Here is a 144179-nt window from a genome sequence, read left to right on the forward strand (position 1 = left end):
AACCCAAGGACAAACATCAACGCCCGGCATTCATCCTGTGTAAGCGAAAAGCTGCCCGGGTGCTTCTCGCGAGGTGGCCCAATAATGCCACCTTTTTAATTGCACCGCTTGTGGCAAGAGCTCGGCCTTCCTAGTCCGGATCGACTCCTCGTCGAAGGCCGCTGGTCCTTGACTGGGGACGCCTACGGGACCGTGCCCGGGGCACGGCTGTGTGCCGACGCTGCGGCCCCTGGTGACACAGCCAGCCCCCAATCGACGACCCGAGACGCGTCGGGCCTTCCCCAGCCTGGCGATACGGTGAATGCCCAGACAGAAAAGGTGTTTCCTGAGCATAACAGTGTGAAACGCAGCCCACACGTGCCCCCCCTTGCCAAGGGGCACGAGGCACTGAGGCCAGCATCGAGTTGCTGAGGGGGTGAGGGCTTGTCTCAGCCGTGCCTCACAAACAGGGGGGAAGGAGCCATATCGACCACGCCGCCCCCCGAGGACGGTTGGGGCGGGGCCAACGTGAAGCGCGGATGCGCAGGCGCAATGGGGCGTGACGGCCGCCATCTTTCGGCGGTGACGCGAAGGGCGGGGCGCAGTGACGCGAGGGGGGCGGGGCTGCGCGGGGGGCGGGGCGGGGCGGGGGGGGCCGCGTCCGGGTCCCGACTTTTGAAAAGCTACGAGCGGCGCCGCGCGCGCCCCCCCCCCCGCCGTGCCCCCGCCCCCCGTCGCCGCCGCCTCGGGCCGGGCCCACGGGTGAGCCCTTCCCCCCGCGTCCGTGTCCGTGTCCGCGTCCGCGTCCGTGTCGGGGGGTGGGGGGAGGGAGGTGAGGGGAGAAGAAAGGGGGGTAGGTTTCGGGTCAGGGTCCCGCGACTCCCGCAGCTGGGGCTTCCCCCTCAGGAGAGGGGTGGGTGAGGGCAGTGGTGCACCCCAACCCTAACCCCCGCCACGCACAGACGGGGGCAGGAGCTGCCCGTGGGGGGTGAGGTGAGGTGAGGTGAGGTGTGGGGTGGGGGGGAGGGGTGTCCCTAACTCCTGGCTGGGCTCCAGGGTGGACGGAGCTCGGTTTGCTGGCGGCTCTGGCCCGCGTGTGTGTGTGGTGTGTGTGTGTGTGTGTGTGTGTGTGTGTTGGGGGGGTGAAGCAGTGCCGGGGGAAACATTGACCTCTCCTTCTGCTCGTTTGCAGGAGCCTGGCGATGGGAGCCGTGGGCCGGCGTCCAGCGGACTAGCCCCTTCCTTCTCCGCCTGGTGAGCTGCCGCCCCTGGCCGAAACCCTGGGGCCCTTTCCCTGCTTCTCTCGGTTCAGACGGCGCCAGGGCAGGCTTGTACAGCGTAAAGTTCGGGCCGTTTTTAAACCGCGCTTCGCAAGACTCCTCGCAGCGTGCACCTGGCTCTTTTAAAGTCGTGGTGGTTTTTGTGGATGTGTTCTCTGCTCTGAAAAGTTTAGTGAGTTTCAATGAATCACGGAGGCAAATTAAGACGCTGCTCTGTTTCGAAAGCGAGACTACTTACTTATAGTAATGGTGTTGGCCCAAAACCAGATTTCACTGTTGAGTTCAAAGTAGTTTTGTCCCAGCCAATTTTTTTTTAATATTTTCCAATTTGAGCCAGGTTGCTTTAATGTTTTTTCCAATTTGAGCAGGTGGTTTTGTTGATCTTTTAAAAACCTGCATAACCAAAAGGTGGAGCCTGATGGTCCAGCGACCTAGTTCTGCTTTATACGCTCAAGAAGGCAAACCTTAGTGCCCTCAAAGCCGAATTGGACTGCAGATGGGTGCAAAGGCTATGGGTTATAGCCCTGGGTGAGGGCAGGGATGCTTACCGCTCTCACTTTTTTATTCCCTTTGAAATACTACCTTTCTCTTACCCTCAAGTATTTAAATCCCACTTAATTCTACACCTACAATAGATTTTTAAAAATAAGTATGTTCCTGCCTATTCTTGCAAGCTGAATTCTTCTCCTTTTCCACCCAGGCCTGTCTGCAACACCATTGATTATTTTTCCTGCTACCGCGAGCATTTTGGTGGTACCAGTGGTACGCTGCTCTTATTGCAGGCCTATACTATAAATGCCTTCTGCAAGAAGAGGTTGTAACTGACTGCGTTTCGGCAAGAAAAACTGGCTGTGCATAAGTGTCAGCGCTCGTGCAAAATAATAATAAAGGAAAGACCGCGTAGGCCGGAAGAACAGTGTGGTGCAAGTCAGGGTTGTGCCGAGAGATTCTGTACTAACTCTGTTAGCCCTGTGATGGACTCTGGATAATAGTAGTTAGCCCTGTAGATTTGAGCTTGACTAGCTACATTGAACTATGAGCTATTTATGCCTTGTTTCCTGTGGTATTTCAAACCAAGGTAGCTACTGCAGTGTAAAGAGGCACCTATTTCTATGGTGACGATAACGACGAAATATATTCCTGAAACGGGACTGGCTGCTCAACTCAAAGTCCTGTTTACTGTGAGACTTGATACGGGTGATGGCAGAGAGCTTTCAGTAGGTACGTTAATTGGAGAGCCACAGTGAGGATTGATGATCACCAGGTTGCTGAGTACGAGGGAATATCTGATGGGTTTTAAGGATAAAAGTGACCAGGATGTAATGTGATGGCTTCTCAATGTCTTTTCCTGTTTCTGTTGAAAACCATTTAGAAAGGCTTCTTGAGAACACTTCATGACTTCCTGAGGTGTTGGAGTAGCTAACTGTTGTTATGTATTAAACTTCTCTTCTGCTAATTTTGAGAAGCTTGACTCTTTTTTTAAATGTTTTTTTTTTTTTTGAAGAAAAAACTCATGTTTGAGTTTTTCAGGGGGTATTCCATGCCTGAGTTGTGTTCTTAATCTAGGTTTTCGCTCTAAACTCAGCGATGGGGAACAGACTATTTTTATTTCCTTTCAAAGAACCAGCAGTGCTTTGTAGACTCTAATGACAAAGTACGATCATATGATTTCTTGGTGCTTTTGTTTTAAGTTCTCCTTTGTAAATTGTGCAGCTGCTATAGGGTGTGCGCTTTAGTTGAGAAATCTCTAGTGATAGAAAAAGACTTGTAGGGGAAACAGCACTGGAGCTGTAGGAGCAGAAGCTGTTCAGTTCTGGGCTGCTTAATGGAACATTTCCACAATTACCTTTTAAAGATACAAAAAGGTGTGTCAAGTGGAGTGTAGCCAGAATTTGGGCATTAAAGTCTGTTTTCTTTGCAAAATGCCTGCCCTCATCCTGTAGGGACCTACTTTCCTGCCAGTTTGGTTCCCTGGGGGCTCCTATACACGTGCAGGGAAATGGCTCTGACACGCTGGAAATCCAGCGCGGTGGAGCAGACTTGATTAATCAAGTGTACTGGAGCATGGAAATTAACATGCTCCAGCAGACTCGAGCGTCATGTGCATCAGCATCCCCGCACTGAAAAATGGCGGTGGGGTGCTTTGAACTAAAGCTGGTTCAAAGAGCTTTGGTTCAAAGCCCTGCACCGCCATTTTTCAGTTTGGGGATGCTGATGTATGTGATGCTCAAGATGCTTTTAATTAGTGCGGCTTACTAGTTAAAGTATCCCCCGCCCCCCATGCCTCCTGGAGCTCGTGTAAAAATGCCCTGGAAGCCTAAAGTTCTTTACGGGATGCTCACAACTGTCTCAGTTTTGTAAGGGCCAAGCAATTAGGCATCTGTTTTCTGCTCATCCTGATCAGGAGCTTTCTACTAGTTGTTTGTCTGCTTCTGAGGCACAGGGATGCCCAGACCATGCAGGAGACGCACCTGAAGGATCAGGCTCCACACAGTGCTGCGCTGGCAAGGCTTTCCTTGAAAAACATGCCTGGAAGGGTAAATGGTGGTGTCTTCCCAGTGATTGGGAAGGCTTGGTTCCCTGTTCTTCCTTCACATTTGTATCTTCCACCTCCTGGGAGAGTGCTCTAACTATTCTTCTGTTGAAACCATTCAACTTTGCAGAAAAGGTTCATTAGATAACAGTACTATTACTAATGGGACCATAATGTAGTTTATTGTGTGTGGCGCATGCCCTTAGGACCCGGGAGACTCGAGTCCCTGTCTCAGCTTTACAAAGTATTTAATGTAAATATGAATGGTGAATTGTGACACCTGGCACTGTGGCATCAAATCCCTTTGTGAATTTAACTGTCAGTATTTTGAGGAAAATTGGTGAAAAGCAAAGGCATTTAGATACCGAGTAATAAATTTAATTATTTCATTATTGGTCCAATTTTACTGCTACATATTACTTAAAGATTGCATCTCCGCACCCGGACTTAACAATATGAAAATGATTATATATACTGTTTTAATATACAGTATATATAATAGTGTGTTGTGTGTGTGTGTGTGTTGCTTTAATATATATTAAATCAATGTGGTGACTTCTCCGTACAATTGACTGCAACTTAGCTTTACCAGAACAGTCCAGGTGTCCAGTCGAGACATAAAAAAAACAAGATGAAGCTCTAGTAGATTAACAGGATGCAATGAAAGAAACACATCTCAATAAAGCTAGTGCATGGCACTCAGTCCATTTTTTTTGGTAAATTTTCCAGTCCTGTATGGTATGTTGCAAATGCTCTGTTTTTGGTCTTGAGCTATATCTTTTCACTTGAATTCCACCAGGGATTCTGGAGATTTGAATTATTCTGTGCAGTGCCTTGTCTGACAACATTTATGTTAATGTAAAATACTGCTGAATATTTTACTTTTTCTGCCACAGAAATTAGACCTTTGTAAACAGGAACACACTTTTTAAAATTGTACATTACTGTAGTATTCTTATCTCCATGAATTTAGATGTCTTCATGACGATAAACAATTTGGTGTTCGCTTCCTCTTTTTATAGCACTTGTCAAGGCTTGAAAACTTTACTGAGTGATACCCTAGCTGGTGTCCTAACTTTATTACCTACAGACTGAAAGGAAAGAGCAGGGACTAGAGATCTGGTCTTTTCAAGAGAGCTCTTGTCACTGAACTCCCTCACACCAACTGGGTTTTAGGGGGGAGGTTCCTGGGATTACTGCACTAGATGCTTCCCATCCCGTCACCTGCTTGAGGACTGTCTTTTTCACATTAGTCCCAGACTAGGAACCGCCATGAGAAACTTGAAACTCTGTATTGAGGCAAGGAGAAGGGGCTTTGTTTCCTGGCAGCTCCGAGTAGGGTGGATCTCCACAGTTAAGATTTTCCCAAAGCTTCCTGGTTGTTGCAAGGTGCTGGGGTTAAGAAACATTTCTTCTTCTTTTTTTGTTTCCCATTTTGGGATTCATGGTTCCTAAGTTTTCCTGCCAGCTGCAGTGCTCTGAAACTGATGTGGTTCTGGGTCATTTTAGTCTTGCCTGTGGGTTGTGAGTAGATGTGGCAAAGGTGACTGGTCTTCGTTGCTCTTTGTTTATGGAGCCTATGAGTAGCAGTAGAGCTACCCAAAATATTAGTCCAAACAGTACTACCCTTATGTTCTGTTTGTATTTGGAAGCTTATCTACCGTTGTTCTACTCTTATCTACCGTGATCTACTCTTATAGAATTGAAATTTTTAAAGAAAATTAATTATTTTATACTTCGCTGAAATGGACAGCTTATCACTTTCTTGCCTGGGTAGTCTTCCTGCATACCATTGGTGAGTAACTTTTTTTCATCAGTCAAGAAATTTATCTTTAAAATTAAGTAGCTAAATGTAACATAGATGTGACAATAACATGTGTGCCACTATCCTTTCTCAATAGCTTTCCTAAATACTTTGATCACAGTTGTAATACATTATGTGCTCAAAAAGAAAAGCAAATATGAACAAAGAACAGTGAATACAATGTCTCTAGTGTTTTGTTTCTCCAAAATACTTCCAGAGACAAACATTTACATTCATGTCAACATCTTTTAGCAAATAAACTTGATAACTTGTCTAGCTTGTTTTAGGCTTATTTTTGTAATGGCTATTTTTAAACTAAACCTTTCTTGAGGTCTGACCCAGCATTGCATATATAAAGGCTTTAACCCACCCTGGTTGTGTGTTTTTCATATTTAGAAACTTCAGGCTTTGGAAACATGAACTGTAAAAGAAATTCAGGGTTATTCCAGATGGCTCTAAGAAATCAGGTCAATATATTTGACCACTAGAATTGCCTGGAACTCCTTGCTTGCTTTCAGGGTTTCAATCAGACTAGTCATTTAGAGCAGTGGTTCTCAACCCTTTTTGTACCAGGACCCATTTGTGAACATCGATGGCCAGTCTCAACCCAGTGCCTTTCACTCCCAACCTGCTGCCCCAGGCTCCAGCCCCCGCATTGTGGGACACGGGGTGGGTGTATGGGGTGTGGGGCAGGGGGGGCTCCAAGTAGCCCCTTGCAGGCTGGAACTCTGACAGCCTGCAAGGGAAAGGCCACGGCTTCCCATGTTTTTCTCCTTTTAAAGGACAATCCATTTTTTTAAGGTTGTCGATCCATTTTTAAAGTTTGCCTGCAACCCTTTCATATATTCTTGTGACCCGCTTTTGGGTCGCGACCCACAAGTTGAGAAACGCTGATTTAGACCAGGGCTGTTAAAGTTTCTCAAGGTATTCTAATGGTGAACTGTTGAGCTTTTACTTCCTGGCTGTCTCGTCTCATTTGAATTTGGACAGTCTCTAATTGTGAGGCTTGTATTTGGGGGAAAATGCTGCCAGACCTTGGCTCTGGAGTTTCCAGGAAAGAGTCTTCTTGTGTTAAACTGCTAGGTCAGCAATTTCTTCTCACCCTCCAATTTACTCGGCCCCAAATCCAGAGGTTAGGGACTTTGTTGTTTCTGAATTGCTCTTTCTAGATTGATAAATGTATTCCTTTATGGGTTTTTATGACCTCTTGGTTTAGTGCAAAACCCTTGGCTGCTCCTTGGAGGGGAATGAATGTTGGCTGAGCTAGAGGCTCAGCTTTCAGTAGAATGACTAGAAAGCATTAACTGCTACAACTCCTTGAAAACTTAGAAGCAACTGAAGCTACTCAGCCTGGCAGGGCCTGATACCCTGGCAAAAAATATGGTATGTTCCATTTGATGGAATTGAAAGGAATGGTACTGGGTCCTGAAAGGGAGCAAAAAATCGTACTTGTTTTAAGGACGCAAGAACCAGGGTAAGCAATTACCTGAGAGCATTGGGAGTTACCCACTGGCACAAAGGAAGCAAAGCCAAAGGCTTTGTGCTTGGTACAAAACAAGGTAATATTGGAATGAGCTTGTTTGGAATACAGGGACATGCATAATCAATATTTGATAGGTGCATCCTCGTGACTACCCCAGTGTCTGGCTTTGTGATTGGATCATGTGAGCGATAAGAAAGTAAAATATATATATATATATATATATATATAATGCCTGATTTGTGTTCAAGAAATTTGGGATTAACAGATGACAGTAGCAACTAATGCAGAGTTTGATCACAAACTAATCAAGGCTGTCCCACATCTTAAATATTGTGTGTTCACGCAACAGTTGTATTCATGAGCACAGAAGTAAACATGCTGTCTTATCTGAGTTTCTCCTGCTAAGGTACTAAATTCCATCGATTTTCTGTAAGTTGAGGTCTTTTTTAAGTATAGGTATACTTTATGGCTTTTTTTATTTTAGGATTTCAGGGTTTTTTTTAAATGGCCAAAGATTTAATCACCCAGGAAAGCTGCATAGTGAGCTCAGTGCATAAGAGCACTGAACTCATGCTGTTACTGCCTTTTTGACTTGATTTGTATTGCCATCATGCTTACAAGTCCTTGCTATGAATCCAGAGTCCTGTGTGCTAGATGCTGTACAGGCACAGGGCAGAACTATAGATCCTACTCTAAAGATCTTCTCTAAACAGGACATGTCCAACAGATAGAAACACACGGACCGGAGGAGCACCAGGCAGAAGTGACATAGCACAGGCCAGCATGTTAGGCAGTAGTCTCAGTAGATCAGGGGTGTAGTTATTGTCAGGTTTTTTTTTTTGTGGGGAGTGGTTGTAGGTATCATGGCAAAGGAGTTTTAGGGAGGTTTTTAGAGGAGGCCAAAGTAACTTCACAAATGTATTCAGGCATGACTGGGAACACAGGATGCAGTTAAAATTGCACCTTAAGAAGTTGCTCCTGGGAAAAGTGAAACTTGGAAAGGGGAAACTTGCTTTCTGTTTTGGAGAGGAAGGTAGAATTGAGAAAGACTGAATGTTTAATTCTGTGCATGTGAGCATGGCAGGTGACTGATCTTCCCCACTGGAATTTGTTGCAGATTTTAGGAAAATGTGTACAGAGAGCCCTACTTCCCTTACAGAGCAACCATGTCTATATTTCTGCTGCTTGCTGCCTTTTTAATGTTTTCCCAGGTAAATCGAAACAAATCTTTTTGATAAGGCTTTGGCAAGCTCTACTTGCTTGTCTGAATTATAGCTTCTCTTACTAAAATAAAAGATGTTCCATCCCAAGTGAAACACCAGTGAACAGCTATCTTCCTACTGCCTTTGGAGAAATGAGGTATTTGGCAGCATGACCCTAGTGGCCTGCTCTTCAGTTGGGAAGATAAGTGGGAAAAAGTGATGAAGACTCTGTGTCTTGAGTTCAGTAGGAAGTGGTTGGCTTGAGAAAGTTGCCATATAAAGGAGAGCAGTGGGCGATAACTCCAGATTATGAAGGGCCTGTTGGGACTCAAGAAAACGAAATGATAGAGACAGGACAGAGGAAAGAGCGAGTGGGTTAAGGAAAAACACCATCTTTGTCTTGACTTTATTGTTTTGTGCCATGCCAGATGCATCTCACAAGGCCTGGTATTGTTCTGGCTTTTCGTTGCTGGCAGCCTTTCATAAAGGACTTGACGTCATGCCTGTCAAAGGGCAGCCTGATACTGCTTGGCATAGACATAGTGCATATAATGTGTTCAGAATAGCAGATTAGAGGGGTGCTGACGGTTAAAATTGCTCCTCTTGACTTTTATTTTTGTAGCACTTCAGTTTTCTTCATCAAAACAGCCAGCTCTGGCAGGTTAAGGAGTTTAAAATCCAGTTTCATCTTTCACCATTACTGTATACCAACAAAGACTATCAACCAGAATAACATGGCAATTTATGCAAAGGATGAGTTTCATGTTGTTAATTTTTCCAGAGCAGAGCCATCCTAACACTCTAGGTTTGCAATTTCTTCTTCTGAAAGGCTTGTACTGTGATCTTTCTAACACCAAAAGTGGGGTAGAGGTGGATCTGGATTACTGCTATTGAATAAAAGATGTGATCCAAATTTGTAAGAAACAAACTTCTCTTGAAAAAATAAAACTTCCAACAGATACCTCCTTTTAAAAATTAAGTGATAACAGGTGATGTTGCTGTTTAAGTGCATTTTAAGTGAATGAGTGAAAAAGGAAAGGTTCTGGAACAAACTGTTTTCCTGTTGTTGTTAATGAAGGCTAGCCTTGGAGAGGGGAATTGCTCCCTGTACGGATGTACATTTTGTTAACTGTTCCTGAGTTCATTGGTCTTTGCCCCTGTTTTGGTGACTAGCCCGATGTTCCTCCAAATACACAAGTGGCTTCTGCCCAATAAAAAGTGAATGTCCCTGATACATTCTTCCATAAGATAGCAGTGAGATAGATGTCTTACTCGATCAAAGCCATGTGAAACTTTGCATTGTTAAGCGTTATAACGTCTGTCCTACACAAATGTGGTTCTGACTTGGGTTTGTTTTGGCAAACTTGCCCACTTGGATTCCTTTTGACGGTAAGTGAAAGGGTTAGCTTAAGTGTCCTTAGTCTACTGTATAGACTTCAACTCCTGTGCTCTGTGTATTGTTCAGAGGCTTACATAAAGTAGCAGTGAATAAGAAATGTCTTGTCTGCTTTCCTTTCGGAGACATGGCGATGTGGGGAAATATCTAAGTAGCACCAGCTGAACAAGGAACTAGTGCTATTGAGACTCAGTGACTTACCTATTTTGGCTCAATGAGACTTTTTTCCTGAAGCCTCATTACTAGCTATAGATATGTGTTAGAAGTGCTTGAGATGTGTGGAGTAGGGTGGACAAAATAGACTTACAAGAAGTTAAAATGACTTTTTCCTCTGGGCAGAGAGGGAGGTTACATTTTTCGACTGAATGGAGACCAGGCTCAAATAACTACAAAAATCAATAGTTAACTCTTGGAAATGCTGTACCCCAGAGGTCTGTAACTATACCATTCACTGTGAATAATAGCTTACTACCCTGTATGATGGAATTTTCTTTTTCTCTTCCTTGAATTTTATTCTGTATGTCAAAAATTAGCCTGAACTCCTTGGGAATGGTGACATACGGTCCTGTATACTGGTATACAGCAGTGACAGAGGTGGGAGGCTGAGAGTATATGCATCTCTTAAAAAAAAGTAAAGGCTCAGTAAAACAATTTAGGTTGAATTAATATAATGCAACTGTGCAAGCAGCTCTGTAGTCTGATACAGAAGTGCTATTACTCTTCTGCATAGCAGTGAAGGGTACAGTAAATGCTGTTCATACTATAAATTTCATAATGTTCTATTTTTTGTTAGTGTGGTGTGAGCTAGTAATTCTGAAGCATCTTATTCAGAGTACAAGGATAGCTTTCTGTTCTGCTAAAACAGTTTTTGGAATCTTACACATCTTATGGGAATTCTGTATGAAATGGCAAATAGGTACTTTTAGAAGAAAAGAGAAATGTACTCATTCAGGTCTTTGATTCAGCTCCTGTCAGTCTTGGGCTCATCATATATCCTGAGGGATTTCTGACCGTTCATATCTCTCACCACTTTTAATTTTTATATTTTTTTGCCTGAGCAAGGACTTTTGTGTCTGAAAGCTTGCAAATAACGGCTTTTCCACAACTGTTTCGTTGGTCTCATAAAAGATGCCGCCTCTCCCCAAAGATTTCACCTGCTTTTTGTGCTCAGGCCAACATGGCTACTGCCTAGATCATATCTCTTTTGGAATTTATTGGTATTTTATAGATGAAAATTGCTTCACAATTTGGTTAGAAAAAAGTAAGCACCTTTTAAGGGTCTTAAGACTTATTGAACTAAAAGTGGTACCTTTATAAAAGCACATTGTATATTCTGTTGCATTGTTGTGGTTGTAGTCTCAACTTTCAGTTGCATTGCTGCTGTAGTCAAGACTTCTCTGGCATTAGACTGTAAGGAGGTATATCCTAACAAAATAGTATTTTGTGGTGGGTTTGTGCCTTGTGGTTTGTGTACTTCCTTCCTATGCAGTATAGATTGTAGCAGTAAGGGTCATTTTCTAGGTCAGGGAACTCTAATTTAGCTTTAAATGACCCCACTCGGTTTCACTGGCTCTGAAAGCCTGTGGGGATGGATGCTTCTTAATTATGTATGAAATTCTGCATATGCATTAAGGATGTACCAGTCCAAAAATGAATTTTAAGGCTGTGGAAGAAAATAGGGATTTGGCATTTAGCATCAACAAAGTGAAGATGCAGGTATATCAGTTTTTGTTTTCCAGAAAATAGTCATTTGGAAAAGCATAGCAATGGGAAACTTGCTGTTTGTCTTTTCTTATGCCCCTTACAGCAGCTTGAGTGCCTCATGTACAAGTGCTGAAATATGATAAATACTTCCTGCTGTGTTACAGCACTGTCTGGTGCTTGGTATTTGAATCCTTGCTCTATTATGGATTAAATGAAATTCTGAAGAGGCTTGGCCCATCTTTGCAAATGAGTGGTGACTTCATGTGGGTTTTTCAAAAGTGTCTAAGTTGGCCTGGAAGCTGGGGTCCGTTCTCTTCCAGGGCACCTTGTTTCAACCTTTTGTGCTCTTGAAAATTCCATTTTTTATTCTTTAACTTTTTGCAGACTCCTTACTGCTTAGAAATTAGTCCTGGTGAATCCGTACGGTTGGAACTTATAAATTATTCTTTTCTTTGGGTTTCTGAAATGCTCAAATCAAAACCTGTCCCTTTAAAAGGGTCTGCCTTTTTTGAACACCCGCTCTTTGAATTAGGTGTTTCAAGCTGGGTAACCGAAAAGAGGCAACCAAATAACACAAGTCACCGGGAACTTTTTGTGTACAACTCACACAATGCAAATGAGTGACTCTCTGCTATATTAGTAATGGTATCAGTGTGAAAAAGGCTTATGCCGGGATCTGATGGTCTTAGGTTTTGTGCCCGTGGAGTGCAGTGTTGCAGTGGAGTGTTGCTAAATGTTCCAGCCACATCTTTAGTCTTCTCATCAATGGGAATGTTAATAAGTGTCATTGTTATGGCAAGAGCTCCAAAAAGCTGTGAATAGACTGATTTGATGGAGCGGTTAATCCAAAAATTGCGTAGCCTTAGTAATGCACTGGAAAATTTAAGCTATGCCGTGCTTAGACAAAATCATCTCGTTTGGGTTGTTACATGGAATGCATGTTCCAAATATCGGGTTTCAGCACAGCATAGTTTTCATGGGGATTTAGTTGTCATGTTTGCAACAAATGTTGGGTAAGTGAACTATACAAGGCAAACAAATATAAATTGATGCATTTAAATAAATGGACAGTTGCATTCAAGTGGCTGACTAGAATCTGGTTTGGACTGTGATTTAGTTCTTTGCTCCTGGATTGATCAAAGCTAGTTGCATGTTTTAGTTGCACTGCTTTGAGGAAAGTATTTGTGTCGTTTAAATAAGCAATTGAACTCTGGGATCTTGCCTGGCTTCTACTAATGATAAGCACGGGTGTCAAAATCACCCTACCCCTGCGGCTGGATCTGGCTGTGGTGGTGGTAGGGTGAGCAGGGGTATGACAGCACAGTCCTTGCTTGTGGTCATGCCCAACAGGTCCATGGAGCCCCAGATGGTGTGGTAGGCGGTACCTTCTCCTCTTAGCCTCGCTCCTAAATTTCCTTGCCTCTCAGGAGCCCTGCTGGTATGTGAGCTGTCCCTAATGTCAAGTATAAATACCAGATCCATTACAGTTCTGTGATTGTTGGAAAACCTTCATCCAAGTAAGCATATCTCATATTTTTCTTTGAATCTGTTTGCATTGGTCGTTTTTGTAACATAAGCTTGCAAATATAGTGGAGCTTGTGTTTAATGCCTGCTGTTAGGCTTCCATACTTGGCAATTATGCAAGGGCGTGCAATTACTATGGGTCAAGTTACCTTTTGGTGGCAAGTCGTTCTTAATGCAAAGCTGTTTTGTTGTGTATCAGTGAACAAATGTGCATGGTTTTAGGGCGTGAGTCTCTGTGGCACTGAAAGATGTGTAAGGGCAGAAGTAGCTCCTAGTGCAAATCAGAGGAACTCTTAACTTGGCTCCTGTGGTATCTTTTGTCAATCAGGCATCAAAATAATACGCCAGCCTTCCTTTGCCCTCTGAAGCAGGTCATGGACCAAAAGCTGCCCTGACCTGACCCAGCCCTGACTAGAGTCTTAGCTGTCCTTTTAGGGTGCTCTTGAGGTCACTTTGCTCCTTGGGAGGGACAAAGTGATCTTTGTGAAGCCCAGAATCTGACCTTTAGCGTCTAGATGTACAGTATTATACAAAATGTGTATGTCTGTGTTGTATTCACTACTCCAACTGAAGGAAGGAACAGAGTACAAGAACTCATTTACAGTTCTCTTATTTGTGACGACTTATTTAGATATTCAGTAAAGCAGAAAACAATGTGTGTGCTAAGCTGTGTTCTGGCCAGCTTCATGGCAAAGGACTCTTGCTGTCTTCCAGACTCATTCTTCCTTGTTTGGTTCTTTTTAACATAGATGTATGTGGAAAGCCTGATCCTTTTAAAATTGTTAGGGGATTGTCAGGGTCCGTCCCTCTCCCCCCCTCAAATTAAAACATACTGTACCTTGCTAATGATTTAAAAATTGCTGCTATTGGAGGCCTTCAAATTCTATCAGATTACTTCATATAGGACCATCTCATCCAGACAAGGCCTTTTGTTTTTTTTTCCTAGGATGTGATTTTGGAGGAGCACAGACATTTGGGAGGTAGCGCATTCCCTAGTTGTGGCAGGGGACAGGCTTGATGTGTGGCAGCAGGTGGCTTTCATAAAAGGTTTGTTATATGGAGATTTAATGGGGTGGGGGAAAGGAACTTTACAGGGGCTTAATTTCTCAGTTTCTGAAACAGGTGGCCATAACATTAGTTTTGTCCTGGTGCCTTCTGTTAGAAAACCCTCAGTATTCTTCGGGATCCAGACTCTTACCTATGTGGTTTCACGTACTAATTTTTTTTTCTGGCTCTCTCCGCACTTTGTTAGGGTGTGATCTCTTCCAAAATCCTGGAATTCTGGGACGTGTTACTTTGCCAGAGGGGCGGGGGGAAATTGTTACCTAATCCTTGTGTTGGTTAATCTTCATTGGCTTTCAGTCTGTTAGTGAATTGATTTTTCTTTTGATTATCCATCTGGTATAAGCCCTTGCAAGCTTTACTTGATGTCTGTGAACCTGCAGCATGCTCTGCTGCAGTTCCACTGATTTGTCAGGGGCTCGGTCTCCTCGGTTATCCACTTCAGTTAAGATTAAGAGTGAAAAATAACTGTGAAGTATGCACTTTAGCCCTTTAAGACTATTAGAAAAAAAATCTACAGTCTTTTTACAGTTATAATTGCACATAGAAGTCCAGACTCTCAGTGTATTAGCCAAATTGGCACTTAGAATCATAGAAAATTAGGGTTGGAAGGGACCTCAGGAGGTCATTTAGTCCAACCCCCTGCTCAAAGCATGACTTTCTCCATCTATGCCACTTCTTGGGAATGCTTAACTACCAGGGACCTCTGGGTCATTAAGCCCACTCCCCTATGATCATAGGCAACCAGAAAGGTCCACAGCAGCATCCACCTCCATCCCCAGTCCTGCACTTCACAGCCACAAAACATCCTATGCAAAGTTAAGGGTCTTTAGTACCAGGAGAACCCGTGTGTTGTGCTAGAAGAAGAGAGCCGGAGACAAAAGATGACCTTGGCCCTGTCATGGCAGGGAGCTCATTGAGTAAGTACAAAGATGATCCTAAGTAATGGACTATAATCTCTGTTGCAGAGGAAGGCAAGCTCCGTATTGTATTTGCCAGTCTAATCGTGGGGAGGGAAGAAGGGAGATTCTCTTCCTAGTGTCAAATCTGGCAGTTGGTTTTAACCCCCTGTTTACATGAGCAAGATGTACAAACCAGGCCCCAGAGAGATTTCTCAGCAATGTTAGTAGCTCCAGCATATCACAGCTGGCATCCCCGGGCTTCAGTGGAAGATGGGGGGGGGGCAGGGACGGAGGGGGGAACGGACGACCCTGAGGCTAATTAAAGCATTCAAAGGGTTAAAAAAAGCCCTGAGTTTCATATGGTATAGAAAAGGATAACAGTATTGTAAGCATGTTAACAATTCAATGTACATTGCTAGAATGTCCCGTGTAGTACATACGAGGAGAGGCTGAGGGACCTGGGCTGATTTAGTCTGGAGAAGAGAAAATGATGGGGGGATTTGATAGCAGCCTTCACCTCCCTGTAGGGGGGCTGCAAAGAGGATGGAGCTGGACTGGTCTCAGTGAGGGCAGATGGCAGGACAAGGAGCAATGGGCTCAAGCTGCAGCAAGGGAAGTTGAGGTTGGATATTAGGAATAATTTTCTCACTAGGAGGGTAGTTAGTAAAGCACTGGAACAGGTTACCCAGAGAGGTGGTGGAAAGCTAGAAGCACTGATGTCCTCTGCAAACTTGGGGAGGCTGGGCTGATACAGTTCATGTTCAGAATAGCAGAGCTGCTGTCAGGCCCCGAATGCACGTTTATGGCAGAGGACTGTTCTTGGAAGCAGGGACGTAGAAAGGCTTGGAGTTGTCATGGTGGAAGATGGTGACATTATGGCCAAAGGTTCCTTGGATGTATAAATAAGAGAATATTGAATAGCACCATAAGGTTATTGAGCAGCACTACAGGGTTATATTCCTTTGTATCTGGTTCTGGCGGTGCTTGGTAGGGGAACACTTTGGTTGTGGCATCTGCGCTTCAAGAAGGAGCTTGAAAACTTGTACAAGGTTCAGAGAAAAGCCTCAGATGATTAAAGGCTTGGACAGCATGCCTTATAATGAGACTAAGGGACTCAATCTATTTAGCTTAATAAAGAGAAGATTAAGGACTGATTTCATCCGTGTAAGGTACCTCCATTGGTAACAGAGGCTTGGTAATAGAGGGTATTTCCGTCTAGCAGGCAAGGATATAACAAGGTACAGTGTCTGGAAGCTAGATAAACTTAGACTAGAAATAAACCAGTACATTAACAGTGAGGGTGATTAACCTTTGAAATGCTTTACTAAGAGTTGTGGGGCCATTTCCACCCCAACACCGCATCACTGAGGTTTCTTAAATCAAGGTGGGATGATTTTCTACAAGATCTGCTCTAGTTCGCACAGGAATTAATTTAGTGCAGTCGAATGGTCCGCTGCGCACAGGGTAGACTAAACCCCGTAGTGGTTCCCTCTCGCCTTATAATCTATAAAAAGCATTAAATGAAAGCTTAAATTCTACACACACAAAAAAGCATCCGCTGCCAAGAAAAACTGTCCACTGGGTTTCCAGTCCCTGTAGAGTACCTCTTCACAAATGCTGCTGAGTTGAAAGGGCTGTTGCATTTACATGTGAGTCGTATATGGACGGACGTGCTTTAATGGTCTCTTACACAGCCCTACATTTGTATGTCGCTGTAATACTTGACACGTTTCAGGTAGTCATTGAATGCCCGGATGTCTAAAGACTCCTAGCATACCTAAAAATGAAATGCCAAACCTCATTAAGCCACATCTTCTGTCAGCTTCTGAAAATGTGGGGGGTTTTTTTGGTTTGTTTTTTGCTGCTCAGTGTTACGAAACTGGAGGAGGATGAAACAAGTGTCTAAGAATAATGCTAAGGTTTGTTGGGTCTCCGCCATGCCATTGTTAAAGTGTATACTTTGTACAAATATCTTCTTAACTTTAGTAGAAAAGTTCATGGAAAGCTGGCACAGACAAGTGAAGAATTACAAAGTATCGCAACTTGCCTGTAAAATGTTAGGCAACGTCCTGCTGGCCTTAAACACATCGTTTTTAAATTAATAGTCATTTCACGCTGAATTTCATTAGAATAAATAGTTGTTTATGCATGAAAGACATTTGTCTATTCATTTTTTACAAGGTTAAGTACTTGCTTGGGGGGGTGTGTACATGTACACGCATACATAGAAGATATAGGACGGCAGGTAGGATGTAGGACTCTTGCTTATGTAAAGAACATTTTTAGCAGTGGCCTACTGTGAAAAACCAAGAAAGATGAGCATTTTGGGGAGTCTGAAGAATGAGCTATCCAGTTTTTCTGATTCGCCTGGGAGAGAGATCTGGAACTACTCTGGTGCCCAGACTGGTCCTCATTCTTGTGGGCATAATGAGCAGCTGTGAGCACACGCTTGACATTCTCACAGTAGTTTGCTGGGGAGAAAACTATGCAAGACATAGAGTCCTTGATTATAGAGGATTTAATAGTGGCTCTGTCATTAACTTCGGAGACTTTAAAATCTGTCTGAAGCTGAAAAATTGTCTTGTTTAAACTTTTCTCGTTGTTTGACTATTAAGGTTCCTCTAAGCAAGGGTTAGCAGCAAGGTGGCTCTGTGCTAAGGTCCTTAGATCCGTGACAGTGAGTGCTTTGCCTGGTTTCACACCCAGTCCTTCCAGTCACTAGCAGCAACCCAGTCTTGATTTTTCCATCTAGTTTTTTTGTCCAGTAACTTTCTCTTAGTACACCGTGTGTGTAGAATTCATTGCTTCATCTCAGACAAGGATATTAGGGTAAATGTCGCATCTTTTATTAGACCAGCTAAATACTTGGAAAAATTGTTCTTTGCAAGCATTCAGGCACAAATACTCTTCTTCAGCCATAGGGATTTTCTTCAGCTCAGATTTTTAGATTTGCTTGGTGTCCATTTATTTCCAGCTGTGTTCCATAGTTGCATTTCATTTTGAGGGTCTATCTCCTGCTTTCTCTCTTGTCTTGGATGCCTTTTTGGGGGAACTGAGCCAGCTGTGTGGGCTTCACAGCTGGAAATGGGCATTTCCTTGCTCATAGCTGTAGGTCTGTCCCCAGGCTGCAACAGGCTGAACTAGCCACTGGGATAGATGATTTTACGTTGTTACTGTAAAGGAAACTTGGGTTAGTACAGGTGAAATTTGCTGTTTGTCCTCTTTGATACCTTGTTTTTTCCCCAATTGTTCTGAAGGTCTGAGAATGGAGCAAACAGCCGGCTGTAGAAAGGTATGTATCTTTAGGCACGCTTTTATATCAGTCTGAAACCAAACCAGCCTCAGTGCCTCTCTGAAATGCTGTATTGTTCAAATTATGGTCTCCCCCCATAATATTCATGCTTGACCTCGACATGGGATTGACTCATTGACATGTAACTGGGCTTTGGACAGTTGAGCTGTATTGCCCTGCAATGCTGAATTTTTCTGTTGACCATCTCCACAATGTTGAACATAATCCTGCCCGAGTATTTGCATTTGGGGGAAGAAGGCTGTTTCTAAAATTGAACCTAAAGAAGTGAGGTTGACTTGCATGCAGGGTGGCCTTAGAGTCCAAGCACGTTAACTCATCAAAGGAAGCTTCAGGTTTCCCAGATTTTGGAAGCCCCCAGCCTATGTAGCTAAGTCTGAGATTTTTTTACCCTGTCAGATATATTGAAGGCATCTCTACATAAGCCTTGAGTGACTACTGGAATGACTGCTGGAACATATTGGAATGAATGGGGCAACTCAGCTACGGTTTTCTTTATAATTAGATTGACCTTTCCTGTCCATGTCCTGTTTTAAAGTTGTAAGTGTGGGAATATCATTTAGAGAAGTATCTTGCCCTTTTAGTAAGTAAGTGAATAATTTTGTCGTGTTGAGGAGGTTTGATACTAGGAGTGATGTTTGTTCAGTGGGCGACTTCTTTTTGATACAGGGGAATCTGAAGTTCATTTGAAGGAATAGCATGCCCCGAGGTGCAGCAACAACAGAAGAAGCAGAAAACCACTTTGTTCTTCTAACAGCTGCAACAGAAGTAAGAGCTGGCAACTTAGATGCTATTAAAGGAATCTTTGTGTGATACCATTTTGGTAATGGTATGCTGTAGGTGTTGTAAAGAACGTGAATTAATGCTTGTAGTTTCCATTTTTGCATGTGAGCTCTTTCTAGTATACGTGTCTAGTCTAGTTTGACATCCATTTAAGATGTTGAATTAGCATTGATCACTTTGTTTCCTCTGGGGGAAAAGGCCCCATTTTGCACGGTGGTATTTGTATAGGACACTTTTTATTTGCAAACTGGTTGAATGCCTAATGAGTTGTGGAAATTTCCGATTTTTAATTTGTTGTATAGGTCTGATATCAGGATTATGGTATAGTTAGGTTGGTCTATGTTAAAAGTCTGTTATGCAGTGGTATTTTGCACTTCCATGTATGCATAATACAACTTTTATTTGCATTTATGGGTATTAAATGTATTTATTGAGAGAATAGCCTCTCTGAAAGGTTTCTGTTTAGTTTAGTCCTGTTGAATTATGTGTTATACTTTGCAGTAGTTCCTCTTGTGTGAAGTAGAACATTGCCTGATGATTTTAAATTGAAATTATGCACTTTACTTAGTAAAACTGCTTCACATTTTTTGCTTGAGGGCTCACTAAATGTGAGTTGATGAACTTGGAAAATTAGGATCAATCTTCATCATAACTAATTATTAAGCTTACAGATTAGAGACATGAGAGGTGGCTTAATGTTGCTATGAATTTTATTTTACGTATTTAGTGAATGATGAGTAGTTTATATGGTAAAAATTGCTCATAAAAACTCATTCCTTTTGTTTTCAGTTGTGCCTAATGTAATCATGCTGTTACAGATAGAGCTCTTTTCCCTCTGCTCTGGAGATAAAGGATTGCCATCCTAAATCACAACTTTCATTTTAGTAAACTGTTTCTGGGATAAACCGGGTCAGGAGCAGTGGGGTTAAACGATGAGATTATGGTGAAAAATCTAGGGCATATGGTCTGCTTGATCACTGGATTAATTTTCATAATTAATCCCTATCCACAGCAGTGAGAGCAGTTGCCTAGCTGTTACTTGCTATGCAAAAACCACTTTCCACTTCCTTTGCACATTATTTCTAAAGTTTCACTGTAGCAAGTTGGTGGAAGATGGAAAAGTCAGATTGAGTATGAATGATTAGGACATACTTCTTGCCCTGTGGGATCTGGGAGACTGAGCACTATTTCTGGACATCTGTCTGTGACTTTCTGCTCCAATTCTTTTTTGTTTCACTGCAGGTGCATGAACAGCAGAGGAGAGAATTCTGCTTTTCAGAGATGATGTGGAGAGACACTTTGTGAGTACTAAAGTGTGTGTAAAAACAAAACGCTCCTGTGTGTCACAGAAACAAAAGTTAAATTTATTCTTTTTATTTTGATTTACAATAGCTGTGCTTCCCACTTGTGGCAGTTGAAACTGCTTCAAATTCTCATTCAGTTCAGGGAGGACGTGAATTTGGGATATGTTCTTTAATTAAAAATATGTAATTTAAGGCAGAGCTTGTTTCGAATGTTGAACAGCTGAACTGAAGAACAGATATGCACTAAACAAGCTAGTGATAACTGTAACCCTTCCGTAGGAAGTCAGATAGCCTTGGTGGATTGTTTTAACAGTCTAACCCTGTTTGTTTTATAGTTGCTAGCGCTAACTAACCCATAGAGCTGGTTCCATTGATGATGCTGAGCAGAACTAATTACATGCTTGTATAACCAAGTCCTTCCACCAAGGCTCAGTGGCAATGCTGCATCAATGAATTCAGTGTCTTGAGAAACACATTCTTCCTCTGCACTTAGGGTCTTGTTAATTTATGCGTGAACCCCATCCAGTTCTGGTTACAGGACTCTGACTTGTTCGATAAAAAGCTGGCAGAGTAAAATTCTGTAGAAACGTTCATGTTACGTTTCTGACTTTGCACCCTGCCTCCCCTCCAGAATGCTGCCGTTCAGAGCAGGAAGTGAAGAGCGTCTGTGGTAAAATGAATTGTGTGTTTAAATTTAGATCCAGAATTTTGGTCGCATTCCTAACTCTTACTTTTGAGAGAACTGCCACATCACTCAATGCTAGCAAGTGTTTGGGGCTTTGGGTCAAGACCCTGTTTAATACAATAACTCCATCCCTGTACTGGTTTCCCCATGTCATGCTGGAATATCGATTCATCAGGTAGCTCTTTCCTTTGAGCCAGTGAAATGCCAATGTTTCCTGGCACAGGTCATTAACAGTTTTGCTAAATCCTAGTGTAACACTTGAAAACTCTACCATTTGCAACATTACTGTAGGTCTTTGTAGAACAGTCCCTGAACAGCAGTACTCTATTTTTGCTTTTTTTAGCCTGTAAGCACAGTGCATTGTAAAGGTTGCTTCTGTATAGTTCCACTGAGTATAGTATAGTTCTGTGAGTTCTTGTGTCTCTAACCACCAAGCAAGGTGCCCTTATTCTGGGCATGTTCAGGGAAGCATTGCCTGGTGGGGAAGTCTTGAATGCCCCTTCTTGACATCAGGCATTGAGAGATTCAGAGCCACTTCCAATCTTTTCCTTTTGTTTTGACTGTGTGCTGACTAATTGTTGCCAGAGGAACATTAAAGCTGCACTGATAATTTTATTTGCCTTCATATCTCCTGTTAGCTTGTTATAATTACTTTAGACTTGTAAGTACTTCTCATTTAGCTTGAGTGTTTTGTGCAATATGTGTTCTCAGTCTGGCTTGGACTCTTTTTGTTCCTAGTATCCAGGGGAAAGAAAGAGGACCAATTTAAGCATTGTGTTTTGTGCCTTTCCCTCTTCTGGAGCGTTGTGCACACTTTCATGAGTACTATGTGTGGTTCTGCTTTAGAAACCAATTTATTTAAAAAAACAAAAAAACCCTCCCAATGTTAAATTAGATTAACACTTGATTTCTTAATTCTGGAATTCAAATTCAGCCATTGCAAACAATAAGCATCACTCCCTTTTTCCTTTCAGTCAAGAAAGGAACAAATCTGGATCAAGACAGCATTGGCTTGCAGCCTGCTTTCTCTTGGCTCCTCCTAGGCTCTGTTTGCCAGTCCAGGAAGGTTGCCTGAGGACTGTTTTTGTTCCAGTGCCCTGGCTAGCCACTGGGTTCTTTCTGAAGCAGAGAGAAACTCTGCTTCTATTGCTCCAACTGGCTTGACCATCAGGTATGGGGTGGTTTGATTTGCATTGTGCACTTGGCCCATTGTCCCTGGGTCAGGGTCCATGAAGAATTGCCACAGCTGGCAGACAGTGGAAAGAGTATGGGACAAACAGGGTGACCGAACCTCAATTTTATGTCTAGCAGTGGAAATACATAAGACTAGACTCTGTGTCCCAATTAGCAAAGTCATCAGTGTGGACTGCGAGGAAGAGATGCAATGAATGAGTGGTCTCCAAGTTGAAGTGCAGATAAAGTATGTCTGTTCCTTTTGGATTCCAGGGAATCTCCATCACCCTTCCCACTTTCCTTTTCAGCAGAGGATCAACCAAAGCAGGCCTCCTTTTCCACCAGTTCTGCAGCATTCTCTTACATCTTTTTCTAGAGTTGCTTCTGGTTTCTGTGCAGCTTTTGGGTGGAGCTGTCGAAGCTCTGAATGCAGAAAAATTGCTGGCAGTCAGCGTCTGTTCCTGTGTAGCGCTCTCTGCAGGAAACTGCAGAAATGTGTCCAGCAGTGGCTTAGGTGGTTTACTCCTGTACACCTGAAGTCCTTGTTTAAAGGGAGAAGGCCACCTATCTTTGTGCAAAGGACTGTTTCAGGGACTGTCCTTCCTGCTTCCTCTCAAGTTGTGAATTTGGGCAACACTCCCCCTGAAATAGGGGGAAGTTAGATATAGTTGTCCATGCATCCTTTTAATATAGTGTAACCGTTCAGCAGATGACTGCTGCTCAGAAAGGGCCATCTGTGTCAAGCTCCCAAAATTGGTCTGCAGGAATGTCTAATATTAGACTGCTGACACTCAGAGGTCATGGCTGAAGACTCGATTTGGCTAAAAGCAAATATTCTGGCTTGTTTTGTCCTGACTCACCAGCTTCTGTTTCCCTGGGGTGTGGGAAGGCTGCTTTCAAAACTTAACCTCCAGCTTCTGTTCTTCAAAGATCTGAAGCTCTTTAGACATGCCCTTGACTCTGCTTTCTAGAAGCCGGAGAGGAGGAGGAAGTAGAGCTGTGTCTGGCAGTTTCTGGTCAGGATAGCCCTTTACAAGTTTGTGGGTATGTACCAGCTATTGCTCCCACAGCAAAAGGAGAATTCACGTTTAGGGCTTGGAAAAGTAGGTGGTGAAAAGAGTGCACTTCCAATGTAATATGTTTATATGAGTTTATGAAGTCTGGTAAGCTTAATCAATTTGGAGCATGGTTAAATTTTTATCTAATGTGTCAGGAATGTGAGCCTGAACACAGAAATTTGAATATACTGTGATTGGATTGGATTGAAGTGTTCTGTAACCTTCAAGAGAATCTAGGTTTCTGTAACTGCTGTATTTAAAAGATCCAGGATAAACTTATTGATATGTAGCTGCTCTTTTTCATTGCAACGCACAGGTTGACTGCATTTAATTATGTCAGTTTTCATAATAGACATATTGAGAATAGTCTTGAGATATCTACGTTCAGATCGGTTGTCTTTTGGTGATTGCATTTGATGCACACAGATGGTAATGGCCATTATTAAGGCCTTTCAGCAAGAGCACAGTCAGCTTTCCATTGTTAACACCATATGGTTGGGTCAGGTTGTGCTCTGATTTTTAAGATGAGATGTATAGCGGATAAGGCTTATAGACACTGACACCAGCCATAGGAAATGCTTTGGCTTTGCATGCAGGGAGGCTCTTCAGTCTTGGGCAGCATTAATAGCTGCAGTAAGAGGTAATATCTTTTTGGCTTTCATCACCAATTTTTATGGAATGTCTGTCAAGGTGCACAGGGATGAAATATATACGGGGCAGCTGTAAGGCTGAGCTCCATGCTGGTGGGGGTCAGAGAACCTGGGACCCGTTCCCAGTTCTGCTTGTTGTGTAACCTTGGATTTAATCTCTGCGATGGTATTGCTATCTGTTAAATAATGATGATGCTTAAAAGTACTTGAGACCTAGGAAGAAAACTGGTATCTACCTGTGAGTATTACTAATATTTTTTTATTTAGAAAACATTTTCTGAGAAATCTAAACTGCAAAAAAAGTTTTACAAACCAAAACCATTCAGTCAGCGAGCTTCAAAATAAAAAAAACACTACTGTGTTTAAAAATACTATTGCAATGCATAATTGTTTGGGTTGAAAAGGATTTTTAAAAATGTGTGTTTAAAAATAATTATCTGTGGCTGTTTTATTGCTCACGAAGTAGTACAATTTAGTTTCTAAATTCAGATTTTACAATACCAGGTTGTGAGAGTGAACTTAATGGCATTTAGCCTAAAATTGTGCTAATAAAACACCTGACGTTAAAAAGCGCACTAAGCCATGTATCAGTTCTTTTATAATTTTGGTTTGCTTATTGAGCTCAACACTTGGAAAAGGGATTCATTGTTGTCTTTAACGTCTGCTCGTGTGTTACTGAGACTGATTTGTACAATAGCTATAGATACTTCAGCTGCAACTACAGTAATCAGATTAAGAGTGTATGCAGCAACTTGAATACGAAAGGACTAACGGAATTTAAGCCATTCGGTTTCCTTCTGAATGGAATAATATGCTATACTGTCCTTTCCTAATCTTAGTCACTATATGCTCTTAGCGGAATAGCTGACAGTCAGCAACTGGCTTGTTACCAGGATTTATTTCTCCTTGCCAGCGTGGGGCAGTGACATCCAATTCCCATTAGTCCTGTTCTGATGGGCATAATGGGTATTTTTGTCTTTGCCCCGTGCCGTTTTTGCTGACTTAGTCCAGCAGAGTTGTCTAAATGGAAGGATCCCATGCCTTTGTGGGATCCATTGCAATGTGGTCTTTGCTCAATGTACCTGAAATTACATCTACTTACTTAAGTTAATGAGTAACCATAGCTGACTTACGTTGCTCAAAGTATTGAGAATGTGTGCATCTTTCATTCTGTAGTAAGTTTCTAGTTAAATTTTGATGAAATTTGGCCTTAAGGTCCACAAAAATCTGTAGAAAATCTTAAGATTTCCGCTCTTCTTTTCTGTACATGCAGTAGACTTTATTTTGCAAATAAAGACATGAAAATGTATTCCTTAGTTTAACTCATGTAGTTAAATTATAACTATGCAGATGCATGCATCTCGGCTGAAAAGCTCGGTATACAGTAGAGATTTCTACTACACAGTCCAAGAAGAAGTAAGAGTCTAGGCATTGTCCTTACAAAGTCTGGCATGTGTAACAGCTTGTAGCAGCAGGCGAGCTCCAGTTTTCTTCCCTTACTCTTGTAGAAGGGTATGATGACATGCTGCAAACTCAGCATCAAGGAAACCCTATTTTTTTCTGGCCTATGCAAGAGTGATGGGTAAGTGGAGGGCAAGAAAAGGGATAGGTAGTCTGACTAATGGGCTATTGGTAAGTATAAATCACACTTTAAACTCTTGGAACGAAAGGCCAGGTATGCTGTCCTAATGTTTCTGGGGAGTCTTGTGTAATAGTTCCTAGTGAAGAGGATTAAGTTACTGCAACTTAGTTTTCATTTAGTGTGGAAGAGCTGGCTTGCAAATGAAGCAGCTGACATGCTAAAGCCCTATCCCCTGGCTGTAACTCGTTTGTTTGCCCAAAGATGGTATCTGAGGATTTTCCATCGGTTCTGTGGGCTGGAGCTTGTGGGTGTGTTTCAGCAAAATAGCATGGTTTGAAACAATATTAAATGGGTTGTTTTTATGCAGCCCAAACTACCATACTATGCTTTGCTTTGTGGTAACAAGCAGGTTGTTCTCCTTTCTGAAACAGAGGTTTAAAATCTTCCTTTAAAATGATACCCTGCCTTTATCCAGAGAAGCAGAGCAGTAACTTAAGTTGTCTGGTGGTTCTTCCTGTCAGACTTGTTGCTGTGTAAAGTTCAGACCATGAAGTCTGAATCCTCAGGCATAGATTGAACTGAAAGCCAAGATCCTTTAGGGGAGAGAGGCCTACTTACTTAGACAATAAAATAATCCAATTTTAGCTCGGCAGTACTGGAGTGTATTGTGCCAGACCAAATGCAAATGCTACACAGCAGCTGGATTTGTTGAGAGTAATTTTGAGCTTACAGGGTTCTGTTGCTGCAGAAAGTGGATACGATTTTTTCCTTTGCCTATAAAACAACTCTGAAGATTCATTTTGCTCATATGTACAATGTCTTATTTTGTTAAATGCAGGACTGTTATATAGGTACCGTGTGATAAAGATTTTGGACCATGGAATGTACACGGTACTTTACTGGATGATTTCAAGGCACATAGTAAGAGATGAGGGCCAGGCAGCAGGTCAGTAATAATCAGTTGTTAACTTTATTTTTTTTGCCAACTCTTGTCCTTTGTGTTAATTGACCACTCTGCTGTTTCTCACAACTTGCATATTTAAATTGCTTTTACACGATGTAGTAGCGTTAGAGCCTTGTTTGTAGTTGTGTTGGTCCAAGAATTATATGAAAGGCAAGGGGATTTTTTGTGACATCTTTTATTAGACCAACTGTATGGCTGGTGGAGAAATTCGACAAGCTTTCTGAGACAAAGTTCCCTTCTTCAGGTCTTGGGCAGGAGAGGGAAATCTGCATGCTTTCCCGGTCAAAACAGCTTTGCAATGTAGTGGCTGATGTGCAGCTGCTTGAAATTACATATTAAATGGGGTCTGTAGAATGTAATATGGTTCAGTGGACTCGGTTCTATTAATTTTACTTCCTGAAATATCACTTGTTTTCAGCTCATTTCTGTTAGCATCATGTTTAAAAGCAGAAGTGTGAATTAACTATACACGTTGAATTCTCAATCCGAATGCAGTTTAGTATGTGGGGTGAAATTCTCTCCACTTAGCTGTAACTGAAGGTGTAACTTGGTGTAGTAATTGTAAAGGGTGTACCTGTTGCTGCATAATTTGCTTCTCATGCCTCTTCCTTGCACGTTAAATGCTATACTAAAATATGGATGTTCAAATATGATGCCACAGCATAATACCCTGTGTAAGAGAAAAAGGTTGAATCTGTTCGTAGCCTATGAGCGAGCTTTGTAATCTGTTCCTGGCCCTTGCCATGTTTCTCCTTGTTGGCTGAGTGGAAACACATTTTTGGTTTTGGTTGTTTGCACAGGTTTTTAGATAGGTCAAGGGCTTCATTAAGAATTGGCACTCACCTGCAATTAGGATGCTTGCTTGTGGTACGTTAACACCGGTCTCTTGACTCTTATACGAGGACCCAAAGTTAACATATTAACATTATTAACATATTGGAACTTAAAGAACAAGAAGACCTCAATTCAGCTGAAAAAGGAGGTTGTACAGCAACTTAAAACACATGCTTGTTCATGGCAAGCATGAACCTTGCATCTTTGCTCTGCAGAATCAAAGGTTTTTTTATTTGCAAAATTTCTGACCGTTTGTGTGAAAACGATTCGGCTGTGAAGGTCAAACGTGAGTGCAGTTGTGCGTGCTTCAGGCTACAAAGAGGCCTGGTTTGGTATTACAGTTGTCTGGAGACGCAGCTGAAAGTCGAGCACCATACTGTCATTGACACCACAGACCTAAAAAGGAGATTCCTGCCTTCCAAAGGGTTTGCAATCAAAGCTTAAAACAAGAGGCAACAGGTGGAGATGGGCAGCCGAAGAAACTAGTGGGACAACAGCTGTAAGCAGCAGTATACCAGCTGTCTGGTATGTTCATGTGGCTTAAAGGCACTCTAGCTAAGGTGATGCTTAGGGTAAGTTTTGAATGAGATTTGTGTGAATGTATGCATTTTTAAAGTGAGCCGCTTCTGCATGTAAGAGGTAGCACATGTGAGAAACAGAAGGTGCTTGGTGGCACTTCAGTGTCAGTGTCAGCCTCTCCCAGTGTTGCAGAGGGAAGCACTAATGACTGCTATGTAAGAAATGGGGCATGGCAAAGTCCTGATCCCAGCCTGGCTTGTGTGGAAAGTCAGTAATCTTCAGTGACATGAAATATCTAGCCATTCACCCAAACTCTGGAACACCTGAAAGAACTGCTTTCATTCCTGCATCTTACTGTATTTACCCAAATCCAAGACCACATTAAATTTAAGATGAGCACCTCCCCCCGCCAGTTAGATTCTAGACATGGAAAATTATTGGAGGGTCATCTTAAATTATGCCCCACTTCCACTGCAATGGTAGAGCAACAGTGTGGAGTGGGGAGGGCCAGGCCGTGGGGAAGTGGGGTGGGGAGGTGGCAAGCAGCATGGGGACTAGGCAGCCTGACTCTCATCCCTTGCCCCCCCTGTCCTGCCAGTACCTGCGCCTCTTCCCACACATCCCCCCTCCCCATTGCTGTCTTCAGCTGATCTGGGCTCCGATTCCCACTTTCCCCTGTCCCCCATATCTCCCACTGACTGGGAGCAGGAGCTGGAAGGAGGGACCTATGCCATGCTGCTGCTGTCCCCTGCTGATGCGGGCACAGAGGGAGCCTGAGAGCCTCTCCTGCCTCCCCTCGCTACAGGAAGCAGATGTGCTGGGAGCCCAGCTTGGCTGGGGACAGCATCAGGGGCATGCAGGTTCCTCCTTTCCTGCCTGGCTCCCCTTCTTGTCCCCCATCCATCTCCCTTTCCTCCTCCTCCACGGCCCCATCTCTCCTGTAGGCTGGAAGGAGGAATCTGCATGGTGCCACAGCGTGGTCAGGAGTGGCTGTGGGGCTCCCTCTGTGCATGTGTCAGCTGGGAGCTGTGGGCAGCTGTGTGCGGGGAGCCCACCTTGGCCAGGGACAGCATCAGCAGCGTGTAGAGTCCTCTTTTTTTCAGCATCTCTTCCCTGCCAACCAGGGAGCTATTTCATCTATTCATGGAGACTTAAAAATGAGTATGGCTTTCAGAGTAAGAGGTAGATGCCAATAATGACCCCCCCTTTTTTTTTTTTTTTTTTTTTTTTTTTGCCAACTGGCTGGCTGATTTGGTGGCTTGTTATTGTACTTCTGTTTAGATATTGGCTTTTACTTGAGACATTGCTAGTTCTTGGAATAGTATTTTATACGTGCTTCGGAGCTAAGGAATTTTTCCATTAACATGTTTTGCCTCATTTCTGAAATAAGATTTTGACCACATAGATTGTGTGCGAGGAGGAGATAGTTTGGTCTTACAAAGCTCGCGCTAAGCTGTAGTCCTCAATGTTGTGCTTAAACAAATCATTCAGTGAATCCTGCTCATTTTGTGTCTCTGTGCTTTACTTAAAACAAAAGCCTCATTTTTCATAACGGTACAATAGATGAGCTTCATGAGTCTTCAGCTGTGTGACTGCAGTTTTAATTAGTTCCATCAGGGCAAGCAGGCATTAGGGTAACTGCTCTTCTTAAATTATATGTTACAATTTATCTCCTTTGGTCAACAGGGGAGTTACTAACCTTGAAGGCATGGATCATTCTGTGCTCAGAGGGGAGATGTCAGCAGTGCTTCACGACAGGTATGTTTTATGCAAGTAGCTGAACTCATGCAGTTTTCTCGGTGCTTGTTTCGGGGATGGTTGTCACTTTCTCAACCTGAAAACTCACTTTTTTTCCCTTCCTGGAAAACTGAAGTTCTTAAAACCAATACACATTTTATGAAATAAAGCACAAGCCGTAATATTGATTCATTTTGTGAGCTGCTTTGTTCCTCAGACACAGAGCACGTGACTTTCCTGAAATAAAAAGCTTGCAAATCTGCGAGTGAAAAAACTAAGAGTCAGTCAAGTTCCTTAATCTGTATCATTTAACCTACTAGTTTTACATCATACCTACACACTAGTGTCTTTATAGCTGCTCGCCTGGTAGGAAGTTGCTATCAGTCCATTTATAATCATTGCTTGATTGTTACTGACCTGGCTGGAGAGGAATTCAGATAATCACAACATTTGTATTTGAAGACTCTTCTGTCTTGTTTTGCTTTTAATTTCCCAGGTTTGTTGTCCCACACCCTTCCTGGAAAAATGCAGATCTAGAGATGGAGTAGAGCTATCTCTGTTCATCTTTGCAGTACTAGAAGGGAGGAAACTCTAGATAATATTCTAGCAGCCTCTTTTCAATTGTTCCTCCCATTTATTGAGGCTGAACACTTTGGAACCAGTCTGACTTTTTCTAACATGTACCTTGTTTGCTCTCCATTGCAGTTCCAATTCATTGCTGTTAATTTATGCTCAGTCTTGTTGTTTTATCTCTCTTTCCTGATCGTTTCATTTGCTTCAGTGTGTTGTACCTTTCCGTAGAGTATCTTGTGTATGAGAGGTGCGCTAGATTTTTCAGTCTTCATTGTACCTGGATGAAGTATGTGGGGGACATTAATCCTTTGCGTTTCAGTAACCATCATTAAGAAGCAAAGATGATAGTTGTCTAAGTTAAATTTTCTATGAAGCTAATGATTGCCGCAGAGTTTCCCAACGTGTTCTTTAGGGGGCTTAGTGTTGCTAAGTCATCCACAGAACTTAGTGTGTTGAACCCTCTATTCAGCTTCATTTTAACAGGAAAGTTCATCGTTCTTGTTTGACCTGTGCCTGGGCAAATGATAAATAATAATGACTGTGTCACCTGTTCTTTGTGTTGCTGGATGGCATTTTAAGCTGCTTGGGTGCAATTTATGCGTATGGTGTATCTGACAACATTAGAGTGTAGTTTCCTTTGTGGATACTTGTAGCTGTCATTCGTTCAGGTCACATGTTCAACCACAACCCAAATTATTACCAGTATTTCTCCTCAGCTTTCCCTCACTATATATGGTAAGATTCAGATTTATCTGGAGGAATAGATCACACATGCAAGCTTCAGGCATTGATTTAAATTCATTTTCTTTTACTCTGAAATTGATGGTTGCAATAAATAAACTTGCATCTTTATTATCCAGTTACTTTTGCCCCTTCTCTTGTTTCCATGACCTACGCTCTGATTGATTTCTTGGTATTCTGGTATCCATAGAAAGCTGTGGTCTTAAGACAGCTCATGGAACAAAGTTAAATGATTGCAGCACATTTTGGCAATAGCATAAATTTCTGTCTTGCAGGGTCATTGGTATTCTGCTTTTCCACTCCAGTGGAGTTTTTCACTAATATACTTGATCTTGACTTTGATTGCATTTTGGAGTGAACGGAGGTAGTTCCTATTCTGCTGCTTCAACTCTTTTGCTTCCCTTACTTCCCTGGGTGCAGGCACAAATCTCACGTTTCATCCTAGTGCCTGAATGAAATTCATACACTGACTTCTGGTAATCACATCAGCTGTTAATCGTATTTATCAGCAGCTTTTGCATTTAAAAAAGAAACAGCTACTTAGTCAAATCATCATAGGAATGGCTAAAAAAGAATGTGAGAAAACCGTTCATACATAGACAATTATGATATGAGCTACCCAACTTTCAGATTCTAGTAAATCAGGCTTTACCTCCTCATTACCAACCACTTTCTTCTCCAGCATTCAGTTTGCTTGCTAACATCATTTGCAGAATAGCAGTGACTGCTCATTTTCTTTCCTTTCTTCCTAGTCAGTGTTGCATAGTTCTTTTCTGATTGTCTTGATGTGTCCCTTTTAACTTTTGTAGGACAACTGCTTTTTGTTAAAGGGGAGAAACTTAGCGTTTCTCATATCAAACCTTGCAAAGGTATTGGTTAAACAAGAAAGTTAAGTTAGGAACATAAACTGAAAAAAACCTGATTGACTGTCTGTTGGGGAAGGAGGGAAGAAAACTGGCTGCTTCATACCCTGTATCAGGGGTTGGCAACCTACATCCTATGGGCCAGATTCAGGTTGCAGAGCAGGGGCCTGAGCAGAAAGGGGGCTTTGCCTGTGCTGTGCTGTGGTCGATGGCAGGGAGAGGTGGTAGCAGCAGCTGGGTCCTAGCCCTGGCCTAACTTGTATTCAGCCCAGCCCACCACCAGAAAACATAGCTGAAAGCATTCCTGCCCTGGAGGGATTTGTATGAGGGTGTGAATTATTTATTCAGGCCATCACAGTTACTTTATCACTTACCAGCATTAACCAGAACTAACCACACAGGTTTTGGTAAGTGACCTGTCTCTTCATCCTAACACTTGGACTTGAGAATCGCGATAGGAAGTCCAGGTCTGCGCTAGAGAGATCTTTAAATCTGCCAATTGCCTAACTCCAAATTTAGGTTTTATTAGTCTGTTTCCCTCTTTGTTTCTGCTTTTTCTAAAAACAAAATTCATTATGATGATCCCAGACGCTGACAGCATTTAGAATCTCATTATCTTTCGTATAGTTCTGCTTCATTTACTTGCAGTGCTTACAGTTCAGCTGTGTTTGTGGAAAATTTTCTTCATTTAGGTATAAATGTTCCATGCATTATTTGTGCAAGAGTATGATGACATTTTCTTTCCTTTTTTCTAGATTCCCAAAGAATTAGTGGTGAATTCGCAGGAGACTTTTTGAGGTTGGCTAGTCACACTAATGCTGTTTCCATCCTAATGGATTTTGTTTGTATGACGAAACAGAAAACAGTGCTGCTTTGATAGCCAAGTTTATATGCATACCACATACTCTGTACCTGAACTATTTTGGCTCGAAGGAAGGTGGAGGGCTCTAAATAGAAAATACCCTCTTAGTTCTCAAAAGCTAATTTTGTTTCAGTTTGGTTCAGATGTAATTCCAGGTTTCATTGCACCTGAACTCCCTGTCTAGCTGAAGTCTGTTGAGGTCAGCCAGCAGCCTGACTGCAGTCTGGATAGAGATTACACACTGGTTCCCCAGAGAGCCCCGTACACCTCAGCATGTGAAATTTGTGTTAATCAGTCCTTGCTGGTTATCAAAATTCTCTTATATATTTTATGACTAAAATTAAACTAAAAAAATGCATCAAGAGTTTGGACAGCGATTTTGCTGCGTGTGTGTTAGCCTCTTTCCCCTCAGGGGAAAAGTCTGTTGCCCAGTATCAGTGCTTTGTCAGTGACGGCTAGTGCACATCCTCCTCTTTCAAACAATAGTGTTGACAATTGCAAAGATCCTGCTGGCTCTTTCCATAGTGTAGGGCTCAAATTGTCGGAGCAATTTCTGCTGAAAACAAATATGGCTGTGCAGCTGAACTTGCCAATTGCTCTGACTCCGTTGACATGGCGCTTGTATTGTAATGCAATCAAATGCAGCTTGTTCTTTTTATTTTCCCTTTTGTTCTCCTATTGTGACCGTCTTGTCTCACCCGCTTGAATTTGCGTTACTTGTTACAGTTGGTATATTTACTCCGTGACAAAGTGGGAAATGTCTATAGTGTCTCTTCTCAGTATTGTATGCGACTGTCCTTTCAATCTTCTGCTGCTGTCTAGCTGTATGCCTAGTCTCGTTGAATGCCTAGTGGGAAGACTAATGTAAAAACGGGCTATTAAAGAACTGAGTAGAAAGGTAAAGCAGTGGCAGGTAAGTCAGAACTAAGAGTCCGGTGGCTGGCACTGTTCAGGGTAGAGCAGGATGCTCTTCACAAAGCTGGTCTGCAGTGAAAGGTGACTGAAAGGTCCAGAGACCCCAAGAGGGGTAGCTCGGTTGAGAGGGAGGGAGCTGAGTTGACATTCTCAGGGACTGACGGACATGTCATAAGCAGGACAGGCTGTTCCTTCCAGCTCACATGGGGAATTAGCTCGTGAGGGTCCAGCTTTGCATAGAGAGGATTAAGCTTAGGTAAGGAACAAGCACGTCGGGGTTTTTACCTTGGTGCTTCCTGCTTTGGACTCTTTTTGGGTGAGAATACACGATGCTTTGAAATCACTGGAGTTACTGTACTTGCCTACCTTCAAGCATGCAAAGGGATGCTCTTGTGGGCTACAAACTCAGCTAGCATGCAGGAAGGCTGGAATCCAGGACCTGAGTGTTCTCCTAGGGTATAATTCTAGGAGAGGAAAGGTCAGAGGCATAGTGTATTGGGTATACTTGGTGAGATGGACAGCAATGCAGCTAACCCAGTAAGCATGACACCGTATTTATGTGCATGCAAATAAGGCCTGTTGGTATTTACAACAAAAATACCATGTATTTACCAATTAATTAAAACCAATTAATATTCCAGTTAAAAATCTGTATTTGATTTATGTAGGCCAAAATCTGTTTAGTTTGTTCCTGTATCTGCTAGCCTGCAGTCATTAACAAATGTTCTGTAATTCACTATAGCCAGCTTCATTAGTGATCGTTGCCAAGTTGTATTTTATCCCCTCCTTGCCCCCACATCAAGAAATCCTTGTAGTGTACAGCTAAGTCTGAGTTAGCAAACAGTTGATCAGCTAAAGAAGTACTTCTGAAATAAAAGCGGTTGTATTTTTGCAAAAGTAAAAGCAGCATGCTTTTCTTAAATTCTCCCTGTATTCTGTTTATGGGCTTGCTCTTTGTTGATAACCAAAATGTGTTCTCAGTTTTTTTAGACCTAGAAATAATCTTTTTGAAGTAACTTTTGAACCATGATTTATGGCCTGAGATGGAGTTGAGGGTGGAATAAATATTGATATTGACCCATTTGTGAAGAGGGTGGGGAAAACTGCCTCTGAATGGATCGGATTCATTTTCTTTCTTCCTTCCCTGGCTAGAATACAATAACCTAATTTTTAAAATAAATTATAGCTTTCCATATGGTGCAAATTAAAGTTTATTATGGACTTCCTTTAAAAGCTAGCACAAAAGCTTTCCACAGAAGTTGTTCCTTTATTAGAAAGATAGTTGTATCATATGGAATACATTAAAGTGTGGGTCTTTTTCTTTCTTTATGCTTGCATTGTTCTATAAATAACCTTCTATTGAATCCATTGTTTGTAGAACGCTTCCCAGATGTCTGTGATTCATATTGTAGTTCGCTAGGATGTGGATGTGGAATAGGGCATGTCTTAAGCTAGAGGATGACTGCACAGAATCCATCATATAAAAATCAGTGCTGAAAATGCAGGACCGGTTGTCTCTGAATATATGCAGGAATATCGAATGTTGAACATAAGAAACCAAAGCAACTAAAATGACTAGGAGGAACCTGCGGGGACAACGGGGATACCATTTCATGGGGATCAACCTCAGTAATAGGGTGTTGTCATTTCTTTCCTACCTGAGTGAGCAGCAATCCTACAAATTGGTTTTCAGTGTGAGATGTACTTGTATTCAGAAATCAGTAAATTGGTTTTAATTGCAACACCCCATGCTGTGATTTGATGATGCAGGTGATGCTGCACTGCTCTTGGAAACGTGGCTTGAACTCAGCTGCCACACTGTGCGTCCTTTCTAAGCTTGCGTCATGTCCAGATTTAAGGGGGGGAAGAAGTGGTTCTGTAGCTTGGGACACCAGCGGGTTCCCGTTCTACTTCCTTATTGTTCTACTTCGGGGCCCTCTGGCAGGCTGAGCAATTGGACCATAGCTGACAGTCAAGGATACTGAGATGGTATTAGCAGGGGATCTGTGTGAGGGCCTTGTTGCACAGTAATTTTGGGCAGCTCCTGGAGCTCTTAACCCCTGGATTGTCCACACATTAACACCATAAAGTGGTTTTAAGCATTTGCGGTGGGGCTCAAAGTTGCGGCACTTCAGGGCAGGATTATCTCTGATCCGCATCACCCAGTTCCCGTTCCAATAAGGTGTGGCCATCCCCCGCAGATGTGTGCCCAGGTTGAAGTCCTCCAGTATCCCAGAGTCTCTCCTACCCTTGCCTATGGAGTAGGGATAGAAGCCTGTCTTGGCTCAGCAGCCGTCTAATTGCAACTCACAGCTGTAGCTCCTGGTCTGCTCCTGCTCACCAGGCCTCTAGCAGCTGTTCAGGGGGGACAGTCAGGGAAGATTTCTAGACTAAGGGCATTTATACACATGCTCCAGGAGTGCGGGGCAGGCGGAGGAGGTGCTTTAATTAGAACGGATCTGAGAGCCTCACTAAGTAAAGCACCCAGAACGTCTCCTGCATCAGCATTTCCATGCTTAGAAATGGTGGCAGGGGTGCTTTAACTAAAGCTCATCGTTTAACTCATTCGATGAGTTTAGTTAAAGCACCCCCGCCACCATTTTTAAGTGCAGGGACGCTGATACACAAGATGCTGGGGTCTGCTGGAGCCATGGTAATTACCACAGGGATGTAATAAAAAGCCTTCAAGTACCTGAAGGGGGGATTGAAGAGGATGGAGCTGGATTGTTCTCAGCGTGGCAGGACAAGGAGCAATGGGTTCAACTTGCAGCAAGGGCAGTTGAGGTTGGATATTAGGAAAAACTTTCTCCCTAGGAGGGTGGTGAAGCACTGGCACAGGTGACCCATACAGGTGGTGGAGTCTCCATCCTTGGAGGTGTTTAAGACCTGCGTAGACAGAGCCTTGGCTGGGATGATGTAGTTGGGGCTGGTCCTGCTTGGAGCAGGGAGCTGGACGAGATGTGACCTCCTGAGCTCCCTTCCAGCCCTCGTTGTCTATGATTCTGTCAGTTTAATGTGAATTTAGGCGATGCATCTATCTACTGTGCACACTGTAGCAATAACTTTATTCGTGCTGGTGAGATCTAGGGATGGTAGAGGCTTTGTCCTACAGCTGTATAAAAACTCCCAAGTTATGAGACCACTTACATTAAGATAACATTGAGGACTCTGAGCCACTTCACAGCTGATTGTTAAAAGAACTTCAGGTGCTGATGTGAACTCAAGCACGGCAAAACTGGAGAGTCTGAATTCTGAATGAAAATTACAAATACATTAATATGTACTTATGTCCAAATGAGCATCCGAGCCCTTTCAGTTATATTCCTTCATCACATGATAACATCATTATAGCCTGAAGGACCATCAGAAATGTAGTTTCCTCATGGCTTTGTGTTGTTGATGTTATCTCTTGTCGGAGGATTGCCAAGTAAAGTAGTTAAATTCTAATTTTTGCAGATAAACTGTTTGCTTTGAAGTATCTGATTTGCTAGCTGTGGTCCCAGGGCAACCTATTAATTACTTGTGATCTCTAAGATTAATTATTTTAACAACTTGTTTTAGCCCACTTGTATATTAGGCTTTGAAGAGGAGGTTTTTCCTCGCGATAAATTAGATTTTTCTGCTTGAATCAGTTACTGTCACCGTTCATAAATGCCAAAAGTTCCTTCCAGGATAACAATAGGGATTTAGTTCATTCCGGGATACAATATAATTTATTGTATAAAAGATGCAGTGCTTTTTGCCAGCAATTGTTTTCCCTCCAGCAAGGTGCTGATGATCAGCTGAGGTAGGAATGCAAGCACCTTCCCTCTCTGCACTTTTCCTTTACTTGCTACATCCTTTTTATTCCCTGTTGTTGTGAATCACAAACTTTGTGAATCACAAACTCTGATTGTAGAAATGCTGGTGTGAGGTTGTGTGGGGTGGCGGGGGGAGGGAGCTAACAATGAGTGTGTGTTATATTACTGTTTTGTTGGTACCTGCCAATTCCTAGCTATTAACCATAGGGATGTAGTTTCCTTTGTTTCACTCCTCTTGCAGTTACATTCCTGAGATCGTATTTAGCAGTCTGATTTCATAAAGCTTATCTTGGTTAGTTAATGTAATTTCTGGTGGAAATGTGCTTGGTGGGGATAGAGCTTTGGAAGTCTGTGAGATCCCTTCTCTGCTGTATTGTGTCGACCAAGACCACGAAGCAAATTCGGAAGGCTTTTCTAAATGTGATGCTATGAGCTTTTGAGCTAACGATTCTTTGCCTGCCATTGGTGCGTATTAACTATAATGGTGTATTAAATCTATATGTAAATGGTTAGGAGCCATGGAAGAGGGTAGTGCTTTTGAAGACTGTTTAGGCAAATATTCCTGTCTCCTTGGAGAGGTGGTAGTCTCGGCTTCGTTCCACAGACAGTAACAAACATCTCGGCATTGAAAAGGCAGCAGTTCCAGCATTGAAATGTTCGAAGTGTACTTATCTATGGCCTTTCCGGCTACGTGTGATTGCTTTGTCTGCATCCCTTGGAATTGAGTACCTGGACACCATCACAAGCATTGTTGGGCAGGAAGCCTAAAAGTCTCTCGCCACCTTCCTCCGCTTCCTATAAATGCCAAGGCAAAATAGCCTGGGACATCCCCGTGGCTGCCACTATCGAGTGATTTCATACTTGAATCATGTAAGAGCTGACTGAATGAGAGTTTAAATTTCTTCCTGCTGAGCCAAAACCTTGACTAGACCTTGACCCTTGACCTTTAGCTCAGCAGTCCCTAATGAGGAGTTAGGTGCTTTGCTAAACTGTTAAAAAAAAATGCAGCTATCAAATACTTTTGAATGTTTGAAAATATATAGTTCTGCTTGCACAACTCGGCAGTCTTGGAGCAGCAGCAATCACTCGGTGTCACAAGGCTGATGATCACTGCAACATTTCCTTGGCCAAGCCCATAGGACAGCATTTTTGCAGATCGCAGCTTATGTGGTGTGCAGCAGTGTTTCTTCCTTGATTTGGAGCGATTATATTATGCTTGCCCTGAATTATCTTCTTTCTTTTTCTTTTGAAAGAAAAGAACCTGTGCATCCTTATAGCAAGCACTATTTTCCTCTCGGTTTAATAATGCAGTAGTAACATTACATTGTTATAGTTCTTCTTACCATTCAGCATATTACAGTTAAATAAAAATCTATCATTGCACCATTGTTTCTGAAGCTGTTGTGCCTAAAGTAAGGTCTCCTCCAATTGCAGCTTGCTGCCCGTGCTTCCCAATGCATGTTGTAAACTTTTTTTGGTCTGTTATATGTGCAAAGTAATTGTTCCAATAGCTATAGGAGCCGAGATTTTTTTTTTCAACATGTGCAAATGTGTTTCAAGTATAAGAATGCATTAGACCAGGAGCGGGCAATTATTTTGGGTGGAGGGCCGCTTACTGAGGTTTGGCAAGCCATCGAGGGCTGCATGATAGGCAGCCAGGGGCAGATAAATATTAATTTTAAATTTTTTAGGGGCCCTGTGGACTAGATCTGGCCCACGGGCCGCATTTTGCCCACCTCTGCATTAGATGCTTCCTTAACGAAGGGTGTTTGTGCCCAAAAGCTTGCTGAGAAGAATTTTTCTAGCTATTTGAGTTGGTCTAATAAAAGATACCAGGTTTACCCAAAGAATCTTGTCTGCTTAACGAAGCCTTGTCTTCCAATTTTTTTGGAAGACATCAGGTCATTCCAAAAACTCATACTACCAATATTTTAATACTATAATTGATGGAAATATACGTATGTTTACTGACAGGGGTGCCAGACTATGGGCCCTGGGCAGAATCTGGACTGTGGGGCTGCTCCTTGCAGCCTGGATCCAACTTGGGGCGTGAAGGCTGCCTTAGTGGCCATCACAGCAGTGAGGGTCCAGGGTCTGACAGGGATGAGCCAAGGAAAAAGGGTCTCATTTCCAGCATCCTCCAGTAGCCCGGTGGGCCGGATGGAGATGCTCTGCAGGCCATATGTTTGACACCCCTGCTTATTGGGATGTGTGAAATCCACTTAGATGAGGTTCTTTGGGTAAATGTGATATATCTTGTATTAGACCAACTAAATAGTTGGAAAAATTGTTCTTCATAAGCTTTTGGGCACAAACACCCTTCTTCAAGCATAGGGGGAGTTTACTGGTGTTTGTAGGCTCTCCTGGGTGGGGTAGAAGCTAAAGCCAATATGCATAATGCAGGTCTGTGAAAATGCAAATGTGTGGCAGGGAAAGTCAGAGGGGATAAAAGACTATAGGTACAAGACACACAGGTGTGGGGGAAAGGAGGGAATTGTAGACCTGGTGATAGACTGTAGCTGGTAAAATGTAGAGAGGTTGCCTGGGGTTATCAGATGGCAGGCAGGTTATAATGTGCCATAAATCCCAATGTCTGTATTTAGTCCATGAGTTTTGGTATCCAGTAGATTTATGAAGTGAAGTTCGTAGGCTCGTCTATGAAAGGTGTTTTGTAAATTCCCTTTGAGGGTTAGAACTGAGAGATTGGAGAGAGAACATTTTTTTCCAATTGTCCGTAAGCTTGCAAACAAAATTTTTTCCCAATTATTTAGTTGGTCAAATAAAAGATATTACATTTATACAATGAACCTTGTATGCCTGTGTCCTTCGACCAACACAGCTGCAACCAACAGCCCTGAAATCCATTTAAGAACTTTACGTACTCCTGCCTCTTAAAATATGAGCGTCACATGGTTAAGCCTGCCACCATTGTATTAGTAGCTGAGCTTGGTCACATGCTTGTTTATTAAACAAATTGATCTTATTCAATTTAGACCAAGTTGAACAAAGATGAACATGAAAATCTGTGTTGATAGAAACAGCCAGCGTACATGAGGCCAGAATGAGATGTGGGGGGGAAGCCAACTGACAGGAAAATGTTTATGCTTGGACTTTTACCTAAAATCCAAGAGTTGTCGGAGGTTTACGTTTACTGTGCCGTAACGAAACGTTATCAGCGTTGACAAATTGTTGGACTCGTTTCAAAGCTAATTGTAGAAAATGAGATCAGATCAAATTTTCTTTTTGTTTGTTTGTATGGCTGAAGATGCCATGCTGCTTTTATTGGAAAGATTTGTAGGAAACTACAAGGCAAAAAACTGCAAGTTTAGCTCCTGCAGAAACTGCGAAAACAACCAGAAAATTCCAGGCACGGTGTTGCAGTTTAATCTGACCCATATGCTAAATAACCCAGCTTCAGCTTGCTTAGCTTCAGATACAAAACAGGCAAAGGTGTTCGCAGTTTTATCTGTACTTCAGTGTATTCATGTTTCTAGATTAGCATTAATGATGCCTGGGCTGGGTGCTTGGGCATAATCTATTAGAGTTAATCCTCAATCTTAGATCTCCCAGTGTAGAGAGGTGTTAAAAGTACTTAGCACTTTTACACTGCACTTTTCATCTGCAAATCGTAAATGACTCTACAAAGATGAATGTTATCCCCATTTAGCCAAGGGAGAAAAACCCTTGGAAATTAAGTAGTTTGTGTAAAACAGGAGTGAATCAGTTGCATAGCTTTGCAGAAAACTCAAGTTATTTGATTCCCAGTAGGTTAACCTTTAAAAAACCTCCCAGATCAGAATTAGCTCTTTGTACTGTATTCTGCTGCATATTTCCTTGCGCTGTGTTAGTGTAGTTGCCCCGTACCTCTTTACTAAAATCTCAGGAAAAGTGGTATAATTATAATTAAAGCCTATTAAAATCAACAGCCAGATGGCTAAAAAATGTCACCCAAATGTCAGTTCCATTTCGTCTCTAAGACAAGCAAAAGCATTGGCACTGCTAACCCATGTTAAAATCCAACGGTGCAGGCTACACCTATTGTGGGCAAGGTTAGCTAAGCAGCTGAAGTACCTCCATGCTATAGGAGAAGAGTACACTACTTTAATGTTTATAAATCTTGATCAGATCTAAAGGAAAAATGTCTTGCCACTTCCACTAGGTCCCATTCTAAACCCTTGGTAGTTTGACCTCGTTAAAATAGGGTTTTATGAAATAAGAGATGCTTTGTTTAGTAGGGTAGTTCACATAGTCACCAGAGGGTGGCATAACTGATTTTTCTAAAAGACACTTAAAACCTAGCATCAAAAATACTATGCATAATTGCTTTTTAAAGGAGGCTTGGCACGCCTAATCTTATTCAAACATTAAAATTTTGATCTAAAGAAAGTTGGATCAGTTTGGCCTTTTAAATTTAAGGGAGAGTTTTCAAAAACACTCTGTGCTCTCTTTCAAAATGCAATTCCTGCATGAGGGAATTTGTGTTCGTTTTTATAACAAGCTTTTTTTTTTTTTTTTTTTTTTTGGTTAAAATGTTTAGATTTCTAATTGGATCATAGGACAGGAGGAAGAGTAAATCTGTCAAGCATGGGGCTGGGAGACTTAACTTTTCCCTGGGGTTTTGTACAGATGTTCTGTATTACAATGAGTGAGTCCTCAAAACTCTGCCTGCTTCCTAATTGGAAAATTAACACTAATACTTGTCTACCTTACAGGTGAGTTGAAGTGTTTCAGGCTGTTCAGAGGGCAGCTGAGGTGCAAGTTGACTTGAGTTAGTAGTAAGGTAATGCAGAAACTATATCTTACTGCAAAGTAGATCTTTGAATATGTGTTAAATGAATGTTCAAGCTGTGTGGGGATTCCTAGGTATATGTGCCCTAAATATAAGGACATGTATATAGAAGCAACTGAAAACAGTGTCAGATAAATTAATATTAATTCACGTGAATTAAGATTAGTATTAAACTAGTGTTCAAATCCCATTTTCAGTGTGCTACAAATTAATTTGATATGGTCCAAATTATTTTTTTAAAGGAAATCTTCAGTTAACCATCTAAAGCATTTGATTTTGAGCAACAGGTCTACACTGTTGGCGTTTACTTAATTGTTTAAATAACTTAGTCTAGATTTGTAGCCTGTGTTGTTGATAGCAAATGTTTGTGTAAGTTTCTATTGAGAGAACCCTAAACTGGCAGTAAATATGTCTAGGAGTACATTAAAGGTATATTTGTATAGTTCATTGTACATGCTTGTGTTTTGTAATCTTATGTTTTGTAATTTTGTGTTTTATGCCTTCCTGTTTTGCAGCAAAATAAGCTAGGGGTTGTTCTCACGGCCTTAGAAGGCATAAAAAGACCTACTGAATATCAAGGGTGCAGGGATTTTCACTCTGCATTAAACAGAATTTTTTTAAGGCTATTAGAATTTGATTAACACTTTTAGGGCAAGTGCCAGTTTTCTAAATCTTTGCTCCAGCTACTGCAGAGGTTATACTTAAAAGGCAAGCTACGAAGAATGACAAAAACAATGCTAGGATCAGTGGTCTCACAGTGGAATAAACAGTAATGTGCCTAAATAAAAGTCGGTACTACTCCATCTCCGGACTCCTTTCAGGATCGTGGAGTCAGTAGTGACTTCCTAATTATACATTGACATTTGATCATAAATTGGGGATTTAATGCCTTTATGCATGGGTTAAATGTTCATCAACCAGCATCAAAAGTTACACTTCTTAATCTTGTGGCAAAACCCCTGAGTTTTCAGGAAAGCTAGAACAACCCTGCGTTTGAGTCAGCCACTTTCAAAGGCTGGTTCTTTTTTCAGACTTTCTTAGCTATCTGACTGTAAAATGCAGTCGAAGGGTAGATGAGTTAAGCACCTTCAGGGTCAGGCCCAGGGACTTCGAGGCTACATTTTAGACAGGAGCTAGCTCTAATCTGAGGTTACATGTGGTGGTGACAGGATAATGCTAGTATTCACACCAAAGGGAATCAATAGAGAGCACTGGTTTGGTTTTTTTTTTTTTTTTTGGAGAAAATAAGCCACTTTCAGCACAAACACAGAAGCACTAAACATGAACGGTTCCTCACCTGCGCTGGTTCATCAGCCTACTTTGAACAGCTGCAGTCTCTTACCCCCCCCCAAGTACCCTTATGTCTCGCTTATCTGCTACCCTCCCTTCACCTGCCTCCTCTTGACCTGCTTTAAGATTCACAGTGGGGATTCCTGGGCTAGGTGCTGAACTATAATTGTTCTGTATAAAAGACTACTATAACTTTATTAGAGATCTTCCTGCCCCTGGGGCAGGGGGCTGGACTCGATGATCCTCTGGGGTCCCTTCCAGCCCGAGTGTCTGTGAAATCTATGAGATACATGGGTATTGGTACGAAACTGTAGATTTTTAACTTTAACAGTCTACATTTACTTATAACATACAATCTTTTCTGATCTCTGAAATGCCTTACCCTTGAGAGCACTGACTACAGGGACCATCCCTTTGCAAATTCTGTGTGTACAGATTACATCTTATTTTTCCACTCAAAAATTGATGCATGTTTCTTTTCCTGTTTAAAATGTTTTTTCTCTGTATTTGGTGTAGTTTGCTTAACAGTGAGCATACCTCAGACAAATCCTGGAAGATTGGCATTGCAAGAGTTAAAGCTGTACATTTGCTATAATAGTGTGTGTGAATGAAAGGGAGGAAGCAAATACATGTTGGTTATCCATGGAGTACAAATGTGGAAGATAAGTGCTTGATGGAGAGAGGTGCAGTGATTTTCTTTACTTAATAATTCCCTAGGTGTTTGGGGATGAAGTTAATGGGGAAGGCACTTTGGGGTGTGTTCATTTTTTTAGTTCATGCTGAGCCTTGCAATATGTATTGCTTAAATCCAAGGGCAGATCTTCAGGGCTCTAGGCATGTTCACTCCAGATTAAAAATGCAAACGTAACAGCACAAATGGAAGTAGACCCAGGGCTTCCCTGCACTTGACAAACCTGGTCCTGCAGCTTCTAATTCTCAGCATGACCATTGCTAGCACTGACTCCCCATTGCATACAAGTTTAGGAAGGAGGTGTGCTTTTCAATGGGCCACTGATGCCGGTATGTTTGGCTGGTTCTGAATAAATGGGTGAGGGGGACTTAGCTGAGGCATTCAGCCCCTTTGGCACGTGCTCAGATTGAATATGGTTTCAGTGGAGGTGCCTCACCATGACTGCAGCTGTTCTGGTATTGCATTGCTGTAAGAAATGGTGGTTCAAAGCAAACAAGTTCCATGTCATTAGGGATTTATGGATCAAATTTAAGGCCTTTAGATTCTACCTGGAAACCAGAAGGCACCCCTTTTAGACGATGGAGAAGTGGGGCTATGAGAGTTATTTCCTAGCAACCAATGCATGCTGCACTAGCTTCAGTTCCAAGAAGGTTTAAGATTAAAATGCACTTCACTTCCTAGCAGGCATGGACCGTGGTGATAAGAGCGATGGCTGAAGGAAATGGTCAGAGAGAGAGAGAGAGGGGGGAGGGGAAGTCCTGCTCACTGCTGTTAATTTTTTAGCAATCAGAAAAATACCCATTCCAAGTATGAACCTGAGTAATAAATAGCACAGGTCTTCCCTGATGCTTCCTCTGTCCCAATAGAGCATCCCTTCTTTCTTGTCTCATTCCTGTCCTGATCTTCTTTAAAGTAACATTAATGCTCCTAAAAGCTCCATTCACAGGCTGGTGGACTAGGACTTTAAGAGAAGGGACACGATGTAAAACCTCAAGGTAGATGAGCAGCTACCTGGAGTTGCTGTTGAAGCTCTGCTTGGAGGAGTGCCAGTTTGCCGAAGGACAGCCCCATCTGCAGTTTCTATGTCTGCAGGATTTCAAACCCATGTCTTGTGTCCTACAATCACATAAATCAAGTGATCTGTACCTGTGCAACCTGTACCTCTCTTCTGGCTTCCATGTTCTCTGAGGGTCGCAGCATGCTATTCTTTCCCAGCTTGGAGAAATCCCCACCTTCCATGCTGGCGTGGTGGTTGGAAGGGGGTGAAGGTGCGAGGTATGACACAATCAATCCTATGTCCTTGCAAAACCAGACGAAGGACATTTGGCTGAGACTGTTCAGTTGTGTTCACTAATAGCGGCTTATCAGTGGAAACCGTGGGTATAAATTGTAAGCTTGGGGGAAATTTCCAAGAGCACTTAGTGTCATTTGCAGAAGTTGCTTAGAATTCAGAGAAACTTAAGCTCCTAAGAACCCTAATCATTTGAAATTAGGCCGTAGACTCCCAAGCCATTTACTTTTTTTTGCTTAGAAGTTGTCATGGGTAAAATTTTTAAAATGTAGTCACTTCAGTTGCACAGTTTCTCGCCAGAAACTTTCTGGTTTTGCAGATCCAAGCATCATAATATTAATACTATTCTGCATTTTCATGGAATCAACTGAGAGCTATTAAAATCTCAATATAATTTTATCCCTGGAAACTGCCAAGTCTAACAACTTTTCTCGTTACTTTGAAATTCTTTCATGCAAGGAAACTTGAACTGATTTGGTTCTCTGTTGTCATTAATTACTTGCTGTCATTTTCACTAAATAAAGGATGCAAGATGTGCAGTTTGAAACTTAGAATCAGGCTGCTGAATGAATACCGAAACCGTTACTTTTAAAATCTGCCTTTGAAAATGAATTCATTTTTCACTATAACAAATTTGGATGCAGCTCATTTATTTGAAACTTTAAAGCAGTGATTCTCAACCCGGGTGTTGTCGGCACCCTGGGATGCTACAAGAGCTTTTCAAGGGTGCCATGAGGGTGTAAAGAAGTAAACAGATAATGCAAGCTCAGGCTTGTCCCTTCCCGGCCCCTCTGCAAAAAGGTAAGTGCTGTAATACATGAGTTAGTTTTTGCAATGCAGTGCTGGCTGATTTACAGAAGTTATGGAGGGAGGTGGGGTGCCTTGAGTCTAAAAAGGCTGATAATTAAAAGAATAATGGAAAAATGGGTTTGGAAGGTATCTTCAGAGGTTGCGTAATCCAAGTCCTACAGGATCGCCCCTGTCTAATCTATCCCAGACAAACGTGTCTAACCTTCAGTTAACCACTTCCGAAGAGGGACATGCTGCAGCCTCCCTAGGTAATCTGTTCCACTGCTTAACTGCCTGAATACTTGGTAAATTCTCCCTGGTATCTAACTTAAATCTCCCTTGTTCCAGTTTAAATCTATTACTACTATTCCTGTCCTCTATGGACACAGAACAATTGATTGCCAGGTTCTTCTTCATAAAAGTGCTTTTTTTTCCTATTTAAAGACTTTACAAATGCAAAACTGGGCCCACAGTCAGTGCAACAGACAAGAAAACCATCCAGGTCTATGGAGCCTACACATTTATCCTGATCCTGATCCTGGAAAATATGTGGTAGTGAAAAGAAATAATCATTATACTCCAGAATGAGCGCTCTCAAAAAATGCTAAAGGACAGAAAGAACCAACTGCCAGTGTGAGAGCACCTGTCACAGATCAACCTCTCCATCTCTGATCTTGCAGCCCTGGCGCTGTAGCGAGAACTACACCCCACCTTCAGAAACTACATCCCACCTTCTGGGAATGAAAACCCATGACTTTATTGGACACTGAAAACCATGGAGTTTCTAACACTAGCAATGGCACTTATGGTTCATTTCAGTTTACCTGCTCACTCTGTTAAGCTGCTCTGTAGGTAATAAGAGCCATTTCCATGTTTGAATGGTCTTGTAATTTGACATAATTATTTAATCTATTTCAACTGTAACTACTTCTGAGGACTACTCTTTGCTAACCAGTTTACTACCCGTTTCCCTTTTAAGTGACTGCTTTCATTTACATAATAGGGTTAAACCAAGGTAATTGTTTTTCCTGGCAGTACCTGCTTATTTCCCAGATCTGAGGGAAGGGCCTTTTTGTGCCTGGAAACTTGTCTAACATCTCTCCCAGTTATCCAGTTGGTCCAATAATGAATATTGACAAGCAACCCATTTCCCTTGTGCTGGTCATGATGGTCATGGCTGCAACAATAATGCTGTCAGTCCTTCCTCAGTCTTCTCTTCTTCAAACTAAATCATTCCATGCTTCCAGCCTTCCCTTTTGTTTGCTTTCTGGACCTCTAATCATTTGCTTTGCATCTTTCTTCTTGAGGTTTTAGCATTGATTCCCACCCCCCCCCCTTGAATTTTTCAAAGAAATCACGGCTCTTACTCCTGTTGCTTTCATAATTAATGAATTAAATTTCTTTCCTTCCTTGAGGCTTCCTTTTGACACTTGAAGACAAATAAATTTAAAGTGGCTCGTGATTATACATACCAGGATAAATGGAGCCATTTTAATTCTTTCCTGAAACAGAAGTTTTTCCACACTAATATATTTAACACTACAACAAATTAAAACCTCACTGGATTTTCTTTATTATTTCTTTATTTAAAAGCAAATTGGTTAGTCATTTTTGTATAAACTAAACATTAATTTAACAGCGCAACTATTGGTTTAGCTATAAAATATTTTGTCTCTTAGTTGTTTTAACAAAGTTTTTTTTTTTTATCTACTCATAGACCATTCTGGGAGGCATAAATCACACCTGATTGTGTGTAGCATGGATATATTCAATGGCTTTCTATTTTCTTTGATGAAATAACTACTACTCTGAAAACTTTTTCAGCCCTCATAAGCTGTGTTTGTGAAATTCACTTTCTTGCAGTCAATGGACATCTTTGAATGGGTTCCAGTGCCTGCAAAATCTAAGCTTTCAGATTTTATGCACGTTCCTAGTATTTATGGATGCAAAAATGATCTTATGTACATACACAGGATGGGAATATTTCTAAATCTGCAAAAAACCCTGTTCGTTTGGTTTTTTTCCAGGCAGGAGGAACTTGGAAAACTAACTGGTTCTCTTAGGTTTCTCTGCCACTGCTGGAAATAGTGTTGGGAAAGGGATGAAAATGCATAGCTGAACATTGCAAGCAGCTTGCAAACATTATGAACAAGGTAGAGGCTATTGAGCACTTAACTAAAGACCAGGGATGAGAATGAAAGGATGTGCTTAGTATAGACTCTCACCATTTCTTCCCAGTAGGGAAAAGTCTTTTGAGTGGGAGACCAGAGAATTTTACCTCCTACCAACATGAAGGAGTTGAGCGTGCTCTACTTTTCAGCCACCTACAGTGTTTACACAGAGACTTTTTATTGGGAGGCGAGTGGGAAACCATTTGAGATGAAATGAGTTTCGTTATTTTGTATTTGTCCTCACGTGTAATGTTCATCCTTTTCTTATTCTAGAGACAACTTCAGGTTCTCCCCATCAGTACTGGGCTGCATGTCTGCTGCAACATGGAACCAGTGCCCTTCAAGGGTGGTGTTGGAGGATTGGGTGGCCTTTCTCGAGCAGATCATTAACTGTTTCTGGCTTCTCAGGGCATTGTTCTTGGGCCATATTTATCAGACATTATCCAGTCATAACACAGTGGTTCTGATTTGGATGCCTACTAGTTTATGCCTTCATTATCTCCCAGGATAGGTGCATGAAACCCTAACCCAGCCTTTGCAATTGGTCCTGTAATAGTTGTGTGTGTCCTTACAGGCTTCTCAATCAAGGCCTCTTGATGGCAAAATCTATAGGCTATTTCGGTGAAACCATGAGCTGGTTTATAGCTCTCTTTAGAAGTAGAGTTGATAGATACTTTTATCATAGAATGGACTGCAAAATTGTGGCAGATGAGGCTTCTTTGGTTGTGTTTAAAATGCAACAGCAATTGCTGTGTTGTCCATTGCTATTTGGCACCCAGATGATATAGATTCATAGATGTTAGGGTCGGAAGGGACCTCAATAGATCATCAAGTCCGACCCCCTGCATAAGCAGGAAAGAGTGCTGGGTCTAGATGACCCCAGCTAGATACTCATCTAACCTCCACTTGAAGACCCCCAGGGTAGGGGAGAGCACCACCTCCCTTGGGAGCCCGTTCCAGACCTTGGCCACTCGAACTGTGAAGAAGTTCTTCCTAATGATCTAGCGTGTTACTGGATTGGCTGCAGCCACAGTGGTTTTGTCTGGATTAGCAGAAGAGACTGAGTTTAGATTTCGGTTCTCCTCTAGATGACTGTAACCAGCTACATCAAATAAATACATTTTGCATAAATAATAGGGGAAAGATCAAGTTAGCTGGAGTAAAGCCTATCCTTTGTCTGGTGTGGGCAAAATCTGTTATGGCCTGTGGAAGGCTCTAGCTGTACTGGTAGATATAAGGAAGTTGGATCAATGTTAAATCTATGGTTTGTTGCCTACTGTTCAAGCATTTGGTATAGCATTATACCAGCACAGAGGCAGGCTTAACCATAACATAGCAGAGCTGCTGCTCCATTGTAATCTGTACCTAATTCTGTCTAAGACTGGTTGCAATGAGCAAGTTAAACCGATGGGCACATATTCCTTTTTGCACACTGCATTATATTGACGATTTAAAAACCTCAGGAAACACAGAAGAGCTCCAGAAGAGTGCAACGAAGAAGTTGGATGCAGTATGTTATGGTAGCTTTGTTCTCCTCTAGTCTATCCAGCGTGGAGGTGTGTTGCAGATGGGATAAGGGTGAGAGGCACAACCGGCAAAGGTAATTCCTTTGTTTAAAACAAGTAAGTTGTTGCCATTCTGTTGAAATAGCTGATCACCTATTTTAATTGTCATAGAAATTAATGCAATTAATCTGCCACAGCTTCCATATTAGTTTCGCATGAGTATTTCCTTAGTTGGGTCTTGATCTCCATGTAAGTTCAGTATAGCCAAAATGTATTATACTAGGTGAGAGTAGTAATAAGCTATGGAGTTCAGCTAAACTACTAAAGGTAGGTCATGTAAATTATGAGCATCTAAAGGAAAAACTATGGGACAATGTTTTAACTATTTATTTGCGTCTATACATGTCTATTTATTTATAGACATTTTAATTTGCTGTCTATAGTAGATGAAATATTTACATCCCTCTTAACTGGCGCTCCCCTCCATCTACCCCTTTTTTTCACCTCCTTAATCATCGACCTCTTTAATATTTTCAAATCATTCTGGTCTGTTGGACGAATGTGCTCAGGCATGTTTTAGTCGGTGGAATGGCTCGACCAATAGACCATAACAGCTGCAGAGAAGTTTTTACTTAAAAAAAAAAAAAATCCTTTGTAGTTCACAGATTGACCTAATAAAGCCACCTCTTGCTTTGACACTGCTAAAAATAATTGGCCCAACCTGGCTGCTGTGATTGTGCCCAAAGTCTGTGCGTTCAAAAGTCTTTGAAAACTGTTAAATATATGCACACAATCACCTTGAAGACGAGCATAGTATTCTCAATGCTTTTAATATAAATGCAAAGCAAAAAGCATTTCTTGCTCAGCCGCATATAGCCAGCAGAGTTAAATGGATGTATGTTTTCCCTAAGTCTTTGTATAAAAAAAGTAAAAAACTAGAGTATTGTGGAAATTAATTTATGCATTTGCTTCCTACAGAAGAGAATGTGCCAGAGTGAAACAGAGGCTTTGATTGTGTCTGTGGTGCGATCTGATTACGTAGCAGTTTGAGAGAGAGGTTATGAAGTTTGATCCAAAAGTGACAGCCTCTTACAGAAAACCTGGTATAACCTCTGGAGGGCATGACTGGGGAGGTCGAGGCGTAACCCATATTTTCGGTGCCCTGGGCAGAAGAGGTGTACCTTCCAGGGGGCCGCTGCAGCGCGGGCAGGGGGGCTCCAGGCTCCCACCTCCGTGGCAGAGCAGGAAGGAGTAGGCAGGACCCCTCAGCCAGGGTTATGCTGGTTGGAGGACTGGAGCGCTCTGCCGAAAGCCATGCTCAGCAGCGGTGTAATTCGGCGATGGGATTAACCCCCTGGCTGTAACCTCCCACTTTCTCTCTCATTCTCCCCCTCTTCCTCCAGAGCCTCAAGCCCCCTTGGCTCCCAGTTGCTCCCTCCTGCTGTAGTTGCTGGAGGCCATAGCTGCTGAATCGTGCACCCTAGCTCTGTCAGCACCCGGGGCTCATGCCCGGGGCTAACTGTGCTACTGACTTCAGGCTTTTCTTTCAGCTTGCTCTTGCTTAGGTACAAGACAAAGTGGAGAGTTCAACTGAGAGCTCATGTTGCTTTTGAATGTCTGTGGCAAACTAAAACTCAAGTAACAGCAAGAACTTTAAGACAATGAGCTACTTGGGTTCAACAGCTTGCTCTCTCAATTTAATATATTTATTGAGGAAACATACCAATATAACATCTCTAACCATAACGCACGGTTACAAAATGTGTTCTGTATTAATACATTTGGTATTGCTTGTTTAATTCTCCCAAGCACTCTCCCCCAAGAAACATAGTGCTCTGCCATTTTTCCCCCCATTGCTGGTATGTGGGTACCTGACATGCAATATTTTGCTTGTTTTTAAAATGATATTTCTGAGTGTCTGCTATTAATGGGATTTCTACCATCTGGGTGCTGCTCTCTAGAGTATGTTTCAGATATTCCCAGAACTATCAAACAAAGCTCATGGTTTTCCTTATTTTAACCCCTTTCAACGATGTCATTTTCTGTCGTGTCCGTCTGTCTTAACGTAAGGTAATTCTTATATTGGTAACAGGACAGTCCATTATGACTTGGGGGTTTGCTGACTGGAAACTAGGCAGAAGCCAGGGTAGATGCGCACCTTATAGACTAACTAAATAAGATATGTGTAGAGCACAAGCGTTCCTGATCTCACGTTCACTTCATCGGGTGCATCAGACAACTGGAAACTAAGCATCTTAGTCAAGCTGTCTGCCACATAGTCTGCTGGTCTGAAACCTAGCTGAGAAAGTCCCCCAAGAAACCTTTCCTATGGGACAGGTCTTGGAAGGGAGTGAGGAAGGGGAAATGGCTCTGTTCTTTGAGGGAAAGGCTTCCTAGTCTGATAAAGGGCCCCATTGTATGTGCGTGCATACAAAGCCGCTTTCTCTGAAATGGTTGCATCCTAAAATGTTGCTGCAGCAAGTTCCTAGTTTGTGGGAAAACTGCTGAGTGGGTGGATGACAAGCTGCAGTATTTTGTGTTAAACATGTGATGCGTGCCCTGAATGGAAGTCTGACTGATGCTTTACTTAATTTTTAAGGATTTGGGTTTTTTTTCCCTTATTTGGAAGTAGCTCTGCTTGCATTGCTATAGAGACAGTGCTTGTCCCATTATAGCCTTGTGACAGCAGTAGGATTTGTCTCCAAACCTGTTTTTTCTTGCATTCCTTGTTCCCATCCTACCCTTCTCCAGGCATGGTAGTTCCTTCCTCATTACTCTCTTTGCCTTGGCCAAGACTGTTTAAAAGAATTAATCATGTTTCAAGGATAACTGTCATAGATTTCCTTCTGCCGTGTTTTCAGAAAAAAAAAGCATGTTAGTGATGTCTAGAAACGCAGTTGTTTTAAGAATGTACTGGCATCTGCATTCATTGTTACTCTGACAGGGATTTTTTTATTTTTTTGCAAAAATTCTTCTCTGATTGTATTTTGAATCACTGAAAGGCTGAGCGCTATCCAAAGCAGATTGTATAATTCTCAGCAAAAGTCTGCAACTATTTTATTATTTAATTCCTGGTTTAAAAAAGAAGCCCTGCTTAATGAAAGAGCAGTAATTTGTAATGCATTTGTCTGGGACCTCTTGATACACTGCAATTGTAAGAGAAGAATGACCAAGTTCACATGGCCACACGCTCGCGCTCTCTCATATTTGAAAATGAATGGTTTTGCATATCATGGAGTCACTGCGAGGAGACTGCACGCAATCCCGTTGATTTTAGTAGGGCTCTGCTTTGTGCAGCAATTCCCAGGCTCAACTGCGGGAGTTAATTTGCCATGGACAGCATTAACATTTCCAGTTGTGTAACCTCAAAAAAAGGTTTATTGGCTGACTGTAATATAGTCGGTGTTGTCAAGGCAATGGACTTATTGTTTGCCTTCAAAAGCAACTCTTTCCCCCCCCCAAGGTATCTGCAGTAGGATGGAAGAGAGGGAAGGGGAAAGGGAAGCCTGTTGGAGCGGGGCAGGGAAGTGGTGGATAAGGGAACCATTATGTGAACACTAAATGTGCTAGGAGCCGTGATGCTAACTGTTACACATCATTATTTGGTCTCCCAGATTCTGGGCGTGTGCCTTGAGCCAACTATGACGGTCCTGAAACGAGTTAGGTTTTGAGTTTCTTGACATTCGATGGGCATGCTTTGCGAGCTTTAGTTCTGGTTTATTTTTGTGGTTAAAGTAGCCCTTTGTGGTAATTCATGTGTCAGTTCAGCAACTTAATAGTTAAAAACACACAAAAGACCAAAGCAAATTGTAATTTGAAGCTGGGTTTCTAGATTTAGTTGGAAGTGAACTACTTTACAATCCTTTTTTGACTCTTTTGTAGCCTGTAACAGGTTTGAAATGGAAAGCTGGGTTGGAAAAGCTGACTTTTTTTTTCTTAAAAAGAAAGAGAGAAGAATTGGTTGGAAAACCAGAAAAACAAACGTGGTTCTAAATTTCTGTTTACAGAATTAATGTTGCCATTGACTGGTGCCTGTTTGTGTTTGACTGCTGTTGTGCCTGCTGCTTTTGTTATACGTGAGCTCCCTTTTGATAATGTTACTGGCCTTTATTTTCATGACCGAATAAATATTTAATACTCTGTTAGCCCAGTGTGTGCATGACAGTAGGAGGTATACCTCTCACTGCTGCCATAACATTCATAACCGTAGCCACTCTTAGTTCTCTGTGCCTAGATTAAGCCAGGACTCGAATTGTTGGGATTTTCGGTTTGTGCTGAAAGTGGTTGGCACAACAGTGCGGAAAATTGCGCTCTGCATACCTTCCCTATGCTTTTTCCTGTTAGTCTCTTACAAATTATAGGAAATGAAGGGTGGGAAGGGATCTCAGGAGGTCACATCTAGTCCAGTTCCCTGCTCCAAGCAGGACCAGCCCCAAGTACATCATCCCAGCCAAGGCTTTGTCTACCCAGGTCTTCAAAACCTCCAAGGATGGAGACTCCACCACCTCTCTGGGGAGCTTGTTCTAGTGCTTCACTGCCATCATTGTGAGAGAGTCTTTCCTAATATCCAACCTCAACTTGCCTTGCTGCAGCTTGAGCCCATTGCTCCTTGTCCTGTCGTCTGCTCCCACTGAGAACAGCCCAGCTCCATCCTCTTTGCAGCCCCCCGGCAGGGAGGTGAAGGCTGCTATTCAATCCCCTTCGGTCTTCTCTTCGGCAGACTAAATCAGCCCAGTTCCCTCGGCCTCTCATCACCAGTCCTGTCCCCCAGCCCCACAACCATTTTAATTGCCCTCGACGGGACTCTCTCCAATTTGCTTCCTCCAATATTACATACAAAAGCAATGTTTGCCTATTATGGCAGGCTCCTGTTTGGGTCAAGGATTGCATATTCACCATTAATTATGCTAATGCCCTCAAATCTGTGACTTCCTGATTCCAGTTGCTGAATAATATATTGAGCTATCTTGATACTAGAGAAACAGTTTTGTATACATTTGTCCCTATTCCTTGCACTGGATGATTAAACCTTGGGGAAAAAACAGCGCACTGCCTCCAGTTAGTTTATGTAAGTAGGTAGTTCCACTTTGCTACTGAAAAATTTGCTTATTTCTAGCAAGACCCAAAACTTGTTTTGACAGACTACTCATTTTCATTAATTGGCTTAACTAGTGCACTCAGCATTTAAAAGACGAGTTTAAGTAGAGGAGGGAATATACATGCTTTAGAAGTGCTAAATTGTTTATTATAAAACTATTGCCAATAAGCTGTGCTATAAAAATCATCCTATTCTCTCTTAATTTACAATAATTGATTAGACTGCTTACCTTCAAATGAAAAAAAAATACTCAGGATAGGTAATGAAGTTCCTATATGGCTCTGTGCATTGAATTACCTTTGTGGGATGCGTACTTTCAAGTGACCGGTGGAGTCTTGCTCCTTGGCAATAGGTTGGTGTCCTCATTGCTACTGTAATGTTAGTCAAGGGAGGGGACTGGCTGCATTGCTAATAAGCACGCTTCTACTGCCTGAGCCAGTGACACAAGTGACATTTTGAGATTTGTTAAAAAACAAAAACCAAACAACAACCCAAAAACCAATGAGTCTGTTTATTGGCCCTAGCGTTTCCTGTTGATCTTTGCAGGTCAATTAAACAAGATCTTTATAGGCAGCCCTCTTGGTTGAGGCACTGCAGAAGCATCCCAATCTCTTTGCATTTAGGCTGTTTATACTAGGCATTAGGTAGGATTTAACTGTATCATCCCATTGTGTTTTAAGGCTATACGTGTAACTTTTGGCTTGTGAATTCTGTTTTGGTTCTAATATGTGCGTTAGCCAAGATCCAATTACTTTTTCACCATAATATATTTCTAAACTATGGGTCCAGCTAGGGCATGATTTAGACTGTCCGTTGACGATTTCTGCGTGCATTGCTTGTAATGCACATGCTAGGTAGACATATTTGTGTGCATGAAAATACGTGACTACACTCTTGTGAGGGTCCCATCCACTGAAACTATCCGTACCGTTTGCAAAGCTGTAGTTTTTCTGTAAGCTGACATGGTGCAAAGAACAGCACCATATGCTGGAAGTACACCTGCATGACATTTTTTTGGTTTTTTAGGAAGTACTGTAGTTGCCCTGAACTAGTTGTTGCCAGTTTTAAGCCATGTGTCAGCAGCATTGATCTTTTTTTCAATGTACTGTACTAAGAAATTAGTCCCTTAACTGCATGCCAAAGAAGCATAAGCTGGGTTTGGAGTTAAATGATATGATAAGGACCCTCTTTATAGGCTTATGTCTTGTCTTGTGTTTAAGCTCCTGTAACTTTAAACTTCCTGGTTATGTTCTAGGGGAAAACTTAAAAAAAAAAAAAAATCTTGCAATGTTAAGTGTTATCCCAGAACAAATGCCTACAGTCTGGTTACAAAGTTGAAAGTAAACCTTCAGATTGGAAGTGTTGACAGTCCCTTCTCAGCAATGCTGTTACATTTCTTTCGTTAATTTTTTTAATTGACAGAATGCCTGGTTGGAATAGTAGTGAGAAATGTAAATGCCGGCATAGTTTCCGTCTTCTACCAGTGTATTTAAAGAGGCTGTTTATAGTGCTGGGTAGAATAAAGCCATGGGGTAGAAAATCTAGCTTGGTGTAGTGGCGTCCTGCCATATATAGAAGAGAATCTGAAATCTGTAGAATCAGTTTCCTGAATGTGTTGGTTTAATCTATGATGCTGGTAAGCTCACATTGTGTTTTTTAAATGAGCATTGTGCTATGCATTTAAACCATTGGGCAGTTTTGTGAATAAGATTTAGTTGCCGCTTTTTGCATTTTGCTACATACATGCATTTTTTATGCATGGAGCCTGAATTGCTGTTCTTAGCAGCTTGCCTTTTAAACATCCCTCTCGGTCGTCAGCTCCTGGAGGTCACCAAATAGATCACGGAGCTGCAGAGTGGTCCCTGATGGACACCTGCATGACCGGCTGCTTCGTCAGTACTTCAGGCAATTTGTGAGCCGTTCAAGAGGGGGGGCACTGAATTAGATTGTTGATAGCGTCCCTCCAAGACTGCTATTAGCAGCACACTACTCTATGCTTCTCTACTGCAGAAGACAGAGTGATATTTGTGTTCCCACAGCATGTTGTAAAATGCATGAGATTTTTGCTCATCCTCCTTGGAAATAAGCATAGGAAAATGAGAGCAACCTGAATCAGAAGCTGTTAGAAGAGCTTGCAGGAATCTGCAGCAATTTATACTTATTCTTTTATTCTGCCTTCCTAACTATGGATTAGAAGACCTGATTATTTTTTGCAATGGGCTTTTTCCATAATGGCATTCTTGTATTGTTTGGTCAGAGCTTGCACAGGAGGAAAACAGGCTGCTGAATTTAGTCACTGATCTCTATTAGCCGTGGCCTAAGGCTATGCTGAGATTTATATCCCATTTGTATTGTTGCAGCTCAAAAGAAGAATGTTCAGAGGATGACAAGTGTATTCTGAGTAGGTATGTTGTTTCATTTTCATATGAAACCCATTTTTTTTTTCCTGCTACCATTGGTCAGAAATCAGGTTAATAAGAGCAGAATGTAGCACAATGCTGCAGTGTCCCTGTTTTAAGGTAGAACAATAGCATTACAAAAGCTCTTAAAAAAAAAAAAATTAGCTGCTTTTATTAAATAAAGCTGCATTGTGCTGGTGTTCTCAGTGCAGTCTCTCTCTTTTTTTTTTTTTTTTTTTTAAACATATACTGCAGTCAACGCTTCCCTAACGAGGTGGCACTATTGTTGAGTTAGAAGGATAGAATCATCATATTGCTTTAGGGGACAGCAGGATTTAAAAGGAGATGCCTCACAGCCCTATTTTACAGATTGGAAGCATCGGTTTAAGGGCATTGGCAGAATCGTTTGCTTGTTCCTAGCAGCAGCCACTGCTGTGTCAGGAGTGTGGAATGGAAGTCCTAGTTGGTAGTCTGTTATGGAAACGCTGTTTACTGTTATTGTAGTACCGTGGTGACAACATGCCATTGAAATGGAAAACGAGCTCTCCTGCTATCTGGAAATTCCCAGTTCCTGTGCTTAAAACATCCAGGTCATCGCCACTTTCTCCAGCATACATGTAAGTGAGAGAAATGAGGATAATAAGGTGGGATTGCTTTCGTGAGACTCCCCTGTGGCAAAATACCCTGTTCTAGCTTTAATGACATTGGCACTCAGAATTTGATCTTCTTTTTTCCCCTTTTTGTATAGAACCTCTAGTTTTTACCCTGTTTTCTTTTTCCCGTGATGGATGTTTTGTGTCGAGTCTTTCCTTTTTCGTTGAAATGCAGAGAGATTGTGCAGCCTGAACCATGTTCCCAAATATATTTAAATGTTCATTGGAAAGTTCATGTTATCGTCAATTTGTGACACAGATCTTGGATTAAGAAGTCTAAGCGTCTAGGCAGGCTTCATTCATAGGAAAGGATAACTCCCCCCTGCTTTTTACACTTAGATATCAGACATGGACCCACCTGATTTATTGTTGTGTACTTTGGTAGGTATTTTACTTCTCGAATGATGAAGCTTGTTTCAGTCTTTGCTTTCTTAATATGGAAGACAGTAAATGAGCATCGTTGAACTTACCTTCTTTTGTGTGACATGTATATGTGTTTATGCAGTTAGTATATGTACCATAGGATTTTTCTACATGTACATGTATTTCAACATGCATAAAATGCCTGTCTGAATTTGCTTAGGCAAAGCTGCTATTTCAACTTTGCATTATTGCTTTAAGTTTTGTATTGGTGTATACAGGTGGCTTTTTCTTTAGAAGTATGAAATAAAGCCAAATATCAAATACACCATTTTTTTCTTTTTTGTTGTTTTTTGAAGGGTGCAGTCACAAGATTTTCTTTATACTGGGAATGCTTATTTTCATATTGAAGTCCATTTCATATTGCAGACAATATGGTATGTAAAAAATAAAAAAAATCACCGTAATAAAAACAGCTGACTTTTCAGTAGTATTCTTAGCTTCAGTAGTGCCTTAGCTATAGTGTTAACGCTTTGGGTCTATATTTAGATTTAAAAAATCTTGTCTCAAACCTGATTGTATATAGTTGTTGCTTTTATCTGCTAAGGGGGTATATTTTGATGCCTAGATGCATTTATAGGTGCTATAAATATTTTTCTTTTGTGGGGTCAGTCACTCTTCGTAAGAGGCAAAGTATGCCTAATTCCTATTGTTCTTGTTTGAGAAGTAATGTGGTGAGAGATGACATACAATATATAGTCTCTTCATTTGAAGTGTATTTTCCTGCATGTACTGCAGATGTTTTATCAGAGACTTCCACCAAGCTTGTAGTGTTACCCCAAAGCAATGTTATTTCAGTTAATTAGAGGCTCTGAATGAGAGAGACATTGTCCAAGACAGCAGTGCAATTCCCACTCCTCCTTTGTGCCACCCTCCAAAAAAAAAAAAAAAAAAGGGAAAAGAAAAGTTTTGAGGCCTTTAAATCCATTTTGGGAAAACTGTCTTAAGTGTTGTCTGGTATTCATCTTGGTGGATTTTCAAATCATGAGATTTAAGGGACAGTAAGACTTCAAAAATTAAACTGTTCTGTTCTGAGATCCCTGCTGCTCATGCAGAGTAAGATAACGTACTTCATGCGTCTGCTCTGATTCGTTCGCCTTGCTGGCCGTGTGCTCCAGCATCTTGCATTGCTATGTGGTGTTGGCTGGACCAATGTATTCAAAATATTTGGAGCAAGTCAGTAAAAACACTTCATTATTCTTACAGTAGGCATGTCTGAAGCATGTGGAATATGAGAACAGCAGCTTTCACAGTATTGTACCGCTAGCATTTAAATGTCTAAGCCCACATGTTTCTACACTGGTACAATGCTGGCATTAGCAGGACTTTTACATGTAGTATAAATCTATGCAGGTTAAAAAGACGGAGAGCAGCATTACAAAATGGAACCAGTTTGATTAGACGATATGTCCGATTCTAAAAATAGCGTCCTGATCTGGTTGTAAGGATACAAAGGTGATAGAAACTCATGTCCATTGGAAAGATACATGACATATTTGTCTACATCTCCATGCTTGCATTTCTCTTTTACGTGCAGTAGTGTGTGTGTGTGTGTGAGCAAGCAGACCTAACCTTTTCCGATACCATGACAAAGAGTAAGCGGAGAGTAGAAACATAAGTATTGGTAATGTGAGCATCCTCTGACTTAAAATGACTCCTTATTGTTCTTAGAAATATATATTTCTATGTTTCCTAAATACTGCTTGCAGTCGCGTATAATCTGAACAAACCTTCATTCCTCTAACTGGTTAACTCTGACATCTAGTGATGTGGTAATCCTAATTCATACTAACTTTATAACAAAAAAGTAAATACGCTGCCTACTTTAAGGTTTTTTAAATATTTTTTTCTAATTGGTGAGGTGTAATATCCCACATTTCAGTTGTTCTAGAACAGTTAACTTTGGCTCCAAACATTTAATCCTGTTTCTGGTTTCCAAATGGCCTACCAAGTAGCTAGAGCAAAAGAAAGGGGATTAGTGCACCTACATTTCATTATATTTTTTGACTCGTTGCTAAGGGCAAGGCACCTAACTCCTGCCTTGGTTTCCGTGTCAATGTAAAATGGGCTCCTTACACCATATTCTGTTGTAGTTAAAAACACGGAGTCTAAAGCTTATGAGCACATGCAGTGTTTTGATCGAAGGTTGCCATGCGAGTTAAAGGGATCACTGTTATTGCCACCCAGAAAAGCCCTGTATGTTCCGTGTCTGGGTCAGTTTAGAGCAGATTTATTTGCAACTTGGTTTGACACTGGTTTGAAAGGCTGCAGGAGCAGTACAGCGAGAGCGATTTAAGGGAGTCCCTGGCTGGAATCGGTTTGCATAGAGGTGGTAAGGAGCGTGTGCGTCATGAAGTCAGTTTTTCAAGTTGAGCCTGTGATTTGTAGCCTGGGGTAGGCAGAGGTCTGCGCTCTTCAGGCACACTAGTTGGGACTTTTTCAGGGGCAAAATGCTGCTTCCTTGGCACCGGGAAGGAGAGGGTGCACCACGTTTCATGACCCCGACTTGCCGCCTGGTGATGCTACGGATGCTTCTGTCACTAATTGTTAAAGCATAACGAGCACTCAATCTGTATCAATATTTTCAACTCATGTAGAACGGAAGAAGGAAATTGTTTAAACTGTCGGACGAAGGTCCAAATACTGTTTGATGAAGATGTACCTGAGTAACTTATTGGCCCTTTGTTGAACCAGACAAAGAGTTGGAGGTTTTCCAGTGAGCCGTCCTTTTGGCATATGTCTCGTAGGTAAAATCTGGTAGAATGAGAGCTGGGGGGCTGCCACGTGAGCGGCCTTTTTACGTGTGAAACCACTTGACTTCAGTGCACGAATTAAAAAAGCTATAGATGCATGTATGTGTGTATGTGGGGGAGGGGAGTTATTTAAAATTACTTTTCACTTCATGCCTCTAGTCTTGCTCTCCAAGCATGAAAGCGGATAACATAGACTCGTGTGCTAAAATCTGAAGACTAGAGCTGTTGAAGCAAGCCAGTAATCTTATTTATGGGACATACGTTTGAACTTGCTTGTTCTATGTTGACTGCTCTTGGCAGTATTCATCAGTTAATATTAGTCTGGTCATAGGAGCAGTTTTCATTAGAGCCACAGAGAAAGGAATACAGCTATAGATGAAGAACAGGATGTTTCTTCGTGTTTAGGGATGCCTTGAAAAACACAATGAAATATTTACATGCAAAGAGACATTGGGTCAATTTAAAATGAATGTGTTAGAGTGGGGATGCTACTCACTAGACAGTGTTAATTTGCTCACAAAATACTGTTTTGAGGGAGCTATATTGGTGCTGGCTGAGTGGTCTGCTTTGTTGAATGTTTCTTAGGTTTCTTCATCACTTAAATTAGTTTCTATTGGGATGTTGCAAAAGAAGTTTCCCCAAAGCCGATAAACCATTATATTCTTCTCTCCCAACTTATGCAAATCTCCCTTTGACGTGTAGGGAGGCCAACCGGAGAGAGTCAAGTACCACACTGCATCTCTGAAAAGAACTGCTTGTCATCGGTAACAGTAAAACCAATCAATCAGTCAGTTTTGCTTTTAACTAGAAATCACGGTGATGCTTTCTGTAGAGGATTTTTTTAATCTTGGCACATCTCAATTGGTTACCAGAAGGGTTGCAACCTGTTCTGCAAAAATGAACGTGCTTAACTGAATGAATAATTCTTCAATATGTCTTGGTTAAAAATAAGTCATATTAAAAAAACTTGAAAAATATCCAGTTTCTAAACTTAGTGCCTTCTGGCTTTCTTATGTTCTACAGAGATTTGTTGGCTTTTTTTTTCTTTTGGTAAAAATGAGCCCTTCAGTTTGGTTTTGATGGCAGACTGGGTAGCATTAAGAGAAATAAAGTAGCTTAAATGATTATGCAAATACCTTGTCATCAAAAGGTGTACAAAATAGTGTAGCTCATGCAAGTCATATATATTTTTGTCTGGAGTCAGGAAATTACAGTGGAGAAACGGAAGTCATTTACCATATAGAAAAGCAGAATGAAGAGTGTTAGTTTTCAGCTGTTTTTGGTGTATTTTCTTGTTTTGGTTAGTTGTATCCTATCAAGCCATTAATTACACTATTAGAGATGTTGGGTTTAATTTATATGATACAAGATACATACGTTTAAATTTGAAGTGGAAATATAAATGAAAAGGGGTTGCTTATGTAAAGTAATCAGTGTACCAGAGATCACCCATAGGAGTTAGCTCTTTCTAAAGAGACCGTCCTCTGTGCCATCGGTGTTAGAAAATCACATCCAGTAAGTAACAATTTTGATGGCCCTCTGACTGCTTAAGACAGTTCACCCTATATTCACACCACAGCAGCTTCTCTTCTGTGAATTTTGCTAGGGTTTCCCTTTTAAGCAATGATTTTCTGTCTAGTTTTAGGATTTCAGCTAAAAATTAGCATATGAGCTGTCAGGGGGGAAATCCATCCAGAAGTTCATGATAACAATAAGTAGAATACTTAAATCAGCTGAAATATGGAAAAAATAGTATATATTATTTAAAGACTCATAGATTGTCAGGCCGGAAAGGACCTCGGGAGATCATCGGGTCCAGCCCTCTGCACCAGGCAGGAAAGATAACTGGGGTCCGGCGACCCCAGTGAGGTGACTGGCTAGTCTCCAGTTGAAAACTTCCAGGGTAAGCGATTTGCACCACTTCAGGAGGGAGCTTATTCCACAGTCTGGACACCCTGGCTGTGAAGAAGTTTTTCCTAATGTTGAGCCCGAATCGGTCTTCCAGGAGTTTGTGGCCATTACTCCTGGTTCTCCCCTCGGGTGCCCTGGGGAACAGTTGCTCACCGAGCCCTTGATGCACTCCCCTAGTGTAGCGGTAAGCTGCTACCAGGTCTCCTCTCAGCCTTCTCTTCCTCAGGCTGAAGAGTCCCAGGTCCTTCAGCCTTTCCTCCCATGGCATGCCGTGTAAGACTCTTCTTTGGACTCTCTCAAGCGTGCCCATGTCCTTGCTGAAGTGCGGTGCCCAGGACTGGACGCAGTACTCCAGCTGCGGTCTCACCAACGCTGAGCAGAGAGGAAGAATCACCTCCTTGGCTTTGCTGGAGATGCTTCGGTTGATGCACGCCAGGGTGTTATCTGCCCTGCTGGCTGCAGCATCGCACTGCCGGCTCATATTCATCCTGCGGTCTGTTATTACCCCCAGGTCCCTTTTGTTCGTGGTGCTGGTCAGTTTGGTGCCCCCAAGCCTGTAGGTGTGTTGGGGGTCGCTCATCCCGAGGTGCAGCACTTTACATTTCTCGACGTTGAACTCCATCAGGTTGTGATCCGCCCAACTTGCCAGCCTGTCTAGGTCCACCTGTATCTGTAGCCTATCAAGTGTGACCGTGCTTCCTCATAACGTGGTCAGTGAGCTCTTCCCCCCACATCCAAATCGTTAATAAAGCTGTTGAAAAGTACTGGACCCAGCACCGACCCGTGCGGGACACCGCTGCCCACTTCTTGCCAGGACGACACAGATCCTTTCACTATGACTCTCTGGGTCCTATCCTGCAGCCAGTTTCTCACCCACCTGACTGTCTCAGAGTTAAGCCCACAATCCTCCAATTGTCTTGCGAGGACATCGTGAGATACTAGATCAAACGCCTTTTGGAATAAAGGATAAAGGGCAATTCTCCACCTCCTCATGGTGGTTTTTTGTTTAGCCTTTTGTAATTGTGCTTGTGTCTCGTCCTATCCCCCCCAAAAAAACAAACAAACAAGTCTTAACTTTCTTTTCAGCTGCTTCTGTGGATGATTTTGTTTTGGAAACTTGAAAAAATGTAAAATAAAACTTTATAGTGATAACATGCAATAAAACTCTGAATCTCTGATGCCTTGAAGCTTGCTGGCACTAGTGATATTTAGGAGCATATTTTGACCAGTTATTCTATGTATCGATGTTCTCAAAACATCTGAATCCTGTTACAGGTTGTGACGTTGCAGTGCAACGTGATGCTCTTTTGGTACATCCCAAAGCAATGTCATGGAATTGTCTTGAAAAGATGGTAGTTTTATTCTGGTAAATGGCTATAGTCACAGCTGCTGTGTTGTCCTTTTTGCTAATAAGTTTAGATTTGGCATTTGCTTAGAATCAAGAAAAATATGTTGTGCACCGACCATGTACAAACCTACAAAGGTCTCTCTTTGTCCAACTCTTCCTACAAAACAGTCTGGTATTAGTGTATGCAGGCTTTCCCTAAACTTTCCCTAAGTGGGGCAATATAACACTTGGCCAATATTGGGAAGTTTTAATTGTGGGGACCAAACCCATAGGCAGCCGCACTGGGAACTGCAGATGTTCTCATACTTAGTGGGTGTATTACTAAACTATCAGTGGACTTCCCCAAACAACATTCATTATCACTTGACTATTTTATCTAAACATCTGGTCAGAGATTTGCGATATTTAACATGCAGAAGCATGACGTTCAAGGCATTGCAAGTAGCATGCTTCCACTATCCAGTGGGCTACATTTCCAACTCTTTATGATTTTGTGGAAAATATTTGAAAATCCAGATTATCTTATTTAGAAAAGCTTAACAGGCTGTGGCTGAGAAATGGTAAAGCAGCTTCTCTTATAAAATCCAGCTGGCAAGAAGGAGTGAGAGTTTGACAAGCTGTCTTCCATGTAGACACTGGTGGAAAGAATGGGAATGGTCTGGGACAAAAATGGAGAGCAAGGAAGGAAAGAATGATTTCTAAATTTATCATGGAGTATCTGTATGGCCAAATATGACACTTACATAAGCAGCTTTAGACAGACACGGGAAGACTTTAATGGTTATTTGTTAAATTTTAAAGGAAATTACAGGAACTGTTTCCTCTCTTCCATTTTGTTGACTCTATGAAGTTAATCAATTCGCCAAGTCTCGTAACTGGTAAGTTTGGAATCGCCACGGATGTGAGACGTTCCCCCGGATGGTGTTGTAATTTTACTGCCTAAATACAAATGCTAGAGTTGCCTTCAGAACAGTTAAGGCCAAAAATAGGCTGACACAGCAAATTCTGCTGACCTTTTAATCTAAAAAGTGGAGCTGTTGAATGACTTTCATTTTTTTTTTTATATGAAGGGTAATAAAATGGATGAGATCTGGTAGAGAAGCTATAAAGCTTGTGCATTTGCTCTGCTTTTAGTATTGTTCATATCCAAGGTCACTAGTCTAATTATAAGTTTAACAAAATGTTATTTGAGCTCGCTGTTCTTAAAACACAATAGCATGCAGTAATCTGAATATCTAGACATAAGGCAAAAATGTCTAAGTCAGTTTAGACTTGTAGGAGACGAGAATGAAGAGGTGGCACGGGGCTCCTGAAGTCAAGTTAAGTATTCATACGTGGGTGCAAGACTCTGAAGTGTGTAAAACCGGTTTGGAGTCAGCGTTTGCTTTGTTTGTATGGACAAAAGGTGCTTTGATCTTTGGAGCAGATTCACCCTCTGGTCCTAGTCTCAGGCCTCTGGGTTTGGTGCTTGTGTTGGAGAGAAACCTGAGGAGCACCATTGCTTTGCATTTGCTTTCAGAGATTGCATCTACGCAGGCTCATGAGGGAGTACTACTTCTCCACAGGTTCATTCCTTACGTGGCCATGCCTGGTTTGTGGCAGCTGATTTCTGCATTAGTTTTGTTGCATAATAGAAATATCCTGCACAAAATGCAAGAGGGAGGCAGTGACCTCCTGCTGCTTAATGCCCTCTGTTCCTTCTTCTCCAAACCCCGTCACCATTTGGAGCCTCACTCATTTCCTTCCTTTTGCATTCTCCATTTTTCCTGTGTTTCTGTTTACATTGTGGGATGTTTAAACAAGTGGCTTCCCCCCCACCCCTGCAAATGAGAAGAAAACCGCCTAACAACTCCTTCCTCCAAATGTCTAAACCTTTCTTTTTAAATGAATAATCCCAATGCTTCTCAACCATTTTGGTCTCAAGACACCTGCATTGGACTTGAAGCATTTCACCCAGCTTTTGTGAACGGAGTGGCACTTCCTTCTTTGCAGAGGGGCTGGGGGGTTGGCCAGGCAAGGGCACATCTGAACCTCTGCTTATCACCATCTCCTCACTGCTTGCTTCAAAAGGTCTGGCAGCACCCCTTCATGCTGCAGCATCCTGGTTGAGAATCACTGAATTAGCCCCTGCAATTCATTCCCTCTGTTTTCACGGCAGTCGTTTCTGGACCTGAATCTGCTGGCATTAAGGCAGGAAACCTGAGTCATTCCAGCTGCTATCTGAGCATATCGTTACGTCGGCACTAGTGCTGACGATGGGCAGCCCTGACTGTCTCCAGTGATGAGGATTTCACAGCTTCCAAAAGCAGCCTGCCTCATTGCTTGGGTATTCCCACTGTTACATAGCTACCGAGAACACGGCTGCAATGCCAATAAACTCTGGATAATAAATCTAGCACTACAATAGGGCTGTCTGAGTGAGATTCCCCTCTGCCTTCCAGGATCTGGCCTCTCTCTTTTCCTGCAGGATGGCTGTCTCCAGTCCTGGCTTTCACTTGTCCATCTCCTTTGTGTGTGCACATGCCCTCCAGCTTCTTCAGCATCCTGTCTGATTCCCCCCAGCAGCTCTTCCCCTGCCACCGTGTGCACGCACGCTGCGTGGTCCTGGGAGAGGTGCTGGTCACAAGGGGCTGCGTCAGAGAGGAGGGGCAATCTTGAGTTGAGACTACGTCTTGCTGAGCTGTAGACCAGGTTCGAGGAGTGGAGTATCGGTCACTTGGCGCAATCAGAATTTGACATTATCATTATTTCTGGAACCAAACACAAGTAATGTTCCTGGGCAGGACTGTGAGCCTTGTTGTTCCAGTGAGGAAACCCAGCACATACGCCCTATCACGGAGATTTTTCGGAAAATCCTCGAACAAATCTGTTCTGCATAACCTCATTTTAAGTAAGTCCTTAAAGTTTGCTTCCCAGTATTTAAACTAAAATGTCACTGCTGCAGCCCAAACCTTGTTTGCTTGTTCTGCCTTCCTTGATGGGGTGGAATAATTGATGCCTGTCCTCTTTCTAGACACCCCTTTAGGTCATGAATTTAAACAAGTTGTCTTTTTCACCATGCTGAATATAGTTCATTCTCCGGAGATTTCCATGTAGGTCATACTCTCCAACTTTTTCTTACTTTTATTTAGTCTCTTATGAAAGTGCCAAGAAGACAGAAATAATTACCTGGCGTGTTTGACATAACACATGCCTGTTCCTGTAGCTGAATATGACCCCATGTTAGCTCGTGCTAATTTAGCATCTTCTGTACTGGTCGGAGAGCCTTTCCGGTGGTGTTGTTGGCTAGCCAGTCTTTCTCCTATCAGCTTCTTTCTCTAAACCTCTGTGCACTTCTGTAAACCTCTATAAATTCTGTTGACTTCATTCTTTTGTGGGTTTGTCAACGTTGTGCAGTATCACCTGGGTTTTACTAACATGCCCACGACTCCTGTTCTTCAGGTCACTTAGGTAATAGCCGAGAGCTGGACCCTGTGTGAATTCCCTCCTGCCCCGTAAGAGAGGAGCAGGGAAAACCAGGGTCATCTGTGAGCCCCATGATATGCAGTAGTAAGTGACATTTATAGCACTTTTAATTTCAGCTCTAAACAGATTACTCACTTAACGGACTTTTCTGCCATATTTTCTGTTGTGACAACCAGGAGGAACTGTTTCAGTTAGGTGCAGAAGATAAGGAGGAGTTGGGCCAGTGGTGGTTAAAAGACTTTTTTCTGCTCCTTTTTTAAGATCAGAATTGGCAAGGATGCTGCTAGTGTGTCCTGTCCCTTTGGCATGTGGGCACGTAGGGACCTTTTCCTGTGTGTGCCGGCTCCCCTGTTCTTACTCACTCTCTCTCAGGTTACTCATTTCCCTGGTAGCAGAAACCACATCTCTTCTCTGCGCTTCTTGGGTTACCTCTTTGCTGCTTCTCCCACATCATCAGAGCAATACCCCTCACTTCAATCAGGAGAGGGAATAGGAACATCATTGAAAGTTTTAATTAGTGTGAGCACTAAATTAAACAACTGGATTTTATTTATGTGCCTTCTTGTTTTGCCTGGGGATTTCTTGTTTTGTGTAAACTGGCCTTTCAAGGATTCAGGAGTGAATCGCTCTCCTGTTACTTCGTAGGAGTGCTAACTAACGAGTGAATCACTCTACTGCTAGTTAGTATGAGTACACACAGATGTATTATTTTTTTTTGGTGATCCCAATGGAGTCCACAAGCAAGTGTCTACTTTTAAAAAATAAAAACTGGCATTTTTTTTGGTAAGTGAACCCACAAATCCTGTTCAGAGTGAATGGGATTTTCGCACAGGGCTGTTGGGATCCTTTGAAAAATTCTAGGCAAAGTAGGAGTGGTGATCTGCCGATGAAGTTTCAGATAACTCATGACTCGTTAGCAAGTTGCTGGGCATTGGGAAGCTCCTGAAGTAACTAAACATCACCACGGCACTACTTGCTTGTTTTTGTCTAGGTGGGAAGAGGAAGGAATTGTACTTGAGGAGCTGGGCAAGTACCAGGGCCATGCTCTATAACCATTGACGTACAACAGTGTCCTGTGTACAAATCTCGCAGAACTTTTTGAATTATCGGGGCCCTGTTGCGCGCGTATAGAAGTGGTTAACGTTTCTTTTTAAAGTATTCAATCAGAACTATGTGGAACGCTTAAAACGGAGTACCTTTGATATGTGGGAACCTCATCAGAAACGCGTCGTAAGTAGGCATGTCTGTTTTCCATGACGTTTTAATATCCTGGGTCACTCTACATGATTTCCGGTCATGTAATGCTCCTTCTGTTCATCTTAGTTCTGCAGCTTCAACAATGGGGGGAGAAGTTGGGGGAGCCACCTCTTAGGCTACGAGCCAGCGCCAGTGGGCCCCAAAAACAAAGCTGGAAGTATCAAGTGCTTATTAGCTAACGGTTTCAGTTGATCTGTTAAAGTTGAGTTAGACTTGCTCTGTCAGCCTGTCAGAGCTCTTCCATGTCAGAGAAGAATTAGTTTTTTCTAGATGAAATCACTCGTATATTTGTGCCAGAAAGCCTTTATTTCTTCTACAAATTGGTAAGATTTTTTTCCCCATTATAAAGAGGCATTTTAGCAAACCATAATGCCAGCCATTTTAATTGGAGTTCATTTGCTACAGAAGAATTGTTACAGAAACTCCAATTTAATAATATTAATAAACAGACAGGACTTCATTATTTTGGAAGTGGCAGGAGGAATAATTTGTAGAATATATTTAGTCTAGTAACTTGCCTGGGTAAAATGTTTCCTTAAATTACACGGGTAGGAGAATGGGGACATAAAAAGAAAAAAACCTAATCCTGAAGTGCAGTGCACTGTGTAACATGGTTCATCTCTGTGCCTTGTTATACCACTATTAAACCCTTTAACATCAGAATTATAAAATATTAATTTTATACTGCTGACCTTATAACAGATAAACTAATTCAACTTTTAGGTAGCCATCTAATTTATAGGGGAGTTCCTAAATTCATTAGTCATGAAGTTAAAACATCTATTCATAATGGGAAGACATTAAGATACTCAATACTTAAAAACCATTTTTGGCAGGCTAAGGGCAGAAAGTAAAATATTGCTGTATTTTCTTATAATAAATGAAAGGTTCATTATATTTAAATCAGCCTTTTCATTAAGTTAGTTTCATTAGCTAAACATCTGCTGAGCTATACATAATGTAGGCCCTTAATACACCAGCCTTTTTGGTTAGATCATAAAATAATAAAGATTGGTGGTGTGATAGGAAGAGCTTTATATAAGACTGAAATTCAGTTCTTTGCTTGCTGATAAATGCCATAGTGCTGGCACATGCCAGGAGTAATTTCAGAAGATGCCATTTACCATTGACCGCAACACTTGGAGTCATGGTTCATTGGAGAGTAATTTGACAAAGAAAATAAGGTTATAATCCTTCCAAAAACAAGATACTGAGCTGTACAAAGTTAAGAACATGCTATTTGGTGTGTGTTTTGGGAAGTTTATGCTATATAAAAAATCATGATTAAAAAATGAACACAAGAATATGTACATTCATATGAGGGGAATAGTGGTACAGATAATTTGTTAATATTTCAACAGCTGGTGTCAGAAAAAGCATGTATTGTATTCTAAAATAAATGCAGTTTAGCTACCAAAATGTACAAATTAACAAATCAAATAGTTACCTTGGTGATGTGGAATTCGAGTGAACATAATTTCATAGCAAGAAAAAGACATAAGGAAATAATTGTTGTTGCAACAGTGAGGGCTGCATAAGAATTGCAGCCACCCACTTCAGAAAACCATCAGTACTTTCTGCTACATTTTTAATGAGTATGCCATGCATTGCATGTGCTTTCTGAATGGACCAAAAATCCGTAAACCATGCAGAATCCACCTTTTAGAATTATTTGTCCTAAAAGCCTAGTTTACGAATCTAACGCATGTTGGTAGGACATTTGTATTCCAAGTCAGGAATTCAAATATTGAGGAAATCTCAGGTTTAAGTTTGTTTCAGCCACCTTTAGTTGTAATTCCCTTCTATTTGTGCACATTTGGTGCAATCTAACTACATGATCACATTCTGCTTTTCCCACAGCCCCCTTGCATGATTGCGAGGCAGGGATGTATAGTGCCGGAGGCTGATGTTTGGCTAACCCTTCACAGTCAGATGCTAGAGAGCAACAGTGCACAGCAAGGAGGCTAAGTGCTGCTGTGGCTCCCAGGGACTTCAGCTGCAGGGAAAATCTTGCCCAGTCTTGGACTGAAGGCCACTGCTGGGATGGTGCCTGTAGCTCTGACTGGCTATTGAGAACGAACGGTGTGGGACGGAGCATGCTCAGTACCGGGGGAGTTTTTGAGAATACTTGCCAGATTCTGATGCATCTGTACAGAACCTGTGCTAATGGCACGTGCATAGCTCTACAACTCGATGGTGAAAATTGGGCATGTTTTCACAGGGTTGCTACCCCCCCTCCCCACCAAACCACCTTCCCGGATATTCAAGTGGCTGTTGAACATGCTGTACTTGCAGGGGAGCGCACGTGTGTCAGCTGTGCACCTTCAAGTGTCCATAATTAGTAATAATTTAACGAAGAATCATCTTCTGTGGTCTAGTCATGCACCTTTGTTTTTAAGGAAACTGGAGACAGGAGGCAAAGTTGCATCTTCAGTCTTACTTTAACATGCCGAGCTGTCAATACGCAGGATTAATTGTACCACAGCAGATTATGAAGAAAGCAATAAAAACTGAGTTTCACTTACCCATGACAACCGAATACATGCCTGGAAGCCAGATGGCAGAATATCTTAGTTTGATGTGCTCTGTCTCCACAGAACTAATTTTGAGAAGCCTTCAAACTGGTCATTGTGAATTCAGCATTTGGCATCGCGCACGTGCGGTAGGACCCACCCTTGGAAACTACAAGCCAAGCTGAAGCCGATTCAGGATTTTGTGTGTTTATTTTGGTCAGAGTGTTTTCCTTAGGAAGTGCCATATTGTTGAAACAGACTGTATGGAAGTGTACCAGATTCAGCAAAAGTAGAGACTATTCTGCCTTCCAAATCCTGGGGACAGGGAGAGCAAGGTCCTTGGTCTGAACGGGGCCAGATAAGTGCCAGATCTGCTTCCACATCCCGGGTCGAGGACATCTTGGCTGACCACTTGGCTGTTGGTAGGGTTAGGTACTCGGTGCCTTGCACCTGTACGTAATCATGCATGTCTGGCAACAAACTAATTTAGCTGCCAGTGCACTCACCTGGTTCATGCCCTTGCTTCATTGAGTGTTTAATTATTTTAAGAGGAGTGTCTCCAAACAGAAGATTGAGACCTGTCCAAACGGAGCCAGTAGCCTGGCAGGAAGGGCACTCGCCGAGAGACAGGAGGATAGGAGATCAGAAAATGTAGCCTGGGTTTTGTCCAGATCCTAGGCAATTCGAGGAGCGAGTGCTTCACTGTTCCACGAGACGTCCTACTCCAATGTGTAATGATACAGAAGACGCGTTTGCTATCCAGCAGCACCTACACTAAGATTTTGCTGTATTTTAGTGCCGTCGAGTTTGTTGAGTAAAGGTAAGGTAATAATGCTACTGCAAATGCAGATGCTTTTAGTACAAGGTCAGATACTCTAGACATGTGTTGCGCAGCACTGGGAACTCGGGCCAATTTAGTTCCATGTCCAGTTGCAGTGAATAGGTAGGTGGAGAAATGGGTAACATTTTTATCACTTGATTTGCTATCTGTTAGGAAAGGTAGAGATGCAAACTATGTGAAGAGCAGAAGACTTTGTAGTTCAGTGAAGAAAAGATTAAGGAAGGATAAAATGGGGCATAGTCAACCTGCAAATGCTTTTTAGGAAACTTAAACTCTTGGTTGATGGTTGAGATAAAACTTTCCTTTTGAATATTCACGCCATTGCTGTTAAAATGGGCAGCTAAGGGGAGCTGTCTCCTAGTAAGGGCAGGTAGAAAGTGTGATCAGAAAAGGCAAGTGGCAAGGATCCTTGCAGAGGAGGTGGTGTATGGTGTTAAGGTAGGGGAGTAGACCTGCAAAACCCACGGGTCTGCCTGGAGGATGAGCATGTCTTTTTTTCAGACTGTATCTCAAATCCTGTACTCTGATGGTTGGATTGTTTGAAAATATAACCTCTCCCCAAGTTTTGTGCTAGGGAGTGACAGCGAATGAATCCGGAGGTGGTGGTGATAAAACTGGAAACTCATTACATCCTCTCACTGGGACACCGGGCACTTTTTTGATTTCTACCAATTAAACCAAGTCTTAAATGTACTTGTAGTTCCTTTAGCTACATTTGTACAGGGCATTATGGGTTGATTTAAAGGAATTGTATGTCGAACCACCTAACTGATATTTAAGAGCCATTGAGTTTTATTATATCTTTCAAACAATGACAGGATAGGTGTTGAATGACAGTCTAAATAGCTACTTTTGACTTTCTCTTCCTTGTATTTGAATTTGATTGCTTTTTCTAGGGTGCTTCAGTATTGTCAAAAGACTACTGCAATATTCCCCTCCAATCTGATGAAGGGGAACTGATTTTTTTCCCCATTACTGTTCAACTGCTCTGTTCCTTAAATGTTCTTGAGAGAGAAATTTCAGAACCGGTTGCGGTTCCACTCACGCTTCTAAAAGGTTTTGCATGTAATGTTTGGCAGGTGGATGAGATTGAAAAGATTTGAGATTGAGAGAGGAGACGAGTGAAAGGAAACATGATAAAGGTACCAAAAGTGAATGGTACAGACAGGGCAAATGGAGAGAGGACGTGAGCACCCCTGCTGTAAACACAAGGTGACACCGAATTACGTTGACTTAGACTCTAACCATTAGAAGAGATAGAAAGGCTACATGTTTACATAAAATGTGAACGTCATCGGTTACATTAGCTGGGACCAAACCCTGCTTTTTAAGCAGTCGTGCCCCAAAGCAGAAAATTCACATGCCCCAAAGCAGGTAATTGTGAGTTGGTTCGTGCATAATTATCGGTACCTTCCTGCTGGGTCAAGCTGTTAAATAATGGAGCACTGATTTCATCTGCTGGGATGGTTCCTAGATTCATTCCATATCTAACCACAGCATTCTCCTAATCTTTTAATAATTGAAGAAAACTGGCTGGTGTCCCCCCCAGACTACTTCTATTTAATTTAAAGTAGTGTTAATATCCACATTTGTAACAGCTTGTTGTGAAATTGTTGTTGTATATTATTGCAGTTGCTGTAGCTTTGCCTTTATCAACTTTTTTATCCTGATCAAAGAATGCTATTACTGTACTTCTTATTTAATGACTTTTATTGATCAGAACAATAGAATTAATTAGAAAATGAATTGGCTTTCTCCTTTGCTACTGTGCCTAATCGTGATACACTGTACTTACTATAAAGCGCCAGTCAATATATTTACATTCATTATTACCTAATTAATTATAGGGCTTGGCAGGCCAGTGTTGGTAACAGTGCCTGAACTATATATACCCAATATTCTTGACCAGTTCAGTCTGCTATAACGTTGAATGAGTAGCAAAAAAATCACTTTAATGAAAACTTGGTTAATGGACATAATTTAAACTCAGTTTCAATTTTGACTCAATCTGAAATGAAAAAGAAACTAAATATTTCTTCCCTTATGGCACGTGTCTTTTGCCTTTACTTTGTGTACTCATATCGGTACTGAAAGCATTTAGGAAATGAGCATTATCACCATGTGCAGAGATGAGTTTTTAATGTCATGTTAATAAAAAGACTTGTTGCTGTCAGGGTTGGGGCTGGGGACTTGGTTGTTCGGAAGCAGCATTTTTCAACGAGCAGTGTGGATGAGGACATCAGGGGCCTCTTTCCAGTCCTTGGTATTAACTTGCTTTTAGACCTTGGGCAGATTCCAGATTTTTAAACTTTACTGCCACTGTCTATACAATGGAGAGCGCACTTCTCCTTTCTGAAGCATTTAAAGGTCTTTTTGCGAGAGATGCCTCAAGTGCCTCCTCCCCTTTCTGGGTGTGAGGCTGTGGGAAGGGGCTATCGAATAGGAGCTCAGAGAGAGCTAACTTTTTAAACTTTAAATGACTGGCTGGAAGTTCAGGTGAAACTATATGAAGATACAAAGCATTGACTAACATACAGTTCTGGTTGAATGAGCTTGATTTGCTTGGGAAGTAATCAAATATATCTTATGGTTGGTTGGTGTTTTTTGTTTCCTTAATACCCAGGAGCCAATCTAGGAAGTAATATTTGGTACTGCCAATAGGTCACCAAATGCATTTCCAGAGGGTAAAAATTTAGGGTCCTGTAATAGTAAATGTAGCTCAAAAAGTAATATGTACATATTAGCATGATCTGCCCAAGTTAAGACTGATCTTAAAACCTTGACTTTTGTATTTTTTTTTTGGTGTTCAAGCTTACATTATTATAGTTTAAGATTTGTGGGTGTGGGTGTGAGAGAGAGAGAGATGATTGATAGGAACAAAATGACGAACTGCAAACTGCATCTGTAGAAAATGAACACATGAGAACGCTGGTCTGTGGAATAACAGAATAAGACATTTGTTTCCAGAAGAACTTAAACTGAGAGCTTTTTGTTCTGTATCTCTATTTTATCTTTGTTTGGCTATTATCTAAAAATTAGGAGGCAAAAAGATTAAATCCTTGTTGCTCCCCCCCCAAACACACATGCACTCACGCATGCCCTGTGTGCTGTTCAAATAAGTATTTGGACAAAGCTCAAAGATCAGAACATGGTTAAGCAGAAGTTTCCAGATAAAACCTACAGATAACTTTTTCAATTTATAAAGTAAATCCTTATCAAAGTAGAGCAATATAGCCAGTGTTAATGAAGTGACTGCTCTGCTTTATCTCTGCAGCTTGAAAGAGAATTTTGCTGTAAAGAGAGTGAAGTGTTTGTGTAGATCGGCGCTCATGTGTTATGTTCACGTCAGTGCACAGTGCATGCTTTAAACCGTGGGGCGGGGGGAAGCAAATCCCCTAGTAGTACACCCCAGGTACAAATTATTGCACCTTTTGGTTGAGTTCCTGTGGTTAGGTTTGCTTTTTTAATTGGCAGTTGTGCTAGCAATGGTGGAAGAACTAGTGGAGACAGTTAACTGATGTTGCGGTCTTTTTTAAAACCTATGAAGAACGGGTGTGGATGTCTTGGCAATTAAAATGTGGTGATGCTCACCAGCACCCTGTTAGTAATTATGCTTCCATTATTACTATCACCGACAGAAAAAGTTAGAGATTAAAAAAACGGCTTTCATGGGCAAGGCCACACCTTTGTTTCAAACCTCATAGTGCATGCTGAGTATATCTGAGCGTCTAGATTCAGCGTGGTGCATTATTGCCAACATCTTAAAAGCCCTTTAAAAATGTTGGCAAGGAAGTGTTCCTACCTGTCTTCCTAGGTATTTTGTATCGGAGGTGTGAACCTTCTTTCTTTGAGGTGAAATGTTGATTGAAAGTCACTGCTTCTGTGGTTATCTCCGGCTTCCAATAAAAATGACTACACTTCTGTGAAAGGAAATGGAATTTAAAATCGAATCTTCGTGATCCTTTGTCCTTCCTGCTACACCAAAAAAAAGACCGTTCTTTTTGAGAAACGTGGCATAGAAAGTTATGTCTGGCAAATAAAGCCACCTATCACTCACAGTCCCATCAGACAGGACAGAGCCAGTTTGTTTGGTTTCTTGTTAAGATGTTCAAGTCATGAACTAAAAACTGTTTCACTTAGTGTCTTGTTAAATGTTACAGGTCACCAAACTAGAAACTGCTGCAGTCGTTTCCCTTGGATGTTTCAATGATTTGTATGTCCAAGATGAACTTTGGAGCGCAACTATTGAGCAAAATACTCAGTGTGAAATATTGCTTTGTATTTCTCAAGAACATTTTCAGTGGGATTTAAATCTTAACTTCTCTTAATTGTAAGCTAACAGTACAGTTTTGTTTGCAGAAATGCTTTCACATTTATTGTAATTTGTTCAAACCTGTGATTATTAGGTCACTGCATTTGACTCTAAACATGCCCGCGTTCCTATAGTGTGTGGTGGTGTTATGTCTGTGTACATGAAATCTCTCCGTTTCAAACCCATGTGCCTTGTTGAGTGACAAAAATGATCTGTCCTGAATCTGCTTTATGGCTTGTCCTAAAAAATAATCATGTGTTTGAATGAACACATGTTAACGCTATCAGAAAAATTCTGAAGTTTCAGAAACTGCTTTAACTAGTCAACTTGAAGCTGGTGTGCTGATGAGAATTTGGTAAAAGCCTTTTTCTTTTCTTAATTGGGCTTCCTCAAGGAAAGAGGAATATGGAAAGTTGGAGCTTCAATGTTCAATTTGGCTTGTGGCAATGACATTTTAAGTGATTTCTGAAACTAGTTTGGAGGCCAATGTTTTTACCTGCATGTTATAATCTGTATATTGCTTTTATTTCTGAGATTTGCAGCAATTTTATCCAAATTAGTTATGTATTATGAATGCTTGATTTAAGAAAGGGATTTTTTGCATCCTGTATTCTGTGGGTTAATAATAGGCTTGCAAATTGCTGTAGAAGCATGCAGTGTGCATCCGGTCGCTGTGGAAGCTTGCAGTGAGCGCTCGGATAGCTTATTACATTAAACAAATCAGAAGATACTGAGACTCGCTAATCTTAGTTTAAAGATGTAATGCCCAGATATTTTACAAGCCAAAAGATGTTGTTTCTTGGAATATAGATGAACTGTGTGCTTAGAGCCTTGCATTTGTGTATTTTTATTTAAATATAAATAAAACAGCATTTATATAAGCATAGATCTTGGATGTCAAACACATTTTTGTGAAGTTGCGACATCTCAAGATGAAAGGAGCAAGCCAGCAGCATTGTGGCAATTTAAAACACTGATAGTTTTAAAGAATTTCCCACTTAATATTTGGCAAATATTTTTTCGGAGGCAATAATGTCCCCAGATGGTCTGAACCGTCGCACTGTATGAAAAGGGTTGTTTGATCCGTTTGCCTGGGATGGAGGGGGCTGGACTAGATGATCCAGAAAGCCCCTTCGAGTTGCATGTTCCTGAGATGTGGCCTGAAGCTTGTGTGAGACTCTATATAAGAAACCTGTATTACTTTTTTTTCCTCCCATAATCAATCAAGATAGCTTAATCTATAAAAATGAATCTTTTAAACGCCTAAGAATACCTCTTGCATCGATATTTTCAGATGGCCATTGGAGCCCTGGTATGTTGATGCACAAAGCTGAGAAAGTGCAAAGCATCTTAAACTGAGTTGAAAGTCTAATGGAGGTAAATTTGTAGGGAAGAATCCAATTCTAAATCCTTCTTTAAAAAATTGAATTAGCTGTGTTTTAGACTGCTTATCAAAACTCTTACTGGTCTTTATTGAAAAGCTGAAAAAGGACACTGAAGTATTTAAACTATTCACAACCCATAAACACACAAGGTTCCTCTTGGGTCGATTTATAAGGACATGATTCAACTCCCCCCGTAATCAGGAGAACTTTACCCCCACTCTGGTTTCAGTGTGTAGCAACGATTAATGGAAACAGATGTGAATTAAGGTTGCTTTTTAAAAATCTTTTTAGATCTCTGGTGGAAGAGGAAGATCCTCACATGAAAGTGTCTCTCGGTAGCAGCGATATGGGCGTGTCTGCCCATCTACAGTCTTCGAAGACAGGGACCACCAGATTTTTCACCAGCAACACTCACAGTTCTGTGGTACTACAGGTAAGTAGCACCGTGTATTGCCATGTGTAGTGTTGTACCTGTCCTGAGAACAGGCGGTAGGATTTTCACAGGCAGTTGCTGACACGTCCCAGCTTACCTCGTGATAATTTGCGTGTGCGCCAGTGCCTGTCCTGATGAGTTTTTGCTACACAAGACATCTCATTTTGTCATGAAAAAAGTATATATTTTTTTACCATTTAAAAATTCCATCCACATCAGCCGTTAGGACAACCTGACATTTTCCTCTAATTATAGCCTTCTTCGCTGTTAGCCTTATCTACCAAGTTGAAGTTTACAGAATTGGGCTTTCACTTTCTTTTAATGAAAGTCGGTTTTTATTTAGCTGCCTTTTTTTAGCCTCACCTTTCTGAACCTTTCTAAAGATACCAGAAGGAGAATTCCCTGTTCTTCTGCTTGGCTCCTATAGCTCACGCGTATCAGTTGGCAGGACAATTTCATTATTTAATGCATCCGCACGCTGCTCTCCGTAAATGCTGTTTTAGCAGCAATCCGTGCCTTCCCTCTGCTTTGGACAATGCAGTATTTGACCCGTGCATAAAGTCGCTGTCAGGATTCCTGCACTTTCTGCAGGTGCAACGATTTTTCCATTATCCTCTGAGGTCTGTTAATATGCCACCTCTCATTTATTTTTTTTAATAATCATTGCACCTATCTTCTGCAGGCATGTGTGTATGAAATGGCTTTTAGTTTATCTTGTCTGGCATGTGCAGCTACAGAAAAATAACTTCATTAAATTCAGTTATTTGGTTTAAACCATATTGTTTTCAGTATGTACATTGCACGTTATACACACAATTGTACCCAATGCAGCACAGGGTGCACTGGCTTTAACTTTGAAATGTCAGAAGTAAGCATCCTTCAAAAATTGTTCCCTTCTTATAGATGAACACAACTGTTAACATATACGTGTCTCTTGGGTGTATTCTTCAGAACTAAGGGATCTAATTTAAGATGAATACATTGGAAGTCTTCACTTGTCAGTCTTACCTGCAATACGTTTATCTTGAGATATGCAGTGTTCACTTTGACTTTCCCTTCCTTACTATCTAAAGCAAACTGACCTTGAAGTGTAAGATTATCTTATTGCAAATATTTACACAACCAAATAGTGATTGGTGCGCTTACTGTTAAACTTGCTAATTGCTTTATGAACTTAGGTAAGTGTTTGCAATAGGATAACCAACAGTTCAAAGACGTTAAAAAAAGTCCTCCCAAGAATCAAGTCTAAAGAAGAAAAAATGGTTGACATACATTAAAACCTTCTGGAACTGTAATTATAAGGCAGTGTATGGAGTTTGGAAGCTTTTTCATGCCCCACATTTCCTATTGCCAGCCTTCCAGTCCAGAAGCCTTGCTTCGGAGAAGAGAATCGCTTCAGTCGTTCCAGCAATTGGAGCATGTGCTTAGAGAGGGTTTTGAGTCCCAGCAGCTGTTGAGGATGGTGAGGGGTTGCAGGTCTCGGGTCGACTTGCCTAGTCAGGGTTGTACATTTGTCAAGTGCTTTCACTAACATCCCTGGAAGTATCCTTACCCCTACCAAAGAAGGGGCCAGACATGCCTGTATTTCAACGAGTTCTAGCAGAGTAAAGGATCTTCTCCCTCCCCCTTCTCCACAGATGAGAGAATCCTTGCTTGTAAACCCCTGGTTTTATTTGCTAGCAGGTTTGCTAGACAGACCCCAGCCTGTACCTCTGGCATCTTGGGATCTGAGTACAGCAATTTTACGTGGTTACTGCTCCCTAATATGTTTTGAAACACCCACAGCCTTCCTTGTTGGGGATACTGTGAGTTGGTAATATATCACCTCTGATTGTTCTTAAGCAGGAGAATTTTTTTGCAGTGATTATGTGTAGGAGGGAACTGTTTGTTTGGTGCAAGGAAGGTGTAAATGAATTAAACCAAAACACAACTCTAGAATAAGTGCTCACGCTGTATCTCCTTCCACATGGAGAAGTGGTCTGGCCAAAACTAGCTCTTCTGGTGGTGACAACTCTCTAAACCTGGGCTCTTGCCTGCTTTGGACTAAATTCTGCTTTTGTCAGGTAGGTCACGCAAACTCCCATGGTAGTGACTTCTCTTTGGCTGATAAGTTTAATCCTCTCACAGACACCTGAGACTCTAAAGTGCCAAGCTGTACAAAGTGCCTCATCTTTGTTCTGATTTCTGCTAGAATTCAAACCCAAAACCCACACCGTCCTGTCAGTCTCTGGGTACAAATTTACTCAGGGCATGTGTACATGACCAGGCTTAGGGGGGTAATTTAACGTCTTAACTACTTGGCAGCAATGGCTTGTGCACGAGCTCTTGCCCTGTGTGGAAGAGCATGTTCCTCAGTGGAACTGGGATAAGTTATCTTGAATTTACCGCAGAAGATGGGGCATGTGATTAATGTGTTATAATTCGCACCAGAGGCTCCAGTCATAGCAACTTGCTTGTGTTCCCATTGCCTCACCTGGGGTGATTCCCTGAAGAATTACTTTCTGTTCTAACATTTGTTGATAATGCAGATAAATAGCTCACAAGGGCTTTTTCAGACAACCCTGAAGTGGGACTTTTCTATGACTTATAATGAGAGCACCAGTAGTTGCCATTTTCCTCCATCTGGTATTCCTTGCCCTCCAAACTTTGGGATAGAGCAAACTGTTCTAAACTTTATTTCCAGGTCCCTTAAGAGTTTCTAGCAAGCTCCAAGAGATGCAAGGCAGTACCATACAGTCACTTATTTCTATGATGGACAACGGCCTCTCCCTGAAGCTTTTACAAAACCCGAATTAACCTCCTGGAAGGATTTCCCTCCAGGCAGAACAAAGGTTACTGACATGGGTAAATTGATTACCTTCCCATGGGAAGGCATCTTGAGCTATAAAGATCCCCACAGTCAAACAGTGGGTTCAGTGCTATAAAGGGCCCTCAGAGAAGCAGAAAGGTGGTGTGCAGCTTGCTGTGTCTTCAGTTCCCAGAAAGTGACTTCAATCATCAGTCCTGCAGCAGAGAGACTTTTACTTCATCTGCTAGTATGGCAGCCAGTACTGCAGCAGGTAGCTCTGTTTGAAGACTAGCAGAGCTTTTTTCCCTTCAGATTCTAGTCTTAAAAGAAGGAATCTTCTACCCTTAATGTCTGTTATCTCCAGGGGCTAGTTTCAGAAGGTCTGGTGTAAAGGCTACAGGGATGCATTATTTGATTCACTGAAACGCATTGATTTGGTTGTTAAAAATGATGGAAGGGCTGGTTTACAACTAGTGGATTGTCCAAAATGCTAACTCAGCAAAAGTAGTGCAGTTTGACCCTGCCTCGGGAGTCAGAAATCACACTACATGCTTACAGCTTGGAGCTCAAAGACGTCCTGGTGCCTCTGTGACCTGCCCAAGTTGTTGGGTCCTGTTTGGAGCTGGGAAGACCCCGAGCTCCCAGACAGACCCGCTCCGTTAGGTGTTCTTCAGACGTGCTTAATTCACTGCCGTACCCAGAGGCAGCTGAAGGCTGACCGTGCGAGTGGTCGTGGTGCTGCTCTGCTTTTGCCTGGCAGGGACCAGTTAGAGCAGTTGCCCAGGAAGAAGTGGCAGGCCTTGGCTCTACACCTCCCTCACCCCAAAGGGATTGGAGCCCACATCCCCCACTTCTCAGGAGAGTTATCTAACCATCAGGTACTTCTTCTGTTCAAGCTGGACTTCTTAACAGACGTGCATGCCAGCATCATGCGGCCAGATCAAGCAGGCAAAGAGAAAAATTGCTGTGTAACCTAGTGGTTATAGCACTTTTCTGGGTGGGGGGAGAGGAGAATCTCCAGATACTGGGCTTTTTCATGCCTTTTTGCATTATAGAATCATTTGTTTAAAAAATGAAAAATAACCTCAGGACTTTTAATAAAGATTGGTCCAGTTTGTAAAGGTTGCTTACATCCCTTATTTTATTCTTCTGTCCTTATAAATTCTGAAAAATTGCTGTGTTGGGATAAAGGACGAGGGTGCTAGTCCTTGCCCTGCATGAATGGAGGCAGTGATGATTAATCTTTAAATATACCCAAGGCTGGTTTGCCCTGAAAAACCCTTTCTTAAGGTGTCATTATAATCTGAGATCCAGTTTATTGTTGTTGGGCGCTCTGACTTCTCAGCAAATGGGACCTACATCAGAAATACTAAGACATTGGGGAGATTTACATTATAAACCTTGATAATAAAATTGACCAAGATGCTAGTTGGGTAAAACTCGCCCTTTCTTCCCTTCCCTAACCTCAAGTTGCAGCATCTCACACACTCTTGGGCTGTACAGTACATTGAAAAGACCAGTATGGAACAGAAAATATACCTGGGACAGACATGCATCCTGCATTTGTCTAAGATAAGTATTTTTTTTAAAGCTGATTCTGATCCAAAAAATCTATGCCTACCTCATTTAAAAAAAGTGTCTGTGCCTACTTCTGTGTATATGTAAGGACATCAGATTGTGAGAGAATGGAAATCCAGAACTTATTCTGATGTTTCAAATAATTACCAGGGAGTATAAGTGTTGAAAATGAAATGAATTTACTTAAAGCAAACACAACAACCTGCTGTACTGTCACTTCTGTCTGAATAGTCCATTCAAATTTCAATTCTGTTTTGTAGGGTTTTGACCAGCTCCGAATAGAAGGCTTGCTTTGCGATGTGACGTTAGTGCCGGGAGATGGTGATGAAGTTTTTCCTGTTCATAGAGCTATGATGGCATCAGCTAGTGATTATTTCAAGGCTATGTTCACAGGTAATGCTTTTATTCCTGTCATATATATACAGGGCCGAATTAACTCTTTTGTGGATCCTAAACAAACAAACTCATGGGCCCTGGGCCTGTCGAGACCTTCCTCCCCACCCCGGTGCTGCCGCCCGCTAGGAAGCAGCCGCAGCAGGGCGAGGCCAGTGGAGAGGAGGGAAAGGGAGGCGGATGGGGCGACCAGGGCCTCCCCGCAGCTCAGGACTCTGGGTATGTGCCTAATAGCCTATGCATTAATCCATCCCTGCATATGTATGGTTATTTCTTAAATTATTCTAATTTGGACTTTTGGTTGTTAAATATTCCAATCGTTATTTAAACATACATCCTAAATTTTGCGCACTGTTGTAGGTAATATCATCATAACTAAATTCAGTTAAAGATTTAAATGTTTTAAGTTAAGCTTATGTAACTTCTTCAATATTACAAACAGAAATTCATTAAACTGTCTAATCTTGGTACCCATTTTAATTTATCTTGTTATCATTCTTAGGTGGAATGAAGGAGCAAGATTTAATGTGCATTAAGCTCCATGGTGTGAACAAAATAGGTTTAAAGAAGATTATTGATTTCATTTATACTGCAAAACTTTCTCTCAACATGGATAACCTTCAGGACACTCTTGAAGCCGCCAGTTTTTTGCAGATTTTACCCGTTTTGGACTTCTGTAAAGTGTTTCTTATATCTGGGGTAAGGCATTTTGATCTGATACAAATTTCATCTGATGTTTAAAGTTCTGATTTTTTTTTTAAGGTACAGTAATTGTATTATAATTGTGCATAAGGAACTTAAGTGTATTCCTGCAGATAACTTTGTGTTAAAATTAAATCCAGTTTCTATTGGATTTAATTACTACTCTAAATTTAAAGGAGCTTCAGAAAACAAAACTTCAATACATATCTCTAATCAAAGAAAGCTTTTGGTACATGTGTACCATATTAAAAATATTTCTAAGCTTAGTGTGAGCTAGAAACTTTTACATTGAAGTAGCAGAATTGCTGATTAATTTCTTACTGGATTTCTTAGTTGGGGCTCTTGTATTTGTATCTTAGCATAAGAAACTTTGATTTCAGTTGCAGTAATTAATTATTTGTTATACAAACAAGCAACTACTAACTTAAGTGTTTTATATAAGATCTTTTGTGGAGAATGAGGCATGTAATTAGACATAGTCATTTACAACATTGTCCTTTATGAATCAGTGCAGATACAACTATCCTTTAAACAAAGGATAGTATATTTGGTACAAGAACTAGTTAGGGAATGCTGTAATAATGCTAATTAGATGAAGTTCAGTGATGACTACCATGCATCTTTCCACAGTATAAAGGAACAAATCTACCTTGAATTTACACTGATGAATGTTGTGCAATAGTGACCTCGATAACAGTTTATAAGAGAGGAACCTTTATAGAAGTTAGTAATACTCCATCCTCTCCCACCAAGTAAGGCTTATTGAAATGGGGATAAATGTAGAGCTTAAGCCCACAGGATCACCTTTAAAGTTTTTAATTAAAGTATAGCTTGAGCACATGTACACTGGAGATGTAGCAAGGAACCGCATATTTGCAGCTTACAAAGTAATCCTGTGTTCTTATTTCGTTGGAGTTGCCATAACAGAAGTGAAATACAATAGAGCATATGTTCTCAGCACTAATGGCTAGTCTTTCAGAGACCTAAATGCACGGTGCCACAAGGCAGGCGAGGTGTTGCCCCTTTTCCTGAAGTTCCTTCATTGTGGGCTTGTCTGTAGTGGAAACGTGAATGGCATGTTTAAAACATTGCAGGCACTTTCGCACTGCCAACACTCAATGTAGACTAAGGAAGACTATTTAAAATGGGAGGTGGGAGGAACAGAGAATGGTAGGACTGCCGAGCTGGAAGAGACCTTGGGAGACTCTTTAGTCCATGTCCCTGAGCTGAAGCAGGGTCAAGGATGCCTAGGACAGCCCCCCAAAATGTTAATCTCCCCTGTTCTTTAAACCTCCAGTGGCAGGAGAATCTACAGCGCGAGGGTTTCAAAGTTGAAGCGCTTTCTTCCCCAGGCAGGCAGAGGAAATGATGTCTTTGAAAACACATTGGTCATTTCTGCACTGAAAAGGCTGCTCTTTAACAGGCGTTAGCCAACATAGGAACTCCTGCTTAAAATCCTGCAGTGGTCATATTGCTCCGTTCAGGTAAATCCCAGCCTCTCTGGTAGGCTTTGCCCTACCCGTTAACATGTTGGGACCACAGCTTCTATTGACCCATGCCTGGGCTTTGCTACATTGACTAGCACATTTAAAAAAATCAGAACAAAACACCTTTTTTTCGTGACTACAAGGCTACGGAAGTTGAAGGACCTTTCTGTCTCAGGGTAGCAATCTTGTGAGTGGCAGGCAGCTGCAGGCAGAACTGGCTTGGGGAAGGGTTTGCAGCTCATCCTTGGCCCAACAGTGCCTGGGATTTTTATTAAAACCATTAATTTGCATTGTTCCCCGGGGGGTCTTATCAGGTTCCAGTGGCCCCATCGTTACGCAGGCGTTAACTAGTCACTGCCTGGACGTTGCAGGTGTGCTCGGAGATCCCTTTTTACAGGAGCTGAGGGAGGGAGCTCTGGTGATTGGTTGTGCAACACAAATATTTGGGGGCTTATTCTGTTTCACCCAGAGGTGCTCGTTGGACTGTGTTGTGACCTGATCGATGACAGGCTAGTCGGGTAAGGACCTGTGTCCTTCACTTGACAAATTCTTGTGTCTTATATATCAGAGACCTGCCCTATTCTGTGTATGTAGGTGATGCCTACGCAGCACAAGGTTGATTTCCATGCCTTCCTTCACATTGCTCCCTGGTATTTGGCATCTTGAAACATTGGCTTATCACAAAATTGGCAGAAATGAACATCAGGAAAATCTCATTGATCATCCTGCTAGGTAGAAGAATAATTTAGTGCTTAAGGGTATGGTATGATAGTGCAAATTCTGACAGCGTACTAAGCAAAGGGGAATACAGTGGCAGTAACTGGAATCGAGTTTCTCTCTTCCGTGAGGCGCAGGGTCGTTGCTGATGAAAGTGACTCAAGTGACTGTGAACCAGGGAAGAGTGGATATTTTGGATGGTGAGCAAGCAGGAAGAGCACTGGTGGCCAAGAGTGCATTAACAGACTTCCTGTAGGGGTGTGCATGTGCCCTTGAGTTTTTTCCATATTTAAATATTGTCGAGTTGAAATATTCTTCGTAGTTCTCTGTACTGGTTTGAAATGGTACAAAAAGCCACCACCAGCTCTTCAGTGGAGCAGTCTATACAAGCTTGTTAAAATAGTAAAGACTTCATCTCTGATGCATGGTACTGAGGGGAAAGCATTGTCTTATTCCAGAGTCCTGAAAATATACTGCTAATTCTCAATCCAATCCCCTCCTGCCTCATAGCTGTTAATTATTTTATGTCAGGATTTATGAGCATATAACCGACATTATGCACAAGATACTGCTTTTATTTGCTTGCTAAGCTTCTATCCATGTGGAAAGATATTAGTGCTTCAGTCTGTCCTTTTGGTTATGGCAATAGGGATGCGTGTGTGTGTGTGTGTGTGTATTTTTTATGAATGCTTGCCTGCAGAATTTAGACACAAGAAATTGATTTAACTCTGAATGTAGATACTTTATTAGGTTCTTTTCTATTATGACCCTATCTACCCTGGAGCTTGTATATATATTTGAAGGCTTTTTATTTTTTTTTAAGGAATGTGCTAGCATAACACTTTATATCCATCCTGAATGTTATTGAGCATGGTTACCAACCTTCCTATGTAATGGTGTCATTATAGTCTAGGCAGCACTTTTTTTTTTATTATAACTGGGTTTGTGGCTGTTCTCCACTGCAGACTCAAATATATGAACTGCATCTTCCAAGTACAGCAGGAGAGCTGAGGGGTTCAGGGACTCATACCCCCTTCTGTCCTTCCCCTACCCCAGATGTCACTTGTAGAGGCTGGCTCCCCATTTCTGCATTCAAATACATTTGGGGATCCATTCCTCAAAATAACAAATGTCCCTGCAAAAGAGATGGCTTTTTCTTGGATTTGGCTCTTTCACCCAACCAGGCCTTGGCAGCCTTCCTTGCCTTCCTCCCCTGCTTTGTCTTCGGTGGGGGGGGGACTGGCTGGAGTAAGAAGATGTCCCACTACCTGCTTTTGCTTTTCTAGAACCTCTGGCTTGGCTTCTTCCAAACCACAAAGGTCTTTGCCCTACAGCAGCAGGTTGGGAGCTGAATGAATCCTTCAGCTTCACTCCAAGAAATGCTGCTTATATTGTACAGTGCTTCTCTGGAAACCCTCTGTGGGGCTGGAGAAAGGGCCCCTAGGGAAAAGATTCATGGTGGGGAGGGACACAAACCACACGAACCAGGAACGCAAATAAAGAAAATATCTCCTCCTTTTTATCTCACTCTAGCTTGTCCCCTACATTATTCTAGAATCTAAATGACCCTTTTTAATCTTTCCAGATACTTAGTTTGGGCAGTTCAGCTGTACGTTTCTTGTAAGGTTCTTTAAAACCAAAGGATTAATGTTGAAATGGCTCTTACTGATCCTGCAGACCTCAGGGCTTTGCTGTGTAACACTTCTGCTCATTTCCAGATTTACATATCGGACCTGGATCCTGTAGGGTGCCCACACTGTTTTACTCATGTTGGTTGAAAACTGGTGTCGTTAATCCCGAGGCCGATGGCTGCCAATGCATGAAACAGTTAAAGCAGCCCACTTAGTTTGGGAGCAGTGGTGCAGCTGTGAACTACCCTCCTAATTTAGAGACAAGCTATACCAGGTATACAGACACTGTATACCAGTATAAACTTGTATGTATTGATTTAACTCCTTTAGTAAACACTCTTTATTGCACCTTCAAATTAAACGTTTAAATTGGTAGAAAGCTGCCTGTATATCGGGGCTGTGCCTGATGTAAAGATTAATGAAAGACCTTCAGCTCACAGGTTGAACGTTTCTGTCTTTCTCTCTCATTTTACCGTGCTATTTAAAAAAACCCCAAACAATTGGGAACTTTGTAAATCTGGTCCAGTTTGGCTTCTGCTGGAAGAAAGTTGGGTTAACTGATGGGTTTTTTGAGTGTAGCTGAACAAGAGAAATGCTGTTCTGAGACAGGGTGACTCTACTTCTCCCTTTGTTAAACTGGCTGTCTCGTCCTCTAATTAATCTTATTAGGATGTTTTCTCAGAAAAGCTTTTCCTTGTTCAGTTTCTTTTCCTTTGTGTCTAGTTAGTCTATTAAACTGCCTAAGCATGTTTGCTGCCTTAATGTTAATTGCCTGCATACACTTCTCGAAAGCTAGCCAAAAGCATCTAGAATGAACGGGAGGGGGATTTGCATAAAGAGCGGCGGTTGAGTATTTGTTACTCTTCATTCCTAAGATTACCCATAATACGTTACTTTCGACAAAACTTAACTTTTCACTTTGACGTTCGTCACGTTATACCAGTTTCACTCCATTCTTAACTTGCACTTCTCCTAAGTCTGCCGCTCTTTCTTGAGTTGAGTGAGGCATGCAAAGTAGCACCTATGTGCTGACTTAACCTTTGTTGGAAACACACCTTTCTTTTAACAGATCTAGGATGTATTAGCAATAAGGGAATTATTAGTCACTTTATGCAAAGCACGAAGTAACTACATGCCTGCACAACGTAGTGTAGGAAAATGGTAATAAATGTTTATAAAGCCAGGTATAAATGTAACGTGAGAGCTGATTTTTGTGTAAAAACAGCGAGACATAACATTTTATGGCCTGCATCTGTTTTCTGAAATGTGGATCTAGCAAAGGCAAGACTGTTACAAGCTGAGATGTCCATAATCCTTTTGAACTAGAAGGTGGATTGGGCAGTTCTACAGTTTTATTCCATGACATCAATTAAAAATAATGATCCAGTGGCACAATTAAACATACCTTGTCAGAATACCTTTTGGGATCTGTACATGCATCTTTTAAAGTTTGTTAAAGGTGAAATTAAAATTGCGATAACTCAAATATAAATCATGGCCAAATAATTTTTAAAATTATTTTTTTGCATCTGCTTTTGAGGATTACTCTGTAGCATCGGACTTGTCAGCACCCGAAGGAGCTCGCTGTTCTCATAATCTGCGTAGGTCTGCTCTGCAGCAGAGCTGTCTCAGCCTGTGACTTTTTCTACATCTCATAAGCTGAGCAAGGCTGGCATGTCTATATTTAGGCAGGAGATCTCCAAGGCAAACCTGTAGTTATTTGGGGTACGTCTGTGCTGCAGTGACTGCAGTATGACTTGGACAAACCCAAGCCAGAATAAATCAACTTTTCAGTTACCAAGAGCAAGGGAGAACAAAAAAGAAAAAGGAACACACATTGGATAAAAGGATGATCATAAATGTATGCTAGTGACAAAAATGACCTGAATTGTGATACTTAAGCTTTCTTTTAGCGCTTCCTTTTAGGTTTGTAGATCCTTTCAGAAGACAGTCCCTTTCCCCACTGAAAAACCTTAATAACTCTTTAGTAAGATGTCTGTAGTATTTCTTGTGTTGGTATTAAGTGCTTGTAGTTTTCTGGAAATGTTGCCACTACTTAGAGCTGGTTAAAGATATAAAATTAAATGTATATAGCCCAAGTTAAAATTAAAGTTAAAATTGCAAGAGTGTATTTTGCAGGGCTGAGTTGAATGACAGGGTGCACATGGCAAGGTGTTGTTGCAGCTTGAATCAGAGCACGAAATGACAAATCTAGCTAAAAAAGTTACATTACTGAAACACAGGCTGTATTAAAGTAGGTGATGCATCATCCTCTAGTTAAACAGTGTTCCTCAAACCAGGAAAACTATCGTCTTAGCCTTCCCTTCAATAAAACAAATGAGAGGTGTCTTTTATACATTGCAGTAAGTACTTTCAATGAGGGAAGGAGGTCTCAAAGTTGGATAGGAGCTTTCCTTCTCAGGATTGCTTGGAGCGAGGTGAGGAAGCCTGAAGTGGAGCAGGATGGTTTGGTGGGAGTGTGAGATCTAACCATTATGCCAGGTGAGCGAGCCGTGCAGCAAAACCACGTGGTCTTCGAAGCTGACAGCTCCAGGGGATGGAAATGCCTGTTGTAAGCAGTCTACCTGGCTAAGGATGGATCAGTCTCTCATACCTGAACTTCCATAATGTGCATATGGTGCCTCTGCATGGCAACCCCAACAAAAAGTGGGAGGAAAAGACCCTGAGATCATGATCCTAAGTTCAGTGCAGAGGTACGCCGCATCAAAGGGCTTTAGCTGCTTTTTCTCCTATTGTAATAGGTGGGAGTTGGTCATTAAGTACATTGAGTATCTGGGCCTGAGGATTTAAGATTTTTATTGCCTCGGTTATCACATTTTGTTCTTTAGTAACCCCAGAGCCCTCATAGGGGTTCATAGCCTCATAGCCATGTTCTTTTGTTCCCTTTTCCATCTTTAGTTTCTATATCTGGCTACGATTCCCCCCCACCCCAGATTTGGTACTTGTTTGAGCTCTCTACCATCCTTTCTCTTTTCTAAGCCATGCAACTGTGAAAGGATCTTCTTGCCACTTTAGCAAGGGAGAAGACTTCTTTCTCCAGCTTTTGACCACTTTTCTCAGTCACATATTGCAGCCCTTCACCCGCCGCTACCTTCCTGTGCTCCTTTTAAAAATGCTTCCCAGTGTTTACTGCAAGTTTCAGCCCGTTGGTAGGGAGTTAACATTTAAATGAACTATTCTGCTGTTAGCAGCGCTCGTCAAAAGAAAGGAATGTTTACTTGGTATGAACTGTCCCTCCACTCCTCTCAGTGGGGTTGCTTATCTGTTTGCCCAATTATAGCCTTTATCTGCTTTAGCATAAGATATATTTGCTAGAAATAAGCTCTTCTGCAACAGAGATCTCACACTTTGTTGGAGGCTGTTTGCCTTTCAGCTCTGCTATTAACTCCAAAGGGGGTGCTAGGACTATTGCTGGAGCTACTCCTTTGCCTGATAACGAGCGTCAGGCTCTTCGCTGGCATGCAGAACTAACATTTTGTGTATATCGCAGGTACAGTAGGCCAGCAAAAAATGAAAAGCAACTTAAATTACCATTTAAATGAAATTCTAGAATATCTTCCTTCGTATCTAAGCAACATCTGAAAAATTACCTCTGTGTACCATAACTTGTCCAATTTTTGAACGTTTTCGTGCTAGTCATTATTAGACTTCTTGCTGTTTGTCAGTCATTTTTCTTCATCTCCAAGCCAAGTATATTTTAGAAAACAATAATTGTAAATCAAACTAGGATTATTCCGGGCAATATAATGTAGCCTGGTAAATTGATAGCTATCTCAGTGCGCAGTAAAATTGACAAAAATTGTACTTTTGGCAAGGAAAGTAGTTTTTAAGAAAGCATTTAATGTTTTAATCAGAATGGAAGTGAATGAGGGAATTCATTCACTAGCAACCCAAGCACAGAAATGTGCACAAGCCCATGAATGCAGGTTGGGAATAACTGATCAGAATGCTCCCGAGTCTGACAGACGCTGACACTGCAACAGATTCAATTTGGACCAAGTAATCAGTCAATTTAGAGCTGGAATTTTAAACATCAGGGTCTACAAGATACATACAGGGTAATCTACTTGATTTTTAACATAAAGGGGTTTATACGTTTTTTCAAAGACTTGCAAAAAACTTCATCCATGTATATATGATTTAGTGTAAATCCTGCCAGCCTGCCACATGTTTATCTAGTTAAAAAGCGATTACAGAGATTTGTATTCCTGGAGACTAATAGACTACGGAGTCTTTCACTTTTGTGAAGGCATCTTGCAATATGAATGAAGGTTATCATCTGGTGACTCCTCACTGGCCCATGAGAACTGATGTGTTGTTCTTAAACTGGATCCTAATGAACAAAAGCTACCATCACCGCTGCAGCAGGTAGACTTGCAGAGTTTTTGGATAATTGAATGGCAGTGTCATAACTTGGAAATAACCTACCCATCGGTTAGACCCCCCACTTGAAACAGCGAAAGAGAAGAGTAAACACAACTAAGTTCCCAATATAATTCTTTTATTATTTACGTGGGAAGAGTCCTGGAGAAAGCCCATGTCCTTTGGGGCTCACCTGGGGCATTGCAGTCCTGCCACCCCCAAGCATTCAGAAATGATGAGCGAGGCTTCCAAAATATCAGTCCTTGTGGGCCTGTTTCCAAGTCTTTTAAGCTGCTGATGAATCCAAGTTTTCTTCCTCCAGCCCTGAGGTGAGGACCAGCCAGCGTGCTGACCCGGGAGCCATGCAGAGTCAGCAAGCTTGCTGTGCAGACGCCTTGAGTTAATCATCCGGGAAATGCTGAGGACAGGGATGTGAGTCACAAATCTGCCACATCTGCACTTCTCCATCAGGGGTGCAGGGAGGCAGTGCTAAAGGTGCCTACCTGTGCTTTCTCTTGCAAAGGACTGAGCAGTGTTCACTCCTTTAGTTTAAAACAGGAGTGGAGGAGTGCGTGCTGGCGCCCTAGTCTCATGGTTAGAGTGCTTGCCCAGGGTAAAGGAGACCCAGGCTTAATTCTTTCCTTGATTCGAGGGGTTTCAAACCCACAGCTCCCACCTCCCAGGGGAGTACACTCACCACTGGGTCATGCTGGATTGGGAGCAGTTTTGACCACTCCTTTTCAAGTCAAAGCGGGGCCGCTGCAGAAAAGATGCAAGACTCGGCATGACTCCAGCCAAGTGGTTAGTGCACTTACCTGGTAGGAGGATACTGGGCTCCTTCCAGGCCGTGCTGCCAGGATCATCCGTGTTTGTTAACGTAATGCACAGGAAGTGCCTTCAGAGCTAGAATCCGGATTTACCCCTGTCCCAGGTGAGTGCCGTAACCACTAGGCTGCCATCATGCTCACTTGCTTATCGGGACAGTTTGAGAGGCCACAGGTATTACTTGGAGAGGTAGACACAAAGAGATGAAGAGCCCTTCCCTGGATAAGCCAAGTCCAAAGACAGCTCCTTGTTTCCATCGTGGACAAATAGCCGTTTTCAGAGGTGACAGTAGGCATTGGGAAGTGAAAGTAGGGAAGATGAAACTAAGCAACTTATTGAAAGTGAAACTGCAGTGTGATGCTTCGTGTTAAAACATCACCTTTGGTTGATGGCTTTTATGAAAGGAAACTACACAGTAATGAATGGCTGCAATCATATGCATAATTACTTTTCCAAATTGCCACATGTTCTTTATTAGAAAGTTTTAAAATGAACTGATCCTGAATACATTGCTTATGGTGCATAATTAATATTTTATAAAGAATATATCTAAGCAGTTAAAAACAGATTACATCAAATGTGCGCTATTGTACACCTCTCCTTTTACTGTAGGCACTTTATATTGAGGAGGAGATTTTGCATTGTTAGACATGTCTGTGCTTCAGAACAAGGTGTGACCTGTCTGATCACCAAGTTCTTAACTACAATATTTAATCTATTCCTGGTTAAACAGTTATTATCATGCATAAGTGAATACATCTTAAAGAACTGTGGATAATAATTTTTGAGTGGGCGTGGGTACTGGTTTTGAAAGGAAGGTTAGAAATAGAGGAGAATTCACCAAGTGCAAGGGTTTTTATAGTCAAGGAAATTAATGAGTAAGTTATAATGTAGCAGTCTGGGCACTGAACCGTGTTGAGTTCCCGAGGCCAATTCACATGATGATTCACTCAGTTTTTGAATTAGTCACTTTTCCTTTTACTGCATTTTCCGATTCTGAACTACAAAAGTGTTAACAGAACGCTTCACTATTCTAGAGCATTTTACCTACAGTGTATCATCATTTTCTAGCACATCTGACATAATTAATACATGCTGTACATTTGCTACTTGTCTCATTCCTTCCTTCCTTCCAAGCCAGAGATAAGTTACTGTGTCTCTTCCTACAGTCATGTACACATTGGTCTGAATAGTTTTTTGCATGTGTGCATCACTTTGAGCATTGCAAAATGGTGCAATTGTTGTTTCTCTATAGCATTCATTAAATTGTGTATTATCATGCAGATGTCAAATTAGGAGAAAGTGGTTTTGATTCATCTTTCCATTCACTTATTAGGTTTCTTTAGAAAATTGTGTTGAGGTTGGGAGGATTGCCAACACATACAATCTCACGGAAGTGGATAAGTACGTTAACAACTTCATCCTGAAGAATTTCCCTGCATTATTAAGTACAGGTGAATTTGTGAAACTCCCCTTTGAGCGTCTTGCCTTTGTGCTTTCAAGCAATAGCCTTAAGCACTGCACTGAACTCGAACTCTTCAAGGCTGCGTGTCGCTGGCTACGGTATGAGGAGCCTCGAATGGAATATGCTGCAAAGCTAATGAAGAACATCAGATTTCCACTGATGACCCCACAGGACCTTATTAACTATGTCCAGACAGTGGATTTCATGAGAACTGACAATACCTGCGTGAATTTGCTTTTGGAAGCCAGCAATTACCAAATGATGCCATACATGCAACCGGTTATGCAGTCAGAGAGAACTGCCATTCGATCAGATAGCACTCACTTAGTAACTTTGGGGGGAGTGTTAAGGCAGCAGCTGGTTGTCAGCAAAGAATTACGGATGTACGACGAAAAGGCACATGAGTGGAAATCGTTAGCTCCCATGGATGCACCAAGATACCAGCATGGCATCGCTGTGATTGGAAACTTTCTTTATGTAGTTGGTGGTCAGAGCAATTATGACACAAAAGGAAAAACAGCAGTTGACACGGTCTTCAGATTTGATCCTCGTTATAATAAGTGGATGCAAGTTGCATCTTTAAACGAAAAACGCACCTTCTTCCACCTAAGTGCCCTAAAAGGACATTTATATGCAGTTGGTGGTCGAAATGCAGCTGGTGAACTAGGTAAGTGTGTGTTACCTGGAGTGTATGAGTGGTTGTCTGTTTGGCTCCCTCCCCCCCTGCACTTTTTTTTCAGCAAAAAATCTCATTTCCAAGCTATTTCTTTCCAGTGTAAGCTATAGGAATTCAGTAAATTGTAGGTATGCTTTTATAAAGTAAGTTCAGAATATAACTTACAGGAAAAAGTGACATTAATTTAGTTGTGTAATATCCAGTGTCTTCATCTTTTAATGAGATCTAAAACAACTTATCATTAAATGCTTGTGGAATCTTAGACTGAGTTTATAAAACACTTTTTTTTAAGAAAGGGTTTTGCATTTGATTGAAGACATGTTAGCATGCCAATATGCATTTAGTTTTTAACAGCTGTTTCCACATATAGCAGTTGCTTTATAAATACATGATTTAGTAATCTTTACAGTGTAAAATAAAAATAATTCAACACATTTTTTATTTGGATGAGGACGTTCCTTGAAACACTTTTATTTGAAGGAAAGCTGTGAAGTTGTATCTAAAAAATGTGAATTTTGTACTGAAATTGCAATGGCCACTTTGGAATTTCAGTATTTTAAAAGGTGGTTTAAAGGCAGGCTAATAAATAATCAGTGAGATGGAGATTGTCAGAAGATATTTAAACTGTTGTGTACTTACAGGCTCATGGTTAAGCATCTTACTTTTCATGATGATCAGTGATTTTGCATCACTTCTTTCTCCTCCCCCGCCTTTGTTCTCCTTGCCAAAAATCATAATTTAATTACTTAACCCAAAAAACAAAAACTAAATAGGTCCTCCAGCTTCCCACAGTGATCCACTCTTCCCTTCCCTAAAATGGATGGGAAGACAGTCTGCAGGCTGAATGACCTCTGAGTTGTAATCCCTGATCCTGCCTACTCCAGCCCCCTGGGGTGGCGGGGGGCCTATCTCTCCCCTCCAGTGAGAGGTAGGAGGGTTTGGGGCTGAAGCATCAATCTCCTGCTGCTGGCTCTCCCCTGCACCTGCTCCGGAGACATCCTCTGCTCCCTGCAGCACAGCTCTGTCTGGAAAGCCGTGGCTGCGTGCAGCTGCAGCAATTCAGACACGTTCCAGCCACAGCCTTAGTCCATCAAAGGTGTGAGACCTGTGTTAATTAGCTTTTCCTCCTAAAACAGGTGGTGGTCATAGTTTATGAAGAGCTCTGAGTGTTTACTGAATTGGTAACGGAAGAGCAACGTAGCTGTGATGATCCAGAGATTATACGAGAGGCAAGGATTTCTTAGGGACTTTGAAGAAAGTCTTGTCTAAGTCTTATCCCAGCTACACAGTTGGTCCAATAAAAGATACCACCCAAAGAAATCCTGGCCATCACTGAATTGTAACCTCTGTCTGTGCATTACCATTACAGTAAGATACAGTATTGAGCTCCATACTTCTGAGTTGCATAATAATATCCCTGTTTCCTACATCCCCATCCTCAACAGTCTGGACATCAAGATGCATCTTTGTAGTGAGATCTTAAAATTATTTCATTATTTTTACTCAGTAGACTGCAGTAGGTTTACCAGTGTCCTGAAGTATCGTCTTTGTTACTAAACTGAATAAATTAACTGATTGTTTTGTCATGCAGGATCTATATATCTTTATTTTGTTCACTATCTGAATGTTGCAGATATGTATATCTGCAGCACGCTTCCCACTCATACAACAGACTTCTGTTTTGGGAGGTATCTAGTAGGGCTGTGCAGAGCTTTGGTCCCTGATTCGATTTGGTAGAGATTCGGCTCAATTCTGTGGCCAAATATCTGAATCAAATCAGAGGACCCCTTAATCTCTCCGAATCTAATCGGAATCTTCTGAATCGATTCAGAGAGATTCAGAAAGATTTTGCGATTCGGACACAGAGACAGCTTTAAATTTTTTTTAAACCTCATGAAAGTACTTCCGGTTCACTTCTGGGTTCATTGCCGAGCACGTGGAGGGCCCCCTGTGCCCCTGCGGGATGCTCCATCCGCCCCAGCATCGCAGCGTTCACGAGCCGCACCTCGTACCTCGAGGTATGTAGAAAAAACTTTTAAAGCTGTGTCTATGTCCGAATCACTGGTTCTCTGAATCGGCATTGAATCTTCAGATTCGAATTCAGCCAAATTGAATTGGGGACAGTGATCCGAATTAACGGTTCAAATCCCTGTCCCTGATCCAGGCCAAATCCGAATCGAATAGGGCCCGTTTCGCACACCCCTAGTATACAGAACTAGCGTTTTAGACTCAGTTCTTTTAATGAAGTTAACTCAGTTTTGAGTAGTAGAATTGATTTGTCCAATGAGGCATAAAGTGTGACATTTAGAATGCTTCTTTGGCTTTTAAAATATATTAGAAAATGAACTTTAAAATAATTTGACTTTCTTATACAACAGTTCCATGATTTACGGCTAAATTGATCGTGCTCAGCAACTGGTTGCTTTGTCTACCTCCATACAAACTAGGGTATGACCTTAAGGCTCTATAAGAGCACGTATTGTGCAAAAAAAAAAAAAAATGTAGTCTTTTCTCTTTTTTTTTTTTTTTAATTTGTTATCTTGGGTAAATAGTGTCAGAACAGCTTATCTTCACTGGAAGCTCCTTGCTGCTGGCTCATTCCAAGAGGACAGTCCACGTGACTTGTCACGTTGTTGTCCTGGCAGCCACGTGAGACGGTTTTGACTTCCCTCCTGCGTGAAAAACACATCTGGATTGTGATAGAGTTGTGGAATATATATATTTTTCTTTTCCACAGTGAGTGAACTTGTCAAAAGGTGTCCTCTTTCTTCACGTCCCCCCATAGCTTGTGCTTATCATGGGCTATGGGAATCGATGCTAGTCGACTGTCCTGATGGTGGAGAGGCTGGATGTGAAGGTGGTGAAACAGTTTACGTTGACCAGTAAAATGTTCTTAAAAAAATTAGACTTTTATACAAACTGTTATGTCATGATCTTCCATGGACAGGAAATATCTCTTGCTGGTCTGCTGTGCAAACAGCAGTCATAACATCAATCTGATGCTTTAGCTGACTCGCAGGCAGAGTCTTAGTGGTGGATCTGATATACTAATTAGATTTTATACACGAGATTACTGTTATTAAACTAAAACCTGTTTAATTTATTCTGTGAATAACCCAAAGCATACTTCTAGGTACTTGAAGGTCAGTTAATTTAAAATAATTCCCTATAATTTTAAAGGGGAATACAGAAAGCTCTAAGAGGAATTTGTTCACCAGGTTGAAAGTAGACTATGTTGGAAAGACCATAGGATGCTTACACTCCTTACTGAAGAGTTCTGTATAGACTGGTTTTTTGGGGAAAACTTAAAATACAAAAATGATCTTTTGATTGATCTCGACCTGCTGGTTTGTTTCACCGGAAAAGTTAAGCTCTTTTGTCATCTGCTTTTTGCTTATTTTAGATTTTTCGTTTGTGGGGGGAGGATTTCTACTGCTAGTTGTAACATGGGTCAGTTGGATACCGGGATAGTTAAATAATCCTAAATGGTAGTGGGGCCCATGACCTCTTGTATTTTCAGGCAAAGCACTCAGTCGTGTCCATGGGAGCTGCTCCAAAGAACATGTAGCTTCCTCTTGAGTTGGTTTGGATTCAGTGCATGACCCTCGGGAGTAACTCAGACCCTGTACCAGGGGCTTGAAGGAGCCAGATGTTACTGGATTGGCAGCTTGCTTTGGAAGGTGCTTAATGCCAACATCTTGGTCACTCATCATGCAAGATTTCTTGACATTTAACTGCAAGACTAGGCTTGTTTGCACACTACTACCAGCTTGACTTGCACGAGTTTAACTAAACCACTTCAGCTTGTGCTTGGAATCTCTCTCTCTCAAAATCAGCTATCAGTTTAGTTTGTGCTAATATATTTTTAATGCAAGCTCAACCTGTAAAAGCTGGGGTTAAACAAGACTGCTGCTGCACAAAGCGTGAGACTTAGCTGGTGTACAATAACACCATTACTCAAAGCCGGTGCAGTTTTTTTGCATGTAAGGCAGGCCTTAGGTGTGATGTTCTCCTGAAAGTGTAGTTGAGGCTCTCCTGCCTTAAATTTTCCCTGCAGTTCAGTTGCATACAGTGTGCTTTACCTGCTCTCACACATTTTTTAAAGGTATTACAGATTGTTAAACTGGTGATGAGACTTCCACGCAGCTGGTAAAATGCTTTGGCTCTTTCTGCATGGAAAGCACTGTGTAAGTGTTCGCTCTTCTTGCTCTAGGATTTTGATTTGGGCAGCAATTTGTTTTCTCCTCCCATGAATTGCCCAAACGACATGCTTTTTTCACTTTCATTATTCCCTTCACGAAAGCTGACCGCCTAAAGGCATGAAATCTAGCTAAATTCCCCAAGCCTGTGAAATATGAAAAACTTAGCTTTTCAAATAAGAGGTTGAATGTGCATTGGGCCAGCATTATGGAATTTGCCCTTAGGTTCAAACTCATCTCAGCCTTTTAGTAGTTGTATGCGATATGAATGTAAAAGCTTAACATCAAGTTTCCGAAGAATAAAAAAATAAAAATCAACTTTCACTGCCAGTTGCAGAGATACTGAATTCTTTCAGCTTACTCTTGTTAGGCTGGATCACTTACCAAACACTTGAGGTCCAGGGCCTGTGGGTCAGAGTTATTAAAATAAATGTCCTTTTTTGTCGGCCAGCCTTCCGTACCAGTTTAACAAAAAACACCACTGCTTCGGGGTCCTTTAGCCAACGCGTTCAAAACACTCCCGAGAAGCTTTAATGTTTGAGAGCTGCGTAAGTGTTGCTTTCCAAGTCAGACCTGCCTGTTTCAGGAGTGGTAAAGTAGCAGCTATTTAACATGCATACCACTGGAAGAAGAGTATAGCACATCCACATGGAGTGGGGGAAAAATAACCCGTTTGAAACCCACAGGGAAAGTTCCTTGGACTGGAATTTGGTCAAGGCATTAACACCTCACTTACTTTAAAATTACAAAGGGATTCTGTAAGGACTTGATTTTTTTTTTTTAAATGCCACGCGTGGAAATTGAACATGGCTGGTGAAAGGGTAGAGAAGGGACGGCAGCATGAAAGCATGCTCCAGCGAGCTGGTCCTATAGGACAAGGAGAGATGGACCTGGAGAAAACTGTGAGAAAAAGGGTATGGAAAGAAGGGGGAGAAAAAAATTGAGGTGCCCTTCAAGCACCCGTAAAGCTGTGTTGGCTTATCCAAAAAATGCCAATCCCACATAGTTGGAGTTCTCCCATCACTATTATTTTGTGTGTAGTCTTGCCACAGAGTTGGGATTTCGGCTTACTTGTATATGCATTATTGTACTGTTGTGATGATGCATCAGCCTGCATTGGTATCCAGTCATGATGCAATGTAAGGAGCAGAGAATATCTGAATTTCTTGTGGGGACCTTTGAGAGGCAGCAATGGACCTGGCATGCATGGGAAACAAGGCCGCTAACTTCACTCCAATTAAAGTGAAAAAAGAGAATCTTTTAGGAAACTTAATTTTAAAAATTTGAGTGGGAGCCGATGCAAGGTTTTCAGACGTGATCTTCAGGATGATTGTGTTCCCCATGAAGTGAATGTGAACTGTGTAAATGTTGTTCGGAAAGTGTAGCACTACACCAGAAAGTTGGGATTCTCGAGCTGAGGATGGTTCTTTCGCATATAGTTCAAGTTGTATAACCTGATAATGGCTGTAGTGATATAACAAGTTTCTGTAAGCCATTCCCTGACAAATTACCTGTTCTTCTGTGCCTTACATCTACCCCGTTCCCCTTCTGCCCATGGGACCTTTTGCTGTGTGGGCTGGAAAAAGAATGAAGGGAGGTGGGCAACTAGCTGAATTTTTGCTCGTGCTTCTATCCTGTGTAATTTATTGGCTACTTTTGTCCTTGATGATTTTCTAGCATTTTGCTCTTTTTTAAAAGATATTTCCCCCCTCCAGCATCCAGGGAAATGCAGAGAGAAAACTCTATGGGATAATCGCCACTTACTGTTCACTTAGTTAACTGGCCTGATAAACTTGGTGCTGTTGATATGCTGATTGGAAGGTAAATGGTCAAGCTACCTTCTCATCCATTTAAAAAGTAGGCAAAATTGTAAGAATAAATTGTTGGCCTAGCAATATGTAGGCTTGGACTTTGCTGCATGGCAGTCTAGAGTGTGAATGTGTGCACCATAAGAACAAAAAAAGGTTTTGGCTCCAGATGGCATCAGTTTAGTCACCGATGCCCTTTCCATCCCACGCTTACCAATTTGGGATGCCTTCATCCACTGAGCAGATAACTCTGCATTTCAAAGGCTTGTAGTAGTTAACCAACCTAAAATCCAATTAACAAGAAAATTAAGTATGACAACTTTAAATAAAGAGACATAATGAGAAAATTGTGTTTTCTATAATGTCTGGATAGAGAATTGAATGAAAATTGAATGAAAATTTTACAAATAACTGATATTGGCACAACTGCTAGAAATTAGTCATGCAAAGTGCAGTAAATATAAGGCTGACACGACTGTGGCAGAACCCCAAGAAATCAACTGCACTTGAGGAAATAAGATGGGAATTAAGATGTATAGGGAAGTGCAAAGTCTTTAAGAACCAAATATCACTTACTAATACTTAAATTTCCCCAAGAGTCTTCAAAGTTTTATGTTTTACGAAGAACAAAACTGAATTTTGTACTTTAAAAGGAAAAAAACCCAACTATTAAAGTTGTAACTCTAAAAGGCCAAGGTGGTATTCTTATGCACCTAGATGCGTTAGCTTATATAAGGAAATAAGGACTAATGCATATTATTTGACTGTGGCATGCCTAATTAGATCACACCAGTTGAAGGCAGGCAGGGGGGCATCCATGAGTGTACACCTAGGACTACTCTGTTCACTGACAACTCAGGCCCATTTTTCCTGCTCTTGGAAGTTTTTACACACCCTGTTTCTGGCGGTGGTCTCCATAGAAATAGGCAGAAACAATGCCTTTTTGGTGGAGGAATGACACGGGAAGGGTGGTGGCTCTGCTCAGAAAGAGCAGAACAGTGGTGTTAGGAATTAAAGAGTCCTATCCGTCTTTGTCCAAGACACTTGCACGCCTGGCACCAAGTCTTATGTGTTCACGCTTAGTCACGTCTTTGACACTTGCATCGACACAGGTGACTGATGGGTCTCCTGGCAGTGGTGTACAGTTCATAAATCTTGGTGCATCTAAGTGAGTGCCATCACGAAACAGAGTCATTTCTTTTGGGCCGTATGAAAATGAAACCTGTTAGAGCAGGGGTGCCATAAGTGGCATGGGCAGCTTCCATGTGTGGCACATAACAGGTCTACAGGGAAGCATGGTAGCCAGGGTGGGGAGCAGAAAGCAGAGCAGCAGACTGAAGAAGGGGATCAGAGCGGCCCTGGGAGTGTGTAGGGCTAATCTGTGGCAAGCCTGCCCAAAAGGCTGGCCTCTGTTGTGCTAGAGCATGTGTGCACTCGTGCTCTCTCTGTCTTATAAATGCTGCCTACAGAGTCACAGAGCTGTTTAATTTTGGTACAACAGCAGGTAAGGATTTTTATTATGGAGATGTTTTTATGAAGGATTGATTTACTTGAATCTTAATCATTTGAGTATTAGGAGATAATCATCCAAGGCTGCCTTTTCTATATTGGAGACTTGGCAAGGCAGGCTACAGCTTATATAAATTACCTCCATTTACAAATTAGTTTGGTGTCCACTTTTGTCCATCCTGCAAGGTTCCTCAAAAAGAGTTGGTACCATTGGCAGCAATTAATTCAGGGGACTCATGCTAAAAAACACCAGAACAAAACATTTTAGGCTAAGGTTCCTGGTATTTCATCATTTTCATAAACCTAAATTGTCTTACAAAGCCATACCTGTGAATCTGCGCATGTTGCATCCTGCAGCTGTGGATTCCTGACCTGTAGCCTTCTCAGACCCATAAGTTAAGCCATCAGTCTTGGTCTTTTCTTGCGTGAGAAACGTAAGAGAGGACTCTGGGCTGCGGCAAGCATCAGGCACCTGGTATTGGAAAGATATCTGATAAATTACCCGTTAAGAACGTGGATGCAGAACGCACTTAGTCTAGAGTATTCTTAATTTACTCCCGAGGAGAAATGGAGCTGAAATGGGACGTGCAGAGGAAATGCTATTCCCTGGCATGAGATTACTTCAAAGGCAATCCAAAATAAGTTTGCAGTGGACAAAGTTATGCTGGGATGTGTGTCCTACATCCACTACCACTGTCAGCTTCCCTTCGGCATAACCATTTGCTCAGTGCAAACCAGCATTTGCAGGCCGGGGACTATAATAGCACCTGCCTCAGACAGCCATGCGTCTCTGCATCGAAGTTCAGCTGAATCACTTGTCCAAGCTGCTGTTGTACTGGAAGTTTTATCTTTGATGTTATATAGAGCCAGGGTTGTGACTGCTTGACGGTACAAAATGGCACATTATGTTTTGTAAGAGTAGAGAGGTTCTTCATTGGGCAGTGGTTAACTTCAATTTAGGGAGCTTTGTGTCCTATATATTGGGACCCCTTTTTCCCAAGCTCATATTACACGAGCAGAATCTGGCCTTCAGTTCTCAGTTGCTTTCACAAAGATATTTGTCTTATGGGTTGGTCCCAAAGAAATGTTTTGGTCTATTTAAAATAGTCTGTGTACTTGTAAAACTGTCTTTTATAGTCCTTGTACTTATTGTTATGGCACAGAGTTATCCGTGAATACTAACAATTGATTCGGGATGGTGATTTGAATCACCGAATTGAATTGCTGCCTCCCGAATCGGTTGAATCTGAATCAAATGTTAGCCGCTTCACACAGGCCTGGTAGCTGTGTATCACATAAGTGGCTGGAGAGACCGACCTGGCTGGGATTTTCAGCACTTGTCTAAATCTGAACAAAACCCAGCCCTGGATTTGTGTAATACCTTTCTGCAAACAGGCGAATTTCTTTTCCCATGCGTGTGAATTTTGAAAGTGGTACTTGTAAGAGGGGACCATAATACTGAGGTATAACTTTCCTTCACGGCTGCATGAGCATGGGCTGTCAGCATCTGCATCCTGCGTTGCAGCATCACCATACTAGGGGATGTGCAACACCCAGAAGCACCTGGGCATGTCTCCTGTTGTTCTCCTCAGGCTGCTGTTCTGAATACTTCCTTCATGCCTTTCTCCTAGGCCCACCTCTGGGGCTTTGACTTGGCCATCTAAATCTAGAACTTCGTTGTTGAGCCAGTCAGCTTGTCTTCAGCCAGCATCTTCTCCAAGCTTATTTCTCCTTGGAAACACACATTGTAGTTTCTTTATCGTACAGCGCAGTGTGCTCCAAAGCATCCATTACATTCACAAGTCATGTGTTTGTATTATCGCCCTGGTCCTTGCGCCTGTGAAATGCTTCGTTAGGCCTTGGCCCCCAGAGACGGTTGCACCGAGCGTAGCCTTCGCCCACGTGGCTGCCCACTGACATCAGTATTCAGTCTGCTCCATGTCCTGCTACAGCTTGAATCCCGAAAGCCATCTGGGCTTGTGTCTGTGTCGACTGTCTGTGAAGGGCCCCATGCCGCAAGGGATGGCTGTAACGGTAGCAAGTAACTGTCACTGCAAAGGGGATGTTAAATTCCTAAAGCAGGTCTGCCCAATGTCCTTGCAGGTGATCATTGGGTAGCATAAAAACATTTTAATGCAGAGCTGTAGGGAAACAAGCTGCTTTGAAATCATCTGTGCATGAGTGGGGAGATGTGTTTGGGGGAAAAAGGACTGACAGAGGGGCTTAAGACTTCCTAATCTTTTCAAATCCCCTCTCATAAGCAGACGTGTTTCAAGTTTGCACCGTTTCTAGTTGTACAAGACCCTGGCATCAGAGGAAGAAGAAGAACAGCAGTTGCATCTCATTTTATTTTTCCTTTTTCTTTTTGCTCTGTGGGTGTGTGCGCGTGCATGCATGTGTGTCCTCAGCAAGATATCTGAGAGATGTGGCAGATAAAGCCACACCTGTACTGAGGAAACTTGGGGAAACATGGGGGAAAGTTCTTTTCTGCCACTCCTGCAGGATAGAAATATTGAAGTTTAGTGATGCCTTTAACTAGACGTAGCATCTGAGCATACCTTTGAAGTTTTCTTCCATCCTTAACAGTTTTCACTGATGTGCTGCCTTTTTATGACTATATGAGCATCTGTTGTTAACTCAAAATCCACTTGCGACACACACATTCAACGCTTTTTATATTTTTTCTGGTTTTTGTTCTTTTCCAACAGCCACAGTGGAATGTTACAATCCGAGAATGAATGAATGGAGCTATGTTGCAAAAATGAACGAGCCCCACTATGGCCACGCAGGAACAGTGTACGGGGGATTAATGTATATTTCAGGTAAATCGTTCTTATAAGTATTTGAACAAAATGTGCCCACGCGGTGTGCTCAGCTACACAGCTTTTCTTCCTACAGAGGCAGAAGGAAAATGAAAGGAATTATTCTTTGCGTGTCATATGTCTGCATGCTGCATGTCTTTCGTACAAAACTGGTGAAATAACATATATTTCTCACCCTCCAAAAAACAGTTTTAGATGGTTACCCCTGTTAATAGATCCTTGCATGTTAAGCATCTTTGAATTGCACTGCAGACTTTTGCATGCTTTAAGCTTCAGAGTAGGATTGTTCTGACAGCTGTGCTCAAACACCTACATGGTTCAGTCATGCAGAAGAAGCTATTAAAAACTTGTCCATTTTGGCTTGATTACCTCAGTAAGTGCTGGAAAGTTGAGATAATGCTATGAATAAAGAGACAGCATTATCTGCTGATCTGAGGTACAGCGGGAAATATTTTAAGGTCAGCCACAGTATGTTACTTTTACTATTTTTTAAAGTAACTTTCATCCTCTGATTAATAGTGGATTAGCAAGTATCCTGAGATAGCAAGGTGTCAGACCTCCCAGATATTTATTCTGTAGCGAAGAGGTTTCCATGCCAAATCAGTATATGGTCCCTACCTGATCTCCTCTTACCCCATATGTGTTTTGTAAGTAATGCAGTGTGTTAGGCTCTGTGCCCATATTTTTTGCTCCTTCTAAATGTGTACCCTTGAGTCACAATTTCCATTGGCCTCAGTAGCACGATTCTTTCGTGTGACCACAGCGGAGCTGAAACCTGTGCATTTCGTCCGCTGTGTTGTCTACAACCACTCTAACAATGCTGTTTGACCAAAAACTTGAGAGAAGTTTTGGGAAATTTGGTTTGATAGCCATAGACTGAGCCTGGACACGAAAGGCTGGCTTCAATAGGTTGAGTTATCATTAGGACGGTTCTTAATTTTTGGAAGTTTTTGGCTTTTGGCCAAAATTAGGGATTTGCCATTTTGCAAGAGAATTTTTTAAATCAAATTAAAATTAGGTTTCAGCCTTCTGCTTGAGTTTCTGCTTACATGCCTGTGATGGTGTTACATAATACCCATGTCAAAGAGAAAGCATCATCTTAAAGCAGCTGATCTATCTAGTGGATGGAAATGGAAAACTCGTGTTCGCCAGTTTAGTTTCAGACTAAATTTTACATGCTTACATGTAGGAAGCTGCATCAGGAGCAGATGGACTGCCTCTTGCATTTCTGCATGCTTTGAGGGGGTATCTTAGTTCTCTGTCCTTTCACATCCACTAGCACAGCCAAAGCGATGGTAACGGGACCCCCTGGACTTCTGGGGTCACTCAGGCACACTTGACCATTGCCTGTCAGTTGGAAAAGCAAGTAAAAGACACACTAGCGCACTTGTCAGTGGTAGCTGGGATGGTGAGCAGCGAAATGCGCCTGCATTTCTCCAAGCTGTGGCTGGCTCTTTAATCTTAACCCCGGAAATCCAATTAAATGGGAAGCAGATGGCCAATTCAGGAAGCACAGAATCAGGCAGGAAGGCAGCCATTTTCTGTCTTCTGAAAATCGACCTCACCTATGTAGAGTTGTCCGAGGCCCAAATTGCCTCCTTTAGATGCATGAATAAAGGGGGATCTTCCCCAGGTCAGTTCATAGGCAAGGTTCAGCGGCATCTTAGGACCTCTGCCATCCCCCGTACAGGTCCCTGCAGTGCAGGTTCTCCAGACAGCTGGATGCTGGCTGACCGTCGATACGAGTGAAGAGGATGGGGATGGGGCCATGGGCTGTATGTTGTGTGCGCTTGAGCAGTGTCATGACCTTCCCCGCGCAGCCACTCCAGGCAGGGTCCCTGCCGGCGGGGGTCTGGGAATACTTCACCACCCCCAGTGCCTTTTTCCTGCTTTAAAAAGTCCTACGTTTGGCATGCTTCTTCCTAAAGTAGCTCATCGCTTCAGCAGTTATACACATTTCAGTTGGATGGAGTTTGCATTTTTGCAGTGACTGTTTATTCAAAGGACAGGATCACTGACTAATGTCTATCTCTTTAGGGGGAATTACCCATGATACTTTCCAAAAGGAACTCATGTGCTTTGACCCCGACACGGATAAATGGACTCAGAAGGCTCCGATGACGACGGTCAGAGGCCTGCATTGCATGTGTACTGTAGGAGACAAGCTTTACGTTATCGGTGGAAATCACTTTAGAGGGACCAGTGATTATGATGATGTTCTAAGCTGTGAATATTATTCACCAACCCTAGACCAGTGGACTCCAATTGCTGCTATGCTCCGTGGGCAGAGTGATGTTGGAGTTGCCGTCTTTGAAAATAAAATCTACGTTGTTGGAGGGTACTCATGGAATAATCGCTGCATGGTGGAAATAGTCCAGAAATACGACCCAGAAAAGGATGAGTGGCACAAGGTCTTTGATCTCCCCGAATCGCTTGGCGGTATTCGAGCCTGCACTCTTACTGTTTTTCCCCCAGAGGACAACACAGGGTCACCATCTAGAGAATCTCCTCTTTCAGCACCTTAAAAACATCCGTTGACTTACGACGTTGTAGTAATACCTTTGCACTGCATCAAGGAGTCTATTATTTTCCTTCAGTAGTATCTGTTAGGCTTAGCCTACAGCCAGTGGTACAGTGACTGGGAAAAACACAGGACTTGGACGCTACCCATGCTGTCTGTTTGGCCTACAACGTTTATCAAGTGGTTAACACACAAACGCCGCAATGTACTCCACAGAGCCAAATGTCTAACACGATGAGAAATGAGAGCTCGTCTGCATAAAATGTATGAACTAGGTACGTTTTCAGTGTTGTGTGCTGGGTGTGAGGTACCTTACCACTTACATTAGGAAGTCCAATAAATCAAATTGGCAGGGACTGTAACCAACACGGACCTGTTTGCCCAACTTCAGATCCCGGCGTCTTTCTTCCTTTCACCTTTGACTGCAGATACTAAAGGGAGGCAGCCTGCACCCGCGCGAACGAAGAGAAAAGGTTGCCAAGAGGCCCGAGCTACCTCCCTCTCTTTTCACAGAGTATTTTTGACATATCTGTGCACTTGCCCTTCTCTGTGGGTGTGTTCAGAGCATATGGAGTTTCTTAGGCAGACAGGAGAAATCAAACCATCATTTTAAAAATATTAATGCTGTATGAGTGGACCCTGTGCAGACCAGGATTTTTTATAACATCGAAGGCCTTTTTTTTTTTTTCCTTCCCCCGAGTCGATTCAAACAGACGACTTAATGTTTTTTAGTTCATTGTTTTTTCTCACCCCTGGTACTTGCTTCCACTTGTAAGGGGAGCATAAACGATTAACAAATGGGAATTCAATACAGCTGTATATCCAGTTGTACTCCTGTACTGAATTGGGGTAGATAAGGGCTAGAGACATTAATGTAAGCCACTAAATTTGATCAAATTGTTCCATCAGATGAAATTTAATCTACCTTTTCTCCTTTGCTGTTGAGAACTTGCATATTCCATGTCCTCTGTATAGTCTCAGTTAATAAGGTTATTTAGCACAAAGTGCAGCTTCAGCGGGAGAGCTGCTTTTTGCTCAGTGAACTCAGACTACCATGTTTTACCTTCTTTTGTTCAATAAAACTTTTAACTGCAGTTACTCGGTCTAAGCTACCTCATTAATGTATTTAGCTTTCTTCTTATGCCTCTCTGTTGCCAGGAGACATGTTGCGTATATCTGTGTGGGTAGATTAATTTGCTAGGAAACCAATGCACAAGTGATCTTGAATGGGTACTTTGACCTAGTTTCAGGAAACCACTCTGGCCAGACATGTCCATTTTAGTTTTCAGAACTGAAAATGCGGAAATTGCATCTGAACAGTGGCTCATAGTGAGCTCTCGCTTAAATGCTCTGCGGTTCAAGCGTACGACAGAGTAAGCTCTGCTTTGCCTATTCTAGCATAACAAATTGCTACTGACTCTGTATTTTTTTTTCCCAGCACTTGTTTTATATCAAATGAAAATCCATTACGATTCTTAACAGATGTTAATTTTGAATGCTTACATAAACCTTATGCTTGCATAATTACGTTGGCGTTCCCAGCCTAAGCCACAGGAATTTGGTATTAATTAATGCAGTCCCGGTGGCAGAAAAAAGTGTATGCTTTGTTATGGTCCCTATTACCAGCAACCACGTGAACCCTGATAATATGTTCTCAACAAAGTTATTAATAGGTGGTCCCTGTTGGCAACGTAATGATGTTGTGTTTTAACCACATTTTTACCTGTTAGCATTTGTTTCCTTTGACGGGATACAGTTGGCCAAATCTACTTCACTTGTTGCTCAGGTTTACTTCTGTCAAAGTTTCGTATTTCATCACTTTGGCTAAAAGCAAAGCAGTTCTTTCTAAAAAATGTGCTCTTGCTCCGGCTAGCTGTGTCAGTGTATCGCAGATGATACTGTGTACAACTCGGAATAAATCCTTTTGGGAAATATTCGAGCCATCTGAGATCAAGTGGGTTGTCACCATTTGGTGGGGTGTTTTTTTTTTTTTTAATTCATAGGAACCTGAAGATGTGAAACCATTGCTCTTGCTTATTCAGATGTATAGTACGCTTTTGCTGAGATCGATCGTCAGTCTTAGTGGACAGTGCCGTCTCTACACCCCCTGAGAGATGCCTGGCGCTCACGTCAGCACTGCAAAGGTAATCCTTCTCTAGAAAGAAAAGCTGCAAGTACTTTTCAGAAGCATCAAACACATTTTAGTTTCTGAATCCATAGGTGCCACTTTCTGAAGTCGCATCTCATCTCTGATACCCTTGTGTTCTGAAGATGCTAATAGCAGACGGTGCCTTTAAAAAAAATCGGATTAAAGATGCTTAGCAGCTTTCTTGTCTGAACATCGAGAGTGCCCAGGTAGCGGGAAAAGAACCGCTCGTTCAACTGCGATGGGTTCCTTTAACGGACGAACGGCAGCTGTAATTCTTAAATTGGACTGTGATCATTTTGTAGTTCTGCGCGATGCTGGACGCCCAACACAGTAGATTAGCTGGTCTTTAAATGAAAGGGTTTACTGGCATCTGCAATTCTTTCCCATTATGTTTGTGACCTGAATGATTCACACTTGAAAATAAGTTCAGGGCTGCTTACCAGGATTGGAGAGGAGCTTTGAAGACTCTCTGCAGACAACAGCAGCTGTGAATCTAGATTTCTGCGGCTTGCTTTCAGGGGAAGGATGGTAAGCCTTTGCTTTTCAGCTAGGTTGGCTTTATGAGATGATTGTGAGGTGTTGTGGCAATACGTGGATGCCTGGCTTGGTTCGTCTTTCCCATCAAGTGTTGCCCAAGTACTTCAGTGAGAACAATGTTCAATAAGTTGAAGCCTAACCTGGGTAAGATGGGGAGAGATATTGTAATGGCTTTTGTAGCTGTCCACTTTTCCCCTTGAAGAGCAGTAGGTGCCTGCCTTCCAGCAATTAAGGACATTTACATTCACTGCGTCCATCTGGACTCTTCTTCCCTGGTTCCCAAACATCAGCAGCTGCTCTTATTGCTTTGTCCCATTAACAAATGACGGGATAGCATCATACCCTCCTAGACATGGCACTGTAAGCCACAAGTTTAAATTCTGGGCCCAGCTATTACAGTGTGCTTGGGAACAGCAGCGACTATGGATGCAACATGCAGCTATTTCAGGTTGATGCAACATAAGCAGAGAACCTATGATGCTTTATTTACTTACGCTTCCCCTGGAAAGCCATGCTACATCTCAGATTCTCGTTCTTAATAACGAAGCTGTTAGCAAAAAGGGCTAAGCTGTCTCTCCAATTGGCTTCCCAACGCTTGCATTCCTCTGGAATAACGGGGCTGTCGGCTGAAAGGAGGAGACTCGTGAGAGCTGGAGACAGTTCTCTGCCTGCCCCTCAGCTCTGGAGAGCTTCCTTTGGCAGCTGAAACCCTCAGCTTTCGTAGGATCAAGTGCATTTCTTTCACAGCAGCAATAGCGATATAAAATCTCCCATCCCACCTCAGGGAAGGAGAGAGCTCCAAAATGCAGAATAGCTGTGCTATAGGTGGAGTTCCCGGGGTGGGAGCATAGCATATATACCAGGCTGGAAAGCCCGCTGTTCAACAAACAGCATATGACCAGTGCCAGATACTCAAGATAGGCCCCAAAGTGTTTATTAATGGTCTTGCCATGATTAGTGGTGAAGAAGGTCCTAAACCCACTGATGACTGATTATATATTGGGCCCCCACTTCAAGAAAGACATGGATGCTGCTTGGAAATAGTCTAGTGCAGGGCAACAGAAGTGGCCAGGGGCCTGGGAGACCAGACTGATGGGGAAAGGCAAAAAGAGCTAGGGTTATTCAGCCTGGAGAAGAGAAACCCAAGGAGGGATTTGATTGCAGTCTTCAAATCGCTGAAGGGTGATTATAGAGAAGATGGAGATGGGCTCGTCTCTGTGGCCATGGGGGACAGGACCAGGAACAACCGAGTCTAGATGCAGCGGTGGAATTTAAGCTGGAGATGAGCAGACAAGGCTTTTTACCCAAATGTCCGTAGACCAACACAGCTACAACCTGCACCCCTGAAGCTGGAGGTGAGGAAGTTCCTGGTGGTCAGGCATTAAAACAGGCTACCTAGGGGATCTCCGTGCTTGGAAAAATTGAAAAGCAGTTGAACCAGACACTTGGCTGGGATGGTTTAGTCAGGGATGATCCTGCCTTGAGCAGGGGCTGGGCTAGATGACTTTGTGGGGTCCCTTCCAGTCCGACTTTCCTATATGCCCCTTTTCTGAAGACAGTGTAAACGTGATGCTACTCAGCTCAGCATCATGCAGTCACCTCTTACGCTGTGAAGAGTCCTTTGTGAAGACTTTTGCTAAGCACAACCATATCTTATGAAAGCAACCCTGCCATCCATTGCTTTTTAAATTTGCTTTTCGAATTTTTGCTACTTTATCCTGATAAGAGAAGACTAAGCAACTTGGCTGTAAGTGCTTATATTGCCATTCATGTCTTTACTCAAGCTTCTTTCCAAGCTAACTCTCTGATGTCCTTGGTCAAGTGCCCCCTAGTTGGGCTTAGCACGAGTTGAGGGGATTAGCAAATGAAACCACCTCGTTAGGGTAAATGAGAACATTTTAGTAGATCTGTCCAATCAGGCGTGTTCTGTATCCATAGCGACCAAACCGGATTACTTCTGTATCAGTGTGGAACCCTATTAAATGCCTTGACAACAGCGTAGTCGGAAATCTCCCGAGTGCTTGCCAGCAGAAGGCACCTGTTTGTGCGCGTGTTTTCCTGTCGTATTTGCACGAGCCAGGTTTGCTCCAAAACGCTGTGTTTACCGAGCTGCTGTGAAACAATCTTGTGTTTCCTGCATGGTTAATATTACTGTTACGTTTAAAACGTTGGCGGATACCATTTGTTTTCCATATTTTTGTTGCCATTTTAAAGCTCATTTACACCCGTGGATATTATAGGCCAGGTGCAGTCAGCGAAGCTGTCGGAGAACGCGACAGGATGGTAGCATTAACGTGTGTTTTTTTAGCATTGCCCCTCTGCTTCCTATACGGTATTTTTGGAGGTACGATGGTTTTCTCTCTCTCTTTATATTTGCTGCAGGAAAGGGGCCAGGCAGCATTTCACACAGCATGGATCTGTGTCCACTGTAAGCCACTTGGTGCGGTTATATGGTTTCTGTATCTAAGATCTAACTTGTTTTAAACCCGGCGGCGCTTCCATTTGGCTTGCAGCAGTGCAGTGTCGAGATGGGGAGGCAGTCGGACCCCTCAAAATCCTCCCAGGGCAGTGTCTTGTTGCTGCAGGCTCCAGAATAACAGCGTGGACTTGATGGCAGTGAGGCAGGAGAACTTCCCCTCCACGTCGGTGCACCTGGCTCCAGGAGACATGTCGTCCCCATCGGTGAGAAGAGCATCCTAACGCCAATGACAGTGTCTCATCGCCTCCGATTCCCCAGCGGAGGCTAACTGAGAGCGTCAGGACCTGAAGGTCAGGGCAGGAATCATTCGTGCATTAAACCCCGCTGCCAGCTGAGCCCGTTTTACATTTGCACTTCTCAGTAGCTCCGTGCTAAGCGAGTGGTGTGAATGAGGTGCGATCGAGCAGACGCGGGGTGCAGGCAGCCTTCTTCACTTCCGTCAGAGCAAAGCGAGGCTTTTTCCTCTATCTCATAGTTTCTCAACCTGTGGCACGTGAGACACAGGCAGGCGGCACGCGGGTACCCCAACACTCTCTCTCTCGCCCTCAAAATATGGCAAAAAATTTGGTGCGATTTAAAAAATTAAATTCCCCACTAATAATTTGGTGTTCAGCCCTCCGAACTTTGGCCAACACACCCTCTAGCACAGGTACATACTTGAGTTGTGCACCTCTGGTGTAAAAGGTGGCAACGCTAGCCGCACCAGATCAGACATCTGTCATATCATGGCCTTGTATGCACAGCCCTTCTTCCAACATACAGCCCACCTTAGTCTGTAAATATAAAATCCCCTGGAAAATTGAGTGTTGGGTACTTATTAACATTTTCAGAAGTTAGGGGGTATTTGCTACCTAAAAGTTTGCAAAACACTGCTCTATCTGATTATTTTTTTCCCAGAGAAATTAGGACTCCTCTCCCAAACAACAGGCTTAAACTTGAGCTGGACGTTTTGTTGTTCTGTGGAGCTCGTCCCAAGAGCGTTTCTTGTCCAGAGGCAGATCCTTAATTTTGACATTTCTCTAGATTTGTTTTTTATGTCTCTCTTTGAACATCTGCCTTCAGTTCCCTCAGTGCCTTAAATAGCTCCGTCCAAGTATTTTATGAGTTTATGCTTGACACCAGACAGGGACAAGGCTGTGTTCCAGCTCCACCGGGTAAGCACGAGGATCAGCAATTCAAAGCTGGGTGTATTTTAACAAGATGCATCACATGCCACCTCTGTTCCAAATTAAGCCCACAATATGTGTGTTCCCAGTGTTATACTCCATCACGGGACGTGCAGGTCAGTCCACAGTTCCCCTAGGCTGCAAGACATTACCGCAGAAAATTTGGGTTATTTTTGACAGATCCCATTTCATTTGTTTCCAAAATAGACCGGCTGTTTGGAGTTTGGCTCCCTTGACAGATCTCCTGCGAAGGTCTCTCGCACGGCTGCGGTGACCTATGCCGCACGCTAGTTGTGGTCGGCTCTGGCTTCATTAGTGCAAGCGCTGCATCAGGCTGGAGGCGGAGGAAACAATAGTTGCCCTCCTGAACTGCATAAAAATCAGTCCCTTTGTGAGTGAACCAGCTGCACTTGCAAGCCCTTAATGGGCCTGTGCTTGTAATTCCTCTACCGCTGTTGTTCCATGAAGGCCGGGCAGCCATCTTACTACCCCGCCCGGGGAACGAGCAAGAACTGAGCAGCTGAATACCGTTGAGTTGGTACTTAAACAAGAAGCTTCAAGGGGAAAACCATGGCGCTTTCCTTCACTGAATTTCATGGGGACTAGTGCCCCGGGCAGGTTGCATGCGAAGGAACCCCCTTGAGCCTCCTGAAGCTGGCAAGCAAAGCAAGTGCCCAGCCAACCATCTCACCTGGGGTCACATCCTCGCCGGACAGTCTTTCTTCAGCAACACCACCTTTCAGCTTGGAAAATGCAAGGAGTCCTGCCCGCCTGTGGGCAGATAAGAGGAAGGGGCAGCCTTTCCAGCTGCGTGCAGTGCTCCCATGGGTTTCTAGTGGTCTCTCCTAGTCCTCTTCCAGCCACTAAATGGGGGGGGCCAGCATATCAAACACCATCCTCCCTCTAAATTGATTTATAAATGGGGTCCTAGGTCCTGATATTCCAGCACCCTTACTAGGGGGGTCTGTCACCTTAGCATGTGAACTCCAGGTATCTCACCTGACCCTAGGGACTTTGCCTTATGGCTAGGCTTAGCCCCATTCAGTTTTGGTAGTGGTGATTTGTACCGAGTAACTGCAGGTGTCTGACTCTTCCTAAGCACTAGGAGTAGAGCCCCCCAAAAAAGCTTTCTGTGTGTGCAGGAAAGTGGCTTGAGTGAGTGCAGGGGTTGTCAGACTCCAGGATCGTGCATTGCATGGCTCATTTAATGCAGGGGTTCGGACTAGGAGATTGAACGGTCCCTTCTGGCTTTCAGCTCCATGAATGTGCATCCAAATAGGCAGCAAAGAGCAGACACAATTGGCAAAGGCCTTTTATTCTGTGATATTTTATGCTTTGAGTCATATGATGAAATAACACCGCACCGTGTGACGGATGAAGATGGATGGTCTTTCTAGAAACAGTTGTGCCCCTTAAAAAAGCAGAGGCATCTCAGCCAGCTGAGCTGTCGGCCAAGAGGTGCTTGTCTCTGCCAAGAAATGCCTCTGCCAAGGCATTGCACATACCCTCCGGCATCATGTGCAGCATTGGCTACAGCATCACCCCTACGGTCATCTACAAAGTGACTGTACCTGCTTAACCCATGGTAAAGGGGCTGTGGTCTACTCAACCTGGGGGATTCAGCCAGATGATCTGACTGGCTTCACTGGGAACAGTTGATGGGGATGTTAGACATTGCATCTGGATCGCTGCTGGTAGGTTTGTTTCATTGACACCCCTCTAGGATCTCATTACCCACTGCTTGTGTCTCTGTAGCCCACTGATGCTTTGTTTCATGTACCTGAAAAGCATCACGTGTCACTGCAAGCCTTTGGGGGTCCTGTTACCAAAAGGTCTCTAGGGGCTTTTCTGCAAAGGCTTTAGTCTCTTAGTGCTACAACTATGCAACTCCTGGGCTGGTCTCTCGCTAATTTGGCATCCTGCTCCTGAACCCTAGTTTCCCGGTAGCAAAAGACGATGAATTTTCAAGTCAAGCTTCATGCGCAACATCCGTCTTGGTTGCATGTAGATCTGAACCTCCACGTACAGTGATTGCACGTGTCATGAGGAATAATGGTGTACCGGTGGGACCTGGGCTTCTGCGAGCAAGGTACTGGAGGGGCATCTCAGAGATGCACAGCAGGCCAGACGTGGCACCAGTCAGGGGCAAGTTCCTGCTGTGCCAGGCCTCGGACAAACGCAGCACAAACTGCCTTGGTGTTTTAGTGATTTCACCGAGTGCAATGGAGACGTCACACCACGGCCGGCGTGAGACCTGGTTATCAGCCCGGTGCAGGTTATGTTCATGGCGAGTCCGAGTCCAGCTCCCCTGAGCTTGGGGTCCCTTCTCTGTGGGACTGTGGAGGCAATGCCTGCACTTGCCCATGCCCAGATGCAGCATTGGCAGGGCTGTTGGAGGCTGGGAAACACGTGAAGCAGTTTGCAAGCCTGTCGCCTCACTCCCCACTCAGCTGCATTTATATTGTCGTCTCCTGCTAATTGCATCGCATCTGTCAGCTGTCCGTGGACAGGAACTGGTTGTAAACAAGTTGTCAAGGTAAAATGGGACAGCTTGTTACAACCCACAGCAACACCGGCCCTCCCTCCCAACCATTTTGACTAACAAAACACTGATTTGCACAGAAGCAGTAATCCTTTCCTCAGGTTTAGTGCTTGTTCCATCTACAGGTGATGGATGACGTGTTCAGATGCCAGCGTTTCATTTTTTAAACATGCCTTCAGATGGCAAGCAAATACTGGGCTTCAGCTCTGGCCTGTCCTATTGCTCCTGTGCAGAGCTTTGCCCCCACTGTCATGCGAATGTGTTTCCATCTTGCAGTCATGTGAACCAGGGCAGAGAGCGTCCCGACGATAGCAAACCATGCGCGCATCCCCATTGACCGTCATGACAGCGTGCGCCTCTCCCTGGAGTCGAGTCTCTCTGTTTCTTTTGAAACTGCTTCATCTTTTCTTTTTTCTGGCATTCATTTACAAAAGCAAAGAGAAGTCAGTAGTAGCCTAAAGCAGTGGTGGTAGGCGACCAGGGGAGGTCCAGGCGTGGGTGCAGCAGTATTTTCATTTTAATTCCTTGAAACAAATAAGGATTCCCTCTCTCCCTTCCCGTCCTTGCTGAGTGGGACCTCCTCTCCCCTTCCCTTCCCTGTCTCCCACCCATGACTGCCGTTATTTCTAGATGCCCTGGGAAGTGGGCAAGGAGGGAAGCCCGAGAGCCACTCCAGCCAGGCTCCGCGTGGAGCTGGGCTCAGCCAGGGACAGCAGCACCGGTCTCCCCGGCGTTCCCCGTTAGCCTGGGAAGGAAATGCCCCCCTGTTGTCACTGCTGCCTCTCGCCAAGCCTGGCTTCATGTGCAGCCTGGCTGGAGCAGGGCAAGAGTCACTCTGGAGCCTCCTATTTGTTGTTTTTTCCCCCCTGAGAAAGCAGAATTAATGTCTAAAACTTTGTGCTAGAGAAGCAGAGCCAGCGGGGGGATGCTTGCAGCCAAACACGGGACCCTGCGTCTGATGGGAAGCTCCCGGAGCACGGCCGTCCCCTCTGTGAAAACTGCACTGTGGGCCCGGAGAGCCTCAGCACTCGTGCTCTTCCCAATGACCCTTTCACGGGGAAAAGCAAAGTGGTGTTTACGTGGCTTCCCACGGGCTGCAGCAGTTCTGCAGGAGCTGGAGGAGGGAGAAACGCCCCGCGCGGGGAGATGCAGCCTGCGACCTCCTGAGATCGCGTGCGCACGGCAGTCCAGTGGGGAAGCCCCTAGGTAAAGACACCCAAGAAACTCTTAATAGTCACTCTGCTTGGGGAAGACGGTGTCTCCACGTCCTGGGGGCTGCAACAGGCATTTGGGAGAAAAAGAAAGGGACATAATTGTCAGTGTGATGTGTGGTTTGAGCATAATGCAAAACCCTCTCTTTTTATGTGCATATTATAATCACTGGTTTTCAGATGCGAGGGCTTGGGATTTTCTTGCCGTTACCTTATTAAAGAAAATTGCACCTTTTGGCTATTTCTTCCGCTCACAAAGGCACGAAGCTATCTTCTTTCTTCTTTGATGCATTTTCCATAAGCTATTAGCCCAAGCTCCAATATTAAGGCCTAACCGTGATTTGCTAATGACGAGTACAGTAGTAAATGAGATGAACCAGGAATATTTTAGCGAGCGTGTAGACTTACCAAAATGCCAGGATGCGTGTATTTCCATTAAGCGTGGCTATTTTGGATGCGCGCAGAACAGGTTCCTTTATAAATCCGGTGCGCTTTCCTTGCAAGATAAACATTTCCATGTTGTATTTCAGAGTGGGCGAAAATATTTTAAACAGCTCTTTGTGCATAGTCACGTTATTAGTGACTTATGTATCATTCATGAGAAGCCTGCTGTGATAATGTATTCTACATACATATTATATTTTATCTGAATCTTGGTAATGGAACGGAGAGAGACCTTTAGGAAGATCCATTATTTAGTAGCGAGAGCGAGGAAGAAAAGAAAGTAAATTTGCTTTGCCGCATCGATGGAAGGCCCCACGCCTGTGTTCAGACAGGCGGCAGAAATGAAATCTTCCCATCGGGGTGAATCCAAGGGATGCACTTGCACCCCCTTTGATCCCTGCTCCACCCCAAGCTTAAAACCAACTGCCTGGCAGCGACTGCAGCATTTCTAACCAGTTTGTTGACTTCGTGGCTTGTCGTCACCTACCTGATCCCTTCTAAACTCTTCGTTCCACAGGTGCTAACGACCCTCTTTTCTTTTGAATGGTCTTGATGGTCCACCCATCCAGCTCACCTTGTTTCTGCCGTGCTGCTCTCCACCGGCTGCTCCTGGTCACGGAGCTCCTATTTCACAGCCCAGCATTAGAATTTGTCCCAGTGATGTCCTATGTGTTTTTGCTTCAATACAGCCCCAGGCCCCGCACATATTGGCAAAGCTTCTAGTTTATTTTTAACTGGAGAAAAGTGCTGTTGTATGTGCGATGCTGCACCTCACGCTCTGGTTACCCCCCTTTTTGCAAAATTTTAGATCTGTCCATGGCGCCTGTAGACACAAGTCCGGCTTTGTGCGAGATGCCCGTGTAGGTGTGCAGACATCAGAGGTAGGGGGGAGCGTCAGCTTTTGCACGCACATGGGAACTGGGGAGGCCGAGCAATGCTTTGGGGGCCGGGAGGGGTTTTTGAAAACGAGGCTTAGCTTCGTAGCACAGCGTGCGGTGAGGCTGGGTGCCTGCGAGAGCTGAGCCCACCGAGGGGGTTTTCCAAGGCTGCAAAAGAGCTTGGGCAGTTTAGTAATGAGCCTTGAGGGGCGCGGGGAGCGTTCTCCTCGGGGGCTGTCCCAGTGCACTTTCCTGCAGGGGGAAGGACTCGGACGATGCAGTCCCTGAGGAGACATCCCTCGAGGGACAGCACAGCATCCCCCATCACTGCACCGGGCACCTTATTCCCATCCAGGCCCCCTGTCCAGCAGCTCCAGGAAGCTAGAAAGGCCTTCCCTCCACCCCCCGACACAGCTGCAGAGCGAGGGGTCAGATGTCCCCCAGGGCTCTGCAGGGAACAAAGAACATGGTTAAATCACGAGGACGCTCCTGGTATCACAGATGCACCCTCTCCTCCTCATCCAGGTGCGGTCTGGTCGTGTCCTGCCCCAGCCGCAGTGGCCCCGGGGAAGGGAAAGCGTGGGTCTCCTTTCTGCCTAGGCAGACGGGCAGAGTGGGAAAGGTGGTGCCTGGGGCCGAGCCATTGGTGCGACGATCAGCAGCTTGTGCCAAAAACTGCTGGTCTGTTTGTCTTCGATGGGAAGGTTTCTCGGGTCCAGGAGGGGGTGTGGAGAGAGAAGCCCTGCTGGGAGCCGGGTCTCCAGTCTGCAGTCCAGGTGAGTGCCCCGACCCTCGGCCGGCGAGCCTCGTGGGGGTAGCTGGTGCTTTGCTGCTCACGATGGGTTCCCAGAGGTCTCGGCTCGCTAATCCTTGTCGGTTGGTGAGCAGGGTGCTTGGTTCCCAACCAGCCCCTGGGGAGACATTTATATCCTTTTCCTCCTCCCGTTCTCTACTGAAGCCATATTTTTCGCGGCACCTCTGCCCTCCCGGTGTGGGGATGCAATCGCCTCCACTTGGCCGCCCAAAGCTCACACTTCCAAGGGGCTGGAGCTGCCTCCATTTGGGTCCCCAAGAGGCTCTGCCGTTTTTGCCAGCATCGCATCCTGTGTTCGTTGCTGTAACGGCAGCTCTGCGCCCCTCTGTCCGTCCCAGCCCCGGGCGTCATCGCGGCGTAGCTCATTCTGCAGAGGAGCAGTTTGTTTGGACTTGTGACTTTTTTGGGGCCCTCGGGATCCAGTCCCTCCTTTGCTGACCTCTAGATATCAAAGGCAGGATTGTGCACAGGCCTTGCCTGCATGCATGGGGGAGCAGAGGAAGGAGACTCCTTCCTTCCTTTGCTGTTGCAGAAGCATTAGTTGCCAGCTCGCGAGGTTCATCAGCGCTCTGCCAGGGCTTGCCTTCTCAGAGGGGGTCGGCTGGGACCTCGGGGTGCAGGAGGTGACCCCAAGTCCACTGCCAAGAAGCAGAGACTTGTTGACTTTGGTTGCATTGCACTGAGCCCTGCGCTGCATGTGGGTGGCACAGCTTGGAGCCAGGGGTGCCGTGCCGTGCCGTGCCTCCAGTTTCTAATTGCCACAGCACCTGCTCCTCCAACAAGTGCCCACTTGGACGGCACGGAGCGAGACCGGGTCTGACGGAGGCTCCAACCCATCACGTCACCGGGGGGGAACAGGCTGCGCGGCTGCGGCACAATTGGACTATCCCACGGGAAGGAGGAGGCCCGTGAAGGTCAGGAGCAGGCGTGCTGAGAGGTCCTGGGGAGCAATCGGAGGCAGGAGCAGAGGACGGAAAGAGCAAACCCGTGGTTCCCACAGCGCTGTCCCCGCTTTGGCCTGCGTGGTGGCTCCCGGCACGTGCCCACGTGGCCGCAGGTGCGTTGGTTCCCACGCGGGAACAGGAGCAAGAGCGCGTGTCCTGTCTCCTGGCCGCACAGCAAACTGAGTTTTGCCGTTGGGGGCGCGGGTTGGAGAAGAGCCCAGTTTCTAATCTGGCGAGGTGTTCCCCCCCCAGGCCTTGGCCTGGTTAAATCTCAAATGCGTGGAGGTTCAGAGCAAGCAAATGCCAAAATTTTGGTGGAAAACACTTGGACCCGAATGGGCTCTTGGGTGTCGCTGGGCGGGGAGGGTCCCTGTGCCCTGCTATGGGCGTTTCTCAGGCTTCTGGGCTTTGCTGCTTGCTGCATGGGGCTGTGAGCTGTTTACCCTTGGTCACATTGCTATGGGCAGTGGAGGGCGGAGGGGTTTGCCTTCCCCTGTCGCAGGGGGCACGGCCTCTGCTTGGGATCTCTTGAGCATCTATTAACAACCTTTTATAGGAGCGGGATGTTGGCTGCTGCCCCTGCTTTCCCCGACACGGGGTGCTAGGGGTTGGACTAGACGTGAGCTCTCTTCCAGCCCCTCTGCTCTGGGACTTGACAATCGTGCATTGAGCGCTCATGGAGTGGATGCTCTGCTAAGATGCAATGAGGCAGATCAGTTTGGTCCTACGCAATCTGGAGATACCAGAGCCAAGTAAGATGCGCAATGATGAAGGCAACTTGGATAGTCTTCATTGTTCTCCTGCAGTGTGCGAATTTGGGGGCATTCAGCGTAGGTGGTGGGCACTGTAGGGGTGATAAAAGGAAGTTAGTGTTTTATGGAGGACGCGATGAACTTGTGAAACTTCCTAGCACAAGGCCCAAGGGTTTAGCGGGACTCACAACTCCACTTGGAGGTTAGGCTGGATAGAGAGCAGCCCCTGGACACGGTACCAGTGAGACGAGCGTGCTGGGCCACACGCTTCCAGCATGAAGGGAATAGGAAGCATTTGTTCCCTACTGTACTGTCCAGTCCACTGCCGTCCAAACCTGGCCTCTTTCAGAGACGGGCTAAAGCACAGGCCTGCTGACTTCCTCCAGCATCTCTGGTTCCCACTTCACTTCCCACTGACTTCAAGGGGACTATTAATCACTTGGTGTCCTGCGGGTGACAGTTTTCCACTTCAGCAAATATTATTCTGTAGATGACGTCCACCCTGGCGCCCTCCATCACCGTTCCCATATCACTTACTCCTAATTCTAGCATGCCGAGCACATCGACTATTTATAGTCCCGCTTTGAACTACAGTCGATCACGGCAGAGACACCTGCTTGCTCTCCGTGACTTTCGTCTGGCTTAGTGGGGGCTTTTGTGTCACCACAAATACGGGCAGCGTCAGGTTCCTGGCATTTCTTGGCACCGCTGGGTCCCTGTCCTTGCGTGCTTCCTGTTCCTTGGCAGGACACCAGCGTGGAGGGTCATGTAGTCAAAGCCCTGCTGGCTTGGAAAGTTCAAGCTCTTAATGTCGGTTCTCGGTAGCAGGCTGAGCTGAGTTCTCCGTCGCAGACGTGGTGCCATAGGGTGAAGCGGGGTGACACCGCATTTGCTGTAGTATAAGCAAAAGCAGCTGTTAGCCTCTCGGTTTGCATCTGCACTGAGCAGTGGTTATGGCTATGAACAGCCGTGTCCTAACGAGACAAATGAACGTCAAATCCCGTAGTCGTGAGAACGTTCCTCGTCACCGAGTGCAGCGCGGCACCGGCGCAAGCCCAACTTCCCGCCGGAGCTCGTGGAAGGCGGCACCAATGACTTCATTCAGAGAGCCAGAAAGGGACTAAGATTAGGTTTCCTAAAAAGAAAAAGCTAGCAAGGAATTAGATCAGATGCTTAACTTCACTTCTTCACTTGGAAGAACTGGATGCCTTTAAGTCGGCAGGCCCAGATGGGCTCCATCCCAGGGTGCTGAAGGCACTGGCCGACATCATTGCAGAGCCACTGGCGGGAATATTCGAACGCTCGTGGCGCACAGGCCAAGTCCCGGAGGACTGGAAAAGGGCTAACGTGGTCCCCATTTTCAAAAAGGGGAGGAAGGAGGACCCGGGCAACTATAGGCCGGTCAGTCTCACCTCCATCCTTGGTAAAGTCTTTGAAAAAATTATCAAGGCTCACATTTGTGAGAGCCCGGCAGGACAAATTATGCTGAGGGGAAACCAGCACGGGTTTGTGGCGGGCAGATCGTGCCTGACCAATCTAGTCTCCTTCTATGACCAGGTTACGAAACGCCTGGACACAGGAGGAGGGGTGGATGTTGTATACCTGGACTTCAGGAAGGCCTTCGATACGGTATCCCACCCCATACTGGTGAACAAGTTAAGAGGCTGTGACTGGGATGACTACACAGTCCGGTGGGTGGCGAATTGGCTGGAGGGTCACACCCAGAGAGTCGTGGTGGATGGGTTGGTCTCGACCTGGAAGGGTGTGGGCAGTGGGGTCCCGCAGGGCTCGGTCCTTGGACCGATACTCTTTAATGTCTTCATCAGCTACTCGGACGTGGGAGTGAAATGTACTCTGTCCAAGTTTGCGGATGACACAAAGCTATGGGGAGAAGTGGACACGCCGGAGGGCAGGGAACAGCTGCAGGCAGACCTGGATAGGTTGGACAAGTGGGCAGAAAACAACAGGATGCAGTTCAACAAGGAGAAATGCAAAGTGCTGCACCTAGGGAGGAAAAATGTCCAGCACACCTACAGCCTAGGGAATGACCTGCTGGGTGGCACGGAGGTGGAAAGGGACCTTGGAGTCCTAGTGGACTCCAAGTTGAACATGAGCCGGCAGCGTGACGAAGCCATCAGAAAAGCCAATGGCACTTTATCGTGCATCAGCAGATGCATGACGAATAGGTCCAGGGAGGTGATACTTCCCCTCTATAGGGCGTTGGTCAGACCGCAGTTGGAGTACTGCGTGCAATTCTGGGCGCCACACTTCAGGAAGGATGCGGATAACCTGGAGAGGGTACAGAGAAGGGCAACTCGTATGGTCAAGGGCCTGCAGACCAAGCCCTACAAGGAGAGACTAGAGATACTGGACCTTTTCAGCCTCCGCAAGAGAAGGTTGAGAGGCGACCTTGTGGCTGCCTATAAGTTCATCACGGGGGCACAGAAGGGAATTGGCGAGTATTTATTCACCAAGGCGCCCCCGGGGGTTACAAGAAACAATGGCCACAAGCTAGCAGAGAGCAGATTTAGACTGGACATTAGGAAGAACTTCTTCACAGTTCGAGTGGCCAAGGTCTGGAACGGGCTCCCAAGGGAGGTGGTGCTCTCCCCTACCCTGGGGGTCTTCAAGAGGAGGTTAGACGAGTATCTAGCTGGGGTCATCTAGACCCAGCACTCTTTCCCGCTTATGCAGGGGGTCGGACTTGATGATCTATTGAGGTCCCTTCCGACCCCAACATCTATGAATCTATGAATCTATAAATTAAATATAAATCTGTTTAAAAAAAAAATCTATTGGTTTTCAAGCTGTTCCTAGCTTTTCCCCCGGCTAATTCTCTATTATCACAAATGCAAATGGTATGACATTTCTGACAAAAATGGTAACACTGGAATATGCTGGGTTTTTTTTTTAATGAGTTTATTTTTGAGTGAGATTTTAAAATTAGGCCCATCTCAGGCTGGGCTACAAATTGCTTAATTTAAGCAAAATGGCAAAACCCAGTTGGGTCTTAACCACCAAGTGCAATCTGTCCACGAGCAAGAGCCCAGGACTGTTGACGCTGGGAGTGGTGATTTGAAGAGGTAACATTTTCGTTGTAGTGAACCATCTGGTTGGTTTTCTTTCCTTTTATTTTCTTTAAACACGTCTTTAGAAGAAACTGTCTCTGAGAGATGTCTTTTTTCTTCATCCCACCTTATACCATAAACAGGCGACCACTGGATGGAAATCTTGCTATGAAAATACATGTTTGTAAGGACTTGAAGACCCAGCTCTGTGGTCGCATTGCAGGTATTGGCAAGCACCCTGGAGATGTATCCATGCCAGGCGGTTTCTGCCGGGTGCTGCGTGACCTTGCATCCCATCACGGCCCGCAGGAGGGGATGGGACTCGTAACCGAGCCTCTTCTGCAAAGTCACGTTAAATAAAATTGGCTTGGTGGTGTATCCAAGCGTAGTGAGGGTTTTTTTAGGAGATGTCTCTGGCTGGCACTGGTGTTCTCTAATGGTCTTTAGCAAACCTGTCACTTCCCCCCACGTGTGTTCCTGGCTGTGAAAACCTAAAACAAGTTCTGTTTTTTGCGGTGGAAGAGTTTTCTCAACACCGCCCCAGGGGGAGAGCGAACCACTTTGGCCTATTCACGTGGTGACACGTGTTCAAATTTGCAGCTCAGCTGATCAAATCTGGCCCTTCTCTTGCTTTCATTTGTTGCCTACGTTTCTGGATGAAAACTGCCCTAATGTGGAGCTGGAAGGAAAATAACCATTTCATCCAAAATATCACTTTTACCATGGCTCTTTGGAAAACTTTAACTAGCTACATTTATCTTGGCTTAAAAGTGTCCCCAGTCTGGTCTTCAGAGAGCTGATATCCAGGCAAACCCTCTTGTGCGGGGCGGCATCTTCAAGGTGAAAGGCCTGGAGTTATTTAGAAACGTATCAGGAGCACGGAGAAAATCTCGGGGTCCCCTGAAGGCGCTACCAGAGACAGTCCATCATTATAATCCAGAGATCCAATCATAGTCGCGTTATTTATCATTAAGGTTGACAAGCCAATCAACTGACTGGTTTAATATGGTCAACTGACTGCGTATTTTTGACCTGTCAAAGATTATAGCAATTTTACAATTTTTACAAACTTTTGGTAGTTTTCTTAACAGAAATATAGTTTTTAATTGGTTTTTGACATATTGGAAAACTTGTGCTTTTTCTGTGTATTATTTGGACTTTTTTTTTTTTTTTTTACAATTTTTGACCCATATTTGACCAGTCAACTGCCCAAACTTCATTTGACCCATCCACTCCCCAGCCCTATTGACAGTTCTCTGTACGGCTTTTCAGTCTCATTTGGAGGAGGGCTCCCTGGCTTCGTAAGGATTGGGTCTGAAGCGCTCTACCATGCTAAGTGCCAACACTTGGAGACCTTCCCGGGCCTTCGGGTCTGGATGCAGCCGGGGAACAGAACAAAGCAGGTGGTCGGCATTTTGCATCCCCGCAGCACGCGGGATGGGGCGGCTCTCCCCGGCACGTCGCTCGGGTGGTTTCCATCCGAGCTCCACCTAAGCCAGGTGCCGTCAGCAATGGGACTCGCTGCCGGCAGCAGGGAGGATGCACGCGGCTCGGAGGGAGCCGATTTTGGTCCAGGCGGCGAGCTGTGCCGGTAGCGGAGGCCCCGATAAGAAGCGGGCAATCCCCGTCTGCTGCGTGTCTGTGCATTCGCTGTTTCTTCCCATGCCTTCCTGGGGCTGGCGTAGAGGACTTCATAGACCTGTCATGCAGGAGATAAGGCAGGAGGCGAATTAAGATCTTAGGGAATTCTTCTGGGAGCTTTCGAGGCACAAGGAGGTTTTTAATTGGTTTTTAATTCCATTGCACTAGGAGGTTTTTAATTGGGTTTTGCCGCTGCCTTTGCTATCGCTTTCTCCTGCCACCATCATTATTGTGAACATCTTTAAGATGAATAACATTTGCCATTTTGTTCTCCACCTTAGCAGGCATCAATTGACTGCCAGGAAGATCCTGGATAATAAACCAATAGTTGAAAATGAATCCTATTTGGTAGACAGCATTTTAGGTGGAAGGATTAACTGCCCACCTTGGATTATGTGTTTGATGTAGTATGAAAGGCCTTCCAACTATATTCTTAATTATTAAATGTTTCCTTAGTATTTTTCAGTCAATCTGCTGAGTTTATATTTTTTCAATTAGAATACTCAATCCTTGCTTTTAATTCGACGTTTTTTAAACCCATCTTTAATTACAAATACCTTTCCTTGCCATCGGTCCTGATGTAGCTTCAGAAGTTTACCGAGTTAAATTTGGCACATACAAAACTGCAGATGTCTTCCTTATTGATCTCCGAGCCTTTTCTTCTTGTCAATCAAAGGCGGAGGCCTGCGTAGGCACGAATCGGTCGACAACCCACTCAGCTACAGGAGTAATGATCTTTAAGTGAACCACATCCAAGCAGCGAGGGCTTGTGTATAATTTAGGCAAAAAAGAAAATTGGAACAAGTGTTTGTGTCTTTCACGCGTCAGTCCAATTTTCTGCTTAGTGGAAGTACTCGCTCGAAAACAAATCTCGAGCTCTCGCACTTTGCTTTGCTTTGCATCTCTTGGTATAATCTTTCACCAAAATATTTTTTTCACCCAGCTCCCCCTCCAGAGATGACTGCTCAGCAGTTTCCAGCTTTCTTTCATCAATAATTAATGTATTAAATGCACAAGGAGTGAGGAAGACCGGTTCTTTGTTCAGTGTTCCTGGGCGATGTATTGGCATCTCTCGCTCCGACCCTTGCCAGAAGGAGGGACCGATCCAGCACCCCACGAAGCCGGTGGAAAGGCCACCATGGCTTTCAGTAGAGCTTGAGCTCCTCACGTTGAGTAGCCTTGCACTGGTGGTGAGTTATGTGCACGGCGGGGGTGCTCCCAACATTAGATCTGTTGAAACCAGATGGGAAACCAGTCGGGGCTGACTTGACCATGCGACAATAAACTACCACTGGAGACTACGTTATTCTCTGAATTTACACTGACTTGATCGGAATTGCACAATGACTGGGTCTGCTTCTGAAGGGAAACGACCAGCCAGCCTCTCAAGAAAGGAAATCCATCGCCCCAAATAAAACAGCTGGGAGACGCAAAAAAACGCCAGAGAGTATTTTTGCTGTACTTTCTTTACTGCTTTTCTTCTGTTGACATGCTCTAGCATCCAAAATGATTTTTTTCCTGAAGCCCGAGTTATTTTTCAGTCTTCACGTCCCCTCCTTGCGTTGGGGTTGGAGTAGCGCTGATGCAAAGAGCAGATGGCAGCAGTGACTCAATAGTTCACTTCTTTCCCTCGGCCGCATCGCGGTGATAATGACTGCGCTATCACTAATGAATATGTAGGTGTTATTCCACGGCACAAATAACAACCTTTTTATTAGTCGGATCTGCATTGCCACAATGCAGCCCACATGCCCAATGTCATTCACTCTGCGTTTCGGCTGTCCTATCCTCGATGATGCTAAATAACCCTGATTAAACCCTCTGGCTAGATAGGGCCACTGAGATGCTTTGTGCCTTCTGGATGTAGCCCTGCTCTCGAGACCCCATAGGGTAAAGACCCAGTGCTTCAAACAACTGTATATATGTGTGGGTTTCCACATGCGAGTTGGATTGCTGTGTTCAATGGGGCAACCAGTGCGGGTAAGTGTTTGCAAGACCTCCCCCTAAGTAACTCTGATCCTCGCGGCTCTGGGACGCCCACTTCCCCTATGGATGACTTGGCTGTGTGCCTGCATGCCTGATTTTATACCAAGGCCTGTCACAGTAAACTTCAACGCCTCCCATGTAAAATCAGTAGCAGAATACGGCCTCTCTAGCCCTTCTTTCTTGGGGCAGGCCGGTTTTGTTTCTGATGTTTTTTGGTTGGAGACTTCCTTGGTTTTTTTCTCTCTCTCTGATGCAGGTAGTAGGGTTTCTCCATAGGACGCGGTGGTGGGGAATCGCTGCTCTGAACGTCGTTCTCCTTGCGAGGGGCATTTGTGGAGAGAAGGGATGGAGGTGAGGACGGAGACAAATTAGGAGAGATGCTAGTTGGACTCTGGACTCACTTGTGGAGGTTGGTCTATAACCTGGGCGTGTTACCGGGCCTGAGGCTTTGCCAGGACCTCGGACAGGCTTTGAGGAGACTGAAGCACGGATGAGCACGTGGGGTTTGCGGGATGAGTACTTGGGCCAGCTGCTGGTGGCGGGGGGCTGCCCGTTGCGGGCTGTAATACGGCAGGATTGGCAGGGGCCCAGGGTGGGTGTCCAGCCCCTCGGACGCTATTACTCGCGTGCCGGACATCTGTGGGTGCAGCTGGTGCCGGAGTGGAGATGAGTTGGGATCTGAGAGGCAAGGAAAAGGGTGGAGAAAAGGGCCAGCTCCATATCTACCCATCTCGGGGCCAGTTGCCCGCCAGATGTGCGTGCACAATCCTTGCTGGTTTCTCCAGGGAGATGAGCCTTCGGCTTCCTCACGACCGTTGTTTTTATTGCTTGTGACACTTCATCCCATCCTGACTGTAATAAATCTGTCTGGCCTGTTTGGGGGGGTGGTGCATTGCTGTCCCTAATGCAGATGATCTTGCAGCTAGACCGAGCAGCTCGGCAGCATCCTCCGCAAGGAAAAGTCAATAATGCTACTTCTGTCTTCACGTCCAAGTCACCGAGAAAGGCAATTGCTTTGGCTCACAGGTCCTGCTTGGGACAGATGCCTGGCTCCTGGCCACAGCCGGTCTCACGACCAAAGTTTTCAAGTAGAAATGCAAAGGGCAAAGCTGCCCGAGTCTTGGGTCCTTGCTGCTTCTGCTCCTGCAAATACCAAATGCTTGCCAGGCCGGTTCTGCTAGCGCACAGATGCAGTGGGAAGAAGAGGCCTCTCCACATCGCCGTGCCTGGCACTCTCATCCCTTGAAACAGCTATACCAATCCCTTTCTGGCTGTAAATCTTCCTGCCATCATCCACACTGTTCTTCAGCAGCTGTTAACATGTTTTCAGCGGGCCAGGCTTTCATCTCGGTTGGGAGGATATATCATTCTTGAATAACGTCCTTTGCCTCAGTGGATTCAGACTAAAAATGGAGTATGGCCCACGCTCTTTACTGCACGCAGTGCAAAACTTCTCCGAAGTGTTGTCCAAAGAGCATCTCCTCGCAGCTTCCATCAAAGCTCTTTGCTTTGCTGTGCAGCGCGAGCTCCTGCTGCCCGAGAAAATATTCCCCTGCCTGCAACCCAGGCAAGCGTCTGGGGGCGTTTGCCCCGCTCGGGTTTGTGCTGCCGAGGGCTGTTCCTCGCCCCAGTGCGAGGAACGATGCAGGAGGGACTGCAGACTGGGGAGGAGCATTTCTCTCCCCGTGCGCGCTCCTTCCTCCAGTGCACGTCTGCGATACCCAAATGTGCCCGTGGCTATTCGGTGAGCGCGCAGCTGAGGCTGTCACCTTTCTGCACGCTTACTGCCGGGGTCCGACGGAGAGCAGTGACACCGTATTCATCTCTGACAACTGATGCTGTTGTTGCTGTTGTACCTCCAGGCTTCAGCAGCTATGGGAATCAGTCTGAATATCATCTGCCTTGGACCGCCGGCCTAGGCCATCCAACGTTGATTCACCAAGACAGGCTGCAAGCCCTGCAAAGTCGGAGGCTGATCCTGGCTGCAATGGGGCTCTTTGCTAGTGTCGGGGCTTTCTTCAGGGTGTGGGGAGATTCCTCCCGTGGTGTTAGCTCCACTAAGGTTTTTTTCCATGAGAAAATTGTATTTTGTTCATAATTTACTGGGCTCAGGGGAGCTCCCTTCCTGTGCTCGTACAGGCAGCATGCTCTGCAATTAGTCCTCCCAGACTTGGCTGTATGAAATGTGGCTGTTATTCTGGAGCCATTTATTAATTAGCTATGTGAGAGCAGAGTAGGGCAAGTATAGGGCACTTCAAAACCCTGGTCCTCACTGCCTCGTGGGGTGCTCCTGGGTTGGAGGAAGGCTAAAGGACATCACCCTGATAGAAATGCACCCTGCCTGAGGCGTTAGGCAGTTGGCAGCAGTTCTTATCTCTTGCTTTCTGGCAAAAGCTACAGCTATCGAGACCCTGAATGTCTGGACTCATCTGGCCTTTGGACTCTGTCCCAATGGTCTAAAGGGGGTGGTAGGTCTAGGGCAGTCTCCACTCCTCCATACTCCTGCCTCGGTGCCCATGTCGAAGCTCTTGGACCCGACTAGACCTCTTACACATACGCCACGGTCCAGAGGATCAGCGGTCGCCTGCTGCGAAGATGTGCGAGCTGATAAACCTGCCGGTGTTTGATCCACAGTCCCATCTGCCCGTCTTCTCTTTAGCCATCTGCTTCCAGCGCGTCCTTGGGAAAATGCATCTGCTTTCAGCAGTGGCAGCGGGCAGCGATGGAAATGCCCTTTGGGTGGAGTGGGCGAGTCGTCAAAGGGCAATTGCCAACTTAGAATAATAGGGATGAGGTGGGAGGGAGCTCGGGGGGGTCACATCTAGTCCATTCCCCTGCTCCAAGCAGGACCAGCCCCAACTACATCATCCCAGCTGCGGTTTTGTCTACCTGGGTCTGCAAAACCTCCAAGGATGGAGAGTCCCCAACCTCTCCAGGTAACCTGTTCCCATGCTTCACCGCCCTCCTAGGGAGAAAGTTATTCCTAATATCCAGCTTAAACCTCCCTTGCTGCAACTTGAGACCATTGCTTCTTGTGCTGTCATCTGCCGGCGTGGATGGAGGTTCGCGTGCGTGAGGGAAAGACAGGCCATGTCTTTGAACGCGCTTTGTGCGCATGCCGCCTTTGCTGCTCTGACTCCACTGAGCTTTCCAGCAGGGAGGTGAGCAAGACCCTCCGTGTCAAACCTGAGTTTTACAGCCCAGGGTTTATGGCAGGCGCGGCGACGGCGCTGCGCTGCGTGTCAGGAGAGGCCGCGGCGGGGAAATGGAGTGAGAAATCAGAACGACTCCTGCGTCAACTGGAACATGTTAACATGAATGTGGCTTGTTGATGTAATCAGTAGCTAATTAAGGCTAGAGCTTAGCTCGCATCCATCCCGGCCGCCCCTGACGACAGACGGCCAGCATGGCCTGCTTCTTGCAGGTGCCATCACGGGGGAGAGTGTAAAAGTGTAAGCCCCCCTTGCCAAGGGGGGACAGATCCTGGGGCTGGGGCCTTCCCGCTCTGCTCCGGTGGGACTGTGGGTGAAGAGATGCTCCAGTCTGAAGCCTCACTTGGTTTGCACCCTGCAAATACCCTGGGGTCGCAGGCCAGAGCTTTGCAGCCACGGGGGAGGAGGTGATGGCTGGGGCTGTCTCGTGTCTCACTCATCAGCCTTCACGTCCTAGGGACCGCTGGTCGGCTCTCTGAAACACCTTGACGTGCATAAATCACGGCCATTGGCGGCTGCACTTGCACACTGGGAAGTGTCCCAGTGAGATTTTCTGTTGTGGCGTTTCTGCACCCCCCTTACAGGAGCCTGCAGGTGCTTGGGAAGATCTCAGCCTTTGCTCTGCAAGAGGAGCTGGCAAGTTAATGCTCGCTCCAGCTGGCTTATGCTCTATTGCCAGAGGTAGGATAAATACCCACCCCGCTCTCCTGTGCTGATATTTGGAGGATGTTATCAAATCTGCCTTAGCCCGATGCAGCCCTCACACGACTCTGCCTTCCCCGTTGGATCTGAATTTCCACCGTGGCTGCGAGTCACGGGGCGTAACGCAAACCTTCCCCTCGTCTTTCGACTTGGTTAAATTTATGCTCCCATTTATTATATTCTGCACAACGACAGCTTGTCCTGTTATCGGAGTGGCAGCATGCACTATACGTGTTCCCCGGCCATCATATATTATTAAAACGATTGCCTCCAGCTGTCACGTTACATAAGTCTTCCTCTGCTTTCCTGTTCTACGCTAAATCTACTCAGTCTCTTAAATGGATTAAAAGGCAAGACGAAAGCCAACTTTTGTATTACTCTTGGTGTGTATGCGAGTGATTTCCATCGATGAACATTTGGTGTATTCTTAGGGTTGGTCTGAAAGGTTAAGGGATTGGGATTTTTGTTTCTGCCTTGCCATTGAACATTTCAAGTTCTAAAATTTCTTTGGAGAGCTGTTTTACCGAGCCCCGTGCCGATGGCCATTGTGATTCGTGGCTGTTTTTCTAGTAGCGCCGCACTGTCTGGACTGTTAACCTCCCTGTTCATTGCCTCCAGCTATTTATTTTGTACAGCGCCAAGCACAGCAAGACACAACCACCGTTGGGTGGTGGTGAGGTGCCACCGTAATACACAACTAGCGAGACCCGTGTATTTGTATTTCACGTGACACTAATACAAAGCTAGGGAATACGAGATATGGCTCTAATGTAGAGGGGGGTTAGGTTTTGAGTTGCTCCTGGCACCTGCGTTTTCCCGCGATGCTCCTCCCTCATCTGCACGGTGGGAAAAAAAATCACTACGATGTAAACTCTTTCCTGGCTGTGAAACCTGGGAAATTACACTGAAGAGCCAAATGTAAAACAAATCGCGTCTTTGATTAAATTTTTCCGGTCTCCGTCCTTAAGAGGGATGAGACGTGCGTCGTCTTTTTCTTTCCTCGTCGAGGGTCCGAGGGTGATAATTTGCAGGCATTGTCAGTCTCCTTTGGAGACCTAGTAGGCTTCAGATAAATTATAATTAACATCTCCATCTTTTCACCGGCTCAGGCGGCGATCGTCTCGAGATAAACAATGCCCACCACTACAGGCGAGGTGTTATACGCTGACACTGCAAGGCAGCTCTTTCCTTGAAAACAAAAGACTCACTTGTTAGTGATGAAAACGATTTCGTGATCAGCCCAGATTTACAACCTGGAGATTTCCCAACATTTCTAATCTCTCTTGCAAGGGGCAAAATCCTCTTTCATGGGGCAGGGGGAGGAAAATTACTTATTACTGCAATAGCGAGTGCTGGAAATAATGCCATGGGTATTCCTAGGAAGTGGCACAGTATTCGTGAATCTTCCCATTCAGCGGTCTCAAGCTGCAGCAAGGGAAGTTGAGGTCGGATATTAGGAAAAACTCTCCCCCAAGGACGGTGGTGAAGCACTGGAACGGGTGACGCAGAGAGGTGGTGGCGTCTCCATCCTTGCAGGTTTTTTAGGTCCAGCTACACAAAGCCTTGTCTGGGATGATGCAGGTGGGGTTGGGCAAGATGTGACCTGGGCTCCCTCCTAGCCCTCATTTTCTATGATTGTATGAATATACAGCTAGCTCAATAGCCTCAAGCAAAGGGTAATAGTAAATGTCTCTACGTTGCAATTGAGCGGAGTCCCACAGGCATCTTTTCTGGGCCCAGTGCTGTTCAACGTGGTCACGGATGATTTGGATGCTGAAATAGAGAGATCCTTGAGCAAGTGTGCAAACAACACACAACTGAGGAGGATTGTGAGCGTGTTGAAGGATGGGAGCACAATGCAAAAGGACCTTGACCGATTGGAAAGCTGGGCTGGAGCCAACAGGATGACGTTCAATACTGATAAAAGCAAGGTGCCGCAGCTCAAGAAGAATAACCAGAACGACTAAGACAAGCCGGGTGACACCTGGCTGGTTGGCAGCACTACAGAGAGGGATCTGGGAGTCTTGGCAGGGCACAGACTCGACAGGAATTTGCAATGTGATGCAGCCGCACAAAAGGCGAATGCAGTTTTGAGCTGCATCAATGGGAGCACTAGGTGCAAGACACAGGAGGTGATAGTGCCTCTCTGCTTGGTGCTGGGCAGGTCTCATCTAGAGAATTGTGTGCAATTTGGGCTCCACGTGGTAAAAAAGGATGTCGAGAAGTTGGAGAGGATCCAAAGGCAAGCAACAAAAATGATCCCAGGCTTGGAAGGCAGGTCATACAGGGAGAGACTGAAGGCACTGGGCAGGTTCAGCTTGCAGAAAAGGTGCTTAAGGGGGGACGTGACAGCAGTTTGCAAACACCCGAAGGGCTGCAAACATCCTGTTTCCTGCATCAAGGTTTGCAGCTGGCAAGGGCTGGTATACGGTCAGGAAGGAAGTGGAGGTATTGAAACCATAGCTTTTCCAGCTGTATCAAAAGGATTAATTTCTATAGGAGGCGCCTCCTGGCACCTCTGGAAACCGTGAGAACGACCTCAAATCCCCTCGCAGTGGAATTGCTGCAACGTTGATGTCCCCAGGTCTGTATGCCGGGACGCACAAGGCACGCCGGTCCCCATCCAGCACGTGCTTCACCTCTGCGTGTCTGATGCGTGTCAATGGGAGCTACTCTTGTTCCGTGTTAATGCCAGGCCGTAAGTACCTTCCTGGGTCCGGGGCAGAGCTCAGCACCTTCTGGGATGCAGCCTTGACTCACTTCTCTGACGACGGCAAGGTGCGAGAGAGGAGTTGGAGTTCCCCGATACATGACTTGACTGTGGACGTGTAGGCATATATGTCAGGGTCGGGAACCAAGCCCGATGCCAGCGAAGGCAATGGGAAACCTGGCACGGACGTCAACGGAGCCTGGATTTCCCCCCTTCTTTTCAGCACGCCTGCGGGCTGTATTTTCCTTCTCACTTCCTCTCCAAAACGGTCACAAAGCTGCCTGGGCAATCACTTTTTTTCCTTCCCACTGTGTTTAAACTTATTTTTCCTGAGATGTGGCTAGTGACGGGCTCTGTGAAGGAGGAGATGGGGTAGGAGTACTTTTTATCACAGATTAAGACAGCAGTGTATTTTCTCAACCCTTTCTATGGAAGGGCATTATGCTTTGATGGGGTGACAGATTCCCTCCCTCCAACTTGATTTATGACAAATGCCCAACACCAAATGCTGACAGGTAGAAACTGCTCTCTAGGCGGAGAGTTTGGCCCAGCCAGATAAATAAAGTAATGGAGTGATTAAGCAAAACTGTTTAATCATGGATATGTAAATATAGATCTGTCAAATACAGGTTTTTCCAGAGTAAAAGGACCAGTTAAAACTGGGCTAGTTGGAGGACAGATTCATCACCATTATGAAAGCGAATTACTTTTACCTTAAAAAAAGAAAAAAGAATCTGGAATTGTAAAACACCATTTTTTTGACTCCTGAAGGCTTATATGGCCAGATGCCAGGGAGAAATAATTGAACCAAGTATTTAGAAGCAAGTGGCTTTCTGATGGTAGTGCACAAGAATTACTTTGGAGGGGACAGAGCCGTCAATACCTGCATACATCTTTTGTCCATGATGCCTCGCATTCATCTGATCTTCTGTCTACATCCTTAAAGTGCATTTTTTGGTTCTTTGCTTGCCTGGAAACAACAAAAAGAACAGGCTTTAATAGCCGTTTGCATTGATGCCTGCATCGGAGAGTAACTGAGTTGATGGCATGTCATCTTACTCAACCATTACTAGCTCTGAAAGGACAATAAAAGCTTTTACAGTGAAGAAAGATGGGCTGGTCTTAGAAAAAGGGATGCCGTGGGGGAAGCGAGCACAGAGGCCTTGTTTAGTGCTGCCTCCCTGTCGAGCGTGCAGAATCGGCTTGATCTGCATTGAACGCGGGATCACAACGCTGCAAGCACTGGCACGTTTCAGACCCTGAGCCACATTTTTTCCTGGCTCTCTCCTTTTCTCCTTCTGGGCTAATTTGGCCCCTGTTAGGCGGTGCAGCTCTGTCACGTCTCTGCTTCCCTCGTGCGTTCAGGGATCGTGGCCTCTCTCTTGTAATCTCTTGTTGCCTTCGGTCTGAGTGGTTTCCTCGCTCGCTAGTCTAATAAGAAGCTTACAGAAGCCATGTGCATTTGTTTTGTCGGCGTTGCAAGGGTCTTGTCCAGGGACAGGCTAAGAAGGTTATTTCTGATTTCAGCTAATCCTTGCTGTTGTCTTTGCCTGATTCATACCAGCTGGTAAGAAACTGGGTTATTGTTTTGGGCTGGTGTTTGAAACGGCGAGTTCCAGAACTAATTATGTATGAAACAAGCCCGTTTTCCCCCCTTAAACAACGCTTTGAAGTCTTTATAACCATGACCTAGAGTGAGAATAATAAGGAAATAGAGTCGTGTTTCCCTTTTACTTTGAAGTTATTAAAGCCACATCTAATTATGACACGATTAGGACTGAGTCACCATTTATCTCTCTCCCCACTCCTCTTTCAGGCCACGCAAACAATCGTATTGATGGCATTAAAGAAGAGCGTGCGCATTATAAGGTTAGATTTTCGGGGCAGTCTGAATTTCACAGACTCACGGGTTGGAAGGAGCCTCGAGGGCCGTCCAGTCCGATGCCCTACACCAATGCAAAAGATGCAAGGCTAGATCCATATGCTCACCTTATGGTCCCCTGCCATGGTGCCCTCACGCTCATGCAGCGTATCCACATCTGGAAGGTAATTAGCACTGCCGAGTGACAGGGCCAATGACCTGCCCTCAGCTAACGAGCACAACTGCAGCTCCATTGCCTCGGATTTAGGAAGCAGCCCAGTGCCCACCGCCAAGGAAAGTAAGCGTCCCGTGAGGATGCTGCGCCGCAGCGAGGGCTTCTAGGTACCCAGAACATGAAAGCTGAGCCTGCACGGCGCGAACAGCATGGATCTCCCTGCACAAAAAGAAAAAGAAAATCAGTGAAACAAAGGCATCCACTTAATTGTCCTTATCTAAAATTTTTCCACCTAGCATTAAGACTCGTTTATTTATAGTCTGCGTGTTTAATGAATGAGCTGCTTTAAAATGTGGCCCTGGGGGCCTTCCTAGGTGAGCAATCGTATTTTTATTTTCATAATGTTTTATTCCAGTTATTAAAAACTATCTCGGTTGATGATAACGGTTAGCCAGAACAATAGATAATTTAATAGGTTTAATGGAGCCTTGATTTTTAAAGCACTTGCTTTGAATGACAATTGCATGTAGTTAAATAAATGGTAGATGAGTTGGATTAAATTCAACAGAACGTTAATCTGCTTCATTTTCTAAAAACCGAACTAATATAATTTTAAGGAAGCTAGAGTGAAAAATGCACAAATGTTGTATTCAAGGAGAAAATGGGCCCTTACGTGGATTATTTTTCCCCATTGCAGTGCCAAGACCCTATTTCAGCTGGAGTACAAGCTGACTGCCTGAGCATCACCGTAGGGTAGGAGATACCCGTTCCTGCTGTGCTGTACCTATTTCCAGCTGTACCAAGACAGCAGGTGACCCTCTGTTTTGTACGGCAGCATTTGTGTTTCATCGTTTCATAGATGTTAGGGGCTGGAAGGGCTTACCCAGCCCCCCTGCTCTTGGGCAGAAAAGACTTCTTTGTAAGATTCAAGGGAACTGCTAGGGAGCTGGACAAAGTTTTTGCAGCCATCCCTGAAAGTACCATTTTCAAACCCTCTTGCTTAGGCCTGTCCAGGAAAGAGGTCTCTAGTGATCTGGGGGGTTTGATGGCTTTGAGTGCAGAACAGGAGAAACCTTCTGAAATGATCCCGACTTGGGCGCTGCAGCTGAGCCGAGGGGTTGATTCAAGCAAGGGCAGAAGAGGGGAGCTGGAGAAGTCCAGACAATGTCAAACCTGTCCTTAAAGTCCGGGCAAGCAGGTGAATCCCGAAATCTAGCCTGTAGGCCAGTGCATGCTGCCCAGGGACAGCGGGAAGGAAAGCAGCGCCCTCGCCCCGGGACTGTCCTGGAAAATGCCCTGCCAGCAGCAATCTCTCTCCTGCATCGCGCGCTCCAGAACTGGGCAGCTCTGCTGATGGCAGCATGATGGGAGAGGTCTTCCCACCCACACAGGACTTGCTCTGGTAAACGCACACTAGAAACAGAGAGACGGGCCTGAAGGAAAAGCCACTGGCAGGTGCAGGTCAAACTCGGGGCTGTCAGTGGGAGCTGGTCCCTTGCTCAGGGAGTGTGTGACCTGGCTAAATAACCCACAGGATAATGCACACTATGAAATTAGGCTGGTGGAAACTCTACAGGTTGAGTTAAAAATGGATCGAGCCACTTGATCTTATCGGCAGGTTTTAGCCTGCAGCTCTTAGCCTGGTTTAGCCTAAAAGCTGCCGATCATTGCTCGGGGTATTGCAGGGACCCTGTTGCAAAAATGGCAGAGCCAACCACTTACATACAGACCCATCAAAGCTCAATAATGATGTGAAACGGGAATGTTTCCTGCTGTGCACAGGGGAAAAGCTTTAGGAGACACAGCAGAGGCCAAGACTATTTCTCCTCTTAATGCATTGCCAGGTTTCTTTCTGGTGACCTTATGAGACCAGAGCCCGTGCTTGTCAGCGTTCGGCACCTCTTGTTGCAGATGCTGCTTTCCTCCCCTGGTTGTTGGAGTTGTGTTTGGCACCTGAGGTGTATTGCACAGGGAAATGCAACCAGTTTTTGGTGGTAGAGAGGGCAGTAAGGTCTACATAGGTGAGGTTTTTGATCTGGGGAACACAGCCAAGGAGCATAAACTGGTTCTAAGCAGCTTTGGAAAGGGCCAGTGACACGAATGGAGAGAAAACAAGGGATAATAGGAACTTCATAAGGTGGGAGTCGCATACCCAGGAGAGCGAGAACGTGGCACAGCATAGCAGTGGGCCACGCTACAGCCGAAGCCCGCAGGGTGGAAGGGGCTGTTTCACAGGATGGTGAACTAGACGAAGCAAAGCGCATCTATCTGCTGCCTGAATCGGAGACCCGCTGCCCAAGACGTCTGATGGTCACGGGAAGAAAACCCTAATAAAGAGCTTGCCTAGACGATATGGGTTTGGATGCATCCTCAGTGTGTCCAGCCCAGGAGAAAGGGGCAGACACGATAAAGCACCTACTCCAAAGGCCGTGAATCCGTCTCTGCTCCAGTCTCACACTGTTAAGTTGCAGAACGGCACCGGAGAAGCGCAGGTTGTCGCCCGCCGGAGTTTTGTTCCACCCGACATGGAAGCAGTGAAGTGGGTGCGGGCAGAAACCAATAGACTCCCTGGCAGATGTGTAAAGAGACATGTCAGAAAACCCTGGATACAATTTGGAACTGCTCATGCCTTCTAGAAATGTCCCTGTGATGGGAGACGGCAGCGATGGCAGAAGAGGAGCCGTGTTCGTCATAGGAGGTCATCGTGCCAAGTGGCTCCAGGCGGCGGGGAGACAGGTGACATCTTTGCTGTGATTGGCGTTTTCATTTAGAGATGTTCCTTGTAACTGAGATAAGTGAAGTTAAGAGTTGGGAGATGGTCCTTCTGAGGTTAGTTCAAGACAAAGGGGCAGCAGAGGCTTGCCTGCTGCTCCACAATAAAAGTTGCTTCGCTCTTCTCATTCCTGCTTGATGTCTTCATCGAACCTCATTAACATGACGACCTTTTCCCACTCCCAGACGGGAAGGATTCGGCTCTCTGGCCTCAAAGTCTCCATTGAGCAGTAACAGTAGTAGGATGAGGGACTCGTGTCCTAGGACAGGGAACAACTCGACCCAGCGGTGTTACTGCAGCCTGCCAACGAGGCGCCCATGTCTCATGAGAGACACGCCAGGTCGACCTGATTGAGCCAGGCATGTTGTAGGTTAATCAAACGTTGCTCGTTGGGTTGATCACGCGTCTTAGGTAATTGTATGTTATGCCCGTGTTGCTTGGTAACGGTTGTTATACTTAGCTGGGGGGACAAATAAAGACTTAGGAAACTATCTTGAAGAGTCGCTTGTTGTGTTGTATGGCGGCTGCTGTTATACATACAGCGGTGATCATTTCCACCCCAGCTCTCTGGACAAAGATGAGTTGTGAATCATTGCTGAACAACATAGCCTCCCCTCCCCATCTCTGCACTCTGAAAGGTCAAATATGGTAGGAAAGTTGTTGAGAGAGATCAGTTTTCAAGCCTAAATCCTTTTTAAAAATCTAATTTTTTAGAGGTGGTGTTTTCCTCTGAAAAGAAAAATTCCCTGAGTTTTTTTTTCCCCCCTCCATGAGAGATGTTTGTCTTTGGGCGGCGCAGGGATCTGCCTACTCGATACGGTAGCAGTGCATGGCTTTTTTCTGATCCTCTCATTATGGATTCAGTTCAGAGCCACATCGCTTCTGAACTGAATCACCCAGACCACGGAAAGGGCTGCTTTCAGCCACCAGACTCGAATGATAAACAGGTCTCATCAGACATTTTTCAGGGTCACGGGTTAATAGGATCATAAATCCAGGCGTAATTTCTCAGAAAGCCACAATGAAGTCATAGTCTGCAGTTGAAAATGTCAGGTTGATTGTTCCAGCGCTGTTTGTCTGAGACTCGGCGGTCTAAGCAATCGGTGGATGCTGCAAAAATATACGCTCATGCATAAAAGCTTGTCCTCACCCTTTTCTACGGGGGTTGTGTGCAATTAGTAGCAGACATTACGATCCAAGTTGTCCTTCTCATATACAGCTCTGTTTTTGGCTGGTTGCATAAATGAGACTGCCAAGAAATATATTGGGTAATGTTTCCTGATAGATTTAGTGCACCACATCGGTGCGTAGTAGCAGGATCCTCAAATTTATGACAAAAAAATGGAGGCTCTCGTAAACAGTACTATCAACTGGAAATTAAAGCGCTGGCATTTCCGCGGTGTTATCCCCGTGTAAGTGTCGTTGCTGTTCCTCCCGTATAACAACAGGCGCTGGATGATTGATTATATTGCAGCCACTAGACTGTGTCATCTAATTGTGTGTGTAAGCTGAATAATTTTATTTCAATTAAATACTGCTGTCTGGACAACCAGAAGCATTATACAGCACCTCACTGGCCTGGACAGCCAGTAGTTTTGGCTTGAATATAATTGTTAAAATCGTGCAATCCCCTCCTGACGCTGTGGTATGGAATAGGAGCTTTCATTATGTTGACGCGACTTTACAGTATTTGGCTAAGTTAAAAATAGCAGTAATTTCTCGCCGTGCAATTCATTAGATACACATAGATTAGCCAATATTGTTTATTAAATTAAATAACGATGCTAATCCTACGCTGATCAATTTATCTCGCTAATTACCATGCAGTGACCTTTCATCATTGTGTGTGTTCGAGCCAGCACCAGTTTTCACGGATGTGTTCATTAATACCGGAGGAGTAGAGGATGCGAAGCGGTCTCGGCATGCGGCTCGTTTGCGGGTAGCTCATCTCGGCTCTTCCTGTCCCACCTGGTCGCTCCTCGCGCCTTGTGCTGTGTAATTTGTCGGCTAATGATGTTTGGCTTCCCATCTCGGGTGTGTGACGCCGCTTAAATGAGAGAACAAGGAGTGAGGGAGGACAAGTGGTGGGTAACTTCTCTTTCCCTTACTGCCTGCACCGTGCTGCTGGCCTACGCTGACTTTATTCCTCCTCCCTTCCCTTTCACTACACTTTCTCCCCACCGCCCGGTGATAAACTAGCACCAGTTCCCACGTGCTTTTATGCCCACGCTCTTTCTTTTTCTCCTCTCGCAGGGCTGCTCTGTGCCTAACTCCAGTCCATCCCCCTGCCCCGTGTCACCTTCATGGTCTGGCATCTGAGCACCAGGATCCTCTGTGCTCTGCTCAGGCTGAAGCTGAACCATGTATTATTTTTATTATTGCAGGGATGGGGACGTGTGGTCCGTGACTTCATCTGAGCTGAATCGGGGTTCAGATGGGGGTTGCAGGATGGCAAGCCCCGGGAAGAGGATGAGGAAGGAAATGGGCTGCATGCAGTAGGTGTTAGCATGGCGCAGGAAGGTGTGGGCATACAGGAGCCTACGCAGGACAGAAATCCCTTCTGCTTGGATGGTTTGCAGCCCCTCTGCAGCCGAGACGGGATCGGCCATGCATCGCCCGGAGCAGGAGAGTCAGTGTAAATGGAAACCAATTGCCGAGCTCTGTCCAGCCAGCAATTTGCTTCCTTGCCGGTTCCTGGTAGGTGCAGAGGCTCTTTCATGTTGCAGGGATTGCTGAAATAGAGCACCTTGCAACCTGGATTCAACCATGCCCCTGCTTGCCCTTCTCACTAGCTTGCGTTTTATCTGCCCCGGCTCAGATATTTGCTTCGTACCTTCTGTGTGGAGCTCTTCTCTCTTCACACCAGTCAGGTTCCTCTCACTTATTAGTGACTTTCAAGTCTACCTCCTCGTGACCTGGGAGTGAAGTAACCCCTTCCTTCCAAATTGGAAGGTGACTGCATGTCTCTTCCCCCATTACGATTCACCCTTTGTCTACGTCTTCCTTGACACAGGCGTGTTCAAATAGCCGCTGTTCATTAGCAGCGCTGGGCTAGTCTTTTATGTTCTAATCAAAAGCCCATTACAGATCCATAACAACTGTTTTCTGTGCAGACAGCATATCAACTCGAACCAGGCGGTGTGTGCGTGTGCATGTATTAATCCAGAAGTATCGCACGCTCGGACAGAAAAGTTGCTTATCGCATCTCTCCAGCAAATATAATTCTTCACAGGCAGGAACCGAGCCTCTCGCGTCTTGGCGCATGGCTCTTTACGAATCTGAGTGTCTTATCTAAGCACCTTTCACCTTCAGTGTTTTCTAATCTCACTGACTAATGTTGGGATCGTGCTGGAATACCCGTGGCACAACATGAGCTGCTGCCCAAATCCTGCAAGCCTGTTTCATACTGTGCTCCTGCTCGGTGAAGATAGATTAAACCGTGATGGGCGTCCCACATCCTTCCTGCCTAATCTGTACTGCCAGTGCCTCCTTCGTTACAGAAAAGGCAGTGTCCACTAAGATTGTGAGAGGCCTATACATTTAAAAAACCAACCAAACTGTAGGGAAGAAAAATGTGCCGGTGGCTCTTTCCAAGATCCCCGAGATGCTTAAATGGCTCAGCAGAAGAACTGCAGAACAAGCTATTTTTTAAACTGGGAAAATTAGACTAAGGCCTGTTGGCTTCCGCACCGCTGGAGGATTCATACGTGTTCAATCAGCAGACTTTCTGGCTCCGATAGCGGTGCAATTTGTCAAGGCAATAAGGTTGTAATGTGCAGTGGTTTCCAGTGCCGGGCGCTTCTCCCTGCATCTCGCGGGTACGGCAGGATCCAAAGTGGAATTAAACACCTGATACCAAATAAATACTGCAGCTAACATCCTGTTGTCCTGCTGTTTTCAGAAGCTCTGCTGGCTCCACACTTCTTTTACTTGATGTAATCTGAGAGAGATGCATGTTGTAGCACATTTAGGGTATTGTATGGTTGATGAGTGACCCAATTAATTATGGGTAGTTTCCATGCATTTTAGACCGGCCTTTCGGGGGTGTTGGTTGGAGCCGTGTTGATCTAAGGACATACACAGACCAGGTTCGTT

General features: G+C 43.8%; 1 protein-coding gene across 11 annotated transcripts; it reads left to right on the top strand.

The window, feature by feature from the left end:
• Positions 1-656: 656 nt before the first annotated feature.
• Positions 657-109134, top strand: KLHL13 (kelch like family member 13). Of its 11 annotated transcripts, XM_059732916.1 has the most exons (12): positions 657-741; positions 1172-1233; positions 20205-20263; positions 26253-26360; positions 29418-29489; positions 32401-32443; positions 78395-78536; positions 83163-83295; positions 83798-83994; positions 94377-95172; positions 105406-105519; positions 107557-109134. In XM_059732916.1, exons 4-12 carry the CDS (start codon positions 26297-26299, stop codon positions 108042-108044), a joined length of 2049 nt encoding a protein of 682 aa, XP_059588899.1. In that variant the 5' UTR covers positions 657-741; positions 1172-1233; positions 20205-20263; positions 26253-26296; the 3' UTR covers positions 108045-109134. The 11 variants fall into 11 exon arrangements, with proteins under 11 accessions (XP_059588899.1, XP_059588901.1, XP_059588905.1 ...); XM_059732918.1 differs by lacking the exons at positions 26253-26360; positions 32401-32443; XM_059732922.1 differs by lacking the exons at positions 26253-26360; positions 29418-29489; positions 32401-32443.
• Positions 109135-144179: the final 35045 nt, after the last annotated feature.

The sequence above is a fragment of the Alligator mississippiensis genome, chromosome 8 (assembly GCF_030867095.1).
Source record: "Alligator mississippiensis isolate rAllMis1 chromosome 8, rAllMis1, whole genome shotgun sequence".
Lineage (NCBI taxonomy): Eukaryota > Metazoa > Chordata > Crocodylia > Alligatoridae > Alligator > Alligator mississippiensis.

Excerpts from the sequence above, each read along its gene's own strand:
- KLHL13 (XM_059732915.1), top strand. The coding sequence starts at position 18,879 with ATGCCCCGAGGTGCAGCAACAACAGAAGAAGCAGAAAACCACTTTGTT. Across the intron at positions 83,296-83,797 it reads TTTCAAGGCTATGTTCACAG|GTGGAATGAAGGAGCAAGAT; the intron begins GTAATGCTTTTA and ends TATCATTCTTAG. Across the intron at positions 95,173-105,405 it reads AAATGCAGCTGGTGAACTAG|CCACAGTGGAATGTTACAAT; the intron begins GTAAGTGTGTGT and ends CTTTTCCAACAG.